This window comes from Panicum virgatum, chromosome 4N, assembly GCF_016808335.1.
Source record: "Panicum virgatum strain AP13 chromosome 4N, P.virgatum_v5, whole genome shotgun sequence".
In the NCBI taxonomy this organism is placed as follows: Eukaryota; Viridiplantae; Streptophyta; class Magnoliopsida; order Poales; family Poaceae; genus Panicum; species Panicum virgatum.
Genome location: NC_053148.1, coordinates 49,678,595 through 49,799,917, shown reverse-complemented (window position 1 = coordinate 49,799,917; position 121,323 = coordinate 49,678,595). Strand labels below are relative to the sequence as shown.

Sequence of the window (121,323 nt, the reverse complement as noted above, 5' to 3'; positions counted from 1 at the left end):
CAGCGCTATAAAGAACGGGTGGGGGTCAGGACTCAAGTCATAAGATTGACCGCCGCCACTACACCCACCAACAGCCCTGATCCGATCAAAGGGGAGCGCTCGGCCAACGGGAAGCTCTGCCAACGCCGCCACCACCACCACGACGATCGACTTCACCACCACCGTCATTGGGTAGAGCCGGTGGAGGCCCGAAGGGGACCGGTACCCGCGTCGCCCCTCTCCGCTGCCAGATCCCCTCTTCGACGACCTCGAGTTCCTGTACTCCATTGGCGTCATGGTGAACCCGAGCTCCAGCGCCTCCGTTCCGCCTCCGGCCGATGGTCTGTCCCTACTTCTATCTCCTACTCTTGGCGGATCCTAGATGAACGACTTGTAATTCTATTCAGAACCTGTACCCCTACCCGATTTGTATACATAGACAAGATCCTGTTCAGAAATCAAGAATCATTATGTCCAACAATGGTATCAGTGACCGATCTAGTTGTAGATCGGGTTTTTGGGGGCTACTTTTTCAGATCCATGCTCCAGAACGGAAGAAATTTTGCTTTCTCGCTCAGAATGTAGAAGGAGATGAACCAGATTTTTTTCGAATTGAAACCCTAACCCTAGAACCAACGAAACCATAACCCTAAGAATCATCAGAACAGAGCACGAGGGGACTTACCTTCCTCGGATCCACCGCGTTGCGTGGGTTAGAAATATGTTGGTATTAGTTTTGTATTTTTAAATTTAATATGAGTTATTTATAGTTCTTTTAGATTAAACTTGATTTTCCTCCGTTTTCACAAAATGGAAAATCATCTAAAGAGCCAAATATACCTGGTTTCAGCAATTAATGGCTATTGCTATTTGATTTTGTAGTTTAAGAGTGAAAATAAGACTTTTCATAACAACTAAAGGGTATAAACTGAACCTCATAACCAGTGGTTCATGAGATTATGGAAATGTAGCTAGTAATTAATATGCTATTTTTCTCTCGAATACGCAGGAGAGCTGCATATCTTTATATCAAGAAGAAAGTGGAGTTTGTTGTACAACATGAACGAAACCTCGCTCGTCAAGATCCAATGCACAGATGGAGCCGGATGATCAGCAGGAACAGTAGCTATAAATACATATGACTCGATCGAGGAACAAGCTACATTCATGATTCATATATATCCAACATATGAATGGAATGGGCTACGCTACGCTACACACCTACACCATATTTGAGCTTAGCCGCAGGATCGACGACAAAAAAAAAAACACAACAGCTACAAAAAACACAACAGCTACTAGGGCCTAGTTTAGTTGCTAGCCAAACTTTAGGGTTAATTGGATTCATACCATTACAATTTTTCAAGTTGTCTGATCTACCACTACAATTCATCTATTCCAAACGATGCCATTGGCCGTGTTCGGCTGGGCTGCTTCAAGCTGTTGGGCGGTTGCTGGGCTGATTTCGGATGTCCTGAACAGCCCAGCCGTTCAGCTGGTCACCAGTAGCCGTTCGGCGGGCCTATTTGTCGTGGTCGCTGTCTGCCTCTCTCCTTCTGGCGCTCTGAGTTAAAAAAAACTTGTTATAGTGACCTGCTGCAAGGAGCAGCTGTGCTGCTGCACTGCTGCCTCTGGCTGCACGAGCTCCAGCCGAGAGCAGCTGGGAGCAGCCGAAAATGTAACAGCCGAACATGGTGATTACAATTTTTATTTTCTTTGAGAAGTGCCATTTTTTACGTATTTGATGTTCTTGGACCTACTTGCAGACCATCGTATTTTCGTATCACCTGAAATACCCCTCCTACAACCATACTAACGTGTGGGCCCGACCTGTCATCTCCTTCCTCCTTCCTCCTTCATGCTTCCTTTCTTCCCCCAACGCATCCTCGCTGAGTCTCTGCAGCGTCGCCGGCGCCTCCGCCACCTCCCTGAGACTGAGACTGATAGCGGCGCCAGCGGCCGGCAACAACGCTCCTCCTCCCTGCACCGCAACCAGCACCGCCTTACCCCTCCGCTGCCGCCCCGCGGAACAGTCAGCGAGCGCCGCCACCGGCAGGGATGCCGCCACGTATGTGCTCGATCGGGTCTACACCGCGGGGCTCCAAAACCTAGCGCGTGCTCGGGCGCCGCTGCTCTCGTACCCCGGCCGTGCCTCCTCCCTCGCGTAGATCTGATCCGACGGGTCGCCGCTCGCGCGCTTGTCGCTGAAGCTGGCAGGAGCCCGCGGACGAGCTCTGATTCGGCAAGCTCCGATTCGGCGGTTGAAGCGGCAGCTGGCGACGGCGTCGATGACCTCCCTGAGTGCGGCTCCCGGGAGGGCGGGCCCCGTGAGAGACATAACCTCGTGGAGCGCGGCGAGTGAGGCGGAGGTGACGGCGGCGCCGGCGTCCTCGGAGCGGACGGCATCGAGGAAGGCCGCAGCGCGGCATCGGGGAGCGCGGCGGAGGCAGCGGGGGAGAAGGCGAGGCGGCGGAGCGCGCGGAGGGAGGCGACGAGTGGGTGTTCGGCGGCGGCGGCGGCGGCGCGCGGGTGGCGGAGGCCTCGGCGCATGACGGCGAGCACGGCGCTAGCCTCCGCGGAGATCACATAGGCAATCGAGCGCTGTAGGGTCGGGGCCGGGGCCATCGGCCGGGGAGCGCGTGGTGGGGCTCCTCGGCAATGGTGTCGATACCGGGGGGGTGCATGGCCGATGGGAGAAGAAAGGGCGGAAGAAGATGACGTGGGGCCCATCCATCAGCGAGTGGAGAGATTAGTGTCTGTGGGGGTATTTTTGACCATATAAAAATACAGAGGTCTGTAAGTGGATCCAAGAGCATCAAAGACGTACAAAATGATATATCTTGGGTAGAGAAGCAATTATAATGGTATATCTCTAAATAGATGAATTGTAGTGGCAGATTAGAGAACTTGAGAAATTGTAATGGCGTGGATCTAATTAACCCAAATTTTTACACATCAATCACATCAATATTTGGACACATGCATGCATGGCGTATTAAACATATATGAAAAAAGTCGGTTTTCACATATTGCCAGTAAATAGCGAGATGAATCTAATGAGCCTAATAAGTTCATGATTAATTAGATAATAAATTACTATAGTAATTATGTGCTAATGATGGATTAATTAGTCTTAATAACTTCGTCTCTTAGTTTATGGATGAGTTCTGTAATTGGTTTTGTGATTAGTGTATGTTAAAGCATACTTCAAATGTGAAAGAATTCTATTTCAAAATTTTTACTGCAAGCAACTAAACAAGACGTAGGTAGAATGATTATTGCAACACGACAACAGGTGACAGATAAGCAGATCAGAGCTAGGTCCAGTGTGTATGTAGATGCAGGTGACCGTGCATTTTTTTAGGGCACAACTGCGTGGGCATCAACTGGCACAGTATGCATCGACTGATGAGAGACACAAGAGGGGGTTGAAGATATATACCATGTGGTGTGGAGGTGGTCAGTCCCAGCGACACGCATGAAGATTGGAGAAGCAGGCTCCGTCCAGCTATTTTTATTAGTTTGTTTATAAAAAAGAAACTAGTAGTAACAGGGACTCCCGGTCCCCCAGCTAGCCCCTCGTGCGGGTTGTCGTCGTCCACCTCCGATCCCTCCCATTCAATTCCCATCGGTCGTCGATCCGCAGCAGCTGGCACCTACCATTTCAATTCCCATCGGTCGTCGATCCGCAGCTGCTGGTACCTTGCACTAGGTCGTACGTGTACGGTGTACGTACGTAGCTGTAAGTTGGCAGCGGCTCGTTGGGGCCAGCTAGAGGACGGCCGGCAACGGCAGGTCGTACCAGCAGCACATCGAGAAACTAGCTAGGGACAACTGCTAGCTAGCTAGCTAGCTAGCTAGCTCGGCCGGCTCCAGATTCGCCGCTGGCTGCATGAGCGCGCACGCCAGAGCCACCAACCTTGCATTGTGAATTTGCGGTGGTTGTCTTGCCTTCTCCGATCGAGGCCTCGCCCGGCCGCCAGCATGCATCGAGATGATGGATCGATCAATCGTGTCAGGCATGATTCAGAGATCGATCGGCAGCAACGTACGCGTGCTTGATTTTCTTTTGCTCTTTTGAAGAAAAATGCGCGTGCTTTCATTGCACACGCGGTTAGTTTGCATCGCCATGCCAGCAGCGTGTTCTCGCTCGTGTGTCAGGCCTGCCCAGCCGCCGCCGTCAGCGAGCTCCACTGCCGCGGCCTGCCTTTCTGGCACTGCCAGCGCCAGTGGTTGTTCTGATGCCAGTGTACTGTGTACATGCAGCTGCCCATGGCCGGAGTAGAGAGAGTACTCAGAGCAATGCAGATGGATGGATCGCCTCGACCTCGATTGCAGCCATGCACGCACGCACGCATTAGGGCTTCTCCAGTGTGCACATGTACGACCATGTACGAGCGTTCGCGGCGCACAGTGTGCACATCGATTGGTGGGCCCACCACTCACGATAGAATCGCATACCTTAGTCTACGCGTCGGTCTTGCACTTGCCCGTGTGCCAATATTCTGTTCGTCTCTGTCTTCTTGCTGTGCACATCCAATTTTTTATCCATCTCGGTTCGGCGCTTCTGCAGAATGCGATTTCTACTCTGACACACAAACATCGATTGCCACTATGTACTCTGTTCGATTTTCTTGATCCACGGTTCGCTTTTCACACACACTGTGGGTGTTGATCAGCATCAAGTGGGATGGATACGCGTGCACCTCTGCAATCCTGTTCGTTGAGAGCCAAGTATTATAACAAGCTGAACGGTGAAGTGAAGAAAAGAGAAGATAAACGGATTGTAAACTTACAATCAGATTCAACATAAGAATCATAAAACTTTAGACAAGTGGATCATATATTAATGATAAGCACTAACTACTATACGAAGACTGAAAGGTAGATTGCAAAGTCTGATAACCGGCCGCTAGTTATTAGGTTATATTATTAATCTTGCTCAGACACCAACAGATCGAGTGAGTGAGAAGATCCATCAATGCAACTTGGCCTGCCCACCTGCATGCATTTGCCACGCGCACATCACCTGAATTTGGGATTAAACCACCGCTGCTAGCTACTGGCACAAACTGGTTGCTTGGGTCCATCGATGCGCCAGCTAGATGCCAATGGTTCTGTTATGTGTCCTCGGTCCTTCTTGATGCATGCATAGCTAGATGCCAATAATTTTTATTTGCAAAATGATCAAAATAAGAGAAAGTACAGATTAGTAAAATGGAATTCGATTTGTCAACCTAAACTGCAGGACGGTCTGGGTGTACAAAATCTAGATATTCAAAACAAATGTTTGATACGCAAATGGCTTTTCAAACTTTGCAATGAAGATGGTTTATGGCGACAGTTGTTGCCAAATAAATACACTAGAGATAAAACCTTGGAAAATTGTTCCAAGAAATCAACAGACTTTCAAACTCTCACTTCTAGAAAGGGTTGATGAATGTAACATCCGAGTTTATGAGATATGGGCATTTCAATTTAATAGATGGAACACAAATCAGGATTTGGGAAGACACTTGGCTGGCCAACCAGCCACTAAGTTTTAGGTTTCCCGTGTTGTGTATAACATCGTTCGAAGAAAACACAATTCGATAGCAATTGTCCTTATTTCAGTGCCTTTAAATATCTCTTTGCATAGAGCATTAGGGAAATAATTTGAGGAATTGGAACCAAATTATATCTTCTTTGCATGATGTAAACTTACATGCGGGAAGAGATGTTTTTGTGTGGACTTTGCATTCATCTGGCCAATTTTTAGTGAGAACTTTTTATGCTGTGTTAATAAGCAATGGAGTCAGAGTGTCTCAAGAAATTTGGAAGACCAAAATACCTACTAAGTTTAGAATTTTCTTGTGGTATTTAAAGAAAGGTGTAATCTTGACAAAAGATAATCTTTGTAGGCGTAATTGGAAGGGGATAAGAAGTGTGCTTTTTGTCACCTACCAGAAACCATACAACATTTGTTTTTTTACTGCACCTATGCTAAATTTCTTTGGCACTCAGTACATATTCTTTTTGGTATTGATCCACATGTAGATATCGCAGATTTGTTTGACATTTGGTCTAAAATGGAAACTATTAAACACAATACATTGCTTTTATCTGCAGCAGCCGCTCTTTGTTGGGCAATATGGATAACTAGAAATGAATTAGTTTTTGACAAATGCAGACCAAAAACTTTTTTTTTGTAGGTACTCTTTCGGGGAACTCATTGGCTACGTCAATGGGCAAAGTTTCAGCGTCATGAGGATTGTCGTGGAGAACTTGTGCAAGCAGCCGGTCATCTTGAATCTTCGGTATTGCCCTTCTTCCACTCTAATGGCTAGCTTTCTCTTAGGAGAGTTGGTGCTGCGTAGTTATAAATTTTATTTCGGTTGTTTGAGATCTTAAGTGTTGTGACTTTGTTCCTGCAGCTCTCTTTGGTAAGTGCTGGATGTTGAATGTTGTAAATTTGGTCCGACTCTACCATATTAGGTAGATGAAACCGGATTTTCAATCCATTATCTAAAAAAAAGCTAGCTTCACAAACATCGACTGGGTCCTGATATTGTTTGCAGTTACCACTACTACTACTTACCAGTTCAAAAAATCAAACCAAACTGTACATCATCGAGCTGTACGTCCTTCAATTCAACTTGGCCTGCCAGCACATTTCCGTTCCGGAACAGTAAACCAGAGCTGCTACTGTCACGGCAGGTGGTGCAGATTTGCCATGCCGAATCGCTTGCTCACTCTGCTAGCTGCCACTAGTGGGTTCGGGCTTCTTGATGCATGCATGATTTTGGGACATCAATATTGGATTGGGCTCTGATCTTTGCAGATAGTACCGCTACTGCTTAGCAGTTTCAAACAGCGCAAACCCTGAAAGAATTCCACTTATTTAACATGTATTCAAGAACACAAAGATACAGTGTAGAAAAGAAGTTGGCAAAAATTAAAGAGAATATTACCAAGAGCAGCCCTGCTTAGCCCTGTACAAAACCCAAAACTTACGGACAGAAAAGTTGGTTATGCTTGTGAGTTGTGACTCGTGAAAATATGCCCAAACTATGCTGTTAGAATATTTGGTGCATAAACTCTGAAGTCTAAAGATATATGAGATAATTCATCATACTTGTGTACTCTTAATATTTCAGGAAAATTTACAGCATTAAGAATACGGAGCTCCAACTACAAAAGAAAAACAACTTTGAAGCTGGTTAATGAATTTATCTTAATATTATTAATTGGAGGCTCCATTCAACCCTCAACGTGAAGTCACTTAGGATCCTAGGTGGACACTCTCAGAAAATAGAGAAATCCTAGAAATTCTCACAAAAATCAAAAACATCCGGCCATCAATTCGACAATTCTAACTATAATAGTCATTGGATCTGTTATCTTCTCTAATAAATTACTCACCTCTGCCATTATAAAAATTGACTCCCTAAACATATCTCTAAATTATCCACCTCTACCATTATAAAAAAAATAAAGTAAACCTCTAATCTTTGTGTAAATTACCCACCTATACCATTATAAAAATAATGCAAATAACCCTCTAAATTTATATATAAATTATCAAATTATGTCATTATTAAAAGTTAAAGTAACCCATAAATCTAATCTAAATTATATAATTATAACAAAATATTAAAGTACAACAATATAAAATACTAAATTACTATTCCTATCATTATTAGTATATTATTTATGTTATTGTTTATATCAAAATACTACCCATGATATGTGTCACCATATATTCATGTATTATGAATGTACTAATTCACAAACAAATGGTTTAATTAAATATATATCAAACACATATGGAGGTGTAATGCAAATTAAATCTGTCGCAACTAGATAATGATAAATCTATATATTTTAAAATATGTGTTAGAATATTAATAGATGAAAGAGGACGTGACATAGATGACTACAATCATTAGCCATAAAATTTATTTTGTATATTAATTCTAATTAATCCGTGCAGGTGCACGGGTTGATAGGCTAGTGTCCATAGAAACGGCAAAGCTAGCTGACGTACAGGCACAGCAGAACTGCAGGCTTTCATTTCTGCAGACCATGCTTAATTGCTTATGAAATCATGGCTTCTATTTGTAACTTGATACAGAATAGATGTGTGGTGGTGGAAATGGGATTGTTCAAGTACGAGTACTTACTAGCTAGTTAACGTGTTACAAAATTTCCATAACATGTACTGCAGTAGCCGTTTTCAAACCCAACTCCCCGAATGTTGGAAATTAAATATTCATCCTGTAGACATAATTATTAACCAGGGGACATGCTTTATTTAACTGGCAAGGGATGTAAAAACAACGGAACGATGAAATAACTTGAATCGATTTTGTTTGCTGAAAAGATGAAACAACAGTTGAAGCATTGATCCCCAAACTCTTGCAAGAAAAACAGGGAAATACAGGCATAAAGCCATCGACAGATGTTTGAAAGTTCTCATCAAAGTACCAAGAGCCTAATAAACCTAGAAAGCCGGATTCCTCCTTACTAATTGCGCAAGGATGGTTTCGGTGAGCACAGCTGTCTGTCAGTGATGATCACTAGAGCAATCGCAGCTCCCGGATGCTGCAATCGGTGGACAGCTCCATTTTCAGATCCCCAAAGCTTGCTGGGCACATCGGCCTCCTGAATTTTGGTGGAGGAAGATGAAAAGCCCATAGTATCTATTGGGCCGCCGGGAGCAATTAGAAAGTTAGAAGAATCGGCTAAACAGGCCTAGCCCGTTCCGGCAGGCCTTTGCGCAGTTGGTACTTCATGTCTTTTTCTTTTCTTGTCGTTTTGGGGTCAAGCAAAAGAAGAAGGCGAAAAGAGGAAGAGGAAGGTGATGATGATTGTGGAAGGAAAATGCCGGTCATGAGAACTTTTTTCAGGCAGCAAGCCCACGCAGGAAAAAGTCGCTCAAAGTCTCACTGTGTTGCAGTGATCTCAAGATTGGCAGCAAGAGGTAGAAATGATCGCAAAAGGCCAGACCAGGATGCATGATCACGACGATTTCCCCTCGGTCGTCGTTGATGGGATTGGGATTTGTTGGAAAGCGACACCGCGGCCGTGAACACTACAGTAGCACGCTCATGTGATCCCCGAACTCTGCCACGTACGTGCCTGCTGCCTTGTACTCCTACATATACACAGCACGTGACGCTACATGACAACCTCGCTCGTCGCCATGACCACCGTCAGAAAAGAACGAGAACCATGCAGATGCAGTGCAGGGTTTGTTTGTGCTTGCGGCGCTGTCAGCAGTGACAATGAATCTTGTGCATCCATCCAAAGCCACAAACATGCATCCATCACTGCACTAGTGCAGCGCACCTAGCATGTATGTCATCTGGCTATCTGAGCTCCTCGTCGCCGGCGCCGCAGGAGCGGGTGCAGGTGCGCACGGCGACGTCGGTGACCCGGAGCCCCGTGTCGTACGCCTGCCCGGGCCGCCAGTCCGCCGGCAGCACGGCCTCCTGGGTCCGCAGCCACTTGCCGCCGAAGCCGGCCGTCACGATGAGGCGGAGCCGCAGCGGGCCGGCCGGAGCGCGCGCGGCGCGCCACGCGCGACGCAGCCGCACCATGGGCCGCCAAGACGACGACGACGACGCCTGCTGCGCGATCTCGACGGCGGCGATGTCGGTCTGCCCGCCCTGGTACAGGAACCGGACGGCGAGCTCGCCCGGGTTCCGGCTGCCCTCCTCGACCCGTACCGCCAGGTTCCTCTTGTACTCGCAAGGTATCCTGCACGCATGCATCCATCAAATGTTAAATTATTTTCAGTTCAGCTGCTGCGTCATCATCAGTAGTGAAAAACTGAAAATATACATTGATCAGCAATAATTTAATTTACCTCCGGAAGTCGACCGGGACGACGACGTTGTCCCAGCCGCCGCCGGCGAGTAGTTGTAGTTGATCGGCCATGCCGTCCTTGGCCATCGCGGCGAAGGCCTCCCTGCTGGCGAGCAGGAACCCCGTGCGGTTGGCCGCGTCCGTGACGACGACCTTGACGCCGCCGTCGCCGCACACCCGCCGGTCGCTGCACCGCAACTGGTAGCAGGCGCCGCAGCCGGCACCGTCGCGGAAGAACTCGGCGCCCGCGGCGGCGGCGACGTATCCGCCATTGATCTCCGTAGCCATGGCGGCCCCGGCGTACCCACAGGCACCCTCGCCGCGGAGGTCGGCGGCGGCGGCCGGAGGGGAGATGAGCGAGGCGGTGGAGTGGCGAGGGCACCAGTCGCAGTGGTGTTTGTAGTTGGAAGGAGGGGAGCAGGACGCGGGAGGCAGGAACTGGCTGAAGCTGAACAGAAGCAGCAGCAGCAGCATCAGCTCCATGGAGCGAGCTCGACGGCGGCTCGATAGATGGATAAGAAGACGGCCAACAGCCAAGGGGAAGCACGGCGAGCTGCCGCTGATTTATGTTAGGCTTAGGCACGAACGTGGGGGCATCAACTCGAGTCGTCGATCGACATGCCCGCCTCGCCGTCGCCGGCATCAAAATACGGGAGAGAAAGAGAGAATGGAAGAATAAGCGGCACGCGACGCGAGTGGTGGAGCGTAGCGGAGCTGGCCGAGGCCGAGGCCGAGTGCGCGGCGGCGGTGGCGGAGAGGTCGTGCGCGATGGGGACAGACAGACAAGCAGACAGGGACAGGCCTACATATACTAGCAGGGAGCAGGCTCATGGTCATGGTCACGGGTGCCTGTCGCAACAATGCAAATCTTTCCGCCGCAGCAGCATGGGCATAGGTCGTTCCAAGTTTTCGGCTCCCGTGTCGTGCGTCTCCAGGCCTGCGGTGCAGGTCCACTGCCGCCGCATGCTCCACAGTTTCTTCTCCTCCACACCTTTTTGTTTGCTCACTAGTCGGCATTATAGGTTCGTTATTAATTAGTACAAGTAGTCTATCCACTCGTACTTCCGCACGGACTGATTAAATATATTTAATCATTATCTATCTCACGGTATTTTTAACCATTTAAATATTTTAATTCAGAACTGTTAAAAAATATATTTATCATTATGTAATTATAATAAATGTGATAGATTTAGTTACTAACAATTTTTTCTCACTTTGCATCACACATTCATATATGTTTGATATGTATTTAATTAAACACTTTGTTTGAGCTATTTGAACAACATAAAAATTGGCATTCTTATCTCTTCTCTTATACATGAATATACGGTGACACACATTATGGTTAGTTTTTTTATATAAATAATATATTAGTAACGATAGAAATAGTAATTTAGAATTTTATTTTGATGTGCTTTAAGATTTTATTATAATAATATAATTTTGATTTTGATTTTTAATTTATTTTAACTTTTTATTATGTTATCATTTGATAATATATATATAATTAGGGGGTTATTTGATATTATTTTATAATGGCATAAGCGGGTAATTTACATGTAGATTAGGGGGGTTACTTTAGATTATTTTTTATAATGGCAGATGTGGATAATTTAGATACATGTTTATGTGGTTATTTTAGTCTATTTTCATAATGGTAAAGGTTGGTAATTTATTAGAAAAAAATAACAGATTCAATGACTATTATGATTACTGTTGTCGAATTGATGACCGGATGTTTCTGATTTTTATGAGAATTTGTAGGATTTCTCTATTTTTTTGACTGTCCACCTAGGATCCTAGGTGACTTCATTTGGAGGCTTCAAAAGGAGCCTCCAATTAGTAATAGTAAGATACTACATAGATGATCGAGTAGCCTATTTGCACGACTTTGTTAGTTACGGCCATTAATTGAATTATTTGTGGTATGATGGAGAAACTTCGAGGGTTCTCTCTCCACTTTGAAAGTCTAGAAATTCAGCCCCAAAGCTGATAGGGATCGCCACCTCTGCATAAGGTGAAGGTTACGCATGACCTCTTGGGTGCCTTAACACCATGAGAATAACCTTTGATCGGATATAAAGGTCCTTCGGAAGCTCTTTTTCTTTGCTTCGTTGCAGGCTCAACTTCATTGGAAACTGGAGGTTGCCAATGATCTTCACAAGAGCAGTGTGGAAAGCCGCCTTTGACCTTCGGGTCTGCCAAAGGAGTGCCGAGATCGTTCAGAGAGTCCTTTGCATGAAGGTAGGAGGTCACTAGTAGCCTCAGAAGGACGATGGAGCATCCATACAGCGAGACTGCCGAAAGTCCCTCAAGATTGCCCGAAGGTGAAGACACAAGAAGGGCGTGAATGAAGGGCTGGAGGTTACGTCTAACATTACAGGAGAAACACGGTTTGGTAGGAGTAGACAATTTATACATTCTAAGCTTTGAAAATGCCCATTAGACCAGAATATCCTCTGGATATTCCAAGCAGGCGGGGCATTTTGGGAATCGTGCAACCGAGGATAGGGATGATTTTTTATTGGAGATTATAGTTTACATTTTTTTTACATCATGTTTCTATTACGCCTTCAAACCTTCTCTTCATTACTGTTTGAACTTTGCTTGTTTTGTCACACCCGGTTTTTAAAACAAAACCGAATGCATAACTATATGTATGCCAGAATCAAGTTCCATACATACAGTGACGTCATAATGGCAAAATGATCAACAATGTCACGTAAAAAAGACTTACAAGGATTAAAAGGTCTATCAGAGATACACAGATTCAACTGGAAACGACAACTCCACACTTCACAGGCAATCAACCGGGGGTTGCATGCGCCTAGAACTCATCGAAATCTAAGCAATTAGCATTTTAGTTGATCAAATTTTATTAAGCAATTTAATTACTAGTAAGTATAAGTGTATACCATCCCACAGTTAATGTAAAGCATCTCCAACATCAATTAAATGCATAATTTAAGTCCATCTTCTATAGTTTACTCATGTGAGGGTCCAGGCCGCTCATGATCGTGAGCACGGCTAACCGGTTAGTTTTACACTCTGCAGAGGTGGCACATCTTTACCCACAAGTCGTGTTTCCCATGTTGCCCGGGTTTGCAAAGCCCTTAAACACTTCCTTTGGTGAGTGGCTAGGGATTCACTACGAGGTCTTTATAAAGATTCCCTAGTGCGGACTGCTCGCTAGGTTACATGGCAGCGCAGTGTATAAAGCTCCCTTAAGGGTAACGTATCTTAGCTAAGCCCACAACCCAAACGAGCAGGTCTATATACCAACTACCGACACCCCCTAGCCCTTTTTAGGTAAAGCATATCGCACACTAAGGTTTCTAATTAATTGGCCAAGCCAGAGCCATAGAGCCTTGTGGTTGCACTGTTGTCCTGGGTGGTCGCTCCATGTTCCGATTATATTTATGGTCTTGTAATTAAATCATCACAGTTGAACATAGAGCATAAATAAGTGTTTATGTTGTTTAATACCATCCCAGTTAAGCAAACTAAGCAGCATCTACCATCATAATTAATTAAGTAACCCGGTTACAAGGCAAGGGTAAAAGAATCTAGTCATCCTTAGTAGGAACCCATCAAAATTAATGCAAGTAATAAATAAACAGTGTAATTGAAATGCATGTTGTATAGGTAAAGCGGGTATGCATCAAGGACACTTGCCTTCCACAGGATCCGGAAGTTGCTCAGAGTCTTCAACTCTTGTTCTTGCATCTCGATCTTTCATCTTCATAACTCTCGAACTGCGTTTCTTCTACTCGAAACAAACATCAGGGCAAACATACAAGACACAAGCAAAATAAGCTCAACTAAGAAAAGAGCACTAAACAGAAGAAAGCATTAAAAGGCACACTAAAGGAGAGGGCTCGAAGCTACGATTGCGAGAGCACAAGAGATGCTAAAAACGAAGCTACGGTTGAAAAGAAACAACTATCAGAAGATTTGTATTATAACATAAAGAAAACTATAGGCTGGATTTATTTTAATTATGAAAACACATGTAAAGAATATATCTAATTAGCTCAATTAATTTATATTTATAAAGACGAAATAAACTTAGTCAAGTTTTATTTATCGAGTTTTAATATAAATCAAACCAATTAACTATTTAACTAGCAAAATAAAAGACTTGCATGTGAGCATTTAGCTAGCGTAAAACTTCATGTTCGTGGTTTGAACTAAACAAATTATATAAAAGACACATGTAAGTTGATATTTAATCAAATTAACATGAATTATGAAAACCGGTGTAAAACTCTAATTAGCTTTTAATTATAAAAGCTTGTCGAAATAGATATTAATCAAATTAATTTTAAATCTAATTGTGAAACACGGACTAAGTCTAACAACGCTACTAAACTAAACAAGGTTTGCAGGGGTTCTCACCGAGATGCTACCGAGAAAGGTACGAGTCGAGCAGTGGTCACCATGGAACGGATTGGCGGCGGCATCCGGCGACAGCTTACAGAGCCGAGGAAAAACAATTGAAGGCGGCGGTGCTGTTTGTCTCGATGGAGTAGCAGGCCGTGACGACGATTCCTCTTCACGCGCGACGAGGGGCGATGCAGATCGGCGTGGGGAAGAGGTGGAGGCGAAGTGGGTCTCGTTGATGGAGCTCGCCGGCGATAGGGGTCCTCGGGATGGCCAGAACTTGGCCGGCGGCAGCCAGTGCAGGTGCTGCTCGCCATGGTCACGAGATTCCGCAGGCGAGGGCGATGAGGACGATGACGCGTGCTGCAGCGAGGACCCACGCGCACGTGCAAGGGGGCCTCGCGGCTCCTGGTGCCGAAGGCGCGTGAGTACGGGGAAGAGGGCGCGAGCAGATGGAGGCGCGGGTCGAGACACGCAGGGCCGGCGGCGGCGCTGGTAGGGGCGAAGGGGCAAGGACGCATGCGTGCGAACTAGGGATCGGAGGGCGCATCAGGTGGCAGCACACGGGGGCGCAGGGATCGGAGGTACATGAGGCTGGATAGGTGCGTGGGTCAAGGATGACCGGCGGCGACGCAGAGTCGGACTCGACCTGCTGCTGCGGCCGGCTTAGGCCGGGCTAAAACAGGTCTCTGGCAAACTCGCTTGGCCCGTTAAGCAGAACCCAGAAACACTTGTACGTGTTGGTTGGATATGTAGCCTGTGAAGCTAGTTGTTTCCGTTCCGTTTGGATAAGAGACACGAGCTCACTATTTATATGGTACGGTGTCATGCATGCTACTGTTAAGCATGATGAGATTAGCTCACTTCTGCCCGGGCCTGGCATCACGAGAACGCCCTCGCCCTCGCGTACGCCGGCATCGGGGAGATGGACACGACCATGCCGTGGACGACGAATGCGCTCGGCTAGGCTGATATTGATTTGGGCAGATAGAAATAAGAATTCGAGTCGCATAGAGGAAGGTAAAAAGAGAGGTACTGTGACTGAGGGTCAAGTGGGAACTAGTATTTTAGAGCGACGGTACTAGTCACCAGAACTGATGGTGATAACAGCGAAATATCACCGGAAAATGTTGAAATTGAGTTACGACTCAGTTTTAGGAGTGATTCGATTGTGAAGCAAGATTAGAGAACGGGCAACTCGACGAGGCAAAACAAGTTGAATCCAGATCGGAAAGAAAAGACAAATGATTTCAGTCGCTCAGAATATATTCTCAAGCTTAAAATAAATCTAAAAAAGTCTAGATAAATATTTTAATCCATGAAAAATATATCCTAGAAAATTCCAAGAATTCCAAGAATAAAATTCCTGGAGATAGGTTGGGATACGTAGAGTCCAAATGAAATACTTGACTCTCACGGAAAAGATTATAGAACCTCTAGAGAAAATGAGAATAACTGCCACAAAAATCTAGAAAATTCTCGAGAAACTAAAAAGATAGATAATTATATTCGAAAAGATGTTCACATCCCAAAATTGAAATTTTGGGGTGTGACATGTTTGAATCCAAAAGATGTGCCCACTGGGTTCACAGATCGATTAAACAACTTATGATGGCACCCGCAAAGAAAAAGCCGGCAGCAACCCCCGCAGCCACGGAGACCGAATCTGTGAGACGAGACCAAATCCCTCGAGGACATTACCGAACAAGAAAAGCATGATAGGGTAGAATACAACCTCAGATACGCAAGCAAGAGAAAGGCTACAGAGACAGCAACAAACCAATCGCACCATGAAAGCGGACATGATGAACCATCATGGGTGCAACAAAAAGAGCTATTTTCGGTCCTCGGCACAGCTCAAGAGCCTTTAAAAGGCCGAAGGCAAAATTAGCGCACAAGAGGCAACGGAGCAAAAGGCAGCCCAACAAAGACGAGCTCGGCAATTGGCCCAAGCCAAAGAACAAAGTTAGCATAAATGCAAGCTGAGTTCGAGAGCCTTCGAAGAGCACTGGAGAATTAACATGATGAGTATGAAGAAGAACAAAACCTTCATTCCCTTGGGGCTTCCTAGCACACAGAAAGCCAGAACCTCCGCCATGAAAACCATCACCGCTTCGAGGGTCAGCATCAAGGGAGCAACCATCGCTAAGCACCTCTGCACCCACCATTTGACCCCAACTCACCACTATCGGTGACATAGTGCAACAAATACCATAGCTACAAGGCTACAAACCCACTCAACTTCCCAAGTACAATGACTCAGTGGATCCAACTCAGTTCCTCATGACCTGTGAAGCCACAATTGCATCCGCTGGCGGGTACAACCCAATTATAGCAAAGTTCTTCATCATGGCTTGCAAAGGTCCAGTCGCCAACTGGTACTCCTATCTACTACCAAGGTCAGTCATAATAAGCTAGAACGACCTCAGACTCAAACTGAACCAAACATCTAGGGCTTCAGGAAAATTGAGACAACCTCCATAGACATGTTCCAATGCCTTCACGATGACAAAGAACCACTCTACAATTACTTCTGGAAGTGTGTCCAGAAGAAGACTCAAACTCCCAACTTCTCCGAGGACATGGCAATCAGAAAATGCATTGCAGGATTGCTCCCAGGCCAATTAGCATCCTGTCTCTCAACAGATACCACACTCAACGTGCCCTATACGCAGAGATAGAAAAATACGCAAGGTTTGATGCTGACCATAAGAGAAAGGTGGAATAGAGAAAGAGGAATTTTACAGTGCTTGGAGTTTTTATGAGTCGTTGATGGGTCCAGATCTAATGGTTTAAAAATAAGAGGAACCAGTTATGAAGAACTAAACATGTGGGCCAGGAACTAATATTTTGTGGGCCAGGAACCACTTATAGAAATCATCTAAAGGCTATTTTAGTACTTTCCTATTCCTCTGTTCCTTTATCCTCTGAACAGTCGATCAAAGTCTCATCGCTTCCGCCGTAGCTGTTGCCGCCGCCGCCGCCGGCCAGGCCCTTGCCGGCGCAGGACCCTGCTCCGGGGATGGCGGCGCGGCACAGGCGAGAAGCAGGGCCGTCTACGCGGTGTAGCACGGGCGTCATCTTCATCGCTATCACTGCCGGCACCGCCAAAGGCCACCCCCCGTCGCTGCATGCCAGGTCCGGCGATGGCAGCGTGAACGGAAGGGGCGGGACCGGGATAAACGGCACAGCGTGAAGGTGTGGACTGACAACTGGGAGGCGCGGGGCTGGCATAGGGCACGGGGGCACAGCGTTGGGCGAGCTCGCGCCGCCGCCGCAGACATACCAGACCCCTCCCGGCAAGAAGCGACATGTTCTCCCATCCCTCAAGTTGGCGCCAAGGACACCGGCGAGGCTCCGACACCTCTGGCAAGCCTCTCTGCTCTTGCTATTTATTAATTCATCCGATCCATACTCTGAGCTCTTGGCTCGTAATCTGAACTCCGATGTGAAGCATGAGTCTGCATTCTCTTGCAATTTACTGTGTCTTGGTTCGTTTCAGCCCATCTAGTCTCACTGATTTTTGAGGTATTCATTGAAGCTAATGGCGATGCATCTCAAGTGGCATAATGTGATGTGCTAAATTTTTTTATGCTACCATTTGACCTTAACCAACATGTCAGAGCTAGAGAGGGAAGAATAGAAAATGATTAACACATTGGCTTTCTTTTGTGCTATGGATGCATCCTCCACAAATGTGTTCACAATTGTATTAGTTTCGATTGTGACTATGTAGCAGAAATATAAAGTAGAGGCTGTTTTCGGCTCATGTAGGCAAACAAATGTGACGGATACTATATATAACTGGCAGGTCATGTTATCAGCCCCTAGTAATAATTAGTAAAATAAAACATGTATACATTCGGTTTGAAAATTAGGACCGGTGACAGAATGTAGTATCACTAATGGAGGAGCTCATTCAGCAAGACTATGTTACTATGAATTTTCTCCACGACACACACTAAAATAAGACCTGTCAAAATTAGTAAAATTAAAGATCTCGTAGAAGTCTGGTTACACTTGTATCCATATCTTTTGGGCAAAAAACCACTGACAAACACTCTAGCCACAAAAGTGGTAACCTGAAAATTGGGCTAGCAAAAATAATGCCAAAGCTATAAAGGTTTGAAAAATCACTAGATTAATATGACTGATCGCAGTACCTCTTACACTTGAAATACACCTTTGGTGTTTATCCACCAGTCTCGATAACAATGTGCTAAGATGGTAATAACTCATTTTTTTTAGAAAAGATGAAAAGATATTACACATTCGTGTTGGAAAAAAATGAGCTATTGAAGGATGAAAAATTATAGTCCCACTAAAAGTAACAATGTAATCAATAATATGACTTTATCTCTATACAAGTTTAAACTAAAGCACATGATGCTCGTAGCCAATGGAAGCACAAGCCTGAACTCCATGGTAAAAGATGCTGGTAGAACTGAAGTAGTGATGACACTCTAGGATTTGCTGTAAGGACTCTTCCTGTACTGGCTTGGATTGGAGATTCTTTTGTTAGCACCAGGATCACCTGCAACAGTTGACATCTCACTTATGTTGGTTCCATTTTTTGTGGTATCCTTGGTACCGGGCCCATCTTTCTTTGGTCGGCCCCGTTTCTTCTGGCCTTTTGACGGTTTTGCTTGATCATTTGGGTTGTTGGTCTTATTATCTGACTTTTTCCCGGTCTTGTGGTTTATGTTACCAGTTCTTGTGCCGAGTATGCAGACTTCACCATCTGATCCACTAACTTTTGGATTTGCAGCCAAGTAAAGTTCTTTCTGAAGAGAATTGAAACAAAAGCCATCAAACATGTTTGCGTGAAATATTAATCTAATGAAAGAAATCTTAGGTAGGCAGGCAATTGCACAAACTGTGAGAGGCTCCTTGTAAGATGCTTTTCGACATTTGTTGTTTTCTGAACGCAACAGCCTGCAACATATCTTTCTTCGGAAAATGTCCATTTGATCCTATCAGTAAAGGGCATGTCATTTGTTAAAAAGGTTGTATATGTACTAATGAAGTTAGAAATGGATATAAACTGGAGCAATGCATGCACCTGTGTGAAATTGTTACGCATTTGATTTCCGTTCCATTCCAACATATATTTGATAACATAGATACCACAAGACTTGCTGCATATCACAATTGATGTATCATGCATGAGGTGTGTGATAGATAGTATTGTCTGTATCATTAGGCGTACCTATCATTTTGTTGGGGTATGTTAGTGTATGGCACTCTTTCCCATGCAGTAAGGTCGACAGATTATGTAGGTGTTAGGAAACCAGCTTCAACTGCTGCCTCAATACATGCTTGTATGTTCTTCACCTTTTTCACATTCAGTAATTAATATAATTGGGTGAGTAATAATGTTGCTGGAGGTGATACAAATAGGTTATTGTACTGGCATCAGCTTGTTACCATAGTTATTTCCTTCTTCTCATCGCGGAAGTGTGGTACACCAGCTAAGGAGTTGAGAATCTGGATCTCTTTTTTGATGTTATTAACCACCAATAAGCACCAATGGCACCCCCACACATTAAATGGGATAAAAACCTGTAATTGACAATGAGGTTGAGTTGAAACAAATTCACAGACCTGTGAAAAGAAGGAATAAGCTGCAAATTAAGATGTAAAGAGACAAACCATTCGGCCATTTTAGGCTAATTTTATTATAATGACTGTGGTGGGTAATTTTATTTTTCTAGTTTTCTCCGATTAACGTGGGAATTTCTAGGCTTTGAGAGCGAACGTGGACGCTCCATTTGTTGTCCAAATAATAAGATAATAGATGGTATAGATGTCCCAATAATACTAGACGGCCAGGCCGGTTGGAAGAACCCAGCCAACAATTGTACTCCAGCAAAAGTAGGTTTTCTTCCCCATTGTGATTGAATTAAACTAAACTCTTTTTTTTTTTTAGAATACGCAGGAGAGTTGCGTATCATTATATGGCCTTAAGGGAGCGCACGCACACCTCGACCTTAAAACTGATTAGCAAACTATACGCACTAGATTACAACCCAATAACACGGGGAAGGAAGCCTAACTAGAGAGGACCCTTAATGACTGCGCGCTGCAAGGCCGACCAATGTCCGCGAGCTTCTTGGCACCAGCTTGAATCCAAAGATCACCCTTGCGTGGATCGGTTGGCTTGTGATTAAACAAAATTATTCTATAGTTTGTTTAGTGATTAAACTATTTATAGTTGACCAATGTAATAATATACTCCCTCCGATCCAGTTTATAAGGCGTATTTTGATATGGCACGATCTCACAAATTATAGTTTGACCATTTATTTATTTTATACTATAATTTTTATGATTATAATCTTAAAATTATTGGACAGTACATTCGATTACAAATCTAGCTATAACAAGTTTGTTCTATGATAGTTATTAAAAATTGTTGGTTAAATTATTAGTCAAAGATTGTAGAGTTTGAATATTTGATGGGGCTGTCTAATTTATGTTCGACCGGTCAGAGGCCTCCGTCCGGTCGATTTCAGACAAACAGCAAACCCCGGTCCTTCACATGGTCATGTGATTTTCTTTTACTGCCTTTATGCTACGCGGGCGCGCATTCCACGGCCCCACACCTACCCTTCCACCGGTCCTCACCTAAACAAAATATATACAAAATTTTTTAGTTGCAAAATTATATAACAAAAGTTATAAAACAAATTTTTACAATCATAGATAACAAATTTTATGTACAGAATTATTGTACAAAGAATAGGGACAAATTTATACATACAAAATTTTGAATCAAAAAATTTTGCAAAACAAATATTCCAGACGGTGTGGAAAAAATTTGGAGACCAAAATTTTAAGAAATAAATTTTTTGGAAAAAAATATTGTGAACATAAATTTTGAAAAAAAATAATGAGAAAAAAATCAATAAAAAAAGAAATTAGAATCCAGAAAAAAAAAGGTACACAGCGGGGCTCCATCGAGGAACAGTGACTGCACGGCCGCCGGGGCTCCCCTCACGCTGCGTTGCTGCCTTGCTGGGCTCGTGGGGCTACAGGTCTCACGATCTCCGCCATGTACCGGTGCTTGGGCTTGGATGAGAGAGGCACACGCCACACGACTACACGAAAGAGAAAGAAAGAAAATTAGATAAGGACATCGCGGACGTAAAGGAGGCGAACCGGAGGATACATTCTGAGTGGTCAACCGCAGAATTAGTTTTGCGAATCTTGATATACATGCACGCCTTATAAAGGTGACTGGAGCGAGTATGTGGATATGAATTTAAAAAGTATCCTTAAACAGCTTATTATGCTTTATTTTGGGTGAGTTGATGGGAGCACTACCATTCATGCATGATGACATGCAAAATCGGAGGTGAGTTTTTGGAAATTAATGGCGTCAGCTCTTCGCTGGCGCTAGATTGAATCAACTCCTATAAATTTTATTTCCACTGACTTTCGGAGAATGTACGTGGTGATCCGTATATAAATAAACAATTCAATGCACTGCATGATCCACAAAATATAGCGGCAGCTGATGACGAGTTGAACACGTACGTACAGGATCGAGATAGCAGCCGCCACGTACCGCACGCGAACATGAAATACGATGAGACTAGTAGTTGGTTATTCATGCGTCCAAGCAATGCATTCTAGCGCTATTCGCAAACATGCTGCACTTCGTCCCCATCGAAGAGCTGAATGTAGGCTACAGCACCATATATAAAGATGGCAAAATTAGCTCGAGCACACTCAAAAAAGATGGCATTTGTCACAACACGTCAAAAAAATATGTCTTTGCCCATACACACTAAACTTTCATGGCAATTGAGTCTAACACACTACACCTATTAATATAATCGTTTTTTATAGAAAGATACGCAAAAAGACGAAACTACCCCTACCTATTCCATTCTTCCCCGCGCTGCCTTCTCCCCTTCAAGACCGGGCCGCTCCTCCCTGCGAGCTGCTCCCTGGGCACGCCGCTCCCTGGCCGGCGCTCCTCCCTGCACGCTCCTCCGTGCACACGGAGCTTCTCCCGGCGCCGCTCATCCCAGCGTCCTGCGCCCTAGGCCGGCTCGGGGAGGGCGGGCGCACCCGCTTGGGTTGGCGCCCGCTCAGCGCAGGCCCACAGCGCCCTCTCAGGCCAGGCCGGTGGCGCCTCCTCAGGAGTTGGAGGAACCTCCTCCAAGATTCTTCAGCGATATTTTCCCAGAGAAGTACGTCGACCTGTCATGGGTTCCAGACAGGTAAGATTCCTACTACTTTCTCTAGGGTTAGGCTAACTGTAGGCTCGATTTTGGAAACTAAATCGCACACTTCATACAATTGACATGTATTGGGGTATAAGGAGATTGTCAATGCAATTGCGTGTTATAAGAAAAGATGGCGAAGATCACATACCAAGTCACTAGAGTCTGTATTGTCACCAAATATGGCTGGACATGCTATTTGTATGGGCAGGAGTATACTTGTCTTTTATGAATATATTTATACATCTGTGATGAAGATATATTATAATATGTGTTATAGTGTGCTAGACTCAATTGCCATGAAAATTTACTGTGTTTGGGCAAAGACACATTTTTTTAGTGTGTCGTGGCAAATGTCACATTTTTTAGTGTGTCTGGCAAATGCCATCGAAACCCTCGCTCGATCGGTGGCCGCTTATATATAGCCAGTCGTCTCCCGTTCCCCATGTTGCCACCTGCTCGATCCTTCAGAAAGCTGCTTCAGGCTGTACGTGCAGTGCTCTCCATCATACTACCATGGGCAGCAAGTCGTCGGCCATGGAGGGTCTAGTGCTGTGCCTAGTTGCGATATCCGTGCAAGTGCTAGTCGTCGCCGGCGTCCACCGCCGCCCACCGGCGCTGTACGTGTTCGGGGATTCGATCCTGGACGTCGGGAACAACAACTACCTGCCGGGGGAGGACGTCCCCAGGGCAAACAGACCCTACTACGGCATCGACTTCCCCGGCATGATTCCCACCGGGAGGTTCAGCAATGGCTACAACACAGCTGACTACCTCGGTACGTGCGTAGCCGTATATATACATATACATGATATATAGTAGTAGATGATCTATATATACGAGTCTTTAATTAATAATTATATATATACATGTTGTGCAGCAAAGAGCATGGGATTCGTGGTCAGCCCCCCTCCTCATCTGTCGCTGCCACCGACGACCTCCAGCCTTGTGGCCCTCACCGCCGGCGGCGTCAGCTACGCCTCCGCAAGCGCTGGCATCCTCGACTCCACCGTAAGTGTTTGATCGATAGTCTTTTGGATCAAACCACGCGTGAGTTAGAGACTGACTGCTAGCAGAACGCCGGCAAGTGCGCCCCGTTGTCCAGGCTAGTGGAGTACTTCAACGCCACCAGGGCCAAGATGGTCGCCGCGGTGGGCTCCGGCGCGGTGGACGCCCTGCTCCTCAAGTCCATCTTCCTCCTCGGCGTCGGCAGCAACGACCTGTTCGTGTTCGCGGCCGCGCAGCAGTCGCGGAACAGGACGCCTGCGGAACGCCAGAGCGACGCCGCCGCGCTCCTCGCCGACCTCCTCTCCAACTACTCGGCCACCATCACGGTACGTACCCAATCATCTATCTATCGCTAGCTTGCTTTTTTTTGCAGGGCCGGCGCTAGCTAGCTTACTTGCTTCTGATTGATCAGGATCTGCACGCGATGGGCGCGAGGAAGTTCGCCATCACCAACCTGGGCCTACTCGGGTGCGTGCCGGCGCTGCGGGCACTGGACCCGGCGGGCGCGTGCGTCGACGGCCTGAACCAGCTCGCCGCCGGCTTCAACGACGCGCTCCGGTCGCTGCTCGCCGGCCTCGCCCCCCGGCTGCCGGGCCTCGTCTACTCCCTCGCCGACTCCTTCTCCCTCACGCGAGACACCTTCGCGGACCCGCAGGCGTCGGGGTACACCGACATCGCCGGCGCGTGCTGCGGCAGCGGGCGGCTGCTCGCCGAGGGGGACTGCCTGCCCAACTCGACGGTCTGCTCCAGCCGCGACCAGCATGTCTTCTGGGACCGCTACCACCCTTCCCAGCGGGCCTCTCTTCTCACGGCCCAGGCATTCTACGACGGGCCGGCCCAGTACACCACACCAATCAACTTCATGCAACTGGCCCAGTCCAGTTAATACATGCATGACTTGTTGTCTAGTCTAGTAGTAATTCTTGTCTACTCCATCTGTCCTGAAATGTAAGTCATTCTGGTATTTACCAGATTTATTGAACATTTTCTGAATCTAGACAAACTATATGTCCAGATTTATTGAACATTCTATGAATTTGGACACAGTAAAACACTCTCAGGATGACTTATATTTTAGGACGGAGGGAGTAATAATTAAGAAAATAAAACTGCAAGCAGATCAAGCTTGAGCGCTGTCTGAAACGTTTGCTTTCCAACTCGCTGGTCTTCATTCATTCAGGATTGCAGCTGGAGGCTAAGCTGGTCAGATCATTCTCGCATGTTACGTTCGTCAGAACACCAACGCACATATTTTTAGCAATACTCCCTCCATCTACATTTATAAGGCACATACGCATATCAAGATTCAAACTTTATAATCTTTGACCAATAATTAACTCTTATTTTTTATAATATAAATTTATATTATTAAATTTATAATCAAATATAACTTACCATTTGTGACCATAAGTACAGTATATGATAAACAAATAGTCAAAGTGTTATTTAGGAGACCGTGTCATGTCATACTATGCTTTAATTATAAAATGGATGGAGAAACCTCCAATCTATTATTTCCAAAATTGTCGCTCGATTAATTGGTTCGCAAGAAGAGAAACGGATCGGAGGAGGGTGATCTCACCGCTAAAACAAAAGCAGATATATGTATTTTTTTCAAAGAGACGGCAAAAGTTTATTTGCTGCAAAAATTAATTAGAAGAAAAAGAAAACAACAAAGTGCCGGCCCAGTATGTGTCAGACCCGGGACTGCGGGACTGGTTATAGACATAGAATGTTCTAGAGTAAGGGATAGCTCATAGATGTACCTTACCTCTTTTATAACTACTCAAATAGGCGTAGGACTAGCTGCAGTACAAAGGAAACTACCCGATTGTGTTGTAGTAGGATTCCAATTGAACTCGGCTAGGACTTTCCATGTAACCATATCCCCCGGATATATAAGGGCGGGCAGGGACCTCCTCCAAACAATAATCATCAACACCTAAGACAATACAAATCACACAGGACGTAGGGTATTACGCAAACTCGCGGCCCGAACCTGTCTAAATCTTTGTGTTCCTTGTACCATCGAGTTCTAGAGCCGTCGATCCCTACCTACAAACCCTACTGCTAAGGGTATCCCTGAGCAGGCTTGGCGGTAAACACCGACAGTATGTTAAGTGGAAACTTGACAAAAGGAAAAAAAAACAGAGAATGTGAATGCCATTATAAAATGGGTATCGGTTAGACGGACACCCATTATCTAAAAACTAGTTCATAACCTGATCCAGTTCCTCATCTGCATTGCTATCATGCATGCTTAATTTATCACAGGACGAAACTGAAAAGGCCCATTTATATTAATTTATTCAAAAAAATATTTAGAAACCATGCAATATGCACACCTACTACATTGTCCGTGTGTAATTATGCACATTATCATTAGCTAGCTGATCTCAATTTTTTTCTTGAGAAGGAGCCGATCTCAATTATTAAAGTGAGCTTACAACAATGTGATGTGCATATAATACATATAAAGTAAGGAAAAGCTCCTGCTGTAAAGTACAGTTGACACAAGGGGACAGCAGGCACGTTAACGGATCCATTCATCAACATGATGCTGACCAAACAATACAAATTGCATGGTCTCCATCTCATGGTTTGTTATATTACAACGTGTCAGCCAGAACACATGGCATGCCCACCTACTACCATTTCATTTCGCCTAGCTATTTATCTGTTGACTACTACACCCTCTGCCCTTTTTAACTGTTGTCGTCGGTGTGCGTGTCACAAATTTGACTCGATTTGTAGAAAAAACATGTAACATTTGTATCTCCAAATAAATTTGTTAAAAAACTAGATTAAAAGATCTATCTAATGATATTAATTATGTATCATAAATGTTAATATATTTTTATATAAAATTAATCAAAGTTTTTTCTCGAGAAGTGAAAGCGACAGTTATTTAGGGACGAAGGGATTAGGGTAAAAGAGCTGGCATTCAACGTGCTCATTCGTTCCCATTCACTTTTGGATCTTCAGAAGGTTCCTAGCGCGTCATCGTTTAGATTGAAACCTTTTTATTGAGAGCTTATAATAAATAGCTGCGCCCGGCCGGCCCTGCTGCTCACATCTGAAGCTCAACCTAACTACTCTCAACTATATATCAAGGCAGCTAGACTGTAGCTAGCTGTGGATTGCATACAAGCTAGGCAGCCGTGTGTGTGTGTGCGCTAGCGATAGCTGTAGGGATAGATCGATCTATCGACCATGGGCATGGGGTACGAGCTTGCCGTGAAGCAGGCTCTTGTTGTTAGCATCGTGCTCGGCGTCGCCGTCGCCGGCGTAGAGCCGAGCAAGAAGATGATGCGGCTCCGGCAGGTGCCGGCGATGTACGTGTTCGGGGACTCGACGCTGGACGTCGGCAACAACAACTACCTGCCTGGGGAAGGTGTCCCCAGGGCCAACAAGCCCTACTACGGCATCGATTTGCCTGGCTCCGGCAAGCCCACCGGAAGGTTCAGCAACGGCTACAACACCGCCGACTTCGTCGGTACGCATGTTGTCCCATTAATTATATATATATACAATATGTCAAGATTATTATGTTCTTGTGCATGCAAGAAGAAGCTAAAGTTAAGTGCTAAATTTTAGCAACTATTATTAACAGTACACGTACGTTTTACTAAAATTTTTACTAAAGTTTCTGAGACTTGGCTAAATTTTATATTAGCCGCCCACCCTATTAGCACTCCAAACTGCTGTTTGGATGCACTAGTGCTAAAATGTAACGTTTTCACCCATTAGCACTTGGTCCAAATAAGATCTTAATTAGTGGTGCTGATTGTGCAGCAAAGACTCTAGGATTTAACAAGAGTCCTCTGGCTTACTTTGTGCTCAAAGCACACGATAAGCTGATTCCGAGCGCAATCACAAGAGGAGTAAGCTATGCATCGGCAGGATCTGGGATCCTGGACTCCACTGTAAGGAGCTAGTCACCAACTCTTATCTGATCACCTGATGATGATTTCTGAAACTGTATGTGTTCTTCACTGCTTTTTTTTTTGTTTACTAGTAACACTAACCACTACTGCTTCTGTACATGTATATGCAGAACGCTGGAGGCAACATCCCGCTGTCGCAGCAGGTGCGGCTTTTCCAGTCGACCAAGGCCGAGATGGATGCCACGGTGGGCCCCGGAGCAGTGACCAGCCTGCTCACCAGGTCCTTCTTCCTCCTCGGCGTCGGCAGCAACGACTTGTTCGTCTTCACGACGGAGCTGGCCAAGCAGAACAGATCGGCGACGCAGAGCGACATCGCCGTCCTCTACGGCAGCCTCATCTCCAACTACTCGGCCGCCATCACAGTACGTATATATGCTGCAAGGTCAACTGCTCCGCCGTATAGACTGATAGATGATCACTGAAATAATAATAAGTAACGAGATCGATCGTGCAGGAGCTGTACGAGCTTGGCGCCAGGAAGTTGGGCATCATCAACGTGGGCCCTGTCGGCTGCGTGCCGCGCGTGCGCGTGCTCAACGCGACGGGCGGGTGCGCGGACGGCATGAACCAGCTCGCCGCCGGCTTCGACGCCGCGCTCGAGTCCCTCCTCGCCGGGCTCGCCGCCAAGCTGCCGGGCATGGCCTACTCCCTCGCCGACTCCTTCGGCCTCGCCGCCCGCACCGACCAGCTCGCGGCGGGGTTCGTCAACGCCGACAGCGCCTGCTGCGGCGGCGGGCGGCTCGGCGCGGAGGCGGACTGCCTGCCCGGCGCCACGCTGTGCGCCGACCGCGACCGCTTCCTCTTCTGGGACCGGGTGCACCCTTCCCAGCGGGCCGCCATGCTCAGCGCGCAGGCCTACTACGACGGCCCGGCCCAGTTCACCAAGCCCATCAACTTCAAGCAGCTGGCACAGGCACAAGAGTAGTTGATTTTCCAAAGACGGCCCGTTGAGGATTTGTTTGTTTTATTACTACATTATAATTAATCTAAAAAAATACTACTACATTATAATTCGTACGAGGAAGTATTATTCGTTGTTTGATTCTCCCCAAAAACAGCGATATTGAGTACATTTAGTTGAGGATGAGGAAAAAGTAATGTTAATAAGTTATGAGAAGATTTAATGTCCACCTTAATTAGGTGTTTATTTGTAAGCCTAGCAGCAAAAATCCGCTCCGGTCACCGCCCGCCAAATGACGAAACCTGCTCCCCTAACCTTTGCTCGATCACTATCAGCTCCCAACTAGCCACACCTGCTCCGCCAAATGTAGTTGTTGTAATTGAAGAAGGATTGGAGAGTCAACGCAATTGTATTGATCTCCTGTTTGGGTATATATACATATACACAAGCATAACGTGTGCAGCTAACTAACTAGCCTAACCAATCGGTGTGATCCCAGAAAGTAGGATCGTGGAGCGATTCTTTAGGGAGGTGACCACGTCGCCAAAACCCCCCGGCAGTCGTAGCATCAGGTCTTGAGATGCCGAGACTGGAACAGAACTCCTTGAACACCGATGTAGGTAGCCCTTTCGTCATGATGTCTGCAAATTGTTGGCCTGTAGGAACATGTAGAACACGAATGTCGCCGACGGCCACTTTCTCGCGCACAAAATGAATATCCAACTCGATATGTTTTGTGCGGCGATGGTGAACTGGATTGGATGCCATGTACACGGAGGAGATGTTATCGCAATACACCACGGTGGCCTTCTCAACCGCAACGGACAGCTCGCCCAAGAGTTGTCGAAGCCAGCAGGATTTGGAGACTGCATTTGCAATGGCCCTGTACTCCGCTTCGGCGCTGGAACGCGAGACCGTAGGCTGGCGTTTGGAGGACCAGGAGACAAGTGCATCGCCAAGGTAAATGCAGTAGCCCGACGTAGATCGCCGTGTGTCCGGGCATCCCGCCCAGCGTCGGAGTTGGCGACGATGTCCAGGGACCTTGACGCTGGGAGATGCAGGCCGTGGTCAGTGGTGCCTTGGATGTAGCGAAGAACTCGCTTGATGAGAGCTAGATGACCTTCATGCGGATCATGCATATGCAAGCAGATTTGCTGCACAGCGTGTGCAATGTCCGGCCGCGTGAGAGTGAGCCATTGCAGTGCTCCCGCAAGCTGTCTGTACTCCGATTGATCAGGCACCGGTGCGCCACTGGCTGCTAGCAGCTTCGGCTTGACGTCGATCGGCGTGGAGATCGGTCGGCAATTGGACATGCCAGCACGATCAAGCAGGTCTTCAGCATACTGAGCTTGAGACAGGTGGAAGCCGTGTACAGACCGGGTGACCTCGACGCCAAGAAAGAAGTGAAGGTCTCCCATGTCCTTGACAGCAAACTCGGCCTGGAGCTCAGTGATGATGTGCTGAAGAATAGCCGAGGAGGAAGCCGTGATGATCATGTCATCGACATACAGTAGGAGAATTGCCATCGCTTGTCCCCGACGAAGAACGAAGAGGGAGGTGTTGGATCGTGTCGGCGTGAACCCGATCGTGGCAATGAACCCGACAAAGCGCTCGTACCATGCGCGCAGCGCCTGTTTTAGCCCGTAGAGGCTCTTGGATAGGAGACACACAACATCAGGATGGCATGGATCAACGACACCCACTGACTATTGACAGTAGACGCACTCGGAGAGGTTGCCGTGGAGAAAAGCATTGGAGATGTCCAGCTGCCGAGCTTGCCAACCTCGAGACGCAACGAGCGAGAGCATCGTGCGAATCGTGGCCGGTTTCACTACCGGCGAGAACGTTTCGCCGAAGTCGACTCCTGGACGTTGAGAGAATCCACGAACGACCCATCGCGCCTTGTAGCGATCAAGAGAGGCATCAGGCTTGTACTTGACACGGAACACCCATTTGCCGGTGACGACGTTGGCCCCCGGCGGTCGCGGTACAAGCTCCCATGTGCGGTTGGCGATGAGAGCTGCATATTCAGCCTCCATTGCTGCCTTCCAGTTCGGATCACGAAGAGCTACGTGCGCAGGCGCCGGGATCGGGGAGACCATGGACATCGTGGCGGAGCACGCGTAGTGCGGGTTTGGCTTGACGATGCCAGTGTGCCCGCGTGTCACCATGTGGTGGCATGGTCGATCCGCGTCCGTTGATGTCGACGATGTGGGTGTGCCGGAGTCGAGGGCGGGATCCTACATGGGTGTGCGATCGTACACTGGAGTCGTGTCCCATGCTGGAGTAGTGGACGACAACGGCACAGGCGATGTCGTGGAGGCCGGCACGGGCGAGCACGAGGGCGAGGCTGTCGGTGACGGCCCCGGTGTGTTGGCCAAGGTGGAGGACAAATCGAGAGGCGTCGGCGTACAAGCTGCGGGGGTGAGCGCGGGCGTCGTGGACGACAAGGCTAGCACCTGCGAGCCTGACGGCGAGACGTCCGGTGTACAGACCGGAGGGTGATGATGCCGTGGTGACCGTGATGGCGGGCAAGCAGCAAAGCGACCGGGCGTGCGAACTTGCAGGGGGTTAGCAACCACGACAGAAGCCGGATCATGCGTGTTATCCGGCGGCGACTGTGGCGGCGGTGTAACAGCGGCACGATATGGGAAGGAGAGCTCGTCAAACACAATGTGACGGGAGGTGAGCACCCGGCGTGTCGCAGGATCATAGCAGCAATAGCCACGGTGATCGGGCGAGTAGCCAAAGAAGATGGCACCGAGTTGTGCAAGGAGAGAGCTTGTTGGGAGTGGTGGCAGTGAGATTGGGGTAGCTGGCACACCCGAAAACATGAAGTAACGGGTAGTCAGGGGTGCGCCAAGGAGGAGTTGATGTGGTGTTGTCGTGCCCGTGCTGGTGCATGGCCTGCAGTTAAGGAGGTACGTCATAGTGGCAAGAGCTTCAGCCCAAAACACAGCAGGTACAGCAGAATGAAAAAGCAGTGTGCGCACACCATCATTTAGGGTGCGGAGGATGCGCACGGCTTTGCCATTTTGCTAAGACGTGTAGGGACATGAGAACCGGAGGGAGACACCGTGCGAAGCCAAGAAAGTGCGCAAGGCATGGTTGTCGAACTCCCGTCCATTGTCGGTCTGAAGGGCAACTATGGGTCGCTGAAATTGGGTGCAGACATACGAGTGGAATGAAAGCAGGGTGGGTGTGACATCGGATTTGCGCCGCAAGGGAAACATCCACACATAATGGGAATAGTCATCTAAAATAACAAGATAAAACTGAAATCCAGAGACACTTGCTATTGGAGATGTCCATACATCAGCATGCAAAAGTTGAAAGGGAAAATAGGTAACTGAAACAGAAGAGGTAAAGGACAAATGAGTGTGCTTTCCAAGTTGACAAGCAGTGCAAACGTGGGCAGTAGACTTATTACAACTGAAATCAAATGATGCAAGCATGGAGGGGAGAACATGATGGCCTGGGTGCCCTAAACGTTGATGCCATAAATCAATAGGAGATGAAGCAGTGAGCAGCTGTGGTGACGGACGCAGAGGGCAGAGATCACCATTGCTTTCACATCGCAGAATCACCTCCTTGGTGTGAAGATCCTTGATGGAAAAGTCAGAGGAGTCAAACTCAATGGTAACGGCATTATCATGGGTAAGAGCACGAACGGAGACGAGGTTCTTAATTAAATCAGGGGAAAGAAGAACATTATTCATGTTTAAAGCATTGTGAGAGGTAGGAATGGAAGAGGTGCCTGTGTGGGTGATGGGCAACGATGCTCCGTTGCCAACAAGAATAGAGGAGGGAATAGAGGAGGAGATAGAGTGAAGGTTGGCAGGAGTGGAGGACATGTGGGACGACGCACCAGTGTCGAAATACCAGTCGGAGGTGCTGCCGGCAGGGTTGGAGGCGATGTTGTTCAGCGCCGCGAGGAGGGCGCTGTGATCCCACGCTGGCGAAGGAGCCTGAGGAAGCGAGGTGGCGCCGGCAGAGGATGGCAGTTGGGCTGCGAACGCCTATGGTTGCGGTACACCAGGCCGGGGCCCAAGAACGCCAGAGGCTGGGATGCGGAACGACATGGGCCACGCCTGCACCATGCCGGTCCACGGGTTGAACCCGGCCTGCCACTGCGCCACATATGGAGACGGAGGACGAGCGAACGTGGCGCCGTTGCTGCTGGCACCGCCGGTGACGGTGGAGGAGGCAGGAGTCGACGATGAGCCGTCGGTGGGAGTAGACCTGCCTTTCTTCCTCTTCTTGTTGGTGGTTGCACCGGCAGGGACGCTCGGAGCGGAGGGCGGTACCGTGGTGCGCCCGGCATAGAAGGCCTGAGCACTGGCGCCAAGCTGCTTTCTCTTGATGCTTGAGGTTTTTCTCCTCAAGAAGAAGCTGGGAGCTCACATTGCGGAAGGAGGGGAGAGGATCCTGCCCGTTGATGGAGGAGATCATGTGGCAAAGTTTGGGGTTGAGGCCGCGGAGCAGATTCACCACTTGATTGTCCTCGCGAATAGGATGCCCAACATCGGCGAGCTTCCCGGCCAACACCTTCAGTTGGGAGCAGTATTCAGTCACGGAGGGGTCACCCTGCATGAGGGAACGGAACTCCGATTCGAGGTGGACGGTGGGGGTGAGGCGGTTGTCGTGGAACAGCTCCTTGATCGCCATCCAGACGGCGAGGGCGGTGCCGTCCTTCTCCATGACGATGTCGAGGAGGTCGGTGGAGATGGTGGTGTAGAGCCAGTTGATGATGCACTCGTCGATCATAGCCCACTCAGGATCAGAGAAGCGGGCGTGCGGTGCTGCTGACATGGTCCCGAAGGCCGAACTTGCCGAAAGCCGTGTTGAAGAGGCGTCGCCATTGGGAGTAGGAGGTGTTCTCAAGATCGAGGATGATATGAACATGGGCACGAATATTCACAGTCTGGATCTGAGCGAGAGAGACAGTGGGGTTAGGAGGACAAGGCGTCGGTCCCATGTTGGCACGGCGGAGGAGATCGCCGAGAGCATCAGAGGACTGCGCCGTGGAGGAGGTGGAAGAACCAGAGGCAAGAGCGGAGACGGAGCTGACATCCATGGCAGCGGAAGGAGGCAAGGAAGGCGACGAGAATGGGTTAACAAACTCGTTGGATTCCCCGTCTGATACCATGAAGGAGGATTGGAGTGTCAACACAATTGTATTGATCTCCTGTTTGGGTATATATACATGTACACAAGTACAACGTGTGCAGCTAACTAACTAGCCTAACCGATCGGTGTGATCCCAGGAAGTAGGATCGTGGAGCGATTCTTTAGGGAGGTGACCACGTTGCCAACAGTAATGTTGTAATGTTAAAAAGAAACTCCATTTAGCAACAATAACTAGATTGAAAAGCGATAGCATGATCCACATGATCGATCTTTGCATCGACAAGCAATTGGTGTATATATAAACACATAAACTAAGAAGGAAAACATACCGCTGAAAAGGAGGATAGATAACATTATTGATGAAGAGGAGACAGCAGACACGCTAACGCTGGACCCGATCGACGCTGACCAAAGAAATGCATCGTGCTATATTTAGTTGGCTTCTTCTCTGTCAGTCATTCTCCGGTCATCAGATCACATGCATGCCCACTATAGCAGCCATGTCTTTGTTGACAGGGTGAACAACACACGTCTGAATATGACGTGGTGCCCATTTCTTTGTTGACAGGGTGAACAAAACACTCCCATTCACACTTTATTATGTTCCATCTGTATCATACTCCCTCCGTTCCAAAATGTAAGTTGTTTTGGCTTTTTTTAGATTCATAGTGTTTGCTATGCATCTAGATATAACATATGTCTAGGTACATAGCAAAATATATGAATCTAGAAAAGTCAAAACGACCTACATTTTGGAACGGAGGGAGTATTATATATACGGATTTTCTTTTTGACTCAAGAATCATCTTCGAGCTAATATATATCTACCTCGTTATTAAAGTGGATTCTATATAAAGCTGTTATGCAATGTGCTTGCATATACGATAAATTAATAATACAATGATTGAGACTGGGACTTGGTCCATGAGTTGAAAACCTTGCTGGCTGAGAGAGTGCCTCTATATATATAAAGAGCCCACATCAACCCATCGATCACAAGCATCAGCCGGCGACGAGCTGAGAGGTGAGATATACACACTACTGTTTGTGTGCAGGTAGCTAGGTGCCCTGCCTGTGTATTAATCATGGGGTACGAGGTGGTGGCCATGAAGGCACTTGTCGTCCTCAGCCTTGTGGTGGGCGCCGTCGCCGGCATCCGGCCAAGCAAGCTGGTGTGGCAGGTGCCGGCGGTCTACGTGTTCGGGGACTCGACGCTGGACGTCGGCAACAACAACTACCTGCCGGGGGAAGGCGTCCCCAGAGCCAACATGCCCCACTACGGCATCGACCTGCCGGGCTCCGGCAAGCCCACCGGAAGGTTCAGCAACGGCTACAACACCGCCGACTTCGTCGGTACGCATGTTGTCCTATTAATTATATATATACACAAGATGTCAAGATTATTGTGTTCTTGTGCATGCAAGGAGAAGCTAAAGTTTAGTGATAAATTTTAGCAACTATTATTAGCAGTACTCATACATTTACTAAAGTTTCAGAGACTTGGCTAAACTTTATACAAGCCGCCCACTCTATTAGCACTCTAAACTCCTGTTTGGATGCACTAGTACTAAAGTTTAGCGTTTTCATCCATTAGCACTTGGATTCAAATAAGATCTTAATTAGTGGTGCTAATTGTGCAGCAAAGACTCTGGGATTCAACAAGAGTCCTCTGGCTTACTTTGTGCTCAAAGCACACAATAAGCTGATTCCGAGCGCAATCACAAGAGGAGTAAGTTATGCATCGGCAGGATCTGGGATTCTGGACTCCACTGTGAGTAGCTAGTCACCAACTCAACTCTCTCTCTCTCTCTCTCTCTCTCTCTCTCTCTCTCTCTCTCTCTCTCTCTCTCTCTCTCTCTCTCTCTCTCTCTCTCTCTCTCTCTCTCTCTCTCTCGGATCCGATTCCAATCCGCTAATGCTAATAATGAGTATATATTACAACAAGATCTGATAATCCCGAAAAATTATCTGCTAGCTAATGTAGTATATATTTTATTTTGTTATAATAATTAATCAACTTTTCTTACTTCAGTAGGGACATTATATATTTTGTGCCTACGCTGTCGGCGAATTAATATTCTAGCTTCGAGCTAATAATCGACATCGTGCATGGCGTGTCCTAACTAGAATAGTCATCATCACAATATACCAAGAAAACTAATACTACATTTTATAGGTTGAGATCCCGATGCAATAGGAACTGCGTGAGATTTGCGCAAGTTTGACTTACAATTTTATTTAAGATGCACACGCAACCCACGATCTATGTATTTTAGGCTTAATTTGATTGACAAAATACCTACTCCCTCCAGGCCAGGCCCATTATTGTATATTATACACTGTTCGCCTACACGGCGTTTACACCATTTACATGGCGTGTAAACACTCGATGAGTAGCCGTGTAAAGCCGTTTCCACCGTTTAAAAGGACGTGTATTTCGAATATTTGCTAAACAGTATGTGACCAACCATTCACCGTTTAACGTTTAGGCTAACATTCATATTATCCATACATAATTTGATAATGTTGAATTTACTCCCTCGATTCCAAACTAAATATAATTCATTTGACTTTTCTTGCCCCAAATTTGACCGCTCGCGTTATTAAAAAAAGTTGTGCGAATATAGACAATTTAGGGTATTCTGGAAGCATTTTTATTAATAAAGTAAGCCACAACAAAAGAAGTATTTGTACAAATTTTTGAATAAGATGAGTGATGGAGCTTGAGGTCAAAAAATCTAACGAATTATAATTTGGAATGGAAGGAATATTTGAAAACACTTCCATATATGATCTGATCTTTGCTAATCCGCGAGCTGTATATCACCATACATTGGTTTCATCTTACTAATAAACTACGTATTAGCTGACAATGCAATTAAAATTTGATTTGCAGAACGCGGAAAAGAACATACCGCTGTCGCAGCAGGTGCGGTTGTTCGAGTCGACCAAGGCCGAGATGGAGGCCAAGGTGGGGCCCCAAGCGGTGGGCGAGCTGCTCGGCAGGTCCTTCTTCCTCGTCGGCACCGAGAGCAACGACTTGTTCGCCTTCACGACTGCGCTGGCGAAGCAGAACAAGACGGCCACGCAGAGCGACGTCGCCGCCTTCTACGGAAGCCTGCTCTCCAACTACTACGCCGCTATCACGGTACGTGTGTATGTATACATGTGTGTACGCATGACCAAATCTTTTTTTTTCTTAAGAAAAGGTCGATCGGTCTCATTCTGGAAGAAGCAGCCAGCCATACGTATACATGTATAGAAATGGTTTTTTGATGTACTATGCATATAGGGGTTGTACAAGCTGGGCGCGAGGAAGTTTGGCATCATCAACGCGGGACCGGTGGGCTGCGTGCCCCGGGTGCGCGTGCTCAACGTCACCGGCGCGTGCGCCGACGGCATGAACCAGCTCGCCGGCGGCTTCGACGGCGCGCTCAGGTCCCTCCTGGCCGGGCTGGCCCCCAAGCTGCCGGGCTTTGCCTACTCCCTCGCCGACTCCCTGGGCCTCACCCAGGACACCTTGGCCAACCCGCTGGCGCTAGGGTTCGTGAGCTCGGACAGCGCGTGCTGCGGGAGCGGGCGGCTGGGGGCGCAGGGCGAGTGCACGCCCGCCGCCGCGCTGTGCCCGGACCGCGACCGCTACATCTTCTGGGACTCGGTGCACCCGTCGCAGCGCTCCGCCATGCTGGGCGCCAAGGCCTACTACGACGGCCCGCCGCGCTACACCACGCCCATCACCTTCAAGCAGTTGGCGGCCGCCAGATCGTGATGACCTCGTTGTTGTTATCTATATTCCATGCATCAGAGAAGACGACCACGGCGACGAGGACCTGTTGAAATAAATTATAATTATTGTTCGTGGTAGGTGTTGAAATTAGTAATAATATAATGCGATGCTGCATATATATAGAAATATATACCGGCCTGTTTACATTTTACGTACAACTAACTTTGAACATTAATTGATCCATCAAATTAAACACATCATGCGTGTATATTTGATCTCGAGTCAGCAGCTTTAATATACTTATTTGGAACTCGAAATCAAGAACAACCTTGCAACGAAAGTTGAGAGAATAAGCACAAGCTGTCAGAATAAGCCAAAAGAAAACCTTGTGCTCATTCTGACAGCTTGATTTCTAGAGCCATTTGGAAGCATTATGAACGAATCTATGGCCAATTAAGTGTGTGTAAGTTTTGGCTGAAGAGAAGAAGGGAGTGCCCCAAATATACTACCAAAAATCAGATTCTATTGTTGCCTCAGTACTGCTTAAATCTTCAGCAAGGACAATAAGCAATGTTAGATATAGGTAGATGGAAAAGGGTTGATGGTCCAACTGCACCCATTGCTGCTCGGAGAGAGATGTGTGATTTTGTTGGCAAAGGAGAACAACTCAGGGAAAATTTTCTTTGGGACATGATTCACCCACAGGTCATCCCAGAGTAGACAGCTTGTTCCATCTCTGATATTAACCGCAGCCATACCTTTGAAAGAATCCAGGAGTTTAATTAAGGAGATCTCGCCACCAGAAAGATCCCTTTTTCTTGGAGCTTGGTAATGTATACCATCATTATAATGTAATTCCCATACCAACTTCACCTAGGGAATATCAAGGGAATATCAAGTCTGTTAAAGAACTTGTGTAAGTGTTTGAGTAAAAGAACTTCATTCTGCGTTCTAAGGTTTAGAACACCAAGACCTCCCTGTTTTTTGGGCAAACAAACCAATTCCCAAGCCGCTTTTGGTGGCTTCTTGGCATTAATATCAGGTCCATCATATATTCATATATAGCCAATGCAATCCACAAGCTGCTCTATCTAGTCTTCAATTTGACCTCTGAAAATTTCTTCATCGTCACTTTCTCTGAAACTCCTTCCTGCATCGATATCGTCGTCCTCAGATAGAGATGTGCTTCTATCATGTCAAACCCACTGTTGAGATTTCGATGCAATCAATCACGTGCTATGGCCGCACCATATACATACACGTGAAACGTAGAATGATAGGGGCGTGCGTATTTGTTGGATATTATTTTTAATTTACCACAGACAAACTTATTACTAGACAATCTGTGGCTTGCCATAGAAAGTGTATATATATATATATATATATATATATATATATATATATATATATATATATATATATATATATATATATATATATATATATATATATATATATAGAAAGGGGAGCCGATCCCCCGGCCTCATTGGAGGCTTAAACGGCGGTGCAGGACCGGGGTTCGAGCCCCGGCCGGCTGGCTCCACACCGGGAGGCCAAGCCACTGCGCTACAAGCGCGTCTGCAAAGTAAATATATATGGCCAACAAATTTTTTGGGGCGAAAAATCCCCACCTGAATATATTGATCCACGGATGCCGGCAAGTCGGTGATGGAACATGTGTATACCACAGATTACATAATATAATATCCACAAATTGTGGCAAAAGTTAGCTAAAACTTAAAATTGTATTTAACGTGTGGGCCGGCTAGAGAGCTAATAAGGAAGTGTTGCTTCTTGCTTGCCATAGTTCGTTGTACTAGCTACTCCTAGTTGTCAACCAAACACACTAGCCCGGCCGGCCGGCCGTTATATATTATTATACAGCTGGCCAAATTGCCAAATGAGTACTACTATCAGTTTTCAGTTATGAACAGAGCAGCAACACAAGGGACGAAAGAGTTGGGCAACTGTACGTAAGTGAAGGGTCAACGGTAGGGGTGGGCCCAAGTGGGAGCAAGGGTATTCACTTGAATACCCATTGTTTTTTACAAAAAAAAATTTATATATATGTAGTATTTCTCAAGTATATGAAGAAAAAGAATGAAAAATGAACACCTGCATGATAGAGGTTCGAAAATGAAATAGCCCCCCCTCCGGCCCTCCCACCAAAATTTAGTTATGCTTCTTCACTTGTTGTATATCGGTCTAAAATATCAGTTGCATAAGTCAGAAGAAAAATCTAGATATAATTTGTGTACAATTAGTGTTAATTGATGCTGCAACCAATTAGACATGCCAAAAATTAGGTTTAGACTATTAAAAAAATTTCTCTTGAATATTTTGAATGCGCATGTTTGAAATCCTGGACCCGCCCCTGCTCAACGGCAAGCAATGTTACGAGATCAGTCGATCGGAGGATAAAGATCATAAAGCATATAGCGTGGCGTTGCGTAAATCAAGTAGTCCCTCCAATAATAGTAGTGCGGCAGGCCACACCATGCGGTGCCATCACCAAGCCATCGACGGCGGTGTTGGTGCCGTCGTAGTTACACTGCTCCTTGTGGCGGTGACGATATCCATCCAACTGGTGCCCGCCGGCGGAAGAAACGTTCGCCTTCCGACCACGGTGCCGGCGCTGTACGTGTTCGGGGACTCGCTCCTGGACGTCGGGAACAACAACCACCTGCCAGGGGCCGACGTACCCCAGGGCCAACGCGCCCTACTACGGCGTCGACTTCCCCGGCGGCGCGAGACCCACCGGCCGCTGGAGCAACGGCTACAACGTCGCCGACTTGATAGGTGTGTATGTGTATGCATGTGTTGACGACGATCGACGCTCGATTCAGATGAGATCATCGGTGCTTCATGTACTGCAGCCAAGGCTATGGGATTCGAGAGGAGCCCGCCGGCGTGCCTGTCGCTGACGCCGCGCTCCAGCCGTCTCGTCGTCAGGGGGATCGGAGGAGTGAATTATGCCTCTGGAGGAGCTGGGATTCTCGACTCCACTGTAAGTGGTCGATTCATGATCCATCTCATATCTTTAATTTGCACAAAAAAAAAGAATCCTTCATTTTCGTTCTTTGTAAGTCGAGCTTATTATGCAAAAGGGGGGGGGGGGGGGTGTGAATCCATTACATGTATGATCGAGTTGTAAAATAAAAACAAAAGAGATGGACATGAGCAAGTGATCATTTCGTGCACGCATGTCCTTCCAACATTAATATATAATTTCCTAAGGAGCGCTGCATCCTCAGATTCCCCAACCACTCTTCTTCCACTCACATGAGATTGCTCTGATGGAAGCTCTTTCTTCTGATCTCTCACGATTGGACTTCAACCCTGGTTATTTATTTGAATCAAAGGTACGATCTAGATTTCGATCTTCGGTGACTTCGCCATTTCCTGATGACGGCACGAACTTCTGGCTGGTTGCATCTTTTAGTCGTTCTAAGTTCCGCCTGAATCCTGAGTTTGTCGCACATCTTTTGCAATCGGTGATTGGTGGTACTGCCAAGCATTTTGCGGTGGTTGAGCTTGATCATTGGGTTTTCAAGTTTTCAGTTAAATCTCGTCAAGTTGGTTTAATGATCTATGACCCGAAGTCTTTTGCTTCTCCGGATTTCCAAATCCTTTTTAATCTCTGGAACCCTCGTGGGCTTCAATGTGCTATAGAAGCTGTAACAGCTAACCACTCTCCAGACCAGAAGTGGGTTCATGTGCAATCTAAAAGTTCTAAAAGACTTCAGCAGAATTTAGTGAATTCTTCTCAGCTTAAGAAAGTCCCTCTTTCTGGAGCTAATTTGGTGACTGTTGCAAATATTTTCAAAACATTAAAGAACAAGTTTGGGCCTCGGCAAGGTTTTCCTCCCAAGGAATCAGTGTTTTCAAGATTAAATTTCGAGAGTGTTCCTGATGATCAGTTAATTTCATCGTTTGAGACTCAGTTCAATTCAAATTCGAATTCTCCAGTTCATCCAAGGCCGTCGGTATTCTCCAGGTTGAGCTTTAATGACAATCATAAGTTTGATTGGTTTAACTTTGGCAAACGTGCACCCGGCACTGTACACAAGAAAAGGAATTTATTTGGGCCCTCATCCGAGACTAGGCAGGCAACGGCTCAGCAGGGAAAGGAAAAGGAAATGGATTTGAATTTAAACTTGGGAGGTATATCTTCCAAGCCTAGCCGGAATTCAATGGGCCTGGCCCAAGATCAATGTTTTAAATGCCTCTCCAAGACCCATAAAAGGGCTGAATGCAAGTGGCCCATCAAGTGTCACGCCTGCTTGGAATTTGGCCATGTTAAAGCCCATTGTTCTGCGGCGCCTCGGTTCTTGTGCTCTTCAAAGCCAGCCCCCTTCACTACGATTGATGGAGATAAATGGCATCTCTACCCTCCATCGTCCTGGTTTAAGTCTCCACCTGGTCCCAGTGGCGGTGACCCTGTGCACTTTGATTCATTTGGGGATTTCGCATCTCACTCACTGGGCATCAATGTTATTAATGAGTCTACCACCGTCACTTGGAATTCCACCTCCTCCCTCGTATCACCTGCTTGCCAAGTGATCCGAGAAAATGCTTCGCATCCAATCTGCAACCTTGACTTGCATCATCGCTCTTCCCCACTAGAACAATCTGGCAACATCCCTAACCTTTCACCAGATTCCATCCACTCTGAAAATCCCGCTTTCAATACAGTTCCTACTTCGGTCGGCGGGGCTGATCATTCCGACGAAAACTACAGTAAGCTTGACATGGCCTACCGCTTTGTTGATCCAAGGCCCTTCATGCCAAGAGGGGCACAACGGGTCATGGTTCCTGGAAGGAAGCACATGAGAAGGGTACTCATGGGGAGGCCGCATAGCAAGAACAACGACCTGGCGATTGTCACTATCGACCCTCTCCCTCAGGCGCAGGTATCTTTCCAGAACATCAGGGGGGTCATTGCAGATTTTCTTGCTGATCAAGCCAGGGTTGGCTACAGTATTATTCAGCCATGCCCTTATGGACAGACATACATGCGCTTTAATTTCTTCCATGATAGAGATTTTTTGATTCTGAACAGTCCACATCAGTTTGGGGATATTAGGATCTCTTTCACTGAACATAATAAGGGATGGAATAATAGAATGTTGGAAATGAACTATGAAGTCTGGTTAATGCTCTTGGGCCATAATGTCGATTATTGGTCTCAGGCTCATGTTGAAAAAGTTCTTGATGATTGTGGACATGTCATTGCCTGGGAAGAGGACCAAAATCACTTGTCTAGAATTCTGGTTAAAGCTCGAGTTGTTGATCTTGCTGAAATTCCCTGGTTTGCCGTGTATTCGGAGGGACTTGATTTTAATGGGGAATCTTGGTCTATTCAAATAGAAATTCTGTCATCTAAAATGCTTGGTGCTAGTCCACAAGAGGAGGATAATCCACCTGATGATGATAACTTTAATCCCAATGAGTTCCAGTTCTTTGGCTTTGGTCAGCCAGGTCAGGGTCCCCCTAACAATCCACCTGTTAACCCTCAGGTTGGCCCTAATGTTGAGGGATGGGGTCTTTGGCCAAAAAATCAGAATGCTGATGCAGGTAATCAGAATGCTGGTGCAGATAATCAGCAAGGAGAAAATCTTGCTCACAATCCTGATGGGGCTTTCATGGAACTGAATAACGAAAATAATGGCAATGCTGATAATAACTTAGTTGATTGGCTGGATTTTGATCTTAACTTGCCGGCAGTAGATGATCTTGGTGTCATTGATGATGCTATCCCAGACAATGATGTCCCTATGCCAGATGCACAAGCCGAACCAGTCCAGGTCATTAATATGGAATCTGATAAATATGAAGGTATGCCTGTTATCCCTGACTTGAATGGGCAAGTACATGTAGAGGTTTTTATTCCACAGATTGAGGAGGCACCAATGGATATTCCAGTCGAGGCATTGGTTGGGGAGCCTCCATTTGACATTGATCACTTGGAAGATCCCAATATTCAGCATCCTATAGTCAATCAGGAGATGCATTTGGGCAGGGTAGAAGTTTTCCAACCTCCAGTTGATTTGAGTATGGGCTTTGTCAGCTCTTCTTCAGAATATTGCAGCAACAAGATACTGTTCAATGAGGGTCCTCAGCCTCAATACTTTGTACCTGGTCTTACTTCTACTGCAGTAGAGGTTCCTGATATTTGGGGGCCATTTTTCATGGGCATGCTTATGAATCCTGCCAACTTTGAATGGGCTAAAAAGTTCCTCAATTCAAAGGCTATCCAGATGTTCAATAACTCACTGCATAGTAAGATTCATATTTCTATTCCTTCTTCATGCCCTGCTCCATCTGTTTCATCTTGTATGGTTAAGAATATCTCACTTGACCATTATGATGATTTGGTGGAACATCTTGACATGGACCCTAATTGTATAGATACAGCTCTAGAAAAGATAGGAACAGAAGCTGAAGATTTGAACTTGAAAGAGCATACAACTGATCTTCCACATAGTGGCACCTGGTCCTCATCTGTCATGGATCAGGCTGGTAAGCTCATCTTATCTGATAACAACCCAGATCTAAGAAGAAGCTTAAGAGTTAAAGAAAAAAATAAGGGTTTCATGAAGTCAACTTGCTCTGATAAATCTTGTTTTGCATGCAACATTAACCCTCCAACCATTTCCCCATCAGTTATCAAGAACTTGGGGACTCAATTCTGCAAGATTGATGCTGGGATGCTGACAGAAGACAAGCTTCTGAAGAAAAAGAATAGCTCTTTGGGTGGAGGGAAGAAGGTGATTTCAAAAGAGAACCCAAAAGAGAAGGAAGGCCCAGCTGATGGCAAGCCCACTAGCAATAAGAAGGCCAAGAAATGAAGCCCTTCACCTGGCATCATTAGCCCTTTTTTTGATTTATCCTTCTGGAACGATTATGTGGCTTAGTACTTTGATTGGGAAGATGTTAGTTGGGAAAAAGGATGTTTGTGAACAGTCATTTTGCTTGCCCTGCTTTTGTGGTCTGAAGGGCTTAAATCTATCTAGTTCTTTAATTTGCTGGGTTGTCATTTCTTTTCTTCCAATTGTTTCCAATGATTTGTAAAGACTGGAATATTTTGTGTTGGAATGTTAGGGGGATCAACTCTGATAAAAAGTGGAATGCAATCAGAGATAAGGTTGTCGAATCCAACTGTGATATCATCTGTCTACAGGAAACCAAAAGGGAGCATTGTGATTTAAAATTTATCAAACAATTTTGTCCAGTTAGCTTTGACAAGTTTGAATTTCTCCCCTCCATGGGAGCATCAGGAGGTATCATTATTATCAGGAAGTCCAAACTCTTTGAGGGTAACTTGGCATTTAGCAATCCCTTCTCCTTGTCGGTACAATTCAGATCAAAGCACAACAATGAAGAGTGGATTCTGACAAATGTGTATGCACCATGTACACCAGATGGAAAGAGGATATTCACAGATTGGATGAAGCAAATTCAAATGCTAGAAGATCAAAATTGGGTCATTTTGGGTGATTTCAATCTCATGAGAGATCCTAGCAATAGGAACAAACCCGGAGCTGATCTTAATGAAATTTTCATGTTTAATGAGGCCATCAGTTCTCTTGGTCTGGTTGAAATTAATTTGGATGATAGACTTTACACTTGGTCGAATAAGCAGGTATGCCCCCTCATGGAAAAATTAGATTGGTGCTTTACTTCTAAGGCATGGACACTTAGTTATCCCAAGACATCAATTAAATCTCTTGTTCATGAGACTTCAGACCATGTGCCATTAGTTATCTCTGTTGGTACTAGCATCCCAAGGAGCAACGTCTTTAGGTTTGAAAATTACTGGATGAAGCATGAACATTTTTGGGAAATTATGCAACATGGATGGTCTGTACCTACATTCCAAATAGATAAAGCCAAAGTTATTACTGCCAAATTTAAGAACCTGAGAAGAGTGATAAGAGCTTGGCAGTCCAATATTTCCAGCCTCAAGTCTAACATAGACAATGTCAAACTGGTGCTGCATTTGTTACTGCTCCTGCAGGAAATGAGGGACCTTTCAGTGCAAGAATGGAATTTTTTGTGCATTCTTGAAGATAAGCTTACAAGTCTTCTCAAACAACAAAGATTCTACTGGAAACAGAGAGATACTATCAGATGGGTCAAGGAAGGAGATGCAGGTACTAAGTTCTTTCATGCTAATGCAACAATTAAACACAGAGCCAATCTAATCAATTCTCTCCAAGATGATGATGTGAATGTGGTTCTCAATCACAATGGCAAAGCTAGAATCTTATGGGAAGCATTTAAGGTAAGATTGGGTAGAGTGGAATTCCAAGACATGGAGTTTGATCTTCAGGAATTATTACAACAACATGAACACCTAGATGTCCTTGAAACTCCTTTCACTAGAGAAGAAATTGACCAGGTGGTGTGTAGTCTACCTTCAGACAAGTCTCCTGGTCCTGATGGGTTCAATACGGACTTCATGAAAAGATGCTGGCCAATTATTAAAGAGGATTTCTATGAGCTATGCTTGGCATTTCAGAGGGGTGAGATATGTTTGGACAGCATCAATGGATCATATATCACACTAATTCCTAAGATGGAGAATCCCATGGGGCATTCGGATTTCAGGCCTATTTCCCTTCTCAATACTTCTCTAAAGCTGATAACAAAAATCTTGGCTAACAGACTTCAGGTAGTGATTCAGGAAGTCATTCACAGGAACCAATATGGCTTTATCAAGACAAGAACCATTCAAGATTGTCTAGCTTGGGCACTAGAATATCTCCACCTTTGTCACACATCGAAGAAGAAGATTATTATTCTGAAGCTAGACTTTGAAAAGGCTTTTGATAAAATAGAGCATAAGGCAATCATTGAAATCATGAGGCATAAAGGATTTGGTAACATCTGGCTCCAATGGATAAATAGTATATTCATCTCTGGAACTTCAAGCATCCTTCTTAATGGCGTGCCCGGGAAGACCATTCACTGTAGAAGGGGTGTTACACAGGGAGACCCACTCTCTCCACTTTTATTTGTGCTTGCCTCCGATCTCCTTCAGTCTGTGATAAATGATGCAACTAGGGCGGGACATCTCAAACTTCCAATTCCCCTGAGCTACTCTAATGATTTTCCTTTCCTACAATATGCGGACGACACACTCATTTTTATGGAAGGGGATATTAATCAGATTTTTGCCCTAAAAAATCTTCTGCATAAGTTCTCATGCTCTACCGGCCTGAAAATTAACTTCGCTAAATCCATGATTGTCCCTATTAACATGGAGCAAGGAGATGCAGATCAGATAGCCACAGCCTTGGGATGCAGTGTGGGTACATTACCCTTTACATATTTGGGCCTGCCACTTCATAAATCTAAGCCAGGTGTCCAGGATTTTTGGCCCATTGTCTCTAAATGTGAAAAGAGACTTATATGTACTTCCCAGTTACTCTCTTCAGCGGGTAGATTGGAACTGGTCAACTCTGTGTTCTCTGCTCTCCCTACATTTTACATGTGCACATTCAAGCTGCATAAAACGATCATTGAGCAGATTGACAAATATAGAAAACATTGCCTTTGGAGAGGATCGGACATTAATGCTAAAAATCCTCCGAAGGCGGCATGGGAAATGGTTTGTACATCAAAACAACAAGGAGGGCTGGGAATTCTGAAGATAGAAACACAGAACATAGCATTACTGCTTAAAAGTCTGCATAAGTTCTACAATAGAGAAAATCTGCCATGGGTAGAGCTAGTTTGGGAAAAAAATATTACTCAAATGGAAAACTGCCTGGCTTTTCATCTAAAGGGTCTTTCTGGTGGAGGGATTTGGTTAAGTTAATCAATGACTTTAAAGGAATTGCTTCAGTTCAGATTAAAGATGGCAAGACCTGTCTGCTGTGGCAGGACCTCTGGAATGGCTTAGTCCCAATGCAGAGCTATCCTAAATTATTCTCATTTGCCAAAAATAGATGCATCTCAGTTCAGAAAACACTATCTACAGATCAGATCCAGACCATTTTTCACTTGCCTTTATCTGAGCAAGCTTTTGCTCAGATGCAAGAACTTTTCTCGAGTTTGGATAGTGTTCAGCTTGTTGATGAAAAAGACTCCTAGATTTACATTTGGAATTCTAATGACTATTCATCACAAAAGGCCTACAAACAATTATCTGGATCCTGCTATACCCATCCTATTTTTTTCATGGACATGGAAACCCGTTTGTCAACCAAAACACAAAGTGTTCTTTTGGTTGTTATTAAAGGACAGGCTCAGTACAAGGGGACTCTTAAGAAGAAGGAATATGCAACTACAGGATTATAATTGTGTGCTGTGCAATGAAGTGTTAGAGGAAACAAGAGAACACCTTTTTCTACAGTGCCCATATGCACAAGAGTGTTGGATGAGGCTTGGATTCCGATCAGAAAGACACAATAATCTGATTAGGGCGCTTTGCACATGTAAAGCTATTCTGTCACTTCCCTTTACATTTGATATCATTATTCTCTGGAGTTGGTCCATATGGATGGCGAGGAACGATCTTATCTTCAGGAACATACAACCATCAATTCAGAGATGCATATACCATTTCAAGGAGGACTTTTCCTTGGTTATCCGAAGGTCAAAGCGCACTATTGCCCCTCAAATGAAAACATGGATAGAATCATTCCTGTAATCACTCCCCATTGTGTTTTTTCACTACTCTTTTTCATTTCTTCTTTTGTCCCCTAGACCTCTGTTTTTGGGCAGGGATCCCGCGGAGTCCCTAACATTGTAACATTTTTTTATCTTATATTTAATATATTAACCAGTAGGGGCATCTTGCCCCTCCTGTTTCTTAAAAAAAAATATAATTTCCTTGCTCTTTTCAACAAGAAACATAATTAACCTCAGGTCAAACTCATGTATCATCCAGCTCACATATGCATGCATGTGCTTGACCCATGGAACTGATATGATGGAGATACATAGATAGGGATATCTCCCCGGTGACTTTGACTGACCCAATATATATATATGGTGTGCAGCGCTCGAGCACGAAATTAAAACAAGAGGGTACTAATTGGATCGGAGTACCCTTCAATCCATATATATTTCTTTAGCATGCCTCTTTCAAGTGCTTGAAATTTAGCAAGATTTAATTTCAAGCGACGACTAACTGAAAATAATTAATAACAAAATATGCGTATGTATATAATATAGAAAAAAATCGATTTACACCTCGAACTATCGTAAAAGTTCGATTTTCAACCTTTGACTACACAATCGGACAACATATACCATCATATCCAACTATCGAAACCGAACAAATTTGACCCTTAGGATGGTTTTGAAGGTGGTTTGTATTTCTTTTAAAATATAAAAATATAATTAGATCTACAAAATAAAAATAGTTCATTTTAAATCAGAAAAATGTGAAACTAGAACCAAAATTTTTATAAAAATGTAACCTATCTATTATTGCTCTATTTGAATCTTAGTTATTTAAAAACAATAGGCATAACTATAAGCAACTAAATATTATGAACATAAAAAAAATAGATCTGAATAACCGACAAGTATTGTGCCAATAAATAGGTTACATTTTTAGAAAACTTTGGATACCCATTTCATAATTTTTTGACTTAAAAATGAATTGCTTATGAATTTTTAGTTTAAAATGAAATATTTTTAATTCTCATAAAATGAAAACCACCTTCGAAACCACTAGGGACTAAATCTGCCCGATTTCAACAGTTGGATGGCCTCTATTAACCAGTTTCGTAGTTGTAGGTTGAAAGTCGGACATTTGCAATAGTTCGAGGGTTAAAATCTGACTTTTTTCTATAATATATAATAAACTTGCTGATTCTTTCAAAAATATATATCTAATTTATTTGCACTCACACACACACACACACACACACACACACACACACATATATATATATATATATATATATATATATATATGCATCGTCTATGTGATGATGCATGCAGTTCGCCGGTATGAACATCCCGCTATCGAAGCAGGTGCGCAACTTCGGCACCACCAGGGCTCAGATGGTAGCCAGCCTGGGCTCCACCACGGCGAACGACCTTCTGTCCAAATCCCTGTTCCTCGTCGCCATCGGCACCAACGACATGGCCGCGTTCGCCGCCACGCACCAGCAGACCGACGTGGCCGCCTTCTACTCGAGCCTCATCTTCAACTACTCGGCTGCCATCACGGTATGGATATTTTATTTGTTGCTGCTCGATTATATAATATTTTGTTTGACTATATATATATATATATGATCACTCTGTTCGTTCGGCTGTGGCCGGTAGCTGATGCGATAACATTTATTTTCTGAATCATACGGTACGCAGGAGCTGTACGGGATGGGCGCGAGGAAGTTTGGCGTGATCAACATCGGGCAGATCGGGTGCGCGCCGCTCCAGCGTCTGCAGAGCCCCACCGGCGCGTGCGCCGACGCAGTGAACGCGCTCGCCGCCGGCTTCGACGACGCGCTCAGGTCCCTCTTGGCCAGCGGGCTCCCGCACGGCCTGCCCGGCCTCGCCTACTCGCTCGGCGACCTGTACGGCCTGATGCAGGCGACCATAGCCGACCCGCGGGCTGTCCAACGTGGACGCCGCGTGCTGCGGCGGCGGCAGGCTGGGCGCCCAGAGCGGCTGCCAGCAGCCCAACTCGACGCTGTGCGCCGACCGCCGGAGCTACCTCTTCTGGGACTACGGCCACCCCACCCAGCGCGGTGCCGAGCTCATCGCGACCACCTTCTACGACGGACCGGTCCGCTTCACCCTGCCGGTCAACTTGAAGCAGCTGATGCTAAGCTGAGCGTGTGTATAGCTAGCTAGGGGGACAGGTCTCCTGTATGTGTGTGCATGTATACCTTAAAAATATTGTAGGCCATGATCGAGACTTGTGTGATCTTAGTTCTTACTATATTATATACCTTGTGTGATGGAGACTAATTAACTGTGTAAGTCAGGTAGTGCTAGTACTACTAGCAGGCAGTCGATCTACTGCGGGCTACAGGGCTTATTAGCTAGAGGACAGATCAGATCGACAGGCCACACACACACACCAACCATGGGGTGCCCCCAGGCCATGATGAGCAGTGTCGTTGGTCTCGCCACTGCCTGCTTTGTGATGACGATGACCATGTCGTCCGCGCTCGCCGCCTCCAGCAACGTCCGGCCGGCGGCCAAGCAGGTGCCGGCGATGTACGTGTTCGGGGACTCGACGGTGGACGTCGGCAACAACAACTACCTGCCGGGGGACTTCCCCCGGGCCGACAAGCCCTACTACGGCGTCGACTTCCCCGGCGGCGCGAGGCCCACCGGCCGCTGGAGCAACGGCTACAACATCGCCGACTTCGTAGGTATGGCCGGCCGTTGTCGTCGTGTTGTTCGTTCATTCTGTGCTTCCATCAGTCACGCTATGGATGGATGGATGAGTGGGTCGAATTGAATTCAGCCAAGTCCATGGGATTCAAGAGGAGCCCTCCGGCGTACCTGTCGCTAACAAGGGCCAGTAGAAGCCGTCGTCTTCTGATCCTCAGGGGCCTTGGAGGAGTGAGCTACGCTTCTGCCGGATCCGGGATTCTGGACTCGACTGTGAGTGATCCATCTCATATACCGCGTTTGATAATCTTAATCTTGGATAAGCTTTCTTCAGACTATGTATGGATTGATTGATGTCGATGTGATCTGATAATTTTCCCTGGACCCAAGTTACGAACAGCCACGGAGAGTTGTTTGTGCTGACCTTTACGACTTTAAGATCATCACGAATGATCTTTGTGCTGACTGTGCGGCTGGGCTTGCATGCTTTGCTCCAGCAAGTTATACTAGTGGCGGATTCAGGAATTGGAGGGAGAGGGAGCTCATCTCCCTTCTCCTTCCTCCAGCCTCTTCTTTTCCTCTTTTATCTCTACCTTTTATCTCTTTCTCTTCCTCCTCCCTCCCTTTAATTTTCATGAAGTTTTTAGGGTAGGTGGGGCTTGAGCCCCCCCCCCCCCCCCCCAAGCCCCTACGCGAGCTCCGGCCATGAGTCATACTAAAGGCATGTTAAGAGAGGCTAAATAAGTTGAGTGCTAAACTTTAATTAGCACCTATTAGTACTCGTACCTTTTGCTAATTTTTTTAGTATTAAACTCTAACCTACCCTATTGGCACTCATACACTAGTACTAAACACCCATTAGCACTTGGATCTAAACGAGTCTAACTAGCTGCACAGCCGTCCCATAATAAATAATGAAAAAAATCCATGCTGTGATGATTTGACTTCCATGCACATTCGTTTAAATCCCCAGCAGGCGAGAAAACAAGCTACCAAGCACATGACAGATCGACGCGAGTACATGTGACCACGTGCTTGAGAATTTGACTTCCATGCATTTCGTCGAAGACGACTCGAGAGTCAGAGTCTTACCGAGATATGCATGCATGTGCAGCACGCCGGGAAGTACATCCCGCTGCGTAAGCAGGTGCGCTACTTCGGCGCGACGAGAGCTGGCATGGTGGCCACGCTGGGCGCCACCGCCGCGAACGACCTCCTATCCAAGTCCCTCTTCCTCATCAGCACCGGCAGCAACGACGTCGGCGTGTTCGCCGCCGCGGCCGCCCAGCAGCAGCAGCAGTTCCCACTGCCAAGCGACGTCGTCGACGCTTACTACTCGAGCCTCATCTCCAACTACTCAGCAGCCATCACGGTGTGTGTGTGTGTGTGTGTAACGACAGATTAATTAATTAATTGATATAGCTCATGCATGCGCACAAATATTAACTACTAGGAGCTGTACGGGATGGGCGCGCGGAGGTTTGGCATCGTCAACGCGGCGCTCCTCGGGTGCACGCCGTCGGCGCGGGCGCTGAGCCCGGCGGGCGCCTGCGCCGCCGGCCTGAACGCGCTCGCCGGCGGCTTCAACGGCGCGCTGGGGTCCCTGCTGGCCGGCCTCCCGCGCCGCCTGCGCGGCCTCCGCTGCTCCCTCGGCGACCTCGGCGGCCTCATGCAGGCGGCCACGGTGGACCCACCGCGAGCGCCTGATGGTGGGCCGTGGAACGTGGACAGCGCGTGCTGCGGCGCCGGGCGGCTGGGGGCCCAGGGCGGATGCCAGCCCAACTCGACGCTGTGCGTGGACCGCGGCCGCTACCTCTTCTGGGACTCCTCGGGCCACCCCACCCAGCGGGCCGCCCAGCTCGTCGCGTCGGCCTTGTACGACGGCCCGCCCGAGTTTACTGCGCCGGTGAACTTGAAGCAGCTAACAACCCAAGAGTAGTTGGCAATGCATGGCATAAATAAAAATCTCACAATGTTCTCTGGGTTATTATTACATATATTAAACTGTATGGTTAGCGATGGAAAAGGTTGAGGGCATGTATAACAGGCGACCGTACGTGGTCATCATTCAATGAGACTATCTCGTCTACTGTTATGCCTCGTGCTCCCATGCAAAACAATATAAACTGGAGCACGTATTAAATATTAGATAGACAGCTAAACAAATAACAACTATCTAAACTGTTATACATGTCCTGATGCATTTATGATGGAGCATATTAATTTCCTTAATCAGGCAATCCATCCAGCGAATACGAATGATAATCTTGCTCCATTCATTCATTGAAATACTCCCACTATTTTTATTTATATATTGCGTTAGGTTCGTCCTAAGTTCGATTTGGCAAACTTTGACCTAATTTACTGTACTGAATTTGTTTTATTGAATTCAACGTGAAATATATGTGACAATGCATATGTTGGATAGTATAGTTGTTGTTGTATGTATCTATAAACTTGGTCAAAGTTAGTCAAATTTGACTAAGGAAAAATACGACATGGTGGTAAAAAGACCAGACTCTAAGCTTATATATATTTCAGCTAATAATAGGTAAGGATAAGTTGAATTGTGAAGATACTACTAAAGTCGTGATTCGTTACCACCTTTGGAGTAAGCTTTATTTAGAAGAAGCTGTTTTTAAAGAAAATTTTGAAGAAGCAGTTGATGATGCGAGGGTCAGGGAAGAACAACCATTAATCCTCTCTCTCATCCATGCAGCATACTGTTGTTTTGCTGTGCTGTCGCTTCATCATCAATCATCAGCTCAGGCAGAGGCAGCTGCCCTGCCGCGCGTTATCCACTTCCCACGCAATGCAGAGTCAGTCAGTCCTCATCCGCTCCCATCCCCTGCATCTCTCTCTCTCTCTCTCTCTCTCTCTCTCTCTCTCTCTCTCTGCAACGCATACGCCCTTCACCATGCAGGCCAAGGCGTACATGGAAATTTGCAATGCCCGTAGGCCGTAAATAGGATCGATCGAATGCAATTAATTAGTACTGGAGATTATAGTGGCCGTACTACCTGAACGAAGCTACAGCAGCTACATCGTGACCGGGGAAGACGAGATAGATGAGACAGTAGTTTGATTCCTTGAGGAACGAACGAACTTGACAGCCTCCTCGATCCAAGGGTAATATATATTAGCAGTTACGTTGAAACTAACCTTCCAACCAATAACTATACATCAGGATTATATTGATTGTCTTGTGTTTAACATGCGATATGATAGAGAGCTACAAATTAAACACATGACGTACTGCACCTCCCTAGCTAGCTTCGATCTCTAAAGCGACGGCGGCGGTCCTCAGAAGCAAGCAGCAGCACCTCCTCCTCCTAGCAACTATACATATGATCCTCTTCTCCTTCATCCATCAGCACAGCGCAGTGCTAGCTAGCTGCTACCTCGTCGACGTCGAGTCGAGACTCGAGACAGCGTAATTATAAAAAAGGCACGGCACTCACCACCTCGAGCACTTGGCTTCTGCTGCCAGGAGATCCATAGATAGAGCAATATAATGGCGACCTCCCTCCCGGGCGCGCCCCTCCTCGCCCGTGCCACCACCAGGTGCAGCCTCCGCCCTAGTGCACGACCTGCTGCTCCGCCTCGCTCCGTGGTCACCAACAGGAGCTCGCTCCGCGCAGTCGCCGTCAGGTTGCTGCTACGCTACTCACCGCTGCCCACCTCCACCTGATGCAGCATGCCGCCCGTCCTCGCCAACACACCTTCTCAGCTTCTTCTCCTCCGATGGACCCAGGTTCGGTGTCGACGAGGCGCTGCGCTCCGAGTCCAAGGTCGAGGCGGCGTCGGTGCCGCGCTCCGTGCCGGTGCGCGTCGCCTACGAGCTCCACCAGGCCGGCCACCGCTACATCGACGTCAGGTACGCTTCAAGCAGTTACAACCACACACTCAGTAGTTACTCTTCGTGGGATTATATTCTCTCGCTTCTGCATTTCAGAGCTCCTCGGTTCACTTGTTCTTGTATATAATTCCCTTCAAACATTCAGGAATCAGATAAACATTGAACTCAACTCAACTTCTTATAAGAACGGGAGCAAGTGAACTTTGCCGCTTTGTGCAGAACCGAGGGCGAGTTCAGCGCTGGGCATCCCCAAGGAGCTGTAAATATCCCCTACATGAACAAGACCGGCTCAGGTAACACAACACCAATGCAAGCTCCCACCAACTCAACACACGGTTGAGTGACCGTCTCGATCTATGACCTGCGGACATTCATTCTCAAAGCTAGCTCCGCATGGTGTAATTCTTACTGCTACTGATAACTTTGTGCATCAACACTATTGTTTAATCAAACAAAGTCAGCCCATTTCAGTAACGGAGTTATCAGGACAGACTTTTTACCACCACTGACCGTACTGTACATCCAGTTGCCCTTTCAGTTGACCAATGCTAACTCTCTGCACTGTAACTACTAACTAAGTAGTTATTCATATCTTATTTCTTTTCCTTCCACTTGAAGGAATGACGAAAAACACCCACTTTCTTGAGCAAGTGTCGAGGATCTTTGGCAAGGATGATGAGATCGTCGTTGTAAGTCTACTGAATGCATCATGGTGTGTGTATGTGTCAAATAAATAATTTCATGTTCTTTTTTCAGTTGTTTTATCGATCGATATATTTCTGAAATCTTATTTCAGGGATGCCAAAGTGGTAAGAGGTCTCTCGTGGCAGCAACTGAACTCTGCTCTGCTGTAAGCATGATCACCCCCATCATCTATCTATATTGCACCCCTAACACCAACAACCGGCTCTTAGATTTGTGCTGATTTTCCCCATGCAACCATTTTCAGGGTTTCACTGCTGTGACCGACATCGCTGGTGGATTTTCTTCTTGGAGGGATAATGGATTGCCTACTACCCAGTAATCTGAGCTTCTTTCTGAAGCCCAATATCCTGTAAAGGCGGCGTAGCTCAAGGATTGTACAAGTGTACATAGGGCGTGTTTGGATGGGTGGCTAAAGGGCTGGACAGGCTTCAGGAATGCAACTTTGATCTGTTTGGTTGCATGCATAAGGCATAAGCCAGACCTCAGCAATGCAAAACGGAGGCCCCAGCCTGGCTTGCTGGAAACGCTCGCGGCAAGCGTTTCCAGCAAGCCAGGCTTGCACAAGCATCGTTGGCCCATGCCTGCACCCGCCGATGCATCCGCGTATGCACGCGTGTGAGGGGTCTTCGCTGCCGGTGTTCCCCAGATCTGTGCAAGGCAGAAAAGCATCGGCTGCAGATAGTCTGTGGTGCGGCTGTTGGCCTTGGCTGCTGGCAATCTGTCCTTATCGAAATCGCCGGCGGCGGTACCTCGGCGGTGGGCAGCGTTTGCAATCCGAACAGGTTGGGCGGCCATCATCTTGAGAGAATCCATGCTCGAGAGGAAACCTTCAATGGCGGGAAGGGTTGTAGCCGCTCTGACAGAACCAATTGCGGAGGATCTTGCGGCTGGGAAGGCGTTCATCTGACAGGTTCGATTCCTCTTCTCTTGGTAGGTGCCATCTTGTTGGATTAGTTTTGGGAAAGAAATAGCCAAAATAGATTCTACTGTTAGTTTGCTAGGATTCTTTCCGGGACTAGAATATCTATTTAACATTATTTTTTTCTTATTAATGGCAGGTGTCTTCACTTATGGTGGAGTTCAATCTTGGAAGGATTCGGCATTGTTTCTTAATTACTGATCTACTTGTTCTGTGAATACTCATTAGCTATCTAATGATTAGAAGGCCAAGTTCATTTTGGGGAATTGATGGATTAATGAACTGTTCTGATCCATTTCATTCCAATGTGTGTTGTGTGATATCTTTGTAATGCCATTTACTGGGGCTTGAACTAATACCGGAGACAGATTTTTTTATGTTATAAAGACGTGATCATTAATTTTTAGCTCATAGTTTACAATAAATTGTAACTGTCAAATGAGTGCAAATTGTTAACCGAGAGCTAGGGGTGCTCGGTGCGGTAACTTCACCTATTCTGCAGGCTGGTGAATTGAACTTGTCTAAACCAACCTACCAAACACGCCAACATTGCATATCTCAATGCAAACCTGCAAACCAAACAAAATCATGCATTAGCCAGGCTTAGCCTATTCATGCAACCAAACATATACTGCTCGCATGACTTAACCCAGGCCTGGTCTATCCAGGCTTACAATACTAGCCAGGCTAGGCTTAGTCTGACAACCAAACACACCCGTAATGTTCTTCTCGGCTTTCAAAATAACAGCACTGAATAAATGGAGCCTGCTAAGCAGAAGAGTAGCAGAACAGATTGGGGTTTGCGTACTCCTTTGGATGATGCATTTGACATAAATGTAAATGGCCATACCTGAGCAGTATATTGTTACAGAATCACAGCACTAAAACAAGTTCAGCATACTTCATCTCTTTTGCAAGTAAAAAAAAAGGAACATCAAACTAGGGGAGAAATGCCCTTTTCACCTAGCATTGCAGCGGAGGAAGAAAACATGATGCAGTGAGATAGATGTCGAAGTAGAAGAATGTTGAGTCAGATGTGCTATCACCGGCCATAACAAATATTTTCTGTTAATTACATCTACATAGACTGTATTATGAACAGAGGAAAAAAAAGATACAGTGTGCAACAGCGGTCTCAAAATTTACATGGAGCCGGAGAAGGATTGTCTTCGTAGAGGCTAGTCAAGCTGGTATAACCTATGATTCAACTGAATGAACTAATTGACTAAACCACCAAAACTTTGTAACCAATTTCGCAATCCAAGGGAGCTAGCAATTGCCAGTAAGGGATGCCATTGACAGATTAGATGGTGATCTCCCAGAATCCTTGAGCTCCGTGTGCTGCAGAGCACCTAGTAAAGTAGTGACTGATGTGGAATTTAGCAGTCTACCCTTGGCACATACAATCTGGCGCAGGATAGGTATAGATAGATTGCTTTGGCTTCCTCAGCCTTATTTGCCCATATCTTCCTTTGTGCCCTGCCTGTGCAACATGTTGAAATTCTGACCACTCCATGCTCTTGTTCACAAAGATGCGGCCCAGCAATGCCATGTTTGGCCTTATGGTCTTCAAGTTCTCATATGTCCGGTGAGCCAACTGAGATTAAAATTTGTTATAGTCAAGACCACAGGTTGAATGAATGATCACTATGGCTAAAACCGAGGCCATGAGAACTTACCAAAGCATTGTGCATATTCCCAGGAGACGCAGAGATGAAAATATCACTATGCATGCTGATGTAATAGTCAAGAGCAGCTAGCATAGAAGCCTTCCCTTCAACATCAGCAAGCTCCTCTTCAGATGCAAGGCTCCTTTTGTCCTCCATCAGCGGAAAAAGTTTGCGCAAGCTAGAGATCCTGGCTTCCCCACCATATACCTGAACATGTGTTGCATGCTAAATCTTCATGATATTCCCGGGATGAATAAGCTAGTTCACACAGAGTCAAACCTTGTGAGAAGCAAGATAGAGTCGAGTTCTGCTGTCGAAGCCGAGGGCTACCAGTAACAGCCCAATCTCTTCTGGGGTCGATGGGCAACGTCCTGTGTTCCGAAGCTCTTCATCAGTTAGCTGTGAATTTAATACCCTCCCTTGCCAAATAACTTGCCTGTACTTAGCGAGAGCTAATTTTTCAGCTCTGCCACCTCCAAAGCCACAGGATGAATGTGCAACCATATCCTGAAAAGTACAGCTCAGTTTGAGATGTTACAGGGCACAAATTCTTTGAAGTGCTAAAAAAGTAACAAACACCATGAATATTGCAAAGCTTCTTCTTCCACTTACCTTATCAAAACGGAGATGCAAAACTGCATATTTTCCATCTTCATTTGTGCTTTGTTCTACAACTTGACGGATATATTCATCAGAATGCCCCGGGACAGGAGACCTCAAGCGCTTCACAAGAGTCTCCCCCAGCGAGATAATGTGAGGCCGAAAAACCAGGGCTTGGAAGTTAACTTTGCAACGCAAACGTTGAAGATCCGCAGGCAAATCATCAAAGGCAAGGCGGTGCGAAAAGGGCGCAATAGCAGCAATACCATAGCTGCAGTGACAGCAGATGGATAAGATTACTGGTGAAGAATTAGATTCATAAGTAACCAGCTCATTAATTCAAACAATGAATAGACATCATGTTAATACAAACAACTTCCATAACATGTAAACACATGCATAACAAATAGCGACAATGCAAATTCAGTTTTTCTCAAACCTCTGCAGGATAGGACTGACATTCTCCAGATACCAATTTGCTGAGGCATGAAGAGGTGCAGTTTTTATTCTCGTAGAACGGATGCCAGTGCCATAGTACTCTCTTGTGCTCCAAGAAAATTCTTTTGGAAGCACTTTGATGATAGAAACATCATCTTTTAGGGAGTTGATAAAGTGATCGACATCGAAAATTTCTTCAAATGAACTGCAACCAAAGAAAATGTCAGTACACAAATTACTTCCAGTTCAACAGGAGAAGACATATATAGTAGTCTCAAGCTTCAGAGGTACCTTGAGTCCTTCCAAACAGGGTTTACTTCAAGATGTGGGATCACAAGAGTAGCATTAAGAATCTTTGCAACTGCAACTGCATCACATATCTACAGAACAAAAAGATAGATCGGGATAAGGCCTCAATTCAGCAATTTGTCTCAAGTTCAATATTGTACTGTCAGTAGTTAAAGAGCATTACCCCCATTCTTTGCTGGTTAAGTCCACCATCAAGAAATACCTGTATGTAGCCACTTGGCTCCAGAGGTAATGCTACCATTTTGAGACAAGTGCATAAGAGCCTGATTTCTATCATAGGAAGAGGCATGGTGATTCGTAATTATCAGATATCAATAAGTTACCATGAGAAATTGATGACTTTAGGCATGGTTTCCACCCCTGGTATGGCAAGGATGACCAGAGCTCTCTCCTCTGCTCAGCTGGCTGTACCCAAAAGTGAAAAAAGAAAGGTGAAAACATCCTCCAAAGTCCAACATAACCATTCTAGTTTTCATCTGAGGTATATATACTGACAACTGCCCATTGCAGCGCCTCATTTAAAAGAGAAGGATGCATTGGCTTAGGTGCATTCCACTCCTGCAAAAAAAAAAAAAGAAGAAATGAAACAACACGTCTAAACTTCATAAAAATATAAGATTATAGGAGATGCCACCAGAAATATTGCGACCTGAGTGCAGAGGTAGAGTGCAAATCCTACAACTCAGTAATCAAACTGAGTTATTCAGTACACGCTTCATTCCATGACTAAAAACAGATCCAAGAGTATAAAAGACCGCGTGGAGATATAAAGAAATGGTATTTTTAAATAAGCCAGCTTCAATTAAACTGTTTTCCTGACCAGAATAAATTTCGCACCGCTTCAAAATTGCGCGTCGTAACTAAACAATCTACAAACAACTGCAACTTCCGTCATTTTGACACGCCATTTCTATTTCTCGCGCAACATACATTCTCCAATATTGACATCAATCCGCCAAACATGATCCAACCTTGGCGCATTCCAAAGGGAAAGGACACGAAGATTAGCAATCGAAACCGTAGGAAGCAACTCGACATTCAACGAGCTGTTAGTATGGCTAAACCTGACCCAATCGAGCAGCGCGAGGATGGCAGGAGGAAAGGGGGACTCACCGAGAAGAGGGAAGGGAAGGCGTGGCCGAGCGGAGAGAACATCCCCGGGAACAAGGCTGGCAGTAATACCACGAACGCGGCGGCGAAGACCGCCGGGCCCCTCGCCGGAGACGGCGAAGGTGACACCCTCCGCATCTCCACCCTGCTTCTTTTTGGTGGGGAAAGTTGAGGAGAAAGAAAAGAGAAGCCCACAAGCGGCGAGGTGTAGGGCGGAGCGGCAGTGGCGGAGGGCGGCCCAGGGGATACCCCGGCACGGAGCGCTCGGAGACCGGGTGTGGCGACGGCGGGTGCGAACCCTCCCACGGCCGGCGGCGCCGCAGAGAGGCCGGCGGCGGAGAGGGGGCCACTCGCTTCCGGGGAGGCTAGAAGGGGACGGCGGAGCGGCGGCGTCGGCGAGCGGCGCGGGTGGGAGACTGGGAGGTGGGGCCGTGGGGGAGACGCGTGTTTTGTTTTTATTGGTGAGCAGGGCAGACAAAACCACGGGGGCCGAACCCTTCCGGCGCTCCCGCCCGGCCGCCCTCGCGTCCTCCGGCGATGGCCAGCCACTTCACCTACATCCACGAGCTCCGCGAGCTCATCGCCTCCTCCTCCACTGCCTCCGCCGGCGCCGCCCCGGGCTCGGCGCACCTCGAGGTCAAACTCCGCGAGGTCCTCCCCAACCTCCTCCGCGACTACGTCATCCCATCCCCCAAAGGTTCGTGCGCCGCCACTCCCGCACTCCACATTCGCCTCTAGCGTATGGATGGCAACGGGCACACTACCCGCGGGTAGAGGATGTTCAAACCCACACCCGTCAGGTCATTCTCAGACCCGCACCCGCGCCCGCGACCCGCCACGGGTAACGAACTGCGCCCGCGCCCGTGACCCGCGGGTGCCGTATACCCGCGGGCACGCCCGCCTGCTCGCCAAGATCTGCTGGGAGCAGATCCGGCGAGGGGCAAATCGCAGGCGGAGGGCACGGGCTTCAGGAGGTGGGAGGCGGCGAGCCGGCGACCGCTCGAGCTCCGGTGCGAGCAGTGCGGCGGCCCCTCGGGCTCCAGGCGGGGCGCGGCGGCCAGCCGCCGGCGGAAGGCCGCGGATTGGCGGGAGCTCGAGCTCCAGGTGCGGCGCGGCGGCCGGCCCCTAGGGCTCCAGGCGAGGCGCGACGGCGGCGGGAGGCTGCGGGTCGGTGGCCGCTCGAGCTCCGGGCGAGGCGCGGCGGCTGACGGGAGGTCACGGGCGGCGGCCGCTAGGTCTCCTAGCGGGCGGCCCCTCAGGGTCCAGGCGGGGCGCGGTGATGGCGGGAGACCACGGCGCGACGGCCGCCAGGAGGCCGCGACGCGGTGGCCCCTCAGGCTCCAGCGGTCGGCCGCCGCTCCGGCTCCAAGATTTGGGCGGCCACCGGTCGGGCCTCTCGGGTGGGGTGGCGGCGGCTGTGAAAAGGAGGCTGGGAGGGGAACGGGGATGGAAGGAATGAATGGAAACGCTAGAACAAATTATATAGTTGTATACAGGGACCATGTGTCAGTTGATTTTGCGGGTTCGCGGGTAGGCGGGCACGGGTACAGCCTTTTTAAACCCGCAAAATTTTACCCGTCGGGTTCAAATGCAAACCCGCACCCATACCCATGGGTACAAATACAAACCCGGATCCTCGCCCTAGCGGATTTTTACCCGCGGGCACGCGGGTAATTTGTACCCATTGCCATCCATACTCTAGCGGGTCGCGATTGAGCTGACCTGTTGCCGTGGTCGCGCTTCCGCGAGGCGCAGCATCCGAGAGAGAGCGCCGGGAGGTCATTGCGCTGCTCAAGCTGGTGGCCTACGCGGCGCTCAAATTCCCCGGGGTCTTCTACAACGGCCGCTCTGCTGACGTCGTCAGCGTCATCGGCCGCATCCTCCCCTTCCTCGCCGAGCCCGATTTCAGGTACCTGCCTGCCTGCCTTCTCCCCCATTCTCCCTCCACAAAACCCTAGTCCAACGGCTCCTCATATTTGAGTTCCCTTTCGTCCGGGAAATGGATTGCGGTATAAATGTGCAATTCGATTGGGCTGTGCACTTTTGCTAAAATGTAGATAGATTTATCCAGTTTGGGTGTGCAGCGGTGCTGCAACTTCCATATATTATGTCCATTTGATTGGATACTTGTTCGTACCCCATCCAGGCATGTGATGGATTTTAGTGTGGCTGATAATGTGTGTTTCAGAGGTCAAAGGTGCAGATAGTAACTAGTAAGTAATTTGGTACAGTTGTCTTAGCTAAGTGTCACACCAGCGGATTTCACTTGTTAGACATCCCACCTGTCATTTACATTATGCTGTTTCTTCGCTGTTGCAGGTCGAGCCATGAGCTTATATTCAATGCAGTTTGGAATCTGCTCTCCATTCTTCGGACTGGTGACCGAGAAGCTTACAGACAGTTCTTCCTGGATGCTATGGTCGCAGTAGAAGATATGTGTTTTGCTTTGTTCTCTTAATCTTTAATTATGGGTCATGCAGAAAGGCTGAAACTTGACCTTGTCCAATCCAACAGATCTACTATATGTGGCATCAATGCATGATGAGAGTCCTAGTGGTGTGCCTCCTGGAAGGTGTTTAGTTAAATGCCTCTGTGGATCCTTCTCAAATATATTGGACTCACCTGGACCTTATAGTGAGCTCCCATCCAGTTGCCAACCTAAGAATGGACCTGGCGTGCAGGTTGATCTGACAGGCGATGCAAGATGGCGTCCATTTGCCACTTCACTGATTAAACTAGTTAACAAGTGTCTTGCAGATGGGACCTTGTATGTTGATGGGCTTGTTAACATGCCATTTGTTTCTGCTGCTTGTTCTATCCTCTGCTATGGGGATGGTTCTCTACACAAGGTTGGCATCAACCTTTATGAATAATTTTAACTTTTGGTTAACCCTGTGTATCTTTAACTTCCCTGTGTTCGATCTGTTGTCACAGGTTTGTTTTGATTTTGCACGCATTGTTGCCACAGTGATGACTGCTGAGATTCTTCCTCTAGAAAATATTATCCGTTCAATCGCATGCATTTTGGGCCAAGATGCTGCTGAACTTTCTGATATCAGGTAATCATGTTAGTACTCATTGCTTCCCTTTATCGAAATTACTGCACCCATTCGAGGAGAGATAGGTTGAAATTCTATCGTGAGTAAAAATATTGAGTCCAAATATTGTTATGCTAGACTTTGCATATGTTTTCTTTAGCTGCTTTGCAGGAATGTTACTTTACTAGCCTATCACTGTCCTCTTATGATGCTCCTGGCCCTGTGTATACAATAGCTGAGAACTTCTCTCTGTAAAAATTGTAAATTAAAAGTTGGCTGTCCTTGGTAAGTTGCTTGGCTATGCATTTTTTTCATATTCAGATTTGAATCTAGCTGTAACCATTTTCTGTATGAGAAGTTGAGAACTGGCCCACCACTGCAACATCAGTATCGTTTTTCTATACTGCCCAACTGGAAAAAAAATCAAGCATGTTGAAAGCAAATATGGCTCGGAAGATAATAGATTGATTATGGAGAGGCAAAGCTCCTGTACTACTGTACATATATAGGCAAGGAAGTCCTAGGGTTTGGTTTATAGAAGTAATACCAATAAGGAGTTCCTTGCCTAAACCAAAACCATCTAGAATCCCCCAGGAGGGGAGGCGCACGGCCAGAGAGGCCGGTGCAGCTAACACATGTAAAATCTAGATAAACTAGAAGAAGAGATCAACAGTTGTTTTTTCAACAAAGGCATCCAAGCATATCAACTGTGACAACATGGCACTGCATGTTCAATTAATTTTCCTTTCTATCATGTGCTGCATATGCATCATCATCCTTCCAAGTTGATCGAATGACCAAATTTTCTATTATTTTCTCCAACCTTGCACCAACTTAAGTGAAGAGTGTGCTGCCAACCTACACGCATGCTGAATGCAAACCAGCTAACAGTTATTGCACCAATGTAACTATTTAAAAAAAATCTGCATAGTAAATAAGTGGTTCTGTAATGTAAAGAGGGGTAGAGGTAGACCTAAACTGACGCGGGCTGAGTCGGTTAAGAGAGACCTTAAGGATTGGAATATCTCTAAAGAGATAGCTTTGGATAGGAGCGCTTGGAGACTAGCTATCAATGTGCCTGAACCTTGAACTTATTTCTTTCGGGTTTCATCTCTAGCCTACCCCAACTTGCTTGGGAAAAAAGGCTATGTTGTTGTTGTTGTTGTTGTTGTAAATAAGTGGTTCTGTGATCATTAAATATGATATTCAAATTTAAACTGAATCCAGATATGAATCCTATAACTGTAGTGAGGTTTGAGGGTCGGTGGAAACTACAATCAAGCATACCACTTCACCCTACCTCATGTGAAAAATCCATACTCCATCCGGTTCGCTACACTGCTAGTAATTCCTGACTTCCTTACATGACTTATATATGAAATAGAGGTAGTAAATTATAATGTAGGTTCTGCTTTCCCCATGTTTATTGGAATCCAGGCATCATCATTTACCAATGTGCTATATATTGGCTTCTGCAGAGATGCAGATTATGACTTTTCAATGGGAGCGTGTCTTCATGCACTGCATTCTTCATGTCCTGGTTATATTGTTGAATCTACAGCTGCTGATATTGTTAATGTCCTCCAAAGAGCAGTAAAGGCCAGCAAAAGTGCAGAACTTCAGGTTCGAGGACCAACTTGACTTACCCAGGTTCTATGCGTACTTCATTCTACTAACCGCTACTTCTTTTCAGGTTGCGATGTACACCGCATACAAGAGAATAATTGAACTCTGCTCTGCTGAAGTATGGAAACCAGAAATCTTTCTGAAATTGCTCTGCTTGCCAAAACCTTGCAGCAAACTGATTGAATGCATTCGAGTGGTTATCAGCAAATTTGGTCAAGACTTCTTTACTCTTGATGATGGTAACAATCAAAGCAGCCTTCAGGCAAGATCTGAAAATTCTGACTTGCCAAAAGTTGGCCAGAAAAGAATATCACAGAATGAGGAAAGCAGTTTTTCCAAACGTCAAAAGATGACTGAATCAGGGTTTTCTGCTGGCGTTGGATTCAAACTAAAAGAGGATTATGGCACTCTTCGACAGTCTTTATTTACACTGATTAAGTCCTTATCGCCAGACAATTATGAGACTTCTCCAGAGACTGCTATAGAGGTGATTAGTCTGCTGTGTCTTTCGTTATGTGTTTATTCAAAGACAAGTCTGTTTACCAGAGTTTCTAAGCAAGTCCTTTCCTGGATTTCCTGGATTCACAAACAGGTGAGCAAATCATCAGAGACCAGCATGTTAATTGATCTAGCCTGTATTTTTATTTCCAGCTGTGCATCCTCAAAACTGTTAAATGCAGATAACCCAGAGAAACATGTTTTCCTTCGATGCGCCACTGTATTTTGAAGCTCTTCATACTGTAATGCTTCTCCAATGTAAGCCTTCTATTTCTGCATGTTATTAATTTTGCAGCATTTTTCATTTTGTGCATGTCTTGGTGTGGGCCTTATGACTGCCTTTGAAATACCAGGTTTATTTGTTTAAGTAGATCTTTGAATATGCACTACTTGCTTTAGTTTCCCTTTAAAAGTTTGGCAATACTTCCTAGTTTTTAAGACCTTGTTACATAGCTTAGACTAATCCTACAAGGCTCCATTTGGCATTGTGGTAGATTACTACAGTTCTGTTTGGCACTATCCCTTTGGCTATCTTTTTTATCAAAATCAAGTTGTAGTCTTGTAGACAGAGGTAGTGTTGTGAAAAAAGGAACAAATAAGTGGATTGTGAGACTCTGGAAAACATAATTTGTCAAACCTAATATGTTGTGCCAAAATGAACTCAAAGTTTTCCTGGCTGTTTTTCCGCAGCAGCATTTAAACATAAGCACTACTGCTCTGCAAAGCAACCGCAAATTATCCTGAAGCTGTATGGCCCGATAAGCTAGCTTAGTTAATGCACAGTGAGCTGTTTGTGCTGCTCCAGATTATACACCCTTGCAAGCTTGCACGGTTGCGCCATCCTCTCCTGAACAAAGCATCGACAAGACTGCAACGTATTAGGACATCTAGGCTTGTTAAAAATGGTATTCCCTCCATTCCAAAATGTAGGTCATTTTAGTTTTGTCCTAAGTCAAACTTCTTTAACTCTGTCTAAATTTATAGAGAAATACACCAACATCTAGAACATCGAATCAGTTTCATTTCATTTCATTAAATCCACCATGAAATGTGTCTTGTTACTGCATTTATTTGACATTGTAGATGTCAATATTTTTTTTCTATAAATTTGGTCAATGTTAGAGAAGTTTGACTTAGGACAAAACTAAAACGACCTACATTTTGGAACGGTGGGAGCATATATAGGGGATCTGTTTTCCCCGGGCACAAGTTTACAAGTTATGTATGCTTGCGCTTATGCTAGGCTTTACCTTCCTGAATGTATGGTGATCAGAGTTGTGCCTCTCTCTACTTCAACTTTAGTAGCTTACCTTTTTTTTTGTTGAATGCTTGTGCAGTCAATCTTCCTGGACATGCTAAACTGTTCGAAGATGAATCTCATTTTATTGGTGATGTTACACATTTTGTTCATCCAATATATGCTGACCTCATCAACATGTTGAAACTGATGTTGGATGATGGTCATGTTGTCACTCAAACCAGTTCAGACTACAAGATCAAATGCCTTTTGATTCAAACCATTGCAAAGGTTGGCAATAAACTGAATGCTGGATGCGATCTTGAAGTCCTTGATTTGGCTATCCGTAATGGAACTGCTGAGATTCAAAATGAGTCAATTATGTCACTACCCATAATTGTGTTGTACTCTGGTCCTAACATGCTTGGAGCAATGTTTAGGAAACTTGAGTGAGTGGACATGCTTCCCCCTTTCATGATTTTAGATTAGGTGCACTTTTCCAGAAGTAATGTAATAAACACAACAGGAAAATGCCATGTTGGGACATACTTTATTTGTTATGCAGTATATGTAATCTAGCCTTCAAATTTTGTTCTCTAATTAATGCAGTTCCACAATTTTACAGTGATATTTTACTATGCCTTGTCATGTTTGCTTGCTACAGGTCAGTGGGTGCTTTAGGACTCGAGACAGTGGGGAAAAGTATGGCCTTTTCTCTTGGTTTTTTATCTTGCTTAAATGGAACCACTGATTGCACTGACAATGTGGGGAACCATTGCAATCTATTCTTGGACAAGCACTCTGAACAACCTGTGTCAACATTAGATCTTCTCTCAAGAGGTTTCTGGTGCCCTCAATGTGATATCAGGAATAGAATTGTTCAGAATGAAGACAAAATTTCTATCATGGACACTGCACTGGTACATGTTGAGAATGTTGACTTCAATATTAACATCTCCAAGGCCCACACTCTCTTTTTCAAGTTTCTCTATGCAGAGACTTCTGAGGAATCTATAGTTTATTGGGTTGAAGTTTTGCCGCGGTTATTGAGGCATTCTAGCAGACATGTTCTGCTTGAGATGAGAACTCAGTGGGTTCAGTGTTTTGAATTTCTACTACTTCATCAAATGAAAGCTGTCAGGGAAGCATTTTCTGGTGTAGTCTGCTGCTTCTTGGAAAAAAATGTTATGGATGTTTTGTTTTCTGATGGACTGGGAAAGGATGGAGGAACTAAAGAACTTCAATTCATGGACAAAATAAAATGTGCTTTCACTGAAGCTGAATATTCTCATATTCTTCTGACACTTCTGGAATCAACCGGTACAATCATGAAAGTTAGTGATATTCATGGAGAAGTTTTCTTCTGCTCATTTGTGTTACTGATTGATCTGCTTGATAATCATAATTCCATCATAAGGATGACTGCTTTGAGATTAATTCATAGATGCTGCAATTACTGTTTCAAAGGAGGATTGGATCACTTCCTCTCAAAGTACTCGAATGCTAGAGATAATTTATATAATTATCTGTCATCTAGACTTGTGACTCATCCCATAATGATTAAGGAATTCGCTGAGGATGTTGTAGGTATTAAGACCAAAGAGCTGATTGAGAGAATGGTTCCATCAGTTATACCAAAGCTCATTGTGTCGCTCCCAAACAATAATCACGCCATTATTACTCTGCGTGAACTGGCAAGCCATCTAAACACTGAACTAGTACAACTGATCATAAATTGGTTGCCTACAGTTCTCTGCTTTGCTCTTTTTTATGATGATGGGCAGCATTTAGCATCTGTTCTACAATTTTATAAGAATGAGACAGAAACTGATACCAAAGAGTTATTTGCAGCTGCTTTGCCAACACTGCTTGACGAAATTGTATGTTTTCCTGGGGAATCTGATCAGATTGAGACTGATATAAGGTGAATCTTCTTTCCACTAGACATGCAGTTCGATATAAGCTTACTTTGGGTAATTAGTAACAATTTTCTAATGATATATTAATTTTCAGGACAGCAAAAATTTCACCAACAATTCAGAATATTGCTAGAATTCTGACAGGCAATGAAACTCTTCCTCAATTTTTGAGGAATGATTTTGTCCGCCTTCTCAATAGCATTGACAAGAAGATGCTCCATTCCGATGACATGAAGCTTCAAAAACAAGCTCTCCAGCGAATAAGGAAATTGGTTGAGATGATGGGCCGTTATTTGAGTACACATACACCAAAGATTATGGTTCTGTTGATTTTTGCTATTGATAAGGAAGGTCTTCAGATGGATGGTCTTGATGTCTTACATTTTTTCATAAAGCAGTTGGCTGAAGTATCACCAAATAGTATCAAGTATGTTATGTCCCAAGTTGTAGCTGCTTTCATTCCATCTCTAGAAAAGTGCAAAGTATGCCCTTCTGCTCACCTGAGTAAAATTGTTGAAATCCTAGAAGAACTTGTTGTGAAAAATAACAGCTTGCTAGAGCAACATATACGTGAACTACCACTGTTGCCTAGTCTACAACCTTTATCAGAAGTAAACAAGGTAATACAGGAAGCTAGAGGGCTAATGACACTGCAAGATCATCTGAAGGATGCTGTCAATGGTCTTAACCATGAAAGCTTAAATGTGAGGTACATGGTAGCTTGTGAGCTGAGTAAATTATTTAATGCCAGAAGAGAGGATTTGACTGCTCTCATCATTGGTGAAGATATTGCTCATTTGGATGTAATAAGCTCTTTAATTATGGCTTTACTCAAAGGATGTGCAGAGCAATCAAGGACTAATGTTGGCCAGAGACTGAAAATAGTTTGTGCAGACTGTCTTGGTGCACTGGGTGCTGTTGATCCTGCTAAGGTAAAGGTAATTTCTTGCGAGCGCTTTAAGATAAAATGTTCAGACGATGATCTTATATTTGAATTGATCCACAAGCATCTTGCAAGGGCATTCAGAGCTGCTGCTGACACAACAGTGCATGATTCTGCTGCCTTGGCTATCCAGGAGCTACTGAAATTGGCCGGTTGCCAATCTTCACCTAGTGACGACAATTTGAGAATCAAATTGTTGTGACATGAGTTACAGGGGCCAGAAGTTGTGGGGCCGTTTCTCAGACTGTCAAGGAAATAATTGCCCCGTGCTTAACATCAAGATTTCATCTTCGTAACCCAACTGATTCTGCTCCACTCGGCCCAATATACCGCCCGGAAATGTCTTTTAGAAGGTGGATATACTACTGGATTAGAAGGTTGACATCACATGCAACTGGATCCCGTTCTGGTATTTTTAGTGCATGTCGTGGAATTATTCGGCATGATATGCCAACTGCAATCTATCTCCTACCATACTTGGTCTTAAATGTTGTCTGCTATGGTACCCCAGAGGCTCGTCAAAGCATTACTGAGGAAATCCTGTGTGTTCTCAATGCTGCTGCTTCTGAAAGTAGTGGAGCTGCAGTTCATGGAATTGCAGGGGGGCAGAGTGAGGTCTGTATTCAAGCCATCTTCACTTTACTTGATAACCTTGGGCAGTGGGTTGATGATCTCAAACAGGAAATTGCATTATCACAGTCTAGTTATGCCATGGCTGGAAAGTATGGAGGTAAACTGAAAGGCGGAACATGTTCTGATTATGAACAGGATCAAATGCTGGTGCAGTGTAGCAATGTTGCTGAGTTGCTGGCTGCTATACCTAGAGTTACTTTAGCAAGGGCCTCTCTTAGATGTCAAGCTCATGCTCGTGCTCTAATGTACTTTGAATCTCATGTCCAGGCGAATTCGGGTTCCTCCAATCCAGCTGCAGAGTGTAGTGGCAACTTTTCAGATGATGACATATCTTTTCTTATGGAAATATATGGAGGATTGGATGAGCCTGATGGCCTCCTTGGTTTAGCCAATCTGAGGAAATCATCAAGCCTGCAAGATCAGCTTATAATTAATGAGAAAGCTGGAAACTGGGCCGAAATATTAACCTTATGTGAACAGGCCTTGCACATGGAACCTACCTGTGTTCATAGACAATCTGATGTTCTTAATTGTTTGCTAAACATGTGCCACCTTCAAGCCATGATAGCCCATGTGGATGGTTTGGTGCACAGCATACCCCAGTATAAGAAAACTTGGTGCATGCAGGGTGTGCGAGCAGCGTGGCGTTTGGGGAGATGGGATCTCATGGATGAATATCTGACCGGGGCAGACCAGGGTCTGGTGTTCAGTGGTTCTGAGAACAATGCTTCTTTTGACATGGATCTTGCTAAGATATTCAAGGCCATGATGAACAAAGATCAGTTTCTGGTTGCTGAACAAATTTTCCAGTCCAAGCAAGCGCTGCTTGTACCTCTGGCTGCAGCAGGCATGGACTCATATATGCGTGCGTATCCCTATGTTGTAAAGCTCCATATGTTGCGTGAGTTGGAAGACTTCAATTCCCTGTTGGGAGACAAGTCATTTATTGATAAATCGTTCAGTGCAGACGATCCGAAATTTCTGAAGTTAGCAAAGGATTGGGAGAACCGTCTGAAATGTACACAACCATCTCTGTGGACAAGGGAGCCTTTACTTGCTCTCCGAAGGATGGTTTTTAGTCAGAGTCATATGCATGCTCAGGTTGGGAACAGCTGGCTTCATTATGCTAAGCTCTGCCGTTTGGCTGGTCATTATGAAACAGCTCACCTTGCAATACTGGAAGCAGATGCTTCAGGTGCCCCCGATGCTCACATGGAGAAGGCGAAGTATCTCTGGAATATACGGAAATTTGATAGCGCTATAGCTGAACTTCAGCAAACACTTCTCAACATGCCTGCAGAAATTTTGGGAAGTGCTGTACTTTCATCTCTTTGTAGCCTCTCTCTTGCTTTGCCAAATCCACCTATCTCTGCGACACAGGCATCAAAAGAGAATCCAGATGTGTCTAAAACCCTGCTTCTCTACACTAGATGGATCCACTATACAGGGCAAAAACAGAGTGCGGATATCAAATCTCTCTATTCTAGAGTAACCGAATTGCGGCCCAAGTGGGAAAAGGGTTTTTTCTGCATGGCAAAGTTTGCTGATGATTTGCTTATTGATGCTAGGAAACGGCAAGAAGATGACAAGTTTGCTTGTAAAGTTGGACCAGTCTCTTCTAGCTTTTCTAACTCGGTAAGCAGGGCAACTGAAGAGAAAGAGAAGCCTTGGTGGGAATCTCTTATGGGAGTGCTACTATGCTATGCAAAAGCACTTCACAGAGGGCATAAGAATCTTTTTCAAGCACTTCCTCGAATGCTTACTCTTTGGTTTGAATTTGGAAGCATATACACCCAAGATGAATCTTCCTCTGATCAGCACATGAAAGAGGTCCACGGAAGGGTAAATTTGATTGCGCATCCTTTTCAAATTTGTCTTTTCGTTCTGTTTAAGAGACTTATTCAGCTCATTGCAGGTGTTAAGCCTCATCCGTGGGTGCGTGAAGGATCTACCAATATACCAGTGGCTTACTGTGCTGTCTCAGTTGATCTCCCGCATCTGTCACCAAAATGCTGAAGTTGTCAGAATTGTCAAATTCATCATCACGACTGTTTTACGGGAATACCCTCAACAAGCTCTTTGGATGATGGCTGCAGTGTCGAAGTCAACAGTGCCTGCAAGACGAGATGCTGCTGCAGAAATATTACAATCAGCAAAGAAAGGATATCGGCGGAATCAAAATAATGCATTGTTCATTCAATTTCCTACTCTGATAGACCATCTCATTAAGCTCTGCTTTCATCCAGGGCAGCCAAAGGCGAAAACAATTAACATCTCAACTGAGTTTAGTTCCTTGAAAAGAATGATGCCACTAGGAATTATCTTACCTGTCCAACAGGCTTTAACTGTGACTCTGCCATCATATGATTCAAATATGTCGGACCAATCTGGTTTTCACCCCTTTTCAGTTTCTGAGCATCCTAAGATAGCTGGAATAGCTGATGAAGCAGAAATTCTTTCCTCTCTTCAGAAACCAAAGAAGGTATGTAGAAGAGAAGCAACTGTCCAGCCAAACTAAATTTCTTATCAGGGACGTTCTAAATTTTGCTGGATGCTGAATAATTCAGGAGTATTGTACAGGTGGTACTGGGGTTACAACGTTATTTTTACTTTTACTACAAGTCTATTAGTGTGATGTGCATTCATCTTCATTGTTCTGAAAGTATCAGAGTTAGCTATTGACCTGCTATACTTCACTGTGATGGTAGCAACTCACAAGCAGACCATTTCAATCTTCAGGTTGTTTTCATCGGAAGCGACGGAGTTGCTCGCCCATTTCTATGCAAACCTAAGGATGATCTTAGGAAAGACTCACGCATGATGGAGTTCAATGCAATGATCAACCGTCTCCTCTCCAAGGTCCCTGAGAGCCGCAGGAGAAAGCTTTATATCAGAACCTTTGCAGTGGTACCACTTACTGAAGATTGTGGAATGGTAGAATGGGTTCCCAATACTCGCAGTCTTCGTCATATTCTTCAGGACATCTACATAGCTCATGGAAAGTTTGATAGGATGAAAACAAATCCACTAGTCAAGAGGATATATGACACATACCATGGAAAAATGCCTGACGATGAGATGCTGAAGACTAAAATCCTTCCAATGTTTCCCCCTGTTTTCCACAAATGGTTCTTGACAACATTCTCTGAGCCAGCTGCATGGTTTCGTGCTAGAGTGGCATATGCACATACCACTGCAGTGTGGTCAATGGTTGGCCACATTGTTGGGCTTGGTGACAGGCACGGTGAAAACATCCTTTTTGATTCCACAACCGGGGACTGCGTTCATGTGGATTTCAGCTGCTTGTTTGATAGGGGGTTGCTACTGGACAAGCCTGAGGTGGTGCCATTCAGGCTTACACAAGTACTGAAACCTTGTCTCCCTAGTTTCTTGTATTTCAAGTTTTACATGAATTTGACCTATAACTCTCTCTTTTTTTTTGTGTGAACGTGTGAGTGCAGAACATGATTGATGGCTTGGGCATCACAGGATATGAAGGCATATTTCTTAAGGTCTGTGAAATCACTCTATCGGTCCTCAGAACTCACAAGGAGACCCTCATGACTGTTCTCGAGACCTTCATCCATGATCCGCTAGTGGAGTGGACCAAAACTAACAAATCCAGTGCAGGCGAGGTCCAGAACCCGCACGCACAGGTACGAATATAAGGCATCGGGTTTGTCTTTTACACGTCTAATAAAAAACAAACCTCACTGATGCTGATCTGTTTCCTGTTTACCGATTCATCCAGAGGGCCATTACTAACATCAAAGCAAGGCTCCAGGGGGTTGTGGTGGGTGTGAAAGCCAGCCCTTCCCTGCCTCTCTCCGTGGAAGGCCAAGCACGCCGCCTGATTGCTGAAGCAGTCTCCCTCGGCAACCTTGGCAAAATGTACATCTGGTGGATGCCGTGGTTCTAACAGGTCCTTCCTTCCCCTCGCCAATTAGGTAGTATGTATATATAAGCATGATGACTAGCTAGCAAGAGGTGGACAGAAACTTTGGGCAGAAGGTGGCGTTTTGTTATAGCCCTATCGGTGCCCTACCGCTGTTGCATTGTACCTATATTCTATATCGATGCTTGGTCTAGAACATAACCCTGGCCGCTTGAGATAGCTAGCAGGATAATGCGAGTGACTTTGTTAATCCCGTAAGACGATATCGGAGCATATTGATGCATCCTCTCATCCTCTGGTCATTAAGCACTACTTCTGGTGCTCACCTAGATATTCTTTTAAAATCTAAAAATAATTTGTCACCGTAGCTAATAAAACTCCTAAAAAAATTACATCATTGATCCAAAATAAACAAATATAAAAATATAGATTCTTAAATAAGTTATGTGTAAGGTATTCTCATCATTGCTCGTTGGAAGTGGTGCCCTGGAATGGAGGCGCATGCCCATGACATGGCATGGCGGGCAAGCCAGACAACAAGCGGCAGACACTTGCACATACGTCGACGGCGAAGGTGAATTTGGCACGTAGGCACACCCTTGCACATAGAGCATACGCAGGCGGCGACTGTGAATTTGGCACGTAGCCATATACACTTGCACATACGTAGACGTCGACTGTGAATTTGGCACGTAGGCATACACAGTTGCAGTCCTGCACACATAGTGACATACGTAGACGTACGGCGACTGAATTTGGCACGTAGGCATACACTTGCCGCCTTACACGGGGCGAGTACAATATAACAGTGCAAGGACGAAGGAATTGAACCACAATGGGCAGTCACTAAGCCACAATGGGGATGCTGCTGCTTGTAGCTGTTGAGGCGTCGCTACTCCTTAGCGCCATGCTGCTGCAGGTTCCACTTCCACCGCTCGCCTCGGCAGCCGCCTTCCCGCGGCTTCCCAAGTTTGGCGGCTCCGTCCCCGCAAGCTCCCAGCAGTTTAAAAAGCTCAAGGACTTTCTCAAGAAGCACGGGCGTGACGCCTCTGACGTCGTCGACATCGCCGAGAAGTTCCTGCCTCCTCCGCCGCCGCCCGGCGAGGGCCATGGTGGTAGTCGTGGAGATCGGACGACCGACCGAGCGCCGGCAGAGACCGACGGGCTCTACCTCGCCGATCTCCAGGTCGGCACGCCCACGGCGCAGACCATCTCCGGCGTCCTTGACATCTCCACCCAGCTCGTGTGGATGAGGTGCAACGCCACCTGCACCGCCTGCCGGCCGCCGTCGTCCTCCTTCCTGGCCACAAAATCCGAGACTTTCAAATTTTTGCCCTGCGACGACAAAACCTGCCAGGACTTGGTCACTCAGACCTGCGACAACAATCCTAATCCATGCGGCTACTCCGCCAGTTACAGCGACACCATGTCCACGGCCGGGTACCTCGCCTGGGACACCTTCACCTTCGGCACGACGGCCGTTCCAAACGTCCTCTTCGGGTGCAGCGATTCGACCACCGGCGCCGACTACTCCGGCACGTCCGGCGTGATCGGCTTGGGCAGGGGGCCGCTCTCCCTGGTCTCGCAGCTCGGGCTCTCCAACTTCTCCTACTTCCTCGCGCCGGACGACGGCGCCTCGGACAGCCAGGTCCAGCTGGGCGACGTCGCCGCGCCACGGACGGGCCGCGGCGTCCTCTCCGCCGCTCCGCACGAGCGATGTGTACACCGATCTGTACGACGTTGGCCTCACAGGCTGAAAGAGATCGGGTGCTCTAGCCTAAGAGGGGGAGGGGGTGAATTAGACACTCTAAAAACTTAGACATATGTCTCCAACTAGTTTGCACAAAACTTAAACTAAGACAAGCTATCTAGATGTGCAACTATGGTTGTTCTAGTGTGAAACCCCTATCCCAAAAGAGTTTAGCAACCTATAGACTTTCCTATTTAAGAAATCATTCTATGAAAATAAAGGCATACAAATTGCTAGTATGAAATGCGGAAACTTAATGAGCGGGATAGGAGATAGCAAACTTTTGACGCGGGGGTTTATCCCGTGGTTCGGTTAGCCACAAAGGCACACCTACATCCACGTTGTTGTAGCACTCACTAAGAGTATTGCTACTCGGCCACAAAATCTCTTCCGTGAACACAATCACGGTCACCTTGGCCCCGGGTTCCACTAAGGAGCTTCTCCACAAAGTATGGGGGTCTCCACGTCCCCCGCACAAAGATGTCGTCGCCGCTCTGCACCAAGTCGGAGGGTCGATGACGTTGCCGGCGAGCTTCATGCTCCAAGGTGCCGGCGCACCAAGCTCTTGTTTTGGTTCACTAGAGAACCACAGCACAAAGGCTCAAGGCCTTGCAATCACACTCACTAAGAGCTAATCCTTTACACAACACTCTCAAAGTGTGCTAAGGGCTAAGGATATGATCTTGATGCTTTTTGTATGGCTTGGAGATGTTCTTGGGTGTGTGTGGGATGTCCAGCAACTCCAGCAATCTTCAAATGGCCGGGGTGAGACGTATATATAGGCCACCAAGTCTTGTAGCCGTTGCTCCAACGGTCACCGGAAGAACCGATGCCTCTGGCTGAGGTAGCGTCGGTTCTTCCGGTCACTCATAACCCGAAGTAGCCGTTGAACTCCTGACAGCTGACGCAGTGATCACCGGTTGAACCGATGCTTTGTACCGATGCATCACCGGTTCATCCGGTGCTTAAGAATATTCTCCTGGGCGCTGACGTCATTGCACCGACGCAATACTCCGATGCACCGTCGGTTGAACCGGTGCTGAAGAATCTTCTCCTGGGCTCTTGACATCGTCTCTGGAACATAGGACGCCAAATGCACCGATGCCCCTTTTTGACCCGTCGGTTCAACCGGTGCCTATAGGCTGACTTGGCTTCGATTCCCTTCTGCACAAGAATTTCATAGCATCGGTTCTTCCGACTACCATCGGATGCACCGATGTCCTTGGCGTCGGTTCTTCCGGTGCTACTGACCGAAGAGCTTTCAGGGCGCTGCCCTGAGAGACCCGCGAGGGGCGGCTCCCCCTCGACCCCCGTCCGCTAACCGGGTAGCGGAACCCCCGTAGGGGCGGCCCTTCGGGCCTTGCTACGACTATCTTTTCTTTCTCTTTGTCATCACTTGAACCTAAACGCTTGAGAATGGTCATCTTAACAATCATATTAATCCAAGTGTTGTGTTGTCATTTGATCACCAAAATTACTTGAAATGGCATAAATAGTGCCATGTTCTACACAGGCATCCATGTGGACGGCGAGGAGCTGGACGACGACATCCCTGCGGGAACGTTCGACCTCCGGGACGACGGCTCCGGCGGGGTGTTCCTCAGCACAACCATACCCGTCACCTACCTCCTCTCCGACGCCTACAGGGTCGTGAGGAAGGCCTTCGCAAGCAGGATCTCCGCGCAACCTCTCCGCAAGACCGCAACGGCAGCCTCGACTCGCTGTGCTACACGGCGCAGTCCATGGCCGGCGTCGAGGTCCCGACGCTGAAGCTGGTGTTCGAGGGCACGGGCGCGGCGATGGAGCTCCGATCCGGACGGACAACTACTTCTTCAGGTTCGACGACGGCGGACGTGACCTCGAGTGCCTGACCGTGCTGCCCTCCAAGGGCGCGTCGGTCCTGGGGAGCCTGCTGCAGACGGGGACGACGATGATCTACGACCTCGACGGCGACCAGCTGACGTTCGTGACGATGGACACGGATAAGCAGCGTTTGTCCTCAGAGGCGCCGGCGGCGGCTTCGCTAGCCATGGCCGTCGCAGTCGCAGTCGCCGTGGGGGTGCTGCTGTAGCTCCATATCTAGCCTCGCATATATGCATCAGACCCCAGAAATTCATGCATGCATGGATGCATAATAGCTATTGTATGACGACTGACTATTGTATAACTCAGTCGTCGGCGGTCCTGCATGCGTCATACGTATATATACACGTCATGCATCATGCGGCATACTCTCACTATTCTAAATTATTAGTCGTTTTGAATTTTCTAGACACAAAAATTTTACTATGCATCTAAAATATAAGGGAAAGCTATCTGTCACTTGAGTGATTTGAGCCTCTCTCTCACTCGATTGTTTTGGCTGTCCGATCTTGCTTCCGTCCATCACAGGCACTCGACTTTTCTTTTATGTGTCTGACATGTGTGCCACCTGTTAGTATTGATCTCCACCGACTCGGTCCAACGACCGAGTCGGGCCCTTGACTCGGTTCTCTGGTCGAGGGAGGCCAACCCAAGATAGTATTGTATCCTCTCGTCCATCTCCGTGACTACCGACCGAGTGGGTGCCGGAAGCGGCGGGAAGCCCACCGCCACTGCACGTCGCCACCACTGCAACACATCGACGTCGACCCACTCCGGCGCGTCAACGACGGCGCCATGGAGGTACCCGAGGCCACTAAGAAGGCTTTCTCCTACTAAGAGTGAGTTTTCCCTCTCGATCTATTTCCTGGTGATCTAACAATGGTATCAGAGGCCGATCTAGTGAGTAGATCGGGTAGGGAAAAGGAAAATTGAGAAGAAATTCGATGAAAATCGAAGAACACAGTGAACCCTAACCCTAACAAAGAAGAGAGGCAGCGGGACGTACCTGCTCGCACCACCGGCGACCACCGCCGCACGGGAAAGAAACCAGAGGTGCCGGCTCGCCGGCACACGACCGCCGTCGCGCGGGAAAGAACCGAGCCGCCACTCGGACCGGCGACCCCGGTCCAAAAAACCCTATTTGGGAGGGCTTCAGCCGAAGCCGGAGCTGGAGCTGCTTTTGAAGCCTTCCAAAACACGACTTTAGTTTTGTAAACTATCTTTATTTAATACCCGTAACTAATGGTCAAAATTAACTACAATACCTAGCGCTACTAAAGCAAATAGAACCACAATAATTGCACGAACCTCCTCGCCTCGGCACGCCCATCGGATCCCATACAATGCCATCATCCTATGGAATGCAAGTGTGGAACGCCCGCGTCGCGCGGGCACCTACAGTGCGGCGGCGCCGGGGAGGGAATGGCCACGATCACCATGCCGTCCCGCGTCGGAGCGTGCATGTTCGTGTTCTGGCTAGCACTAGCAGCGCCTGACACCGGCCTCCATCTTACGAATCATGCATGGGTGGGTCCTCAACCAAGATGGAACGGAGCAGTAGCTTCTCTGTTGCATCGCATCGCATCCCTGGCAAGGCGTTGCTTCCCGCCAGATTCCTGAATTCCCTCTGCTCGCTGCTCTGATAGCTAGTCTGATAGTTCCAACCAACCCTGGCATTCTTTCAGGGTTAACATTACCATCACCGTACCTTCCTTGCATTACGAAAAGTTTGCATTCTTTCAGGATTTGCTTTGCTTTGCTTTGTTCCGTCGACAAGAAGAGTACAAACTTTGCAGTTCAGATTGACCACCTTTAATTACAAGGTTGCTCGGCGTTATAAAACTGGTAGCAATCAGGTTGGCTGAAGATGCGGATAGGGCTAGTACAAATTCAGGCAGGACACCGACTACGATTAGTAGCTACTGCGTGCAGGGTACTCTGTATTAGCTGATTAGCTCAGGCTCAGCTCAAGAAGAAAACACGTCCAATCTTTTGTCTGCGGGATTAGACAGTATATAAACTAATCTGCTAATAAAGTAGGGGTCAATGCATCCGTCAATGATGCGTACCCTCTCTCTCTCTCTCTCTCTCTCTCTCTCTCTCTCTCTCTCTCTCTCTCTCTCTCTCTCTCTCTCTCTCTCTCTCTCTCTCTCTCTCTCTCCCTCCTGCAAGCGAGGGCCAAAGATGTGGTCCAGCCCGGCCTCTCTCGCCGTGCAGAGCGCCAAGGGATACGACAAGGCCCCCTGATCTGCTTCCGTGGTGAAATCTTTTACCCGCCTTAGAAAAAGGGATCATCCATTTTCATGGGGGCGACCAAGCATCAAGAGGAGACGATGCGAAAGTGACCCTTTGCTTTGGACAAGAAACAATGCTTGGAGCCTGCCTGCCTGTTCAAGTCCCTGTCAGTGCCCACCTCGGTGCGGTGCCCCTGTGATGGTGATCATCAGTACTCTACTCAGGAGAATTGCACAAGGTTGGTTGGGTTCATTTCCTCTTCACTTGACACTGTTGATTTATCAGGCGGCCGGAATCAGCAAGGCTCAGCAGCCCAGGTTCAAATTGGACACCTCCTCAACCTTCTTCAGTCATTGGTAGTAGCAGAATGTATGTGACAGCTAAAAGGGAGGATTAGGATTTTGTGGTGAGCCTCTAGTGCTTCATTGCTTCTTCTCTTTCAACAAACATGGTCTTGCTTTGCTTGCAGTCTCCAACAACCACAGGGCAATGCCAACGCATACAGATACAGGGGCTGGCTATTCAGAAACTGAATCAAACATTTCAGTAACACACACATTTGCTTCCTTGATACTATCAACTCAACAACCATGACACAGAACAGAGCAGCTGAGACAAGCATACTCTGATTAAAACCCCCCAAAAGAACTGAGAAAAAGCGCAACCAACTGATGATCAATCATTAGAAAGGAAAGGCAGCGAGCTTTGCTCTTGTTAAATAGTAGGAGAAGAAGATTCACCACAGCACTTTGCATCTGCATAATATGCTGCTGCTGCTGCTGCTGCTGCTAGTTGTAGGACATGCTGCTTTGCTACATAACATGGTTGGTTATGATGGGGAGATGGATTGCAAAAAGGCCTCCCAAATCTTTGCCTGCCTGCCTGCCTTTTCCGCTACTCACTGCAACTACTGCTGCTGCTACCACCACTACTGCTTAAGCTTAATTTAAAGTAAATTTATTGCTGCCTGCTCGGGTTCCTTCTTCGTCTTCCTCCTCCGGTCCAGCCATGTCGGCCCCCCTCTACAAGCAGCCTCCGCCGTAGCCGGCGTTCTTGAACAGCTCCTGCTTTATCGCGTCCGCGCTGATCCTCTCCCTCTGCATCTGTGTTTTTTTTCATCATCAGAAGATCATCCTCAGGCTTTTGGTTCGTCAAAGAATCAATCAAGAAGCAAAGCTTGTTGCCCCCAAACAGTTTAGTACAACTCATGAAAGAAGCACAGAAAGAGGGAAGATTGTTGCTCCTAGGGAGTAGAGTACCTCGGAGCAGGAGGCGTGCATGCCGAAGTCGTTGAAGCAGCTGACGACGCACTGCTGGATGTCCAGGCCCAGGTTCTCCAGGGTGCTCACCGTCGACAGCAGCAGCCCGGGCTTGGAGGCGCAGTAGATCTCCACCCGGGTCTCGCCGCTCTCCTTGCGCTCCACGTCGAACTTGGGGGTGTTCCTGGCCACCATCTCGTTGGGGTTGAGCTCCCGGAACACGCTCAGCACGCCCGGCGTCTCCTGCTGCTGCTCGTCGATCTCCTCCTGCAGCAGCTTGATCCTCTCCATCAGCTCCTTCATGTAGTCGATCGTGTCGCCCAGGATCGATGTCCTGTCCATCTATTCCAAACAAAGGAGGCGCATTTCATCCTCAAACTGCTGCTACTGATTTCGGGCAGGAAAGAAGTGTTTTTTTTTCTCTCTCTTTGGATTTTGGATTTGGATTTCTTCTTACCTTGCTGATCTTGGGCACGACGGAGCGCAGCATGGAGAGGCGGTCGTTGAGGCGCTTGCGGCGGCGGCGCTCGGCCATCAGGTTCTTGGACGGCATGCCCTCCACCCGCTTCTTCTTGGACGCCGGGGCCGGCGGCGCGGCGCCGGCGCCGAACGCGCCGGCGCCCTCCGCGAGGCCGGGCTCCACCTTGCAGACCCCGAGGCCGCCCTCTGCCAGCGGCGCCTTGGGCTCGATGACGTCAAGAAACCCCATCTCAGCGCCGTAGTCGCCGGCATTGGGGCCCCCGAACGCGGCGGCGGCGCCGTAGACCTCGCTGAGGCAGTCGAACCCTGGCGCCGCCGGGTGCGGCTGGTCATAGGAGGCTGTGAAGGTGGGGAGGACGCTGACGGTGGGCGGCGGCTGGTGGCGGTCCTGGAAGGAGCAGTCCATGGCGGCGGTGCAGGCGGCCGCCGGGAAGAAGAAGTCGCCCGTGGCATTGCAGTCCCAGGCGTCCCTCCGCAGGGAGAGGATCTCCTCCAGGAAGGCCTGCTCGTCCAGCTCCATTGCCTTCTGGTTCTTCTATCTCAGGAGGTGTGGTGGTGGAGACCGACTAGAGAGGGAGAGGGGAGGATGCCAATGGAAGTGCCATGGTGAGGGTGAGGGGAGGGGGATTAATATATGGGGGAGGAGAATGGAAGGAGGGGACAATTATTCCCTGTGATAAATGGTGAACAGTGGTATTAAGGTAGGTATTAGAGAGCAAGTGATGGGATGCGATTGGAAAGGAATCATGCTGCCTACTCACTGGATCATGCTTAGTGTTACCCCATCCATGCATTTCTTTAATCCCAGGGTTTTGCTCTTAATTATTTGTGGTTTTTGTACTGTACTGGTAGTAGTAGCAGTGGTAGAATGTAGATTGTAGAGAGGCTCCCAATCTGGTTTTTGTTGTATTGTGACTTGTGAACCCTAGGGCAAGGATAACACAGTGATAGGGTCCAGGATTCCTTCTGTTAGAGTACAGCTCTGTCTGTCTGATGATCCCATCCCCATCCCCATCCGTTGTGTCTAAGTAATTTAATGCAAGTGATCTATCATCATCCGTGGGCAATACAGGAGGTATGGGTGATGAGTCTATTGGACATGGAAGGAGTTGTCCGTTGCCATTTGCCATTGTGGTGGAAATGCACAACTTTGAAAGTCATATCGCTCTATTCGGCTGACTGTGCCTGGTAGCTAGTGTTGATTTGTTGTCAGAGAAAAATATTGCTGGCTAGTGACTGATGTTGATTTGGTGTACGAAAAAAAACATTGTTGGTTGTCTGTCTGACAAGCCAGCTAAATAGAACGTGACCGAGGTGAACTTCTTAACAACCTCTGCTGATACGTCAAGGAGATAAGGATACTTGTGTTAACTGTAATCATGAGCGTTGAAATGGCCGTCCAATTAAGTCCAAGCCGAGGCTTAAAGACACTGCAGTAGCAGTACCAAGTTTGCAAACGCAAAACTAGTAGGAGAAGAAAAGGAGGTAGAACTGGTAGCAAGGATCCAAAACCGTCTTTCTGGACGCCACGGGCACAGACTTTGAAAGGCACAACACTCATGGATTGTCAGGCAGCCTCCTCACAGAAACTCTTGCTAGCTAGTACAGGGGAAACTTTGATGGCCGCCTCCTCATTGTCATGCCAGCTGAATGAAATGAAGTTTGTCACAAAAAGAAATGAGATGAAATTCTGTGATCCATTTGTTAATTGCTGATTGTCTGGCTTGGCAGTACTAGAACTACTATGTAGTTTTCTGTATTACTCCCTCCGTTCCAAATTGTAGGTCGTTTTGGCAAATCTAGATGCATAATTTTTATTATACATCTAGATAAGATGCATAACAAAAATTATGCATCTAAATTTGTCAAAACGACCGTCTAGATACATGACAAAAATTATATATCTAGATTTGCCAAAACGACCTACAATTTGGAATGGATGAAGTATTATATTGATACGGTACATGTTACATTACATATGGGGCCAGATTCTCCATGGTTGGCCTGGGTAGAAAATGCATACTAGTGGTATGTTTGGACGTAAAATATTCCTCAAGTTAACACGGGCTGTGTTTAGATCCCTGGAAAAGTGGGAGAAAAAGTCACATCGGACATTGTAGCATACTGTAGTATTTTTTCGTTTGTTTGTGGTAAATATTGTCCTACCATAACCTAACTAGGCTCAAAAGATTTGTCTCGCAATGTACATCAAAACTATGCAATTAGTTTTTTTTATTTACCTATATTTAGTACTCCATGCATGAGTCATTTGCTATATTTAATGTTTCGATGTGATGGAGATGTGATGGAAAGTTTGGATTTTGGGGGGTTTTGGGGCATCTAAACACACCCACGGTGTTAAACGACAGCGTGTTCATCAGATTATTGTATCCACGAATCTTTCCTGGAGACTCTTCTGAAAATGCAGCAGGTTCAGAAAACGTTTCAGTTTCAGATTGAAAAGCACATCGAATCCGGAGCAGAAGATCCGAGCAGCTGCGTGGTGCGGGTAGGACCCGGAGGCTGCGGCGAAGTTTGACCTACAAATGCGTCCGAGTCGAAAGAAAACGGCCCTTGTGGGGCCCCGGCAGCAGCGGGCCGTGTCAGCTTCCGCCTGCAGGGGTGGCCCCCCGCCAGGGAGCCCCACGTGTCCTCCCCCTCTCTCAGTTCAGCTTCCTGTGGGTGATGTGGCCACGGGCCTTTTTTTTTTTGAGGGAGTTGCTGTGCTTGGGGGGTAGGAGTAGTACACCTGTGATTCTGTCCCTGTGCTGCCGTGCCAACAGCAACAGGATGCTGCTGCTGACCGTCTTGTGTTTACAAGCTTCAGGCAACTGTCAACCGTTCAACAGACCCTGCCGCGTGTGCAATTAGCCAACAGCAACAGGATGCGTGTGCAACAGACCCATGATTTGCAAATCTAATGATCCTGCCATTTGTTACATGAGCCTGTATATGCAATTAGCTGCATGAAGTTCATCAAGAAGAACTGTGGTGTGGAATGAATGGGCCTTGTCTCGATCGGACCTCTTTCAATTCATTCCTTCCCACAGCTCTCCTCCTCTCGCCGGTTTGTATTACAAACGTCAGGCTCAGTATGGTTATGTAATAGTTGCAGATCAAGCTCTTTTTTTTTTGAATTAAACAGATGGAGCTCCTATTTCTGCAGTTCATGGCATTGATGGTACGATCAGGCTAATGATTTCAAAAAAAAAAGATCAGGCTACTGATTGGTCCGCTATGCCTTTTTGTGGTAGTCAACTATACTGAACTTGTGCATGGTCGATCGATGAGCAAACCTGCCGATTCATCACATCTAATTTCCGGGAAGAATCCAGGTGTGAAAAGGTCTGGCTGCTTCCGTGCTTCGTTCAAAAAAAAAAAGGTCTGCCTGCTTGCTAGTCCGATCCGATGCATGCATCTTGCTAGCTAGGTTTCGCAACGTTGCAGCATCTATGTATCTATCGTCACAGCCAAAAGGCAATGCAAGCATCACATTTGCGTGTGTGCATGTGGTTGCGTGCTCGCTCCGGATCGTGCGTAGCGCCTTGAGAATCATCAAGAGATGGCGCGTATGATAGCTTAATACCAAGTGCCTCTAATACGTACGGTCTGCCATGTGGGTAGTACTACTGGGTCTCCAATGGCCATCTCTTGCTAGGATCTTCTTCGATCGGCTACTAGCAGCAGCTGTCACGTCAAGGATGACCATGGCAGAGCTTCTTCTTCTACCTCACATGCATTGTACATGTGATGAGTATAGTATTTGGTTGGTGGCTCCGATCCGATCCTGTGCACGCATGCTGATCGAGGATCATGCCAGTCGTTTGGGATTCAGATACGAGGACCATATAGATAATGAACCAATTATTATATAATGGAAGCATGCATGCATCAAGTTGACCATGCATCCATCCATGATGCATGGGGAAGGACTGACTGCTATCATCTCGTAGTCGCAGCAACAGAGGGCGGCATGCATGCATGTGCATTCGAGATTCACTTAGCTCGCAGCTAGAGGCGTGCAAGCATAAGGCATGCAGATGCGGTTGGTCGTCTGAATCAACTCTAAACAGCAACAACAACAACAAGAAGATACAGCTCGATCTGCAAAGGTTGAATTTTCGGATCCCGTTCGTCGACTTTATTTGTTATTAACATAAACAGACCGCCATGATCAGCTCAGTACTTTGTCCGATCCTGTGGTCCCCTCCGATATGATATGATCCCTCTGTCGTCGATGATCTGTCTAGGTCTTCTAAATTATAAATGATTTCAATTTCTCTCTATATAGAGAGTTTTTTTATTGTGTAAACGACCTATATAATAATTTGGATTATAAAAATAGAGCACTATGGAGTGAAGTGCACATATCATTCCCGGTACGGTGGTGAAGTCCTCAATACACTTGGGAGTAATGCATAGTGATCATTATTTAAGTTTTCATTTTAAGTTTGTGTAAATTAACGGATCAGGATTCATACTTGGGAATGAACTGTTTCAAAAGTTGAAGTACGAAATTATTGGTTAATTTTAGAGTTGACGAACCTAAATTAAAATGTGAGAATAATAGTGGTGTACTATTGCACTAGGTATATACATATATATGTACAAAAGGGTACGGTACGGTGGTGGTAAAGTCGCAACAATTGAGTTTGGACAGAACCCTGCAATGCATATGCAATGCATGATCCATCGAGTCCATGGACGAGGACGATGCATGGGAATGAAGAAAAGGAGGAGATGTAGCTAGCATCATCTGCACATGGCTGGCTGGTGGCCGGGCTTCCCCGCCGTGCATGCCATGATGCCATTGTTTACGCTCGTTACGGATGAATTTCGACTGTCAATTTTATCAGAAAATTATAAGATTTAGCATTTCTGCACGCATAATTATCTAAAATAATAAAAGAACTATACGTTCCTTGGAAAATATTACCATGTTAGGAAATAAGCAGAAATGCAGTTAAATACGCACCCCAAAACCAAGGCGCAAAACGTAGATCATCCCAACGCCTCACTCAGCCTCATCAAAGAGCCCACTAGGGCATGCAACCGCCTTATAACAGTGCCAAGACATGCACAACCGCCATATGAGCCGGGCCCACCTACCAGTGACTCAGCCAAAGGGGAAATCGGTTGGTGGCCTAACCAGGTCGGCGGAACCAGGCTTGGCGCCACCGACCTTCTCCTTCCACGTAGCAAATCCTCAACTCCTCCCAAGGTTGGTTCTTCATGACTTCAGATGAATTGCTGGTCTCGAGAGCTGTTGTGATAAGGCTATAAATATAAGGGGGCTCAAATGAAGACAAACCTCAAGTTGCTCATTCGTTCTCAAGTTTCTCACTGTTGCTTAGTTCATAGGTTAGTGGAGTTTAGGCTGAAGTAGCTCATATTTGGGTTCCCAAGGTTGCTTAGTATTCAATATGGGTCTATCTCTTACTTTCCTTTGTAATTCTCGGATATTCTTAATAGAGCTATCTTCTAGATTTATATATTTGCATGGATTATGCTCTGCAGTGTTAGACATATACTTCACGATTAGTTTATATTCATACTTTATACCTTACATGATTAGACGAGTAAATCTAGTGCCACGATACTGGTTTTTAGTATTAGAACGTTTGCTCTAGTATGATTTCTATCCATCTGAATGGTGGGGGCTCTGCGTTGGATACTAGAGTATCACTTTATTAATATAGACATGAAGATAGACATGGAGTGTGGTTAATTAAGTGTTGCTAGATGTCACCCTTTTCTCACGGTTTGTAGAGGTAGCTGGCAGGTGGGACATTCCTATCCAGTCTCCGTAATCCTCCATCTGCTAGCTCCTCTACTAGCCATGCGTGGTTCTCCCGGTAGCCAAGCGTGGTTCTACCGGTAGTGCCTAGCCTAAAGCTGGGGCTAATTATGTGTATGTGCGTAAATGTATAATATAAGTTGTATATTTAACTAGAAGTACATAAGCTTCGAGTAGTTTTTTTTCTTCCTTTCTCCCTGCTTTAGTATTTTGATGAGTTTGAGCTTGAGTTAACTTGTATTCCGTACTACCTCGTTATCTATATATTATCTTATCCCTATTTAAGTAGTTGAATATTCAATCAAGAATTAATCATTAATTTATCTATTCATTAACGCTGCCTTTCTTGTGGAAATATAAATATAACGCTCAAATACTCCCTCCGTCCCAAAATAAATGCAATTCTATGGTTTAAAATTTATTCCACAAAGAATGCAACTTTGATCTAGCAACCATAAAAGACAAGAATCTCTGGAAACTTCTCGTACAAAAGACAAGCCAATATCTAGATTTTTCTTACAAAAGACAAGGGCTAATTTGGTAATTTACACCTAGCATTGGTTTACGTATTTGGCCCTAGAATTACATTTATTTTGGGACAGAGGGAGTACTTTTAGTTAAAATAATACAACGTTATTTTGTATGTTTATGAATTTATTGGTGACGTAAGAAATACCAACAGCCCACGCGCGCGTCGTACCTCGTCTTTACAACCTGTGAAGCGTGAACATGAATACATGCATGATCCATGGAGGCCGGAGGGAGACGATGACGATGAATGTGTGTATGCATGGGCGGCGCTAGCTGTTGTGGTAGCTGCATGCACCGCCTGCTGACTGCTAGCTACACGTATGGCCGGCGGCCTTCGCGTCGGTTGTTCGTTCATTCCAGCCTTATTAATTGGCTTCTTCTTCTTCCTCTTTCCTCATCTCTCTCTGTCTCCGTTTCTGTGATTGGCCGGGTTTCGCAGCTACAAAAAATAATAGAAGTAATGAAAAAAAGAATCCTGGCGCTAGGTTGCTGGTTGCTAGCGTCCAAGGAGACCCGGTCCTTATCAGACGAAGGTAGGACTAGGAGATCGACCAAACGCAAAACCGGGCGGTACGGAACGGAAAACCGCCATGGTTTTGGCCGTAGCAGCAACATCGCTGGTTTGTGGCTTGTCTCATATGCTAGAGACTAACCCCAATGATCGCCCACAATATTTGCTCTCCGGCCTTCTCCATCCGTCCCTCTGCTTTCCCAGCCAGCCAGCAAGGAGGGAGTAGAGTGCTTTTTGGTGGTGTCGTGTCGCGTCGGGAGCAGCGCCGGGCGGGCATGCATCGATCAGCCCCTCGGATCCCCGCCGCAGCCTTTTCCTGCTGCTGCTACTGCCAAGACCGGGATAGTAGTATTAGGCGTATAAATAATAGTAATTCAAATATTCAATCCACTAAACACACAGCTTTTTCATCTTTGGGAGTATCATAAGTGTTTCATATGCACTAAATTTCATACCATATCAACAAATTTGGTAACATAGCAGGATCTCTATGAGGAAAAAGAATGTGAAGTTTTATGGGATAAGAGAGGAATTTTATCGCAATGACATTACTCCGACTCGGTTATCAAATTCTCAATCTTGATAATTATGTTATAAAACTATTCACTGGAACTAGACTCGTAATGCAACGCAAATTATATTAACCCTGCACATGGCTCAGGCAGCGGGCATAGTAGTAGTGACTGTATATATACAGTTGCAGCAGGTAGGCTTCAGCATGCTCTATTTTCTAGCTATCCACCTTCATATACTACTCCTATCCTATCTCTGCGACTCCCGTGTTGTTGTATTTCAGGCACCAGGGCAGGCTGATCATTCTTGTAATTAGAGAGTGAGCTTACTTGCTTATATCTATATATGATTGACAAGAGTTTTTATTATATTCGTCTCAGTTTTTTAAGGAATACTACAAATTGAGCCTCTTGTGCTCTTTATAATTTACTGGTCTGTAAATCTGTCTCCATATTGCAATAAAGTTGAGCCAAGTCCATGGTTGCCGTAGGTTTCCTCCAAATATATACTAGATTAGGCTAGGGAGAGCTGAGTTTATTAATATATAATAATAATAATGTGGATAGCTGGGGGTTTGATTTGCATTGGCTGCGCATGCAGCACGTGTATATAGAGAGTTGCATCCCGTGACGTTGCACGCGTTGCGATCTAGGAAAAAGGGCAAACGGGTCCTCTTCATCGTGTCGCAAAGTCGTAATAACAAGGAAACATGCATGCATCTACGTACGTACTGCCGTGCATTTCCGATCATAAAGAAAGAGCACCACAATTCACTACACACCACACCACTCGCTCTGAGAGAAAAGAGAGAGACGACCATGGAGCGAGGGCATGCAGAAGCGAGAGCAAGGGACAAGCGCATGGCGCCACGGCGCGCCTCGGCAACTGCGCCCCCTCCCTCGCTCCTCCACATCCTGAGATCTGAGATAGAAGAGCTATGCCTTCTTCCCCAGCACGTGGGGGCCCACCGCACAGTCTCAACCCAGTTTCACAATTTCGTTTTTACTGTTCTGAATTTCGTTTTTTTACCAAAGTTTGACTTTCATATTTTTGAATTTGAAACCGAAATCACACACTTTCCTGACCGAAATTCGCTTGGTGTAGTCCTAAAACGAAAAATTTCACCGAAATTCGGTGAAATCCCGCCGAAATTGTGAACCCTGTCTCAACCACGGGCCGCCCGGCACATTTCATTATTCATCAGACAGACCGACCATGCATGAACACAAGAGCAGTCAGCAGCAGGCGATGAAGCTCAGCCCAGTAATTATTGATGCTAATAGTAATAATCTTATTGATCGGTCGTCGCAGCTACGCTAGCGACGTCCCTCCCGTGACAGGCTCGATCCGCCGGCTCAGAGCAAGCAGCAGCAGCTCAATAATGGAGGACAGGAGGAGTGCCAGGTGACGCGCGCCCAGCCTTTCTGCCACCACGACCACAGCCGCCTTCCTTCTCCTTGGGCATGCAAGCAATGTGCATATGCATATATATTGTCGCCCTATTCACTCATTCATTCGCTTCTCGTGACCAACGTGCATTATTGAGCACTCACCGACCTTGCTGCTGCGCTGCGGCGGCATGTACTAGTACAGCAAGGGGAAGCAGCAACCATTTGAACAAGGAAGCCTCACACAAGAATCTATCTGCCTTTCTCTCTTTTGCCCTGCTGGCTGCTGCACGCCCTTTACGCAGAAAAGCAAGCACAGAATTTGACAGCAGCTGCTGCTGCGATAGTAACAAGGGTACGGCACCATCCTTCGCATCAAATCCAATCACCCATCCCAAAAGCCGCACCACTTAATGATGAGATCCGTCCGTCCGCCCAACGGCACAAAACCCACAGAGACAGACAATGCCAGGTGATGACTGATGAGAGTGCAATCACAAGAGATCTCAAAGATCATCTCATCCCGTGCTGCGGCCTGCCTTTTACATGCCGCTTGCCCCTCATCAGCTCCAGACTCGCAGTACCATCACCAAGCACAATCATACAGCCACAGGCACCAGAGCCCTTTTGTCTTCTCTTTCCAGTTTTCACCGCACCACCACCCAGCCTTCCTTACCAGCCAGCCAGAGCCAGTAGTCCCCTCCGGTGAATATTCCTGGCCTTCTCGCCTTTCAAGGATTCGAATTATGGCGCCCTCAAATAATAGCCAGCCTACGTAGCCGCTGTGCCGCCACGATCCACAACAGTGAAAAGATGCCCAATGCAACAAGTCCCCAGTCGTTCTTTAGAAGTTATCATTGCAAACCTACAAACAAAGCTGTCCATACAAATTCTTCAAATCCAGAGACACGACAAACAGTACGCAAGTACAGCTACAACAATCTACCCGGAGTCACGGGAGGGCCACCACCTTCAGGCAGCAACAATACCAGGCCATGGGGCCATACATCTTGGCAATACGGTGCCCCACCCCCGGGGATAGGGAGGGGCAAAAGCCAATTTTTACCTGTCGTAGCCACCGCCACCGGCTCGGCGGCCGCCGCCATAGCCTCTCTCCGGCATCCGATACGGCGAGATCGATCGATCCCTTCTTGACCTGCCCCCGCCATATGGTGGCGGGGAATACCCCCGGCCGCCCCTGCTCTCATAGTAGTCTCGGGGGTCCCTCTGGGGGGAGTAGTCCCTGTAGGGAGGGTAGTCTCGAGTATCCCTATACGGAGGGTAGTCCCGACTCTCCCTGTAGGAATACATGGGAGGTGGAGACCTGCGGTAGCCATAGCCGCCGCCGCCGCCGTTGCCGTAATACTCATCACGACCACCACCATAGCCACGGCGGTATCTCCCACGGTCTCTACGCTCATACCGGTGACCTGTCAAGGTGTAGCATATGAAGTAGGTAATACATAAAAGCAAAAGAAAACATTTCAACTGAGTGCCCACTAAGTGATAAGACATGGCATCACAAAAGTGAAAGGGGAACAGACAAATAAATATACTGAGAGGATTTAAAAGGATGCTGTGAAGTGCACTGGTATCTACAGAATTAAAAATGCTGCTTCTGTACCAAGATAGCTTCCGGGAGTTGGTGTCCTTGGGCGACCACGGCGTGACTGAAACAACAGAAAGACAATTCTTGTCAGATTACAAGCAATAATAAGGATAAAAGTATCATTCTTGGATCATGTACTTAATTACAAGTTTCTCTCACAATCAATGGATATACGACCTGCAATAACGGACCAAGGGAGGAAATAAGTAACGAAGAGCCCAAATTCCAACTAGCAGACATCCAACGTTGCTATGCACATGGCACCGCACATGCTTGACTAATGAGTTGGCATTGCCCGTTGATTAGTTGAAGGTGAAAGCTCAGGTTTAGTTGAATAATTGCTACATTTAGTTGGCGTGAATCTTGTGGTGCATAGTAACTCTTTGGGCTGTCCACTGATCGAGCTGTAATTTGCTAAAGCTGAAATTGATGAACTCAGAATCTTGATTGCTGCACATATCTTGCACAGTATCTTCTGAATAATAACCAAAAAAACTTCCAGGTCAACACACAGCATATATGTGGTCGCACTGTTAGTATCAAAAACCCTAGTGATGGTAATTGGTAAACACAATTACCTTTTCAACTGTAATGTTTCGACCTTCCATCACAGAATTGTTAAGATACTTGATGCAACGGTCAGCTTCTTCCATGGTGTCCATGGTGACAAAGGCAAATCCACGCGAAACACGTGTATGGGGCTCAAGAACAACATGGCAACCAACCACCTAGTCCACAAGAAATTGTTATGGTGTGATACTTCTGAGAGAAATTTGGCATAGCTTTGTATGAAGTCAACTAACCCTTCCTTCCTTCGAGAAATAATCTTTAATCTCCCTTTCAGTCACCCTAGAAGAGAGTCCAGTCACATATAAAGTATTTCCACGGTTAACAGCCTCCTCCCTGCAAAACAGGCAATAATTAAGAATGTGGAGATTGCAAATAAAAGAATTATTACTCAACATGAAACTAAATGGCATGAAAACTTTAGCTAGCTCATTAAATAAAAACACAGTTATCCCCTCCTTTTCACACTATCTCTTTCCTAGTTCATTAGTCTAAACCATTAAAATTTACATGCCATCCAAACTACTAAGTCATAATTTGGTTAGCAAAATATGTTACGTCACTAATATCCACGAAAAAAATCTTTGTCCAATTCAAAAACTATAACCATATGGCATTGCAGTTTTGTTGTATAATAGAAAACCATTTCAGAATAATGATTACAGGAGACACAGTGGTTGTTACAAAATCATACTCACAAAAGTGATGCATTTCTTTTTATCTATTATGTCCTAGGCATGTCACATATATTGTATATGACTTTCAACAATCATAGCAATTCTATTTGGTACATTTAACCTTTAAATAATTTATACTTCAAAAAAAAAGTCTCCCGAATATCTATAATAATAGGATAGAATACTTAGATTTTTTTAATTATTACGCCACATTGACACATGCTTCTACAACAAACCTCACTGAGCTTCTAGCAATAGAATTACCAGTCAGTGCACAAACTATACATGCGAGTTCTCAAATACTTTAACAAAGGAAAAACAGTACAAAATTGATGGAGCACAGGTTCTATTAGGCAAAAAATGTAAAGCATATTTATAAGAAACATTGTAAAGCACATGGACCATTAGCAAACAAAAAGAATACTGAGCACCTCTCATGGCTTCTAGATCTCGACCTTGCCTGAGATCTAGGATCAGGCACAGGTGACCTAGACTGAGACCGAGCTGGAGACCGTGACCTTGACCTTGCTTTTGGGTGCCCCCTGCCGTAAGGGGAAGGGGACCTCGAGTACCTGAAAGTAAGAAAATGCCACTAGCATGTATAAAAAAATATACAGTTCTTGTAGTTGTGATAAGGAGTTCTGGTAAAAAAATGGCAAGAGAATCAGCAGTTGAATTCTAGTTAGCATGAAAAACCACTGTATCGTTGTGCCCAATTCAAAGGAGATCCTGTGTTTACTGATAGGAAACTCTCGCACTCAGAAACACGGATACGTCACTGCAGGCCTGTATCCCGTGTCGGAGACGTATCCGATACGGATACGCCTGGGATACGGCCGGGATACGTATCCGCGGCGTGTCCGCGTATCCCAGGTTATGTGGGCCGGAAACTTACGAATGGAGACGTCTTGGCCCAGTTGATACGGCCCAGCCCAACTTTCCACCGTTCCTTTCTTTCTCTCGTGACCTACTCCTGAGTCCCGACCCCTCCAACGCGGCACAGTCCACCTCACGCAGCCGCCTCTGCCTCCGACTCCCCCACGCGGCGCCCAAATCCGCCGCCCGCCGGCGACCAGCCTCCGCCCTCGCCGGCGACGAGGAGGGCGGCAACCAGCCTCCGCCCTCGCCGGCGACGAGGAGCCCCCGCGACGGCCACAAAGGGCTGCACCCGGTCTCCAGCAACGAGTCCCCGCGTCCCGCGACGGCGACGAAGAGCTGCGCCCGGCCGGCTGCAACGCCAACGATCCCCTGCGACGGCGAGTCCGTGACTGCACCCTACCTCGTGCCCCTTGCTTAGGTGACTAGGTGAGTTCCTCTCCCTCCCCAATCCAATTTAGATCTGAGCCAGTGCGCCCTGCCTTATTGATTTTGTCCAATGTTCATTGTCCAGTATGGCATCTCCAAATTTGAGTAGTGCTGGAAGTGGCACTGCTAGTGCTAGTGGTAGTGTGGGATCTAGGGCCACAAGAACTGATATCAAGGCTCCACTGTGGGATCATGTGACCATTCTAGAGAGGCCTAAAGCTGGTGGAGGAAATGCTTCATGGAGATGCAACTATTGTGGATTGGAAAAATGCACTAGCTACACTAGAGTTGAAGCTCATTTGCTGCAGAAATCAGGGAAGGGGATTGGCAAATGTCCGAAGGTTACATATGAAATGCTGAGTCAGATGAGGATGGACGTGGAAAGGTGCCAGGAGCTAGTGGAAAGAGCGAAGCAACGCACAGTTTCTTTGCCTGTAGCTCCTTCTTCAGTCAATAACAGCAAGAAGAAGAGGGGACCTGCTTCTATATTGGAAAAATCTTGGGCATTGGAAGACCACAAGCACTTGGATGCTTTAATTGTTAGAGCAATGTATTCTGGTGGAATATCTTTCAACTTTCTGAGAAACCCATATTTTAGAGAAGCTTTTGCATTTGCTTGCAGCCGCCACAATTTGCAAGGTTACACAATCCCTGGGTATAACAGGGCTAGGGAATCACTCCTGAAGCAAGAAAGAAGGCACATAGAGACTCTATTGGAGAGTACAAAGAGCACATGGCCAGAGAAAGGGGTCACAATCTGCTCCGATGGTTGGTCAGATCCTCAGAGGAGGCCAATCATCAACTTCATCGCTGTTTCTGAGAAAGCACCAATGTTTTTGAGGGCTGACAATTGTGAAGGAGAATACAAGTCAAAAGAATATATTGCTGAGAAGTTGAGGGCTATCATTGATGAAGTAGGTCGACAAAATGTGGTACAAATCATCACAGATAATGCTGCAAATTGCAAAGGTGCAGGTCTTTTAATTGAAGCTGAAAATGATCACATATTTTGGACACCTTGTGTAGTGCATACTCTCAACCTTGCTATGAAAAATATATGTGAACCTAAACTGCCAAGGACACCTACTGATGAGGATATGCATGTTTGGAGTCAATTAGAATTTATAAACAATGTCAAAGTTGAGGCTACTATGATCAAGAATTTCATAATGAATCATGGCATGCATCTTTCCATGTTCAATGAGTTCAGCCATTTGAAATTGCTCTCTATTGCTGAAACAAGATTTGCATCGGTTGTGTGTATGCTAAAACGGTTTGTTGAGGTTAAAGCAGCTCTCCAACACATGGTGATTAGTGACAAATGGAGCATCTACAAAGAGGATGCTTCAACTGCCCAACATGTAAAGGAAAAAATACTAAGTGATGTCTGGTGGGGCAATGTAGAATACATTCTTAGGTTCACTAGTCCTCCTATCTATGATATGATACGCATTGCGGACACCGACACCCCGTGTCTTCACTTAATCTATGAGATGTGGGATTCAATGATTGAGAAAGTGAAGAAAGAAATATATTTGTATGAAGGGAAGGAACCAAATGAGGAGTCAGACCTCTACTCTGTTATTCATGATATATTGATTGCTAGGTGGACAAAAGGAAATAATCCACTTCATTGTTTGGCTCATTCACTCAATCCAAGGTAATATGCACTGTGCAATTAAAATTCAGATTCTTTGCTCTTCATTTTTTCAGTTGATCATCATGATCTAAATTGCTGCCAATTCCAGCTTTTACAGCAACATGTGGCTTCAAGAAGGTGCTGGCCGACCCCCCCCCCCCCCCCCCCCCCACAAGGACAAGGAAATATCACAAATGAGGATGACTTGCTTCAAGAAATTCTTTCGGATACCGCAAGAGTTGGCTGCAGTAAAGGAAGAATACGCAAGGTTTTCTAGTTTTTCAGAAGAATTCAATGACCCTGATTCTATACATGATAGATGGGTTGTTTCCCCAATGACATGGTGGACAAATCATGGACAATCTGTCCCTCTTTTGATGGGTTTGACCATGAAACTGCTCAGCCAACCGGCCTCTTCTTCTTGTTGTGAAAGAAATTGGAGCACATATAGCTTCATCCATAGTGTCAAGAGAAATGCCTTAACTCCTGAGCGGGCTGAAGATTTGGTCTTTGTACACTCAAATCTGAGACATTTGTCAAGAAGAACTGATGCATACAAGAAAGGAGAGACAAGGATGTGGGATGTTGGGGGAGATTCTTTTGATTCCCTTAGTGGTGTAGGTCTTCTTGAAGTTGCTGAACTCTCCATTGATGAACCTGAGTTGCAGGCTGTATCATTTGGATTGGGTGATGCCGAGGTTGAAGGTGTGGAGGAGACGGGGAATGAGGAAGAAGCTTGATGTTGATGGCTTGATGCTAGTTTGCTACCACCTTTTAATTATTTCCTAATTTAGAACCTGCTGCTATCATGTTATTTTGAGTGTAATAGACCTTTAATGTCTCTATGTTGAACTAGAATATCTATTTTGTAATTTATTATGCACAATTATTATTTATTAAAAAATAGTTAAAACATATCCGCGTATCGGGTTGTTTGGGAAATTGCCGTATCCGCGTATCCGTATCCTTCCGATACCGATACACGTATCCGTATCCATGCCGCTTAGCTCTCGCAGAGAGACTGAAATATGATAGATGTCACATCTACATTATAGTCATAAATAAAACCTGGCAGTCAATTTAATAATATTTTTAAGAACACATCAGTTTATGGTAAGGCTGACACAGTGCTATCATAATGACATATATATAAAATAAAAAATAAAAGCTCATTAAGTAAGAAATGACAAAAATTGCTTGCCTTATCATCTACAGTTGATAAAGAGAAGCCCAGGAAATTATTTGTATGTGCTAACTGAATTTAACTCAGGCAATAACTCTCTAATTACGGCAGCGACACAACACCATATTGGTCAATATAACCACAAAAACACAGCAGAAGTATGTTTCAGTAGTGGTTCACAATAACTGTTAACCCACCATTTGGTGTTGCTACAATTCCTATAAACAATGAGCAACTAACTTACTACAATTCATATAACTTATATGGCAATCTATTTGATGAGGCTTGTCCTCAATTGAGTAGTGGATTGAGTTTCAAAGACTAGTCTTCATTACCACAATGAAACATCGGAATGAGGTGGACAAATGAATCCTAGTCAACTTATTCCTCAACGATAGCATAGACATAGAAAGCACCACTGCACCAGCACGAATTATCTAAATGTTGTGTGCAATGGCACAAACAAAAACTTCATTGGGGAGCTACAACTACTAACCACTATGTTGTGTGCAAGCCTGCTAGGAAAAGCACTTGGTCAAGGGCCACTTTTGAGGAACAGGTAGAACAACAATATAAGAAAAGATATACAGGGGGAAGCTTAGCACTTTTAGTGTGATGATGGAATAGGTTGCCAAAATTAATCTGAGCTCATACATACAATGCAACATATCTAGGTAGACACAAAAAATATAGAACTTGATTCTAAAAGCTTCAGCTATGAAGTGTATTAACTAACAATTTGGTTAAAGTTATTAGAACACGCAGACTTTGGATAGTAAGCAAGTTGAGCCAAATTCAAACAAACACCATGGTTTCTGGTTAAAGGTTTAGGAGGCTACACTAAACACACACAACTGATTCAAATCCAGAAGATAACCTTATTCCAATATGCAAATCATAAATATGCAGACTCCGGATAGTAAGCAAGTTACGGGGTTACGCCAGATCAAACAAACACATACACAAGATAGACAAACACCATCATTTCTGGCTAAATGTTTAGGAGGAGAAAACCTCATGCATACAAGCTGGTGCATCTATATTTAACAAACCAGAAGCTCACACTAGAGATCTTAGAAGTAATACCTTCATAAAAGGCGCACGCCAATCGAAATCAACATAGCTCTCAAAAACATAAGAAGCAAGATGGAATCAACCTCACCATCCACTATTCAAATCAAATAAAAAAAACGTGACAAAACAAAATAACGGAAATTACAATAACGCTATCCCTCACGCGTGTACTTCTACATACTTTACAGATCCTGAGTTTGCCCGGGCTAACCCCAAATGAAGCCAAAGGGTATCGACGGAACTAAGATTCTTAATCGGAAAAACCATAACACTAGAGCCAGATCAGGGGTGACCAACGAGCGAGGATTACAAAGTAGGCATATATGGGATGCGAAGCCGGCGTAGTTACCTCCTTCGCGGGGAATCGGCCTGTCAAGTCAGAGAGGGAGCAACACCCAAAAGCGAAGCGTCAGTACGGAGATCGAAGGAATCAACAAAAGAGGGGGGAAATCGCAAACACGAACGAGACAACGAAGGCGAGGAGGAGGGAATCACCATGTTGCGAAGCGGCGTCGGCGGCGGCGGCGGCGACCGACGCGGTGGAGCTCCCGGCCGTCGCGCGCTGGGCTAGGGTTTGGCTGACGCGTTCGCTTCTCCCCTCCCCTCCCCTCCTCTTTCGGGCGTGCGCTCTCCGCTCGAAATGGCTCGGTCCGCGTGGTATTTGTCGGGCAAAGACCGCTAGAGCTGGTGGGCTTCAAGGTCAACGAGGCCCGGCCCAGTTAATTAACACTGACGAGAGGGCCGCAGTTGGAACCGTTCGCAATGCGATGGACGGCCAGGATCTGTCACTCCTCCTTCCCCTTCCCCAGCAAGTCGGCAGATGGACTAGGAGAAAGAAAGGACGCAGGAGGCGCGCCGAGGGAGGAAACCCTCGTGAACGGCAGCGGCGGCGGCGGCGGCGATGCCGCTGGAGAGGAAGAGGATGGCCGGGCTGTGGGAGCGCGAGGTCGGCGGCCTCCCTCCCAGGAGCTTCGCCAACGCCGTCATGGCCTCCAAGGTTTTCTTCCCCTCTCCCTCCTCTCTTATCACGTACTCCTCTGATTAGCCCACAATTCTGTTTGTACCAACCTTCGATCCGGAATCCAAAAGATCTTGGGGTATGAGTAAGAAATTATTGCATTAGATGGGCTTCGTGTTGCTGCAGCTATGCGTTTTCTGAGTTTCAGAGAGGACCAGAGCAGGTTGTGACCAGTTTGACTGTGCGCAGGACTTCGTGCAATCTCTCAGGATACAGAAGAGGCTACGGAAGCACAGGGGCTGCGTCAACACTATAAGCTTCAACGCGGACGGGAGATTGCTCCTCTCCGGGGCGGACGATCGGACCGTCGTGCTGTGGAACTGGGTGGAGGCGGTGCCAACCTTATCGTTCCACACTGGGCACTGTAACAACGTGCTCCACGCGCAGTTCATGCCCTTCTCGGATGACCGGAGCGTTGTCACGTGTGCTGCCGATGGTGAGGTATGCATACTTGATGTCCTCCTAGCAATGACAAATTCGATGATCCGATGATAATCATGCTCCCCTTGGTCACTCAATCATTTGTGCTATGTTCCCCGACTATGAACCGAAACAGGTGAGGCATTCACAGATACGGGAAGGTGGGCGTGCAACTACAGACAAACTTGTTGAGTTGGAGTTTGCGATACACAGGTTGGCTGTTGAGCCAGGAAGTCCTTACACATTCTACTGCTGCGGTGAAGATAGCTCCGTGTGGCTTGTATGTTGTTGAGTTCCTTGGCTTCTTATTATCCCGGCTGGGTCCTTCTGTTGCTAACTTTGTTTTCTCTCCAGTTTGACCTCAGGGGGAAAAATGCCATGGAACTCTTTAGATGTAGGGCTGCATACCATGCCCCTGCTGATGCCACTGAACTCTTTGCTATTGCCATAGACCCAAGGAAGCCCTGTTGTTTTGCAGTGGCTGGATCAGATGAGTATGTAAGGATATATGATACCCGCAAGCTTCGTATGGATGGCAATTCTATTTTTGGTGACCCAACGGAGCACTTCTGCCCTCCACATTTGATTGGTGAAAACAAAGATGGAATAACTGGTTTGGCTTACTCACAGACCAGTGAGCTGTTAGCATCCTATAGTCATGACAATATCTACCTTTTCTCAAGAGAGCATGGTTTACACTTCAACAACATTGAGGTAAATGAACAACTCCTGATGGATGGGACCAAACCCTTATCTTGTAGGGATGAGTTGCCTATACCTAAGACATTCAAGGGACACCAGAACCAACACACCATTAAGGGGGTTAACTTCCTTGGGCCCAACTGTGATTATGTTACCTCCGGGTCAGACTGTGGCCGTATATTTATTTGGAGAAAGAAGGATGGGGAGCTGATCAGAGTGATGACTGGAGATAAAAACATTGTAAACTGTGTCGAACAGCACCCTTCAGGGATTGTTGTTGCAAGCAGTGGCATTGATAACGATATTAAGATTTGGGAACCTGGTGAAGGTGAAAACCCCTCCATCGCTCCTGTTGACAAGGTGTGTAAATTGTTGTACTTGAATCTCCTATACTTCTCCTGCCTTCTTATCGTTATGTTCTTTGTATGCACAACTCATCGCTCCTGTTTAGGGTTTATACGTCATAAATGCCTTATGTTCTTTTTTCAAGAAAAAAACTGTCATAAATGTCATATTGTATTGGGCAGGCATGGCTAAATTTTCAAATAACAGCATTCCCATGATGAATTAGTTTGCTTGAGATCTATTCAAAACGAACAAGGGTTGCCCTTCTTTTCTTTTTCTCCTGTGAAAAATGAAATAGGCGAGTTCATTTGCATCTGATGTATCCAGTATAATCTGTGTATTTCCACTGTAAAAGGAAAAGGACCACAGACAACCAGTTTCACATTAGAAAGTAGATTGGGTGTAAGAATGATGTCTCTTGTTGTTGAAGTCACTATAGAACTGCCAGAATCCAAAATTATTGAAGTCCAAGTACTGTTGATTATGTCTGTAAAATTTTCAGTACTTTTTGCCCCGTTGTTCATTTTATACATGAAACTGAAAGATAGTGATCAAATTATAGTCTAAGCTTTTTAATAGGAAAATTGTTTCAATGAAAAATAAAAAGAATCATTAAGGATATGTACAAGGATGCGACGACGTTTGTCCGGACATGTGATGGCAACACCACTGACTTTCCTATTAACATAGGCCTACACCAGGGGTCAGCATTGAGCCCTTATTTATTTGCTTTAGTGATGGATGAGGTCACAAGGGATATACAAGGTGAGATCACTTGGTGTATGCTCTTTGCTGATGATGTGGTGCTAGTTGACGAGAGTAGGGCAGGGGTTAATAGGAAGTTAGAGTTGTGGAGACGCACGTTAGAGTCGAAAGGGTTCAGACTTAGTAGGACCAAGATCGAGTACATGATGTGCGATTTCAGCGCGACTAGGCATGAGGGGGGATACGTTAGTCTAGATGGGGAAGTGGTGGTCCAGAAGGATACTTTTCGGTATTTAGGATCGGTGCTACAAAAGGATGGCGACATTGATGAAGATGTTAGGCATAGAATTTCAGCTGGCTGGTTGAAATGGCAACAAGCTTCTGGCATCCTTTGTGACAAGAGGGTGCCACAAAAACTAAAAGGCAAATTCTATAGGACAACAATTCGTCCGGCGATGTTATACGGTGTTGAATGTTGGCCTACAAAAAGGCGACATGTCCAGCAACTGAGTGTAGCAGAGATGCGGATGTTGCGGTGGTTTTGCGGGCACACAAGGAGGGATAGAGTCCGGAACGAAGTTATTCGGGATAGGGTCGGGGTGACACCAATTGAGGAGAAACTTACCCAGCATCGGCTGAGATGGTTTGGACATGTCCAACGAAGGCCTCCTGAGGCGCCGGTGCGTAATGGGGTTCTTGAGCGGGTCGATAATGTAAAGAGGGGTAGAGGTAGACCTAAACTGACGTGGGATGAGTCGGTTAAGAGAGACCTTAAGGATTGGAATATTTCTAAAGAGATAGCTTTGGATAGGAGCGCTTGGAGACTAGCTATCAATGTGCCTGAACCTTGAACTTATTTCTTTCGGGTTTCATCTCTAGCCTACCCCAACTTGTTTGGGAAAAAAGGCTACGTTGTTGTTGTTGTTGTGAAAAATAAAAAGGATGTGCTATCTAATTTCTTTTTGCTTGAGATCCTCCAAAGTTAACTTATTTTTATTTTAACATTGTAGCAGTCGCATGAACCTCCAAACAATGTTGCTTTTCTTTTGGTCCATTATTTAACAATGGGAGATATTGTTTGCTGCTGCCCTACTTTCATGTTTGAATAGAGTTGCAAAAATTTTATACTTCCGGTTTGTCTGTTGCTACTGGTTTGTGAATGATTTTAGAATCTTGATATATTTGGAATTTACATTTGAAGGTTGAGGAAGATATGTGGCTCTCCAGCAGCAGTGATTCTGATGGCTTTTTTTACAACGACGATTTGGAATATGCAATGGACTTAGATGGTATCTATGTATATGGAAATGGTGATGAACATTCATCTGAGGAAGATGAAGATACATCATCAGAGGAAGATGATGGTGGTGATAATAGTGCCAAAGAAGACGACGATGGTGACAATAGTGGCTCAGGAGAAGAAGGTGCTGACGGTGAAAACAGTGCCGAAGATGTAAGCGATGGTTGACAATGATATAACAGGCGAGGAAGATTTTGTTCAGCTATTAGTTCAAGAGCAGCTGCTGCTAGTTTCATGTGTAAGGTGATCTCGGGAGGAGCCAGGCTTCCAACGGCATAGTTAGGATTCTCAATCTCTGCGTGATGCCTGCTAGGTTATTGTTTGGTGCTTCCTTTTCACTCTTCAGTGTTTCACCTGTATATATTTTCTTCAGAATTGAGGTAGTCTAGTCTAGCAACGTGATGTAAATGTCTCGTGAAAGAGATTGTCTGGTGGGAGACTAGTATAAGAGCAGCTTGAGATTGTCTGGTGGGAGACTAGTATAAGAGCAGCTTTGGGCATCATGATATTGGATATAGCATTAAGTTTTCATCCACTCATATGAGAGTTCATGAAGAAGTGTTTGTTCTTGATATAAGCTCCATGGATCCTCAGACTGCACACAGCACAACATGCAAATTTTACAAGACAAGAATAAGCAGGCTGATTTTGACTGATTCAATAATGTTCTACAAGATAGGATAAGCTAAAATAAATTAGAATAAGCTGAAAGCAGACAAGCCGAACATGTGCACTGAACATTATATAAAACTATTCGATTCCGGAAATGTTTTTCTTTCTTTAGAGCAGCTTATTTTATCTAATAATGTTTTGCTCAGTGGTGCATAATCCATCTGCTTCAAAAAAGTTTGTTTCGTCTTTCTCCATTCCTTTCAGAACACATCCAATCGATCCTTCAACTTTTAGGCACCTTTTCTCCTTTCTTTGTTTCTTGCCCTTGCTACCTAACCTCCCAAATAAATTAAATCCTCTTCCCAATATGTTGGTATAAGCCATCCGATCACATTCTTGATCTTCATGCACAACTTAACAACGAAATATTTTGAACCAGAACCAGATTTTTCATTTTCTTTTTATAAGATCCATCCATGTTTGGAGAAGCATTATTATCTATTTTTATATAAGCTGAATTATGTCCCTTAAATTTCCACAAAAGAGAAAATTCTGAACCCGACCAAGTGCGCAAGTTGTTGGGGGCCACACCTCCAATTAATCCTCACCCGCTCCTGCAAAAACAAAATGAAATTCTCCAGCCGAAGAAGGACAAAAAATCTCACGCCTGCACACCCCACACCTCTCGCCCTCTCGCCGTCGCCGTCGCCGTCGCCGTCGCCGTCGCCGTCCATGGAGTCCGTCGCGGCCGCCGCGATCGCCACCACCTCCCGGTCCCTCCCGCTCCCCTTCTCCTCTACGCCGCTCCACCGCCGGCGCCGTCCCGCCTTCCTCCCCGTCGCCGCCTCCAAGCGTACGTGCTCCTCTCTCCCTTCCCCTCCATGCCCATCTCATTTCGACCTCTCTGGTGGCGTAATCCTCATCCACGCACCACTTACAGGTCATAACGACGACGACGTCAAGGAAGCCGCAAATGGCCCCGGGCGCGAGCCCACCGGCCTTGCGCCGCACGGGCTCTCCATCTCACCGCTCTCCAAGGTACGGGCCCTGCGCGGCGGCGGTTAACCCCGTAACCCCCGACCCTTGGCGCAATCCGATAGCACCCTAGCCTGATTAGTTCGGTTTCATGCTGTTTCTGGACGTTTCGTGGTGCATTTTTTGTTTCGTCCGATTATAGCATCTGGATCAAATTCGGTGCGTTTAGGCTTTGCTTTTTGCCAGCAGATTCACGGATCTCGTGCTTCGATTCGGTTCCACGCCGTCCGCAGATATACGGATCGAGATGATTGAGGCTGATGTCGGCTGACCTGGTTCCTGTGTGGCATCTGCAGGACGCGGCCATGGGGATAGTGGTGAGCGCTGCCACGGGGAGCGGCTGGACGACGGGATCGGGCATGGAGGGGCCGCCAACGGCGAGCAGAGCCGGTGGGGCGGACAGGCCAGAGGTGTCGACGCTCCCTTGGTCGCTCTTCACAAAATCGCCGCGGCGCCGGATGCGGGTGGCCTTCACCTGCAACGTGTGTGGGCAGCGTACAACCAGGGCCATCAATCCTCATGCCTACACCGATGGAACTGTGTTTGTTCAGGTATGAACTGTGTGATATGTGTAACCAATGTGTTAATAAGAGTCCAAGTTGATCTGATCCTTGTTCTAGCTTTGCTAAGTGCATTCGATGCATTTGTGGTGGTTGGTTCTGTGTACAATTTTCTAACCTGTGGTATGTTATTAGTTCCTTACACACGATTTAGGTAGCCTTCTGAATATCAAAGAAATGAATAATTCTGCAGTATTACCATGGGCTATTAGTTTTTCCTCGAAATCAGGTGTCAGTACAGTTGGAGTTTGAAGAACTTGGTTATCCTAGAGATGACAGATGAGGATCACTTGATACCGTACTAGATATTAGTGTGCTGAACCGTTTGCGTAAATCCATCCAAGTGAGGCCACTGCGCTAGGCTTATGCCACTTGTACTGTTCTGACCCATATTTGGTCCTCATAAAAATTGACACGCAAAGCTTTTGCATGTCTATTAGCTATGCAATCTCTGTGTTTACTGCATTGTTTCTTTTGCTGTACAAGCTCAATACTTCCCCAAATTGTGATTTGTTACTGTTCTCAGTTAATTTTTTTGTTAGCTCTGCCCTTGAATTTTTTATTATCTTGATGAGCTCCGAATCTCGATTTCTGACATATAATTAGCTTCAATGTGTAATTTATGCAATTTGCTCTTTTTCACATTTGGGTGTTCTCGTTTTCCTTCCCTGGTCCTGCATTGTCTATCTACTAGTTACCTGCTTTCATATTTCTCCTATATTTGCTGAATTTTAAGGTCTATTATTGCAGTGCTGTGGTTGCAATGTATTCCATAAGTTGGTCGACAACCTGAACCTGTTTCATGAGATGAAGTGCTACGTTGGTCCAGACTTCCGCTACGAAGGAGATGCTCCATTCAACTACTTTGACAATAACGAGGATGGCGATGCTATCTTCCCTCTCTAAACCCTCTCCCTTATGTTCCAGTGCATGATGTTGTTCTAATTTGCTCGTGTAGCTGTATGTAATAAGCAGATGAACCTTCCTGAACTTGTAATATGATACAGGTGTATATAATTGTTTGTACTTAACTAGTGCAGAGCTTGTGCTGCAAAATTTATACAGGTAGTAGTAGATAATGGAATAGATATGGGCGTTTATGCGTTTGGCCTTGTGTTCAATGGTGTCTAAATATGATATATTTTGGCAGTGTGGTTTGTGGTGTGATTGGAGGTAGTTGTTTTAAGGTTCTTGGAACTCTCTGGTGCCTTCCAAGTGTCTGTTGAATTAGCATATGTGTGCACTCAAGGGTCAATTCTCGAGGTGTTCAAACTCCGCTGGAATTCACAAGAAACTTAGAACATTATTCAGTACAAGATCAAGTAAAAAAGAGCTGCTTATAGTGAACGCAGAACGTATTTTCAGTTGAATCATGTGGAGAACTTGGTAGGTTTTGATAAGTTTAGATCGAAATTATGAAAAAACTAATGATTCCAAGCCAGATGAAAGGAAACCTGCTCTGTTTTCCTCGTCACACATTCACGCAGACTGCAGCACAACACAGGGTTCCAGTTTGCGCGCTCTCTCCTCCCTCGCTTGGCGTCTCATAGGCCCAATCCGCACAGGTGATCGATCCTGGCGCCACCCAAACCCTAAATCTGCCCCCGCCTCGCACGGGAGTGGCTGCTGCGGAGGCGGCGGCAGCAATGGCGAGGCGAAGCAGAGGTAGGCACTGAACCGACCCGACCCAGCCAATCTAGCGCAGCGATCGTCTCCCCGTTCGGATCTGAGGGTTCGGTCGCAGGCGGCGGCGGCGGGGAGGCGGCGCTGAAGGCGGACGCGGCGGCGATGCGGTTGGTGTGGCGCAGGGGCGTCGTGCGGCTGGTACTCGTGTCAGCCATCGCCTGGGCCATGCTCGTGCTCCTCGCCCTCGCCTTCCACCTCTGGTCCTGCAGCTCCTCCGTCGCATTCCTCTCAGGTCAGCCCAAGCAAGCCCCCCGCGGCTTCCCTTGCTTCTCCTAGGGCGTCGAGCAGTGCCCATAGCTGTTCCTTACTAGCAGTGTACCGTAGCTGCTCGGCTTGGTGCGTGCAATGCGCTTATGTCTTGAGCTTGATGATACATTATTGAGTAAAATGCACTGGGGTCCTTAAACTAGTCGACCTGTTCTGTTTAGGTCCATGAACTTCGAAAATACATTTTTAGGTCCACAATCTATTCAATTGTGTCACTTGAGGTCCAAAACACCTCTGACCAGCGTTGACTGCCTACGTGGACCGCCACGTCGGATCCAACGTGGCCACAAGTCGCCACACGCGCCTCCACCCCCTGCGCCTCCTCTGCAGCAGCGCCAGCTCCCCTTTGCCTGCAGCGCCGCCAGCTCAGGGCGGAGCCTGCAGCGCCGCCGGCCCCTGCACGCCCTTAAGCACCGCCGTGCGTGCCCTTAAGCGCCGCCGGCCGCGGGGCGCTGGCCGGCCGCCCGGCCGCACGTCGTTGCCCGCCGGCGCAACCACCGTCAGGCCGCCGTTCCTTACCCGCCCGGCCGGGGCAGCTCGCGTCGCCCCTGCCTTGCCTGCGCGGGCCCTGCGCGCACGCCACTGGGCCGCCGCCGCCGCGCAGTCGCTTGGCCGCCGCTCCTGGTGCCCCTGTGCGCGCCCTCGTGGCCGCCCGCGCGGTCGCCCGCTGCTCGGCCGCGGGCTCTCCCGCGCTGCCACCCCCGACTCGCCTGCGCACGGCCGCCGTCCAGCCTGCACGCTGTCTTCAGACCTCCGTCAATGCCGCGACCGAGAATTTGAGGACCCCGGCCGCCGTGCCCCTGCAATAGAAGGGGGAGGAGCAGGACCTGCCGCCATCGTCCCTGGGAGGAGCCCTGTCCGCGCCACCTGGAGGTGCTGCCACCCTCACCACGCCGCCTGCGGGGCCGTGCGCCACTGCTGGCGCCTTGACCTGCCGCCAGTGAGCGGCGAGGCGGCAAGAGAGGCGAGCGGGGGCAGGGATGGCGCGCGCATGGCCCCGTGTGGGGGTGCGGCGAGCCTCCCTGGCCGGGCACAGGACGGGTAGCGGCGGCGAGGCGCCGGCCCGGCGGAGGACGGTGGCGGCGGGCGGAGCTTCAACGCCGGAAGCTCTGCACGACGTGGCCAAGGGCCGGGTGAGGGCTCAAATAGGTAGAGGGGAGGGAGGAGGAGCCGTGGGTGCGAGAAATCGATGAATGGCTCACCGGAGAGGACGAATTGATGGTGGCCGGCGTCGGGGAAGGCGCACGGAGCAGGGCCTGGCCGCCTAGCGGCGCGAGCCAGGAGGCGCGCGAGGAGGAGGCCTGGGAGCAGTGGCCGGGGCGCGGCGTGGAGGAGCGAGAGCGGCGCGGGCCTGCAGCAAGGGAGTGGCGTGCGCAAGGAGCAGGGGAGGCATGCGCGAAACCAGGCGGCGGCCAGGCGGGCCGGCGCGCGCCGCACGTCGCGTGGGGAGAGAGGAGGAGGGGGGCTGGGGTTCGCCAGAGGGGAGCTGGGCAGGACGCCGGCGCAGCAACGAGCAGCTCAGCAGGGCGGCGAGGCACGCGTGGCGACTTGTGGCCACGTTGGATCCGACGTGGCGGTCCACGTAGGCAGTCAACGCTGGTCAGAGGTGTTTTGGACCTCAAGTGACACACTTGAATAGATCGTGGACCTAAAAATGTATTTTTAAAGTTCATGGACCTAAACAGAACAGGTCGACTAGTTTAAGGACCCCCAGTGCATTTTACTCTACATCATTATAGCATTGCTGTTTGCTTACGTTGGTTAGGAACTAACTCGAATAGTACCAGGAATGCCCTGAGGCTTCTTGCTTCCGAGTTACAGCTAATGTTCAAAACTGTTACCCGTTCAGGGAACACCAGGATTATACGGTTCTTAAATACGTTCTTAAATTACTCAAGTCTCTAATATGATGCAGTTTCTACATCTTCTGATTTTTTTCCACACTATTTACTCTGAAGTTAAATGCATTCTGGTCTTCCATTGACTGCCTATCATTGTCATGACATGGTACTTTCCTATTCCTTGCATCCCTGCAGCTCTTTGTAGAAAGGATAGTAAAGTTCTCGATGTGTTGGACTCAATGAGGCTCTCATCAAAACCACTCCACCGTAAGCCTTGTGCCTCCAAAAATTCTGTCGGGTACTAAATTGTGACTACTTCATAGCCTCACTTTTTACTTCAATCCCCAGGCTGCCAAATACCTGTTGCAGATGATCCAAGTGCTGTTGCCATTCCAAAGAGGACTCCCAACACAATAGTAAAGAAGTTATCATATATTAATGTTGACAAACAGGATAAAGATCCTTCACCGCTGTTCGGAGGACGTCAAAGCTGGAAACAGAGGGAGGAAAGCTTTAAACTTAATTCTACCATGAAGGTAACTACTTGCCTTTTCTACATGTGTACTCCATATATGTTTCTTTGTATTCTCGGTTCTTAATTTCTAGACTATACTGTTTCATGTAAGTGGCAATAAGTGGCTAAATGTATAATAGGGAGAAATATCAGCTGCATTCTCCTTCTACTCCGTATATGAGGGCATCCGGCACTAAGCATTTGTGTATTTTATTGAATGCTGAATAGGTCTGGTATCAAAGACAAAGGACACATAAGACAAAGTAATGGTCCCTTTGTTAGGACTATATCTTCACTGAGAAAGTTTCTTTGCACCATGGAGAAAACTACATGTGCATTCTTGTGTTTTGATGCTCTCACCATGCATTTGTTGTTTTGCATTCATGGCGTCTCGAAAACTACACTGATGAGGTACACACGATGTGCGAACTGTCTTGGAAATATCCTCGAGATTCAAATTACCTGAACTTTATTTACCCTATTTCACTAACAGAATTGCTTGCTACTGCAACGAGCCAATCATCAACTTAATATTTTCCTAGATCCACAGATGATGAAAATGATTCACTAATAGAACCTAAATGAAGGCGGAATGTTGGTAGCCAGTTATTGTAATTTTCAAGTGCTTGCCTGCTTGGGCATATATATAAAATAGGACCTGCATTTTCACCATTCTTTCAAAAGAATAGTGCACATTTCCTCTTAACGATAGCTTATTACAGTCTTTTCTTTTTTTCCCCTCATCGCCTGAATCCTCTGCTACATGTGTTTGGTTTGTGGTGTATGCTCAGGTGCACTGTGGATTTATGAAACATAGTGGTGCAGATATGGATAGTGTTGATGTCAAATACATACAGAAATGCAAATTTGTGGTTGCCTCTGGTATTTTTGATGGTTATGACATTCCCCATCAGCCATCAAATATTAGTCGTCGGTCTCAGAAGTTGTTCTGCTTCCTGATGGTGGTAGATGAAGTATCTCTTGATTTTATTGAAAAGAACACGACTGTCAAGATTGACAATGCTGGAGGAAAATGGGTTGGTATATGGCGACTTATAACTGTTCACCGCCTTCCATTTGATGAACCTAGAAGGAATGGAAAAATTCCAAAGATTTTAACACACAGACTATTTGCTCAAGCTTGGTATAGCATTTGGATTGATGGGAAAATGGAGCTCATAGTTGATCCACTGCTTATTCTCGAGAGGTCAGCTTTCTATAACCTCAGCCACATCATATTGCTTGGTCCATGATCTGAAACAGAAAAATCTTTGCAGATATCTCTGGCGTGGAAAATACACATTTGCAGTAGCTGTCCATAAGCATCATAGGAGCATCTATGAAGAGGGGGATGCAATAAAACGGAGGAAGCGGTATGCACGTCCTTTGGTTGATCTTCAGATGAAGATGTACTATTATGAGGGGATGGAGCCGTGGAGCCCAAAGAAAAAGATACCTAGTGGTGAGTGAAAAATCACATATGCCTAGAGAGTTCTTTACATTTGTCTTGTATGATAGTCTTGTAACTGTTCTCGTTGCTTAAGCTAAATTTGAGTAGTTTCTGAAATAACTGGTTCATTGTTCTACAGCATCAGTGCTGATAAGACAATTTTTAACTTGCAGATGTGCCAGAGGGTGCAGTGCTGATCCGGGAGCACACGACAATGACTGATTTGTTCAGCTGCCTCTGGTTCAACGAGGTCAATCTTTTCACACCACGTGATCAGATCAGCTTTGGCTACGTGGTGCATAGGCTCGGGGATGCTCTTAAGTTCTTCATGTTCCCGAACTGTGAGTACAATTCGCTGTTCATCTTGCACAAACACACAAGAGAGCACTCATCGAAAGTTGAATGGGCCAAAACAATTGATGAGATTGTGAAGAAGGGTTTGAAGGAGAGTAGAGGAGGATTAGGGCTGTGGACTCCATATCCTGCAGACCTCAGCTCTGTGGAACTCCCTGCTGTAAAAAGGACTTCGCCGGCAGGCTAGGCTGGAAAAATATTTGGTCTTTGATTCTTTTGTGGATATGCAAATTAAAACACTGATTTTTCTTTTCTTTTTCTTGTTTAATCAGATTCAGATGAGATCCTGTATTTTTCTGTAGATTGTCTTGCGGCTGAACATAGGGAGTTCTGTGCAAATTCAGACGATCACACTTGTAAAAGAACCGTGGAATGTAACAGATCTGATTTGTGGTGTTGGTGAAATCATACGGCCAATCACACTTTCGTATTTCGTATTGTGATTTAACACGCGAAATAGAAATATTGCTTGCAAATAGAAGAATCATGGTCCGTCAGATCTGGAAGACTGGAACGCTCTACGCAAAGGTATAGGGATATCGAAACAACAACAATTATATAAGATAATAACACACTTCTAAATAATCACTGCAATGCATCATACACTTGCAAATGAATTGCTGGTCTTCCACATGATACATACAATTCCTTCAGCATTCTAGGATCTACCAAAAGTTCCTACACCAGAATCACAAGGACCAAGTTGAGTGGAATACAAGAGCAGGAGTGCATCTCCTCCCATCCACGTTGAACACGATACCAGGTTGCACAGCAGCCTTCTTGCCGAGATGCAGATTCAGAAAACCCTCCACCTGAAACCGTTGTGGTTTGGCTTCAGTCCCTTTCCGCAAGATCAAACCCCATCCGAGGTCACTCTCCGGTGTATCTGATAGTGTGAGAGCCCATCTCAGTAACCGTGTGTTCAACTTCCTGTTGATCTCAATCCAAGCCCCGATCCTGGAGTCCTCATCGATTTTCAGCTCAACATCAATGCAACCTCCAGCAGTCGGTTTCCTCTTTTGAGGAAACACACTTGGTCCATGCCAGGCAGCAGATAAGGTCAATTTTATGTCATCAGGTATCTGATATGAAAATTGCCCAAATTCTGTGAAAACTCTGCTAGCATCACCAGCACTTTGTGGCTTCCCAGCTACTGAAACCAATTCAGCAAGAGAAACAGCAACATTCTTCGACCTTAGTATTAGGCCACCAGCATATTTGTGACTTTTAATCAGCAAAGGTGGCCTCAACGAAGAACGCAAGCTGGCCAGCCAATGTTCCTGTCAAGCAAACTGTTACCTTATACATTAGCAGGCAAAAGGATAGCACTGAAGGCATCACTGCTTGTCTGAAGAAATTACCTCTCGGAGATTTGGATCGTCTGAAAAATCATCACACTTCGCACCTATTGGTACAGCAGCAACAAACAAAGAGTCATTGATGTTTGACAAGTACAACACCTTTGACAATACAAGAGGGCTCCCAATTTGATCATTTTCTTGAGACATGTATCTATGATCAGTGACGAGCTCTGCAAAGAGGGAATCCTTCTTCCGCACAGTGGTCTGAAACACAAACCGTGAACTAATACCAGATTCTGCTTCTGAACTTTCTCTTGACAGTGATCCAGCAACATTGATAACACCCTTGACCTGAGTGCTTTCTTCTGCAAATGGACCAACTTTGGAAGCTTTGAACAACGAAAGCACTCTCTCAACCTTCTCTTGTCTCTCCCTCAGCTGCATGATGTCATAGAATGCTTGTCTCTGCAGACGCTTCAAGATATCTACCGCCTGAAGTAAAGAAAGAATGGAAGGCATATGAATAGGAGGTTCCAAAGGACATGCCAATCAAAAACAAAAGCAGAGCCCACAATTGAACATTAAGTTCACCCCTGATCCAAAAGCTGGAAACTGATTGTCAGAATTAGAACAGTTATTAAGAGTGAGTGTCGCTTCTTGCCTTCTTCTTACTGATGCAATTCAGTTATTTTATGAAAACAACAGCAAACACTCCTAGTGTGTGTGTGTGTATCCTTGTGGAACTTCTGATTGAAGAAAACATGAATTGCCAGCAAAAATCATTTGTATCACAGGTGACCTAGGGCAGCTGTGCAGCCTCATTGTTAAGGGGAGTACAATCAAAATTCAGAACTCGATTAAATTACCTGACTGCGGCTATGATGTGTAAACTGGCACTCAAGGCAGCCGTTCCAAACATGAAGTATGGACCCCTTTACTGCCCTTAAAGATAGCAAACTAATTCTCTAGAACACAACAGACGAAGCGGCGCAGTTCATGGACCATGACTACCATTTTGCGTGCCTAATTCATCTGGCAAAAGAAACCCAAAAACCTAACAACGGGACCCCTCAGCTCCCATGAAAAGGGGAAAGTTCTGGCTTAGGCCTTTGCAGATGCATTCGTGATTAAACTGCGTAAAGAGAAGGGTGTGAGTTCGCTTACGGGATTGGGGCTGGGAGGCGGCGGCGGCGGCGGCGGCTGCTGAGGGCGGCGCAAGGAGAGGAAGAAACGCCTGGCGGAGTCGGCCATGTCGGCGGCTCGATCCACCGCGCACGCCCACGCCGCCTCCATCCTCCCTCGCTTTCCCCCTCGATGATTCCACGCTTTCCTTCTCTCTGCGAGTCTGCGGCACAGCGGCAAGGCAGCCGGGGAGAATGGAGATGGCTCTGTAAGAGCAACTCCAAGAGACTATGTAAAGTATTAGCTAAATTTAGAGTGAGAAGGATTCTAAAAAAATAGAAGTCTTCCTCAATGATGGGGAAACCAACAGTCACTCCAAAAATCAGACTCTTCATATTCAAAATAGTCCATGTCAGCTCTCTAGGGATCGATCTCTGTTTTTTTTTTGTGCGTGCGCCTGGACGCCGCCACGCCGGAGGCTTCATGCGTGGGGGAGCCGGCGGCGACCTGGCATCTGGAGGCCATCAGGACGCAGCTTGGGGGAGCCGGCAGCAACCTGGCGTCCGGAGGCCATCGCGACGCATCTAGCGCCAGGACAAGTGGGCGCCACACCACCGCGACATTCAGAATACTGAATAACTGAAAAGGTTTAGATAAGATGCATATCGTAACATTCAGAATACTGAATAGCTTAGAAAGATCATAATATTCAATAGCTGACAAGAACCAAAAAAATTCCAAGGAGTACAAGAGAGCGATACGATTATCCCACCCCCATTACATGTCACACACATACCACATGATCCTTAATAACTGAAGCTGCACGGCAGAAGTAGTGAAATAGGAAATCTACATACAGAACAGGACCAAAGACATACGAGTGTGCATTTCATTGTTAAACTGACAGACACATCGACCAACCATATAGGCATCAGATTCAGAGGAATGGCATACACATTGTCCAACCATACAGACATCGGATTCAGAGGAAGTAGCACCATATCAAGCATATATTATTTAAGTGCACATTACCCACAAATAACTTAACAGTACTCTCACAAAGGTAACTCAAACAGTAATATGAACGACAAAATTAGACTGGACTGATCTGAACTGATTGACTGAACTGAACCGAACTAAACTGAACTACTTATTGAGAGGAGATATGTTGAGATTGATCAACTCCATTCACTATGAGGTTACTGTAATACCCATAATCCATAGCACCTGACACAAAAAAAATTAATTCCTGCATTGCTTTCACTATTCATAGAGAAAAATTAAGCAAAGTAGATCATGAATTATGCTCTTGCCATTCAACATCAATTAACTTCAAGCAAATTGAAAGCAAGCAAGTGACAATGATATACATGGAGCTGGCTATCACTATGGTTAATATAATAATATATCGATCCATTTGTTCAAGCAATGGACCAAAAACATTGTTTCTGTACAATTTAACAAGTACCTACATTTACTTTTGCATGCTACGGCTCTTGTAACCCAAAGGCCTTCCTGATTTCATATAAGAGCAGGACTAGACACATCCTCAGATCGACCTCAATCGACTTCGATCTTACAATTTGGCAAGAGCAAATTGAAAGCAAGCAAATATCTGACTGCAAGCATATTAAGCTAGTACTGAACAACAAATTTCTACTGAACTGATTTCTACTGTTATGCTGCAAGGTTTGCTCAACAAAATTAGTGACTATCTGACTGAACAATAGAATCAACAGCGTCATATCATATACTGAACCAATTCATGTACTCAACAAATCAACAATTAAGCAACAATTCACCAAACCATGTACTGAACCAGCATCGAACCAGTGTAGGCATCCTCCCCGTTGAACTGCTAGTCATTCAGCAGATCCTCTGGCATCCGGCCTTCGAAGCTTGTGGGAGGACGACGTGACCCACCCTCCGGGCGTTGTGCCTCTGAATCGACCCTTCCTCCGGGCGACGGCGCACCGATCCGACGCGGCGGCCTGTACATCGCGAGGCAGTGGTGCAGGAGCGCGGATGCGGCAGTGCGTGCTCTGCGCGGCGACGCGGGCAGAGGGGGCGTGGATGCGCCGGCACGCGGGAGCACAAACACGGTGGCGCGAGCTCTGCTTGGCGGTGCGGGCGGAGGGGGCGGACGGAGGGGCTCGGATGCGGCAGCGCTGACTCGGTGGCGGGAATGAGAGGGCGGGAGCGCGAGCGAGGGGTGGACCACGCATGAGGGACGGAGTTGGCGAGGGAAAATTCCTCGGCAAACTTGCCGAGCGGAGGGGAGGGGATGGAGACCTGGAAAGCGAAGCGAGGATGAAGCCGAGTCTGTTGGAACGGATTTCGGAGACCTTTTCTTCTTTTTTACCGATGGAATAGATTTTACACGTTCTATTGGAGTTGCTCTAATCTGGATGGAATTCGAAATCGACTCCTGTCGGAGGCCTCTGGACCGTTGGATTCGCTTTAATGTTCGTGTTGTCTTCTGATGTACCTCTGCAAGCGAGAGCGCAGCCGCAGGGGAAGAATCTGGGGGCCAAATTACTTCGGTACTACCTAGCATTGGGGTTTTTACATCTTTACCATTATAACGAAAGTCACTCGCTCGATTATCACTCTTAAACAGACGCCTTCATATTTAGCACTCTTGTTTCATGGCACCTTCGTATTTACCACTTTTTCCTACGTGGCACGCCACGCAGGCAGGACACGGTGGTGCACGGTCACTAGGGCGACGTAAAATAACCCGGCTGCCCTCGCCTCCATTTCAGTTGCCCGTGCCCCCCCAGTCAGCCCATTGACCGCCCCCGCCGACCCCTTTCTTCCCCACCGTGCCGCCGCCGCCTCCTCCTCCTCTCCCATCCCGCCTCCCCCAGATCCACGGCGAGCAGGGTACCCAGGCATGGTGATCGCATATTCATTGCGCCGCGACTGAGGGAAGGTACGTGGGGCTTGTTTCCTCATTGGCACCAGCATGGATTAGGGTTAGGGTTTGCGGCGTCTGATTTGCCCTGATTCGTTCTTCTCCCGGTTCAGGTCGCCATCTCCCGTGGTCGCAATGGATCCTGCTGATTGCCCTTCCTGGTAAGTCCTTAAGCACCAACCCGATGAATGTGCGTACTATGCATAGTCAGAGCGTCGGTCCTCATGTCTTTTCATTATTTATGATGATGCCAGGATCGATCCTGCAGAGCGTTTAGGCTAGTTGTTAAGGTTGCTGCATACGTTGTTGATGGTGAATATGGGCTAGTGGACATGGCAGAGCAGCACCATCACATATGGTTTGATAGTAGCAGTCAGTACTCTTTAGCTCGATTCAGTGAGGATTTAGCCTCAAAGATTATATGGGGGCCTAGACAAACACTATCAGTCTGGGTTCTTGACCAAGATACTGGTTCAGAATGGAAGCTAAGGAGGGATGAGCATATGCAGCAAATGATTGAGGACAGAATGGATGAGAGGCAGGCTTTTCTTGTAGTAGATGTTGTGAGTAAAGACTCTATTCATGGCAAATCTGCATCAGATGGTTCAAAAGGTAGATGTGTGTCTGGTGTCACTAATGAAACCAATGCAGAGGCAACTGATGTTGAGGGATGTGGTGACACTCACAGCTCCCCCACAGCAACACCTGCTCAACAGCCTGTAGCACCAGTTGATTGGAGCAATCTAACAATTCTAGAGAACCCAGATGATGATGGTTTAGCTGCCCAGCTTGCTGATGAGGACCATGTATATGAGGCAATGGATTTCAAGGATGCTGTGGAACCAGAAGAAGCTGCTGATGAACAAGATGTGCCAATTCCAGCAATGACAGCTGAGATGCAGGAAGACATGAATGAAACTGCTGTAAATATTGATGACACAGCTGATGATGAGCCACTATATGAATGGGACAGGGATCATCCTGATCTGAGTGTAGGCATATGCTACCCCAGCATGCCAGAGTTGAGGCTTGCTGTTAGGCAGCATGCTATAATTAATGAGTTTGAGCTTCAAACTGAGCACTCTGACAAAGAAAGGTACAGGGTTTGCTGTGCTGCTATAGGGTGTCCATGGAAACTTAGAGCTAGAACCTAGCATGATGGCAGTGTCAGGGTAAAATTTTTGAAATTCCTTCATACTTTTGTTGTTACTTTATGGTCCTTGCTGGCACATGTGATATATATTGTAGTTATTTAAGTTGAATTGTACTTATTTGTGGCTGTTTATTGTAATTGCAGATACAAATAAATGTGGGACAACATCAGTGTGCATCTACACAAAGGGTTCTAAGCAAGATGGCATCTATCAACTGGGTGGCAGATAGAGCAATTCCATTGCTGAAGATGAAGCCATCAATGGGGGCTTCAGAAATGCAAAAGGAGTTGAGATTCAAATACAATATTGAAATCCCTTACCAGACAGTGTACAATGGGACAAAGAGAGCATCTGAGAAGATTTTTGGTAAGTGGACTAATTCCTTTAATTGGTTGTATAGGTTTAAGGCAGAGATAGAATTGAGATCTCCAGGAAGTGTGGTAGAGATAGACACCATCACTAATGAAGATGGCAAAGTTAGGTTTAGCAAATTTTTTTGTGCATTCAGAGCAAGTATAGATGGTTTCTTGAATGGCTGCAGGCCTTACCTTAGTATAGACTCTACACATTTGAATGGCTTGTGGTGTGGCCACATGCCTGCAGTCTTAGCTTTAGATGGGCACAATTGGATGCTTCCTGTGGCCTTTGGTTATTTTGATGGAGAGACTAAAGAAAATTGGATCTGGTTTATGCAACAACTTAAGAAAGCCATAGGCCCTATGCAGCATTTAGCTATCTGCACAGATGCATGCAAGGGCCTAGAGTCATCTGTTAAAGATGTGTTCCTAGAGACAGAGTGGAGAGAATGTTTCAGGCATTTAATGGATAACCTAAAGAAGCAATACACTGGTAATGTCTATGGCAAGAACATGTGGCCTGCTGCTAGAGCATATTCTCCCCACAAATTCAAGTATTTCTTTGACAAGGTGCTAGCAGCTAGTCCAGACATTCAGAAATGGTTGGATGAGCATCATCCTTTTCTTTGGGCAAGAAGCAAGTTCTCTGCTGACATTAAGTGTGACTATATAAACAACAACTTGGCTGAATGTTGGAATTCTTGGATCAAAGAGCTGAAAGACCTACCTCTGCATTGCATGGCAGATGCTATTAGGGAGAAGTTAATGATATTGTTTGCCAAAAGGAGGAATATTGCTGCAGCATTGCCTCATGGTATATTGCCTGCTGTGATACATCAGCTGAATGCTGCCTCTAAGGGACTAGGCGACTTGAAGATATCCAAAGGACACCCAAATGAAGCAGAGGTCACAGAGGTGTACAAAGATGAAGAAGTCAGAAGACATGTTGTCTACCTATCTCAAAAAATTTGCACCTGCAGACAGTGGCAAGTTACTGGTAAACCATGTCCACATGCATTGACTGTGATTACTAGCATGAGGTAGCCTGACATGGGATCCTTTGTGGATAGCTACTATTCAGTGGCAAAGTTTCAAGCAGCTTATGCAGAGATCATTCCTAGCATCACTGATAGGAGCCAATGGCCTGAAGTTGACAAGGGGTTCACACTTCAACCTCCAGTCCAGAAAAAGAGAGAGCCTGGCAGGTTGAGGAAAAACAGGATCAAACCAGCTAGGGAGACTGGAGGGAAAGCAACTATGCAAGTCAGGTGCCCTAATTGCCGTGAGTATGGTCACAGAGCTAGTAGCTGGAAGTGTGCCCTCAATGGAACAAAGAAAAGGTGCCAAACTACTTTAATTTTCAAAGTGTCTATACATCATTTTTTTACTTTGTAACCATTTGCCATTCCACATCTTTTGTAGGAAGAGAAGTAAGAAGAAGAAACCCACTAAGCCTGGGAGGAAAAAGAAGGCCAACCCAGCTACTACTGCTGCTGTTGAACAGCCAACACCAAGGGCTAGAGGAGCATTGGCAACGAAAGCTGCTGCAAAAGCCAAGAGAGATGCAGAAGAAGCTGAACTAAAGGCAGCAGCAGCAAGGCAAGCAGCAGAAGAAGCAGCAAGGGAAGAGGTTGAAGCTACCAGGAATGAATTTGCATCATCTATCCCAGAGCCAATTGAACAATCACCCCTTCAACCTATGGCTTTGGTAGTAGTTAATGCTCCACAGCCCATTCAGACTACTCCCCCAACAAAAAGGTGACAGCCCATGTCATTCTCTACCTTAGTTACAACTATTTCAGTCATCTGCTTAATCTATGTACTTTTCTCATTCACATGGCACTCTTCCAAGAACAAGAACTTGGCAAGAAAATAACACCAAAGAGGAAGGTGTTGGCAAGTAAACTGAAGAAAACTCCACCTAAGAAGAAAGCACGCAAGACCAAGTGAGGAGTGATTGAGTAGTTGTGCTCATGGAGCTAACTTTTGTGATGTCTGATTGGCCAAAGTACTGTCTCCAGCATGGCCTTTTGTGCTGTATGAACAATTGTGTGTGTTGGTGAACTCCATGTATTCTGTGTGTTGGTGAACATTAACCATGTCCTATGTGCTGTGTAATGGCCAGTGGCTGTCAAACTCTATGTAACTGCATCTATTCTGTTGAAATTGGTTCCACATCTATATATCAAGTAGATCATTCAAATTGCAACACATCCAAACACAATTGCTCATCCCATTTTCTCATTCTAATTGCATCCAAAAGCCAATGAGCACATTACAAACTGGACATGACAAAGTAGGTCAGTCAAGTTCATTACAAACTGGACATGACAAAGTGCTCAGTCAAGTTCATTCTCTACTGAGAAACACACTACTCAGTTCTTTGCAACAGATTTAACCACAACTGCCAGTACAACTATTCAATACAAATAATGAAAATGTTAAATTTCCACACCATTCTCTCCATTTTGTTCTCCACTTGCTTCATCCCCTCATCTTGAGTAGCTGCTTCAACCACTTCTTCTCCAAGTTCCTCAATCTGCTCACAGCAAATCCTAATGATCTTCTTCTCCATCAACACATCCAGGTACTCCCTCTGAAACCTATAGAATCCACACAGCTTCGGATTTTGCAAAAAAAAAACCAAGAACATTCAAACCCTACGTTTGATTCAAAATGCAAAGACAACAAAACGTACCCCATTTCTCGGGCATTTGAAGAAGCAGCGCCCCTTGTTCGGAGTATCCATCTTGACCACGCGAAGCTCAATCACCCGTGCAAGCTCACAATCGGGACACAAAATCAAAGGGAGCCCAGTCTCTTTACCGACCGGATGCTACTCGCACACAGAGCTCACGCCTCTTCCCTACCTCCTCGTCGCCCTACCCGCGCTGGAGCTGGAGGACTCCGCCCTGTGCGCCATAACCCTGCTCGCCGTGGATCTGGGGGAGGCAGGATGGGAGAGGAGGCGGCAGCGGCGGCGGCGTCGCGGTGGGGAAGAAAGGGGTCGGCAGGGGCGGTCAATGGGCTGACCCAGGGGGGGCACGGGCTACTGAAATGGGAGCGAGGGCAGCCGGGTCATTTTACATTGCCCTGCCGACTGTGCGCCACCGTGTCCTGCCTGTGTGGCGCGCCACATAGGAAAAAGTGGTAAATATGAAGGTGCCACAAAACAAGAATGCTAAATATGAAGGCGTCCGTTTAAGAGTGATAATCGAGCGAGTGGCTTTTGTTATAATAGTAAAGATGTAAAAAAAAACCCTAGCATTCCGACGGTGTATCGCAATATTGATTGATAAACAACTATTGCAACATTAGAAATTAACAAACATAAGGAAAAATATATATACACAAATAGTTCCAACATCCAATTCGAGGATGGAAATTCCCACCGCAACATTAACAAATT

General features: G+C 46.4%; 16 protein-coding genes and 1 pseudogene across 25 annotated transcripts; 11 read left to right on the top strand and 6 right to left on the bottom strand.

Moving 5' to 3' along the window:
* Positions 1-9,240: 9,240 nt before the first annotated feature.
* Positions 9,241-10,914, bottom strand: LOC120668869 (expansin-like A4). Its single transcript, XM_039948669.1, has 2 exons — positions 9,830-10,914; positions 9,241-9,720 (listed from the first exon to the last, which is right to left on the bottom strand). The coding sequence occupies exons 1-2, from the start codon at positions 10,309-10,311 to the stop codon at positions 9,330-9,332; spliced, it is 873 nt and encodes a 290-aa protein (XP_039804603.1). The 5' UTR covers positions 10,312-10,914; the 3' UTR covers positions 9,241-9,329.
* Positions 10,915-18,334: 7,420 nt separating this feature from the next.
* On the bottom strand, positions 18,335-19,796 carry LOC120668867. Of its 3 annotated transcripts, XR_005672604.1 has the most exons (5): positions 19,642-19,796; positions 19,424-19,548; positions 19,277-19,352; positions 19,092-19,187; positions 18,335-18,998 (listed from the first exon to the last, which is right to left on the bottom strand). XR_005672604.1 is itself a non-coding variant. In XM_039948666.1 (3 exons), exons 1-3 carry the CDS (start codon positions 19,379-19,381, stop codon positions 18,678-18,680), a joined length of 522 nt encoding a protein of 173 aa, XP_039804600.1. In that variant the 5' UTR covers positions 19,382-19,398; the 3' UTR covers positions 18,335-18,677. The 3 variants fall into 3 exon arrangements, 1 of the variants encoding a protein (XP_039804600.1); XR_005672605.1 differs by lacking the exon at positions 19,277-19,352; XM_039948666.1 differs by lacking the exons at positions 19,424-19,548; positions 19,642-19,796 and having other exon boundaries at positions 19,277-19,398.
* A 2,344-nt stretch (positions 19,797-22,140) lies between these two features.
* On the top strand, positions 22,141-24,523 carry LOC120670282 (GDSL esterase/lipase At5g55050-like). Of its 2 annotated transcripts, XM_039950373.1 has the most exons (5): positions 22,141-22,445; positions 22,933-23,226; positions 23,329-23,459; positions 23,525-23,782; positions 23,869-24,523. In XM_039950373.1, the coding sequence occupies exons 2-5, from the start codon at positions 22,965-22,967 to the stop codon at positions 24,340-24,342; spliced, it is 1,125 nt and encodes a 374-aa protein (XP_039806307.1). In that variant the 5' UTR covers positions 22,141-22,445; positions 22,933-22,964; the 3' UTR covers positions 24,343-24,523. The 2 variants fall into 2 exon arrangements, with proteins under 2 accessions (XP_039806307.1, XP_039806306.1); XM_039950372.1 differs by lacking the exon at positions 22,141-22,445 and having other exon boundaries at positions 22,457-23,226; positions 23,869-24,521.
* A 2,013-nt stretch (positions 24,524-26,536) lies between these two features.
* LOC120670475 (GDSL esterase/lipase At1g71691-like) lies at positions 26,537-28,420 on the top strand. Its single transcript, XM_039950570.1, has 4 exons — positions 26,537-26,952; positions 27,252-27,382; positions 27,514-27,765; positions 27,858-28,420. Exons 1-4 carry the CDS (start codon positions 26,670-26,672, stop codon positions 28,326-28,328), a joined length of 1,137 nt encoding a protein of 378 aa, XP_039806504.1. The 5' UTR covers positions 26,537-26,669; the 3' UTR covers positions 28,329-28,420.
* A 6,009-nt stretch (positions 28,421-34,429) lies between these two features.
* LOC120670569 (GDSL esterase/lipase At1g71691-like) lies at positions 34,430-37,379 on the top strand. The gene is made up of 4 exons (XM_039950706.1): positions 34,430-34,787; positions 35,075-35,205; positions 36,331-36,582; positions 36,727-37,379. The coding sequence occupies exons 1-4, from the start codon at positions 34,520-34,522 to the stop codon at positions 37,201-37,203; spliced, it is 1,128 nt and encodes a 375-aa protein (XP_039806640.1). The 5' UTR covers positions 34,430-34,519; the 3' UTR covers positions 37,204-37,379.
* An 11,764-nt stretch (positions 37,380-49,143) lies between these two features.
* On the top strand, positions 49,144-52,613 carry LOC120668863 (GDSL esterase/lipase At5g55050-like). Its single transcript, XM_039948660.1, has 5 exons — positions 49,144-49,356; positions 49,498-50,513; positions 50,609-50,748; positions 51,590-51,847; positions 51,929-52,613. Exons 2-5 carry the CDS (start codon positions 50,222-50,224, stop codon positions 52,412-52,414), a joined length of 1,176 nt encoding a protein of 391 aa, XP_039804594.1. The 5' UTR covers positions 49,144-49,356; positions 49,498-50,221; the 3' UTR covers positions 52,415-52,613.
* Positions 49,270-49,966, top strand: LOC120669506 (GDSL esterase/lipase At1g71250-like). Its single transcript, XM_039949245.1, has 3 exons — positions 49,270-49,356; positions 49,498-49,706; positions 49,783-49,966. Exons 1-3 carry the CDS (start codon positions 49,270-49,272, stop codon positions 49,964-49,966), a joined length of 480 nt encoding a protein of 159 aa, XP_039805179.1.
* A 1,060-nt stretch (positions 52,614-53,673) lies between the features above and the next one.
* LOC120668861 (thiosulfate sulfurtransferase 16, chloroplastic-like) lies at positions 53,674-56,364 on the top strand. Of its 4 annotated transcripts, none has more exons than XM_039948658.1 (7): positions 53,674-54,126; positions 54,230-54,352; positions 54,554-54,627; positions 54,953-55,046; positions 55,131-55,184; positions 55,284-55,949; positions 56,098-56,364. In XM_039948658.1, the coding sequence occupies exons 1-6, from the start codon at positions 53,990-53,992 to the stop codon at positions 55,297-55,299; spliced, it is 498 nt and encodes a 165-aa protein (XP_039804592.1). In that variant the 5' UTR covers positions 53,674-53,989; the 3' UTR covers positions 55,300-55,949; positions 56,098-56,364. The 4 variants fall into 4 exon arrangements, with proteins under 4 accessions (XP_039804592.1, XP_039804590.1, XP_039804591.1 ...); XM_039948656.1 differs by having other exon boundaries at positions 53,690-54,126; positions 54,953-55,023; XM_039948657.1 differs by having other exon boundaries at positions 53,690-54,126; positions 54,953-55,023; positions 55,284-55,969.
* Positions 56,365-56,963: 599 nt separating this feature from the next.
* On the bottom strand, positions 56,964-61,921 carry LOC120668860 (O-fucosyltransferase 39-like). 2 transcript variants are annotated; one of them, XM_039948654.1, is made up of 10 exons: positions 60,089-60,446; positions 59,471-59,533; positions 59,299-59,380; positions 59,139-59,209; positions 58,958-59,046; positions 58,668-58,871; positions 58,241-58,499; positions 57,908-58,135; positions 57,638-57,835; positions 56,964-57,555 (listed from the first exon to the last, which is right to left on the bottom strand). In XM_039948654.1, the coding sequence occupies exons 1-10, from the start codon at positions 60,221-60,223 to the stop codon at positions 57,346-57,348; spliced, it is 1,539 nt and encodes a 512-aa protein (XP_039804588.1). In that variant the 5' UTR covers positions 60,224-60,446; the 3' UTR covers positions 56,964-57,345. The 2 variants fall into 2 exon arrangements, with proteins under 2 accessions (XP_039804588.1, XP_039804589.1); XM_039948655.1 differs by lacking the exon at positions 60,089-60,446 and adding an exon at positions 61,808-61,921 and having other exon boundaries at positions 56,968-57,555.
* On the top strand, positions 60,623-74,127 carry LOC120668859 (annotated as a pseudogene).
* A 603-nt stretch (positions 74,128-74,730) lies between these two features.
* On the top strand, positions 74,731-77,695 carry LOC120669505 (aspartic proteinase nepenthesin-2-like). Its single transcript, XM_039949244.1, has 3 exons — positions 74,731-75,592; positions 77,138-77,317; positions 77,364-77,695. Exons 1-3 carry the CDS (start codon positions 74,731-74,733, stop codon positions 77,693-77,695), a joined length of 1,374 nt encoding a protein of 457 aa, XP_039805178.1.
* A 2,585-nt stretch (positions 77,696-80,280) lies between these two features.
* On the bottom strand, positions 80,281-82,082 carry LOC120668858 (transcription factor BHLH3-like). Its single transcript, XM_039948653.1, has 3 exons — positions 81,439-82,082; positions 80,982-81,323; positions 80,281-80,825 (listed from the first exon to the last, which is right to left on the bottom strand). Exons 1-3 carry the CDS (start codon positions 81,979-81,981, stop codon positions 80,745-80,747), a joined length of 966 nt encoding a protein of 321 aa, XP_039804587.1. The 5' UTR covers positions 81,982-82,082; the 3' UTR covers positions 80,281-80,744.
* Positions 82,083-91,022: 8,940 nt separating this feature from the next.
* Positions 91,023-98,902, bottom strand: LOC120668855 (serine/arginine-rich splicing factor SR45a-like). Of its 2 annotated transcripts, XM_039948649.1 has the most exons (7): positions 98,751-98,902; positions 98,605-98,624; positions 93,486-93,626; positions 92,614-92,713; positions 92,389-92,538; positions 91,826-91,871; positions 91,023-91,631 (listed from the first exon to the last, which is right to left on the bottom strand). In XM_039948649.1, exons 1-7 carry the CDS (start codon positions 98,751-98,753, stop codon positions 91,264-91,266), a joined length of 828 nt encoding a protein of 275 aa, XP_039804583.1. In that variant the 5' UTR covers positions 98,754-98,902; the 3' UTR covers positions 91,023-91,263. The 2 variants fall into 2 exon arrangements, with proteins under 2 accessions (XP_039804583.1, XP_039804585.1); XM_039948651.1 differs by lacking the exons at positions 98,605-98,624; positions 98,751-98,902 and adding an exon at positions 98,566-98,591.
* Positions 98,903-99,068: 166 nt separating this feature from the next.
* On the top strand, positions 99,069-103,317 carry LOC120668851 (DDB1- and CUL4-associated factor 8-like). Of its 2 annotated transcripts, XR_005672601.1 has the most exons (6): positions 99,069-99,252; positions 99,463-99,714; positions 99,830-99,973; positions 100,048-100,755; positions 102,647-103,176; positions 103,214-103,317. XR_005672601.1 is itself a non-coding variant. In XM_039948646.1 (5 exons), the coding sequence occupies exons 1-5, from the start codon at positions 99,157-99,159 to the stop codon at positions 102,911-102,913; spliced, it is 1,467 nt and encodes a 488-aa protein (XP_039804580.1). In that variant the 5' UTR covers positions 99,070-99,156; the 3' UTR covers positions 102,914-103,280. The 2 variants fall into 2 exon arrangements, 1 of the variants encoding a protein (XP_039804580.1); XM_039948646.1 differs by having other exon boundaries at positions 99,070-99,252; positions 102,647-103,280.
* Positions 103,318-103,986: 669 nt separating this feature from the next.
* Positions 103,987-106,073, top strand: LOC120668857. The gene is made up of 4 exons (XM_039948652.1): positions 103,987-104,210; positions 104,298-104,395; positions 104,689-104,943; positions 105,703-106,073. The coding sequence occupies exons 1-4, from the start codon at positions 104,090-104,092 to the stop codon at positions 105,856-105,858; spliced, it is 630 nt and encodes a 209-aa protein (XP_039804586.1). The 5' UTR covers positions 103,987-104,089; the 3' UTR covers positions 105,859-106,073.
* A 369-nt stretch (positions 106,074-106,442) lies between these two features.
* Positions 106,443-111,494, top strand: LOC120668853 (probable hexosyltransferase MUCI70). Its single transcript, XM_039948647.1, has 7 exons — positions 106,443-106,617; positions 106,697-106,870; positions 108,942-109,013; positions 109,095-109,282; positions 110,052-110,467; positions 110,538-110,722; positions 110,884-111,494. Exons 1-7 carry the CDS (start codon positions 106,599-106,601, stop codon positions 111,249-111,251), a joined length of 1,422 nt encoding a protein of 473 aa, XP_039804581.1. The 5' UTR covers positions 106,443-106,598; the 3' UTR covers positions 111,252-111,494.
* Positions 111,495-111,601: 107 nt separating this feature from the next.
* LOC120668854 lies at positions 111,602-115,516 on the bottom strand. Its single transcript, XM_039948648.1, has 4 exons — positions 115,318-115,516; positions 113,530-114,714; positions 112,426-112,857; positions 111,602-112,344 (listed from the first exon to the last, which is right to left on the bottom strand). Exons 2-4 carry the CDS (start codon positions 113,656-113,658, stop codon positions 111,754-111,756), a joined length of 1,152 nt encoding a protein of 383 aa, XP_039804582.1. The 5' UTR covers positions 113,659-114,714; positions 115,318-115,516; the 3' UTR covers positions 111,602-111,753.
* Between the last annotated feature and the right edge of the window lie 5,807 nt (positions 115,517-121,323).

Bases quoted from the DNA above. Each gene is read 5' to 3' on its own strand.
- LOC120668854 (XM_039948648.1), bottom strand. From the start codon at position 113,658: ATGGAGGCGGCGTGGGCGTGCGCGGTGGATCGAGCCGCCGACATGGCC. The intron at 112,858-113,529 runs GTAAGCGAACTC...TCTTTACTTCAG, and splicing joins CGCCTCCCAGCCCCAATCCC to GCGGTAGATATCTTGAAGCG. The intron at 112,345-112,425 runs GTAATTTCTTCA...TTTGCTTGACAG, and splicing joins ACGATCCAAATCTCCGAGAG to GAACATTGGCTGGCCAGCTT.
- LOC120668857 (XM_039948652.1), top strand. From the start codon at position 104,090: ATGGAGTCCGTCGCGGCCGCCGCGATCGCCACCACCTCCCGGTCCCTC. The intron at 104,211-104,297 runs GTACGTGCTCCT...CACCACTTACAG, and splicing joins CCCCGTCGCCGCCTCCAAGC to GTCATAACGACGACGACGTC. The intron at 104,396-104,688 runs GTACGGGCCCTG...TGGCATCTGCAG, and splicing joins CCATCTCACCGCTCTCCAAG to GACGCGGCCATGGGGATAGT.
- LOC120670569 (XM_039950706.1), top strand. From the start codon at position 34,520: ATGGGGTACGAGGTGGTGGCCATGAAGGCACTTGTCGTCCTCAGCCTT. The intron at 34,788-35,074 runs GTACGCATGTTG...CTAATTGTGCAG, and splicing joins CAACACCGCCGACTTCGTCG to CAAAGACTCTGGGATTCAAC. The intron at 36,583-36,726 runs GTACGTGTGTAT...CTATGCATATAG, and splicing joins ACTACTACGCCGCTATCACG to GGGTTGTACAAGCTGGGCGC.
- LOC120669506 (XM_039949245.1), top strand. From the start codon at position 49,270: ATGGCCGCGTTCGCCGCCACGCACCAGCAGACCGACGTGGCCGCCTTC. The intron at 49,357-49,497 runs GTATGGATATTT...TACGGTACGCAG, and splicing joins ACTACTCGGCTGCCATCACG to GAGCTGTACGGGATGGGCGC. The intron at 49,707-49,782 runs GTACGGCCTGAT...CGGCGGCGGCAG, and splicing joins GCCTACTCGCTCGGCGACCT to GCTGGGCGCCCAGAGCGGCT.
- LOC120669505 (XM_039949244.1), top strand. From the start codon at position 74,731: ATGGGGATGCTGCTGCTTGTAGCTGTTGAGGCGTCGCTACTCCTTAGC. The intron at 75,593-77,137 runs GTGTACACCGAT...TGTTCTACACAG, and splicing joins CGCCGCTCCGCACGAGCGAT to GCATCCATGTGGACGGCGAG. The intron at 77,318-77,363 runs GCAAGACCGCAA...TACACGGCGCAG, and splicing joins GATCTCCGCGCAACCTCTCC to TCCATGGCCGGCGTCGAGGT.
- LOC120668861 (XM_039948656.1), top strand. From the start codon at position 53,990: ATGGCGACCTCCCTCCCGGGCGCGCCCCTCCTCGCCCGTGCCACCACC. The intron at 54,353-54,553 runs GTACGCTTCAAG...CGCTTTGTGCAG, and splicing joins CACCGCTACATCGACGTCAG to AACCGAGGGCGAGTTCAGCG. The intron at 55,185-55,283 runs GTAAGCATGATC...AACCATTTTCAG, and splicing joins CAACTGAACTCTGCTCTGCT to GGTTTCACTGCTGTGACCGA.
- LOC120670282 (XM_039950372.1), top strand. From the start codon at position 22,830: ATGCCATCGAAACCCTCGCTCGATCGGTGGCCGCTTATATATAGCCAG. The intron at 23,460-23,524 runs GTAAGTGTTTGA...GACTGCTAGCAG, and splicing joins CTGGCATCCTCGACTCCACC to AACGCCGGCAAGTGCGCCCC. The intron at 23,783-23,868 runs GTACGTACCCAA...CTGATTGATCAG, and splicing joins ACTACTCGGCCACCATCACG to GATCTGCACGCGATGGGCGC.
- LOC120668858 (XM_039948653.1), bottom strand. From the start codon at position 81,981: ATGGAGCTGGACGAGCAGGCCTTCCTGGAGGAGATCCTCTCCCTGCGG. The intron at 81,324-81,438 runs GTAAGAAGAAAT...TGTTTGGAATAG, and splicing joins TCGTGCCCAAGATCAGCAAG to ATGGACAGGACATCGATCCT. The intron at 80,826-80,981 runs GTACTCTACTCC...AAAAAAACACAG, and splicing joins TGCACGCCTCCTGCTCCGAG to ATGCAGAGGGAGAGGATCAG.
- LOC120670475 (XM_039950570.1), top strand. From the start codon at position 26,670: ATGGGCATGGGGTACGAGCTTGCCGTGAAGCAGGCTCTTGTTGTTAGC. The intron at 26,953-27,251 runs GTACGCATGTTG...CTGATTGTGCAG, and splicing joins CAACACCGCCGACTTCGTCG to CAAAGACTCTAGGATTTAAC. The intron at 27,766-27,857 runs GTACGTATATAT...TCGATCGTGCAG, and splicing joins ACTACTCGGCCGCCATCACA to GAGCTGTACGAGCTTGGCGC.
- LOC120668867 (XM_039948666.1), bottom strand. From the start codon at position 19,381: ATGCATGATACATCAATTGTGATATGCAGCAAGTCTTGTGGTATCTAT. The intron at 19,188-19,276 runs GTGCATGCATTG...CTTTACTGATAG, and splicing joins TGCGTAACAATTTCACACAG to GATCAAATGGACATTTTCCG. The intron at 18,999-19,091 runs GTTTGTGCAATT...AATTCTCTTCAG, and splicing joins CTTACAAGGAGCCTCTCACA to AAAGAACTTTACTTGGCTGC.
- LOC120668860 (XM_039948654.1), bottom strand. From the start codon at position 60,223: ATGCGGAGGGTGTCACCTTCGCCGTCTCCGGCGAGGGGCCCGGCGGTC. The intron at 59,381-59,470 runs GTCAGTATATAT...TTTTGGGTACAG, and splicing joins AGGCGCTGCAATGGGCAGTT to CCAGCTGAGCAGAGGAGAGA. The intron at 57,836-57,907 runs GTTTGACTCTGT...ACACATGTTCAG, and splicing joins TCTATCTTGCTTCTCACAAG to GTATATGGTGGGGAAGCCAG.
- LOC120668863 (XM_039948660.1), top strand. From the start codon at position 50,222: ATGGGGTGCCCCCAGGCCATGATGAGCAGTGTCGTTGGTCTCGCCACT. The intron at 50,514-50,608 runs GTATGGCCGGCC...AATTGAATTCAG, and splicing joins CAACATCGCCGACTTCGTAG to CCAAGTCCATGGGATTCAAG. The intron at 51,848-51,928 runs GTGTGTGTGTGT...ATTAACTACTAG, and splicing joins ACTACTCAGCAGCCATCACG to GAGCTGTACGGGATGGGCGC.
- LOC120668853 (XM_039948647.1), top strand. The intron at 109,014-109,094 runs GTAAGCCTTGTG...TTCAATCCCCAG, and splicing joins CTCATCAAAACCACTCCACC to GCTGCCAAATACCTGTTGCA. The intron at 109,283-110,051 runs GTAACTACTTGC...GTGTATGCTCAG, and splicing joins AACTTAATTCTACCATGAAG to GTGCACTGTGGATTTATGAA.
- LOC120668855 (XM_039948649.1), bottom strand. The intron at 92,714-93,485 runs GTGCTCAGTATT...CCTGTTTTGCAG, and splicing joins AGATCTAGAAGCCATGAGAG to GGAGGAGGCTGTTAACCGTG. The intron at 91,632-91,825 runs GTACAGAAGCAG...ACACCTTGACAG, and splicing joins AACTCCCGGAAGCTATCTTG to GTCACCGGTATGAGCGTAGA.
- LOC120668851 (XM_039948646.1), top strand. From the start codon at position 99,157: ATGCCGCTGGAGAGGAAGAGGATGGCCGGGCTGTGGGAGCGCGAGGTC. The intron at 99,974-100,047 runs GTATGTTGTTGA...TTTTCTCTCCAG, and splicing joins AAGATAGCTCCGTGTGGCTT to TTTGACCTCAGGGGGAAAAA. The intron at 100,756-102,646 runs GTGTGTAAATTG...TTACATTTGAAG, and splicing joins CCATCGCTCCTGTTGACAAG to GTTGAGGAAGATATGTGGCT.
- LOC120668869 (XM_039948669.1), bottom strand. From the start codon at position 10,311: ATGGAGCTGATGCTGCTGCTGCTGCTTCTGTTCAGCTTCAGCCAGTTC. The intron at 9,721-9,829 runs GTAAATTAAATT...GCATGCGTGCAG, and splicing joins GTCCCGGTCGACTTCCGGAG to GATACCTTGCGAGTACAAGA.